Source organism: Marmota marmota, unplaced genomic scaffold, assembly GCF_001458135.2.
Source record: "Marmota marmota marmota unplaced genomic scaffold, marMar, whole genome shotgun sequence".
In the NCBI taxonomy this organism is placed as follows: Eukaryota; Metazoa; Chordata; class Mammalia; order Rodentia; family Sciuridae; genus Marmota; species Marmota marmota.
The window spans coordinates 44343399-44467631 of record NW_025999842.1 but is presented as its reverse complement, the minus strand read 5'-3'; the positions used below and the strand labels follow the sequence as shown (position 1 = coordinate 44467631).

At 35.5% G+C, this 124233-nt stretch overlaps 1 protein-coding gene across 1 annotated transcript; it reads right to left on the bottom strand.

Annotated features, from left to right (window-relative positions):
- Nucleotides 1-4897: 4897 nt before the first annotated feature.
- Nucleotides 4898-84328, bottom strand: Rspo3 (R-spondin 3). The gene is made up of 5 exons (XM_015500996.2): nt 83689-84328; nt 53822-54013; nt 51944-52090; nt 47172-47369; nt 4898-6129 (listed from the first exon to the last, which is right to left on the bottom strand). The coding sequence occupies exons 1-5, from the start codon at nt 83783-83785 to the stop codon at nt 5936-5938; spliced, it is 828 nt and encodes a 275-aa protein (XP_015356482.1). The 5' UTR covers nt 83786-84328; the 3' UTR covers nt 4898-5935.
- Nucleotides 84329-124233: the final 39905 nt, after the last annotated feature.

The window sequence follows — 124233 nt, the reverse complement described above, 5'->3', positions numbered from 1 at the left end:
CTCCTCCTCCTCCTCCTCCTCCTTCTTCTTCTTCTTCTTCTTTGGCATGGCATTCTCTAGGACAGACTGTACATGGCTGTTAAATAATGACCTTTAATAGTAAAAGGATAAAAGGAAGAATTTCATTTTGGGGGGAAACAGAATTTCTTTTTCTTTTTATAAACCTGAGATCATCATGGCCAGATGGTTGACTGAGCTGGTGCAGAATTTCGTACCTTTTGGGAAACTGGGACCAACCAGGAGTATGCATGGTTCAGGGGGAACAGGTATAGATGGTAGCGTTAACTGACACAAAGATATCTCCGTCCGGATTAGGACTCAAGATTTAGTAGTAGCTTATTTTATTATATTTGGGTATATTTACCAAGTAAATATACAAGATGAAATATGTAATATTTACAGGGTGAAATTTTTTCTCAGGGGCATCTTTGATGTAGCTCCAATGCCAGCAGCTACAGAAGAAATATATCAGAAGAAAGGTTGCATGCCCAAACATGTGGTTGCCACAGGTATTACTACTTCCATTGATTTCTTTTTGGGAAGGATTTGGATAATTTCCTCTAAGGCTAAAATCTCCAATAAAGTCAGAGTGTGAGGAATGGGAAAAGAAACACAATTTCTTATAGTGGATAGCAACTGGATAGTGAAAATAATAGCTTATGTATTTATTATACTCTGCAATTTCAAAGCATTTTTAATGCAGAGTTATTTTAGATTTTATTCTGAAGATAGATGTTTCTAAAATTCTTAAATAGTTGTTACATTGGTTTTAAAGTCTAACTGTTACTTGGAATCTATTTTTGACAGACATAAGGAGTTATTAGCTAAAATTTTAACTGATATTAATAAGCGCAAAAGCTAATGCCTCAGTTAAACCTCAATTGTCCAGAACATTTTGGTAATTAAAATTAGTATTCAGATATGTTTAAAAACTTTTCTAATATGTATTTTCCAATTCACTGTGTTTAAAACTTAATCTTTAGTAGATGATTCAGTCTTGGATTGTTTCAACATCGTTTTGAACAATTTTCATTCCACACAACTATAGATAATGGCAGTATAAGCATTTTGCAAACTGTTTATATGTTAGGTTACTTTATAGTCATATAATTTTGCCTCCTGAAATTTTCATTTGTTTATTTTGCAGTTAGTGGAATATTGCTACTCATGGAGTTTCTTCTACAATTGTATTTTCATGTAAAAGTAATTACTATTTTGGGGGGGGGGGTTTGTCCCTCCTGCTCCTTTCCTCTGTTTTCCTTCCTGTTTCCTCCATTTCTCCCTCCTCCCCCTTTCTTTCTCCCTCCCTCCCTTTCTCCTTCCCTCCCTTTTTTTCCACTTTCCTTTTTGTTAACTATTTATGTGATGTGTATGTTGGCCTCTGAGTTATTTGAGAGACACGATGGGTGAACAAAAATGTTAACAACTAAAGTCCTGATATTAAATGACTGAAAGTAGCTGTGAGAAAGTGAGGTATGGTATGAAGGAAGTAGCTTCAGTCAATTCCAAAAGTGAAGAGATGTGTTACTGCTTCTTTTCAGATCATTGTAATTCTGAATGGGACAGTGCTGGTGAACACCTTGTTTGCGTACTGGAAGAAAACTGAACTGAGGGTTTTTCCAAAATTGTAAAGGGCTACAGAAATCCAAGATTTTCCAAGGGTTTAGATTCTGTGGTGTGAACTTTGGTTTTTCTCTAATGGCACACAATTCTCATTTTTCTTATTTATTCTTCTTATCTACCAATGCATTTGTGTCCCTTCCAATCCTGGGCTCCAACTCATTCATAGGCTCCTGGAAGCTGTCACCCATACGCTTACACAGATCTATACCCAAATACATTAGTGGGCATGTTTCAGGTTCAGGTTCAGGGCTAAGTCTTATCCTGGTTTGAGGCCTCTGAGATTGTTTTCTCAGCCTGCTTCATGAGGTTATATTCCAGATCATGGGAAAGCACTTTAATATGTAATGGCATAGGTCATCTTTGAACTAACAATGCATATTTTAAGGGATATGATGACTGGAAAGAAACACAGGCTTGGGAATTGGCCGGCACTCAGTGGGACTTCCAGGCTCACTGGTTGGTAGTTGTGACTTTGGGTACTTCTCTGTGTCTCAGTTTCCTCATTTATAAAACAAGGATATCAGTAACCTCTTCAGATGGCTCTTGATGTAATTATGTAACAAAGCTTGGTAAAAGGGCGATTGGCTAGCATAAAAGGATATCTAGCCATTTGTTTTGCTTCTCTTTTTACTAAAATACCTAGGAATTAAATGTTTATGATCTACTAAGTTAGTGAGATAAAATACTCAAAACGGGAAAATTCTCAATTGATCTGACCATCAGGTTTATTTAATCTTCTTATTTTAGTGACTATCAGACTCCAGATAAAAACTCCCTTTGAATTACAAATTAGCCTTTGATAGAAGACTTTCCCTCTATTTTGAAGTAACAGTTACAGTTGTGTTGAGAAAGAATCTAGTCATTTCATTTGCTATTAAAATATATCCATGGGAAAGATGGAGCATCTATCTGTCCATTTATAAAAGTGCAGATTCTTAAGAATAAGTAATATTTTAATTTTAAGAAGATCCAAAACAAATTGTAAACTGGGATTTATCTGTGAGTTGCTATTACTCATTTCATTTCCATGATTCTTATCTATGTTCTTGGAAATGATCACATGTGTTCACTTATATGGATATAATCACATATCATTCAGGAAATAAAATTAATTTATATGTATGACTTGTGGAATTAGTCATTACATCTTTTTTATTTATTTGTCTGTGGAATAGTTGTTATTCTATTGAATGATGAAACTTTCAGTTTTCATTACAACCTTGTGAGAAGCATCACCACTTCCATTTTTCAGATGAAGAAGGAGACTCTGAGAGACACACAACTTGCCCAAGGTCACACATATTACAACCGGTTAGTAGCACTATTCTAGCATTCACATAGACTGTTTAACTTGAGTCTTCTCATTTTCTTTACCATCTTGATTTGTGGGGATCTGCCCCTATTCTTGGCATTAGCTGTATTTATGTGTACTGTTCCCTACCTATGTTTTTCTATTCCTATATTTTTATTACCATTAACATGAACCACTTATAACTCGATAACATCAGAGCAGCAGTGTTCAATCTTTATTCTCTGACAGTCTGTACCTTTCCACTTTGAGAAGTAGGGTTAGGAGAATTTCCAAAGGACACTGTTATTATTGAGGACTTATGAGGGGCATTAACCTGAAATATGACAAAGGTCAAATGTTCCCTTCCCTGGGACTACAATGATCATTTCCTGCCCCACTCTTTGATATTGCACATGAGAAATGCAGACCCAGAGAAGTTATGTGACTTACCAATGGTTACACACCTGGGACTTCAACATAAATCTTCTGGTGGTAGAACAGAGGCCACCCTCTGGTTACAAAGCAGAATTTGATAACCAGGTCAGGGGCCTGGATCAGACACTCATAAATTTATGTTGCTGATTTCTCTCATTTCTCATTGTATCAATAATTTACCCAATACGTGTTCTCATAAAAAATGTGATTTGTATGGGAACTTTATCGGAAAGCTGCTAATGAGTTTTTACTGTTTTGAGGGTTTCTAATTTGAATATCATATGATTCCATGTGCCTAAGGATCTATTAGGGTAGATTGAGAATTATAGCTAAAATTAACGTTGTCTTTGTCTTCACCCAGTGTATGTAGATCAATGTTAGTTTTCATTCCTTTTTCCTTGGTATTTTTACTTAAGTTTTGTATGAAGAATTTAGATCTCTCATGGTCTGGAGGACCATATGGGAAGTCATGTTAGTCCTTTGCCACCATTATTATATCCTGATCTGCCCCTTCCCCAGGATTGCATATGCAGATAAAGACCTTCCCAATAAGTGCATGTTGAAAGAATAAGGACAACGAGAAACACAGAAAGAGATGCAAAAGCAATCTGGCTGCTTATTCTCAAGCACAAAGATGGTGCTTGATACCATCCAAAAGTTTTAAAACATGGAGACAAAGCTTCAACCTAACATAATTCTGCAGGATAATGTTTGTTTCCCTTGGCGACCTAAACTTTAGTTGAAGATAATATTAGAATTACTTTTTACATTGGAAACAGTAGTTCAAAGTAGTTGAAATAATTATGTTGTGTGGACAAAGAAAGAAGGACCAGAGTAAGAAGCAGGAGTACATCATTTTCAAGTTTTATATCTTAGAATCAGAAAACCAATTAAGCCCAGCAGTCCACATGAGCAGTGCAGTTGATGGAGAACAGAGCCCAGAGTTAGAGAGACAGAAGCAGATTCACTGCAATTCTTCAGAAAGTAGACATCTTTGAGAGAGCTAGGAAGCATGGTGGACAGAGCAGCTGTATGTCCTTCCATTATAGCTGGAAGCCTAAGGGTCATGAGATTCTGCGGTGCATACCCTCAGAGGCCTCCTCCTGGACTGGCCTGGCTGGTCCTCTGTGAAACACTGGTGAAGCCTTCAGCTAGGGTGAAATCAAGTCCCAAAAGAGATCCACAGACTGAGAAAATATGGAGAAGAAAAGGTTAAACACTGAAGATGCAGGAGAGAAACAACATGTAGGAAAAGATGCTCATTTCTAGGCAAAGAAGAGGGAGCAGTGAGACCATTTTGGTAGGCTCATGTGGCCAAAACTAATTGTGTTGGTTTATTAAGAAAGAAAAATTGAATAAGTATCTCCTAATACTCTGTCAGTAAGTCTCCACTGGCTCAGATAAAGATGGATGCAAAGAGAAAACATTGAGAAACATTATATGTTATGGATTACGCAGGTCACAGTTTCTCTGATTTGGCAGAATTCTCAAGTCTCTACGAGTAACAACGACTCAATAAAACCAACGATAAAACAAAGTGAACTAAACTTTAAAAACTATGAACAAATATATTTATTGTGGTGGCTTTCTCCCCTACTAGATACACCTTGTTAGAAAGTAGTATCCCTTTTAGTTCCAGGTGGACCATTAAGCAGGTAATAAAATCATTTTTTCCCTCATTGAGAGAGAAAGAAAACACATGACTTTGCAAACGTGTCATATTCTCCTTGCTCTATTTTTTTTTTCTATGACATCAGAGTTTTCTTCTAATAAGTATGATTTTGTTTTTGGAAGAAAGTTACAGGCACATGTTTACAGACTTATATAATCCAAGGGGTAGCAGAGGCTAAACCACACAGTGCTGACACAGATTGGAGACCTGTTCCAGGAGATCACAACCCTTCACAGTTCGGGAGAGCAAAAAAGTAATCTCCAGTTCTATATTTCTTCCACATTTTGCCTTCCTCCAATCCCATACAGTATATTTATCTCTGGTATGCACTCTCATGTTTCTTGCAGAAGTACAGGATGCGGACAATAGAAGTAATCTTAAAACAGTTGTTTCTGTGATGATAGATCCTATGATTCCAAATGCCAGGCCCTAATACTGAGTGAGCATTCTCTAGATTTCCTGAACAAAAAACCCACATTGTCTTAGAACATTGTTTTTCTCCCCCTGATCTTTTCTTTGTTTTCAAGGGATATGGCATCTTTGAATTTTCAGAATTATCTTCTGCTTCTTAAAACAATAGTTCCAAAAATATTTTTATAGGGAAAAGAGGCTTCTTCTCCAGATATCATCATTACATTAATGATAACTTATTGATAATAATGGACAAAATTTTCTTGTTTTAAAAATGCTTAGAAACACGTAAGATAACCATTCATAAGTATCCCTTCTTTGAACTTTTGGCTCTTTGTTGTTAACTATGCTCATATGAAGAATATAGCAACTATTTTCAATGTTGTTTAGACAGAGCAATAACAGATATGTAGTCCATTGTTGTTCTAATGGCTAGAACACCTGTCCTGGGCATCTGGCTGAGATAGCAGCATCATGAGTCTACAATAATCTCATGGGACCATCTAGTGTACAGTGCTGACTGATACCGATTTCTGTGTCTTTTCTTGAACTTTTCGCTTCTTCTGCTGCGGTTTGTCTTTGTTTTCTCGTTGTTCTGGGGTTTCTCTACTGGATTCTAGACCTTTGTTGTCAGGGAGAGCTTCCTTACTTTCTTCTTTATTAAGTTTTTTCCTTTTCCTCTCTCTTCCTTTTTTCCCTGAAATGAAAGGACACTCCTTTAAAAATTATGTTCAATTATGTTCCACTAGGTTATTCTAAGTTTTAAAAAAAATGTCTCATGTTTCACTTGAGCGTGGCATATCATACCCATTGGTAGCAAATATCTATTCTTTACATCCTTCATTCAAATACTTTTTTAAGTCCTTGCAATATTCCCAACAATGTAAACATGAAATGCATATACAATATAATGACACAACTAGTTTGAACGCTACAGAATTCTATTCCTATAGTTTTAAGGTTTATTTAACAGATTACTAATGTATAGTTAATAGAAAATTTCAAATATATTTCTTACCATACTAAAATATTTACTAATATAAATATTTTATCTACCTCCTCTTTAAGGTATCATTTTGTATTCAGAATTTTTCAAGTAACATTTACATATTTGCAATCTGTCAAGCTATTTGCAAGCCCTCCAGGAAGAGAATTGATTATCATAACAAATATGGAAATAATTCGTGATGAGTACAGAATAAATTATACTTTTTATTAACACAAATATCTGTATTTTGAAATCAATTTATATTTCAATTTCTCTATGTGTTAGGGTGCTATAGATAACTTTTCAATAATCCTGTGGTATAGGCTAAAAGGGCAGGGATTTTTTATTTCTATTGACCAAATAAGTAGGTATTTATTGGATATATACTGGATTCCATGGAGACTCTGGACGTTGAACTGGATTTGAAGCATAGATTTATTTATTCAGATTCAGATTGTGAGGTATTTTTCACAAGAGGAACAAACAATCCTTTTTCATGTGGGAAGGCATATTGTAGCCAACGTGGCACCAGGGTGAAGAACTGAATTTTATTCCACTGACATTATAAAACCTCTGAGAATTTTACAGACAGCAATTTAATCAAATTATATAAGCCTGACACCAAATTAGATGAATTGTTTTCATTTCTTTCTAAAAAGTGAGTTAACTAAAGTTCTATTATGCAAACATTTTATATGTTTAATCAACAGTGGAATGGTTTTAGTAACATTCACTAACACATATATACCAAGGAGAAATTACTTATATTCAATTCAGTCTCATAGTAAATGAAAACTAGGAACCAAGTATCCCTCAATGTGCAACAAATTCTGAATGTGTAGCCTTGTACACTGGGACATGTAAAATTTAAAATCAGTCTGTCTACAATAAGTAACTCTGGACTAGTTATTTTGGAAAAAATATTTGCATGAGAGAACCAAAGAATTTTCATGTTCTGAAACAGACTGCAAATATTGAATTCAGTGGTTTGGCCCTTCTTTTTCTGAGCTCTGGTTACCAAGTCCTAGGGAGCAGTATTATTAATATTGCATACATATCCTAGGCCAATAGTCTCCTTGGATTAATGATTTTATGCCATAACTAGCTTTGTCAGGAGATTATATTTACAAAACCTTCCAATTACTTTTATGAAAACTTTTCTTGTTGGGCTCAACATAACACATCTCTACATTTTGAACTCCAGAATAGTTAATAAAAATGAGAATTCAGATAGAGGTAAAGCAAAAATAATATTATTCGAGGTATACAGAGATCAACAAAAATACTAGAGGCAATTATCACTTCTAAATGGAACAACTTATCCACAAATTTGCCATTTCTATTATTCTTTTCACTGTAAAGAATATTGCTATGTTGCTGAGATTTTTATCTATCAACAGAATCCAGAGCCTCTTTTTCATGCTAGATTTAATGACTACATATTTGACTTGAACATGGTCTTGAACTAAACAGAGAAAATTGGAGACTAAATTTAAAGTAAAATTACTTCCTGAATATGCAGCATAATTTAAACTTTATAAAGCTACACAAACTGAAAAAGAGAAATGCTAGTTTTCATAGGAGGTACTTGGTTTTCAGAAGGAGATGCGGCAAAGGTTGGATTACATAATATTTCCATTTTGAAGCATATTTTGGAGGTGTTCATGTTCAGCTCTGAAAAAACTGTGAATGAAAATCATTCCAAAGTTTCATAAAAATTACTGACCCTAAACAAAATGTTATTTTTATGGAAATTATCCAGAAGTTCAGTGTTTGACATTGTTCTCTTGATGATGATCCAACATCTTACAGCTGTGATCCCAACCATAGTGTTTTAGAAACTTAAGAAATATATTGTTTCTTTCTTGGTTTCAGATTGATTTATATGTTTTTTTAGCCACTCTTGACAATATGCTCAACTTGCAGAGCATTTCTGTTTATTAGCAAGCTGATATGATTATTTCTTAAGACAGGCAGAAACATTTTTGGAAGTATCTTGAAACTCACTATTATAGCTTTATTACCCAAGGAAAAATTATTTAGTCTGGGCAGTGAGTGAAAGGGGAGGATCTGGTGAAGTAACGGGAAACTAACACATTGTACACTTTTGCTGCCCAAGAGAGGGTGATTGTGCAATAGAAAAATGGGATTACTATTATTTTTTTTACAGACCATGTGTTAGTGGTTGGAAATGCTAACTACCCCTCTGCATAAATAATATATTTTCCTTCTATCCAAGAAATAAAATAGAAATGCAAAAGAGTGACTGTAGTCCATTAAAAATCATGTGCGATTTAGGGTGATTTTGTAAGGTTTTCATTAAAGGAGACTTCTTTTTCTATTTTTGTGACTTGATGACTTTTCATTGATGTGGTTAATAGTTATTCTATGACTTAAAAAAAACATTTCTGCAAATTAAGCCTTCCAGTAATAAAAAATCCACCATGTATGTGTTTTGAAACTATGTGTGTAGTGTGCACAGACACATGTGTGCCTGAACTGGATTGTGCAGTTATACAATGCATAACAGAATGTTCATCTCTCCTTGGTGTTCTAGTCATGAGGGTGACAAGGACTCTGTCCTCATGAATAGATTACTACTGTTATGGGACTGGGTTTTTTAGGAATGAGTTTCTGATAAATGAGTTTCACCAATTTCCTCTTACACATGCTCTTTTGTCTTTCCATCATGTTGTGATGTAGTTTCCTAGTTCCCAAAAGAAGATCTTCATCAGATGCTGGTGCCATACTCTTGGATTTCTCCACCTCCAGAACCATGAATCAAGTAATCTTCTATTCTTTATAACTTACCCAGTCTATGATATTTCTGTTATAGCATCAGCAAATGGACTAAGACAGTCCTTGTAGGGAAACACTATGATATAAGATTTAAGAACACTGTCTTTAGAGTCAGAAAAACACTGTGTTCAAATTCTAAGTCTGCCACCAATAGTTGGGTGACCTTTGGCAAGTTTCTGATATTTCTCAGGATGAACTGATATTTCAACTATGAATAATCATTATTACCTGCTAAACTTTGTAAGAATTAAATGAGGTGTTTGTAGAACGGTTGATTAATATGTGCCTGAACTACTAATCATCAGACAAATGAAAGCTGAAATTATTAACTCATTATATAAACATGAATTTAGCCCCTACTTCATGCCAAAAATATGCTAAAACCTGGAGATACAAATGAGATATGGAGATCAACACATTAGTCACACACCAATGCCAAAATAGAGACAGGCAAAATATCTATTTGGAACACAAGGTGGAGGGAGAGCATTAAACTCTTCCAACAGAGACTGAAAAGGGTGAGATGATATTCCAGTTGAGCTTTAAAAACATGTCATGAGTTTTCAGACTAATAAAGTAGAAGGGCAATCCAGGCAGTGAACAATATAACAGCATGAAGGCATGCAAGGACAGTGTATTCTGGAGCACTGGAAGTAGACTTCCTCCATTTGATCAGAGTCTATATATAGGATATTACTGAGAGGCCTGGAAAGATATACAGGGCTCAATTGCCAAGTTGGGAATTTTTCCTGAGAACCAATGGCACTGGAGAAGGGCAAATATCAGAATCTGGGAGCAGGACAGAATTTTGGTGGTTCTGTGACTGGTTTATAAAAGACCAATGGAATATGCTAATATGTGACTTTGTTTCCTTTACGGAAAACAGATCTAAGTTATATGAATCCATTGAGGGAACATTTTCAGGGGCTGATATTTATATTTGAGCTTTAACTTTTGAAAGAGCAGCTAAAATCTCTGTGCAGACAATGACGCCATTATTATTTATGTTGCACACTACCATTACATAAGTGAATGGATAATAGACATTTTTGAGCCTTTGAAATTATTCTATTTTTAAATTTTTTTTTTAGTTGTAGTTGAACCACAATACCTTTATTTTATTTGTTTATTTTATGTGGTGCTGAGGATTGAACCCAGAGCCTCGCATATGCTAGGCAACCACTCTACCACTGAGCCACAACCCCAGCCCCTGAAATTATTGTATTAATACAAGAATATACAAGCTTTTATGTAAGCACTTTCTAAGATTTTTACAGACCAGGCTCCAAACAGATATGACTTAAAAATACAGATTCCTTGGAGATTGTGATTTGTAAATTTCAGTTTGTTCTGATTGTATTCACATTAAGAACTATATTTGTAGAACAATACTAATACCAATTTTCCTTGAATAGATACAATTAAAGTTTATTTCAAATTACATGGTTACTCATTTGAATTACTTTTCCTAGTGGATATTTTCCTAATGGATAGTAAATTTGATTTACTATCCTCACTAATTTTTAGGGAAACTTTTCTAATTAGTTACATTTGAATAGGCACCCAGTTATGATATGAAAATCCTTGCAGAATTTTTCTTTACCAATTTTCTGTTAAAATGCAAATATAAGCAGAAAAGAATAAACATATAAAAATAACAAAGAGATAAGAAAATGATCCTGAATTATTTTTCCCAAGATATATTTAAATTCCAAGTGAAAATACAAACCTTAGAAAATTTTCAATATCCTTTTAAACATACCATGGTTACTAATAAAAGGGATGCCTTCCATAGAATGAGAAATCTAATTCATTTATCAAGAATTACTTAAATTATGAATGTGAATTAGTGATGTTTAGAAATGATCTGTCCAGTTTTTTAAAGGGCTTCTTTGTGAAGTTCCTACAAAGTGTCACTAAGGGGAGCCGTTGAGCTTTAAGCGGTTACACTTCCCAAGACAAACTAGGTTATGATTTTTTCCCCAAAGCTAAAAATGTATCCCACATTCTAGACTGAGACTGAATGATTCTATGACTCCAACCATTCAAATAAATATCCAATTTAAAAGAAAAATTTTCTTTCTGTCCTTTACTTGTAAAATGAAATTCAATTGGAAATCCATGGCTTTCAGCCTTCCAAAAAGCACAAATGGTGGGGAAAGGGGTTCATCTGATGACTTTTAAATATGGAGCTGGCCTTGGTTTTTATATAGACAGGATAAAAATTTGAACAGTCGTTCTTTTTAATTAATATATCATTGTAGAAAAGTTGCAAGAGAAGGGATTTACTACAGTATTATTTTTTAAAAAATAGCAATGATGATCTGTTATGTAGATACATATTTAAAGGTTTTTGAACTGTGGGCTATATAAACACAGGACAGCCTGACCCAGTGGTGAAAGACACAGCTGAAAGTCATCAAGGCCAAATGTCCTTCTCAGTTATATTATTACCAAGCATTTTGACTTGAGAAACATATCCAAACTTTTTGCTCTTTTTCTGTTTGCTTTTTTTTTTAATAATAGATACACCCTTTGCCATAATTCTAAGAAATGTAGTAAAAATATCAAAGATTAGATGTCTCCTTCTCCTCCTTTTTCTTTCTTTCTTTTCTTCTTTTTTTTTTTTTTAATAGGCAAACACTTCATTTCTCCCAATTGGAATTTATGGCTACCTGAATTATTTGTTCTCTTATTTTGTATGTGATTAAATTCTATTGTTTTCTATTTAACTTCTAAGATGTTTTTGATTAATTATTCGAAGAACAATAATTCTCTTGGTGTGGTAGTCCACACCTGTAATCCCAGCTACTTGGGAGGTTGAGGCATCAGGATTGCAAGTTCAAAGCCAATCTCAGCAATTTAGAGAGGCCCTGAGCAATTCAGCAAGAATCTGTCTTAAAAAAGTGTGTGTGTGTGTGTGTGTGTGGGGGGGGGGGTGCTGAGGAAGTGAATCAGTGGTTAAGTCCCCTGAGTGCAATCCTTGGTACCAGAAAAAAAACAAAGTAAATATTCAACTTATTATATACTCTCCTACAAGTTGTTAATTTAGGACATTATCTTGAACTTATTTTTTGCAAAGATAGATCTGATCATTAAAATGTTAAGATTGGAGTTGTATTTTGTCACCATTTGGGGAAAAAAGTCAATTTAAGAGATGCCATCTATTTATATCATGTTATTCTGGGAAATCAGAAATGAGAGGACACTTATTATAAGACACTGAATGTACATTTTAGAAGGAAGAGAGTTAAACCTAAGCTTCTTAGCATGGTTTTCATGATTCTTGTCCAGGGTAACCTGTCACCCACTTGCTTCCTCAACCACTCTGTTGCCATCACACTTCTCTTCCTAGGCTCCCTGCACTTCCTCTACCACAATATCAACTGATAATATCTATTTGCTACATTTAATTAGAATATAGTCTCTAGAATCCTTTGTCCTAACTCAGACTCAGTGTTTAATTCCCTGGCCACATCACCTCTTCAAGGAAGCCTTCCTTGGTCTAAGTCTTTCTAGGTTAGGTTATTACACTTCTCTTTTCTGAGCACTCAGCCCCCAATTAGGATACTGCTGCACTACTCAAGGTGAAGATGACGTTGGTAGTCTGTTTTTTAAAACAGTAAGAATAATAATCACTAAGTTTTGATGGAACACTTCTATATGCCAGACACATTTCTAAGTAAGAGTGCTATGTCTATAAGCTCTAATCTTACCCCCATTTTGCCAATGAGGAAATTGGGGCTTTTAACCATGATCCCCTTCTGCTTCTGTGGTATTTCTCAACAGAGCATATGATACTCATCCTTGTTTTATTTCACACTCAAGTTACACTGAGTAGAAAAAGTGAGGCAAGGCAATTGTCCAGATGTGGACTTTTTTTAATATTTATTTTTTAGTTGTAGATGGACACAATTTATTTATTTATTTATTTATTTATTTATTTATTTATTTATTTATTTAATGTAGTGCTGAGGATCGAACCCAGGGCCTCACATGTGCTAGGTGAGCACTCTACCACTGAGCCACAGTCCCAGCCCCAAGTGGACTAACTTTTAAACAGAGAGTTTTCTTAAATTCAGGGTTTGCAGCCAACTTATATAACCTCTTAAAATTTGAATTTCCTACGCAGCAAGTTGCTTATCAGAACCTGAGGGCATTTTGGAATAGATATTTTGTTACCTCATTTAGTTACCTCCCTCTCTTTCCTTTTATTTTTCAATGCTACAAATCTAATTATTTTTTAGTATTTTTGTTCTTCCTAATACATAGAGGTACGATATAAATTTAATTTTGAATTTATTAATACAGCAGTTTCTACTTGTCTGCAGGGAATGTGATTCGAGACTCCCAGGGGATGTCTGAAACCATGTACTGAACCCTATATAAAATCCTACAAATACCATGGTTTTCTTCTGTATACCTTACCAGGAGGAAGTTTAACTTGTAAATTAAGCACAGATTAACAATAATAGAAGAGTTATAACAATAACAAAGTTTCATGAATGTGGCCTCTGTCTCTTCTTCCAGTTGTTTCACTGTATTGTGCTAACCCTCCTTGTGATGTAAGATGATGTATCCAGAGATGGAGTGAGGTGAATGACAGTATCCTGATGCATTGTGAGACTGGTATGGGAACACAAACACTGCATACCAGGGTCCCTGAGAGGGTAGCTTAACAGACTGGCAGGCAGGTGTGGATAAAAGAAACTTAAAAAACATGAATATGTTGGGCAAAAGGATGATTCATGTCCTGAGTGTTTGGAGCAGGACACAGTGAGACTCCATCATGCTGCTTAGCATGGCCCAGAATTTGTTTACTTCTGGACTTTTTCATTTAATATATTTGGATTGTAATTGACTGTGGATAACACACCACAGGAAGTGAAACCTTGGATAAGAGGAGAGACTACTGTATAAAATATCATTTACATCTAATTTAGAAACATTATTTTATCATTAAGCTATCATTGCATTTTTTGAAACCCCAATGAAATTATCAAATGTTTTTATATTCTGTCATACTTAATACCAAAAATGAGGAAAGGAACTATGCAGATCTTTGCTTTAAAAATCTCTTTGAGTTTTGAATATAGTCCTATTATGAATCATTTCATCTTATAGCAAACATCATAAATGTTAATAAAATCACAATTTTTTAGAATCTATAGTTTTATTGTCTGCTTTAAGCAATAGTTTTGCTTCGTTTTTTTGGGGGGGGGATTTTTTTGCAGTTTTTACCCCCGTGCTCAGAAATTTTTAATTTTGGCTCTATGGACTGACAAGTTTCTATGACCCTTTCACCCAATAAACTCCCTCCCACCTCTTGACTTCCCCTGCTGTGAACCCAAGGCTGGATCATTGTTTGCATTAAAAAGGGACATTGGAGTCCAGAAGTAACTTTTAAAGATAATGAATACTGCATACTAGTATGTGTTCCTTCAGTAAGTAATCAATCTTAAAAACAATTAAAAATACATACTGGAGAAAGTTCCCAAAGATTTTTTAAAGCTATTTACAATATTTAAAATGTACTTAATTTTAAAAGTATAGGGTGTCTCGCACTTATTGTGTAACATTTTAAAAACACAACAATAGTATAGCAATTTATAAACATTTTAAATTTATCATTCTTTAATATGGGATTATTTCTCTTGAATAACTGCTTTACATTTAAAAGTTGATTAAAAATAAGCAATTTCAATGTTTTTTTTTTTTTTGGTGTAAAAGTTCTTAACTTTTAAATTCTATCCACCAAATTAGGTTAGATCAAACAACTTGGAAACAGAATCAGATTAATTTACATGTTGAAATCCCATTAATTTACATGTTGAAAATTTCTTGATCTAAGCACTTTTGCTTAACACATTTTGAACTAGATGTTGGATCTCAAACAATACTATCTATTGGATAAACATGTAAATTTATTCTGATTCTCACTTGATGTAAAAGAGTGTGTTACAATCCAATTTTTGTTCTTTTGCCATGAAATTCTGAATACCTTATAAAGTGAATATTATTATTCCCTAAAAAGTGACCCTGCAGAGAATATTTTGATTGTTTCACATACTATTTATAAACTTAAAATGTGGGGATTTTACTGCTTATCTTCAGAAACTTAGAGAATGCTATGGCTGAGTTCTAATATTTCAAAGGCCTTAAAAATGTATTTGGGAACACTGTCAAGTGTCCTACTCAAAATTTTCATTTGGAGCCCTCCTAGTGACTAGGGAGGCTGAAGCAGGAGGTTCACAAATTCAAGTCTAGCTTGGGCAGCTTAATATGACCCTGTCTCAAAATAAAAAATAAAAAGGGCTGGGATGTAGCTCAGTGGTAAAACACCTCTGGATTCAATCCCTCATACTGCAAAAAAAAAAAAAAAAATCAAAACCAAACAAAAACAAAAACTTCCCATTTGGACTGTATCTTCTCAAAGTATTAGTAACTGTCTCAAAAGTGAACAGATGTGCTCATCTTTCTTTGTAACACACGTATTCTACTCAGTCTCCTTCACACCACCCATTCTGGCTTTAGCTTACACTTAGTATCTCAACCTAGAGAATACCTGTGAATCTATGGAATGTTTATGACAAATACAAATGTCTCTCGGTATCCAGGGGGTGGGTTACAGGACCTCCATGAACACCAAAATCCCTGGAAGTTCCAGTGTCTCATATAAAATGGCATAGTATTTATACATAACCTATGCACATCCTGCCATATTCTTTACATCATCTCTAGATTACCTATAATACCTAATACAATGCAAATGCCATGTCAATAGTTTGCATGCTACATTATTTAAGGAATAATGGCAAGAAAACAAGTCTGTATAGTTCAGTAGAAATAAAATTTTTCCCCCAATATTTTCAGCCCAAATTTGGTTGAGCTCTTGAATGTGGAACTATGGATACAGAAACATGACGATTTTTTTTTTTTCATATTACACTTTAGAAAATTCTCTCGGTAGGTTAAACAACAAAAACCAGTGAAAGGACCTCTTTGAAAATTCCTATCATACACATTGCCAGACTGAAAGTACATAAATATTATCACCTATGAGTTTTCCTATAAACCAGAATACATAATAATCATACCAGTGATCCCTTTGAGAAATCTGGAAAATTTTTCTCTTTATTAATGGACTACAATTAATTACTTTAAAAAAACTTTTCACTTTCTTTATGATGAAGTAGTTTGCTTAATGTTGTTTTGATTTAAAATTTAAATGTAACCACTTTATTTAATATATCACTACACAACAACTAAGTTGAAAGTGCTGTTTACAGTATAGATTGCTTTGAAAATATAAATTTTCTAAAGAATTTGCTACTGTGAATTTTAATTTTCTTGCTCTAAATTTTTCTGAGTTGACTCTCATGCTCACATTCAATAACTGTACTCAAGTAACAATAAAAATCACATAAATTAACTGGGGTTCAGTGGTACACCACTGGAATTCCAGTTGTTCTGAGGCTGAGGCAAGAGGATGGCAAGTTCAAGGCCAACCTCAGCACTTTAGCAACACCCTTTCTCAAACGAAAAAAATAAAAGGAGCTGGGGAATATAGCTCAGTGGTAAAATTCCCCTAGGTTCGATCTCTAGTATTGCAAAAAGAAAACAAAAGTGCTTAAATTTGTTGACATTTCTAATGCACTTACCTCAGAAAATCAGAAAATGAAATTGTATCAATATTTGATTCTAAAGGTTAATGTGTTTTAAATTTTTTTTTCTTTTATCTGTACATGTTCCTCTCATGAAGAAGTACATTGAGTTTTCATGGAATGTTTAGAGTAAAAATGATATTTGAGTTTCCCTATTTTTCTTTGCTTGAAATGGATGTTCTGGAATATCCTCATGGTTAATGTCCACCAAAAGAAAAGCTCTTTCATTGTTTTTTTTTTTTTTTTTTTTTTTTAAGAGAATCACTAAGCCAAGAGCATTGTCTTCATCTTTGATGAAATATAGCTTTCCAATTAGCAGGAAAGGCCTTCATTTCAAAAGGCTGAACAGAATGCTACTTGAAAATTCATTCCAGCTGGGTAAATTGAAGAACTGAAACAATTCCAAAGAAAGAATATTCTCTGGGCATTTATCGTTTGATTTTCATTTGGATAAATTTCCATTTGCTCCAATAATTTGTTTCAGAATTTTGGTCTTCTGAGACAGAAAAGAAAGTGTTGATAGCCATGTTTGACTGTATTGTACTTCTTCCCTTACCCAAATTATCTGCTCAGTTGTATTGACAAGAGGGATTGGCCTCACACTTGCAATAACTGACCATACAAGAAACCTTGATGTTACTCTACTTTCATCATTTTATGCACTAGTTGATTCTGCTGTCAAATTCTCATTTGACCACAGCCCACTCTTTTCTTTGGGGCATTTTATTCTTCTATGGGGAAAAATAATGTAACTCTAATCACAAGGGGAGAAACAATTACTAAGTCAATTATCTAATTTAGTGTGCTGTTCTATGATATTTTAGCTAAAGATATCCACACTTTTGTAGCTGTTTTTAATGTTTCTAGCTATTTATTGACTACCTATGTGAAGCTAATTTATAAATGTACCTTCAATACAATTTAAAATGCTTTTTGCTTTGCATCAGTGTTTTTTTTTTCTTTTCCTTTACTGCATACCATTTCAAACCATTACTATAACTAGCTTGAAAAACATGAGTGGGGATGTACCTCAGTGATAGAAAACCTGTGTGGCATACACGAGGACCTGAGTTCAATCCCAAGCGTCACAGACAAACAAACCACCAAGAAAACTTTACTCAGTCTCTATTAAAGTTCTTAATACTTTAGTTTTATTCCTAATGTAAATAAAGTCATAAGGGGTATATTTCACCAATAACAGATAATGCAGATAGTTTCCCTATTGTTTCTTCCTTTCTATGGGATGAGACAAATCTATGCTCTAAATTATAAATACTTCCCATATTCATTTCCATATCAGCAAGAGGGCTCCTTGTATTTCTTCATCAATAGGGGTACACATACTTGAGTGCAACACAAGTGCCTCAATTTCTTTAAAATATTTTAGCAGTTGGATGTTCACTGATTTAGAAATATCCCCCATTTAGTTAAGGAAGATTAGTAAGATTTTACTATATCACATTTACAGGTTTTCACCATACTTTGTCTATCACTGTATTTATGAATGTTGGATTGAGGGAGAGTTGGAAGAATAGACACGTGTGCAACAAATGTGTGTGTGTGTGTGTGTGTGTATTTGCACATATTTATTTATAGGTCCTTTCTTACCACAGATGGAAAATTGTTCTTATTTTTGGTGTGGATTTTAAAATATGAATTCCAAGACAGACTATTTTCCAATTTAATTTTTAATAACCCTAAAAGGAAATGTGTCCTCTTTTAAAGAGTGCTTCAGAAATTTGAGGATTTGAATGATGAGATTTCTCTAGGTTATATGACTTTTATCTTTTTATCAGTCATTTTTTCCATAAACTAAATTAACATGTACCCTCTTTCTTTTCTTTTCTTTTCTTTTTTATTTTTTTTTTGCGGTGCTAGGGATTGAACCCCAGGGCCTTGTGCATGCAAGGCAAGCACTCTACCAAATGAACTATATCCCCAGCCCTCCTCTTTATTTTTCTCTACAAACCTTCAAAATATTTCAGGAAAATGAAATATTGTCCTCCAATAAGCATCTGATTGATTCAAAAGAAATAAAGGAATTACTTTCATTCTTTGTATACTCAACCTATATGAGGCCTTTCCCTCCCAACTTGATTGACATTATCCTTAGGAGTCCAATTTCCCTAGTACTTTCTTATGACTAACTAAGGTATTTCCCATTGTTTTGACAACCTCTGTGAATTGCAATATGTGTTTGCTAAATTAAAATCTATATTTTTTGTCATGTGTCAAGGTGATATTAAACTTACTTCCTGTATTTTCATATTATTATGAATTGCTGCATAATAAAATAACAGTTGTAAATACAATGGACTTACTCCTTATAGAAATTAAACGTTAATTACAAGTCATCTATTAAAATATTGAAAAAGGAAATACAAGTCACAGGACAGGTCATTTAGGGGTAGGATAGATGGACAGTAATTGCAGCTTCTGGCAGTGGGTTCCTGGCCTATTTGCATGATTTTATGCACAAGGGGATGCTTATAAAGCACATATGCTTGATTCCTTGGTACATACTACTACTGTGACTCAAAAATTTATGGTAGCTCCAATTTTCTATTTGGCAAAAACCTTCATAGAATAGCTACTCAATAAATATATGTTGACTACACTAAAGAAAAAGATAAATAATGTCCTCTTTCTTGATGTCATGGCTACTACTCAATTTGGGGGAGAGTTAAAAACAGGCATAGAAAGTTTTGGTCTTACTTTTTCCTATGCAAATATTCTTTGATTACCCAGTGTCCCAAACAACTTGTCTTAATAAGCCCCATTTATTATTATGAAGTCTTCAGCCAGTTAGCCAGTTATTTTCCAAGATTGACTTCAAGTGGCTACAGCCCAATCCAGAGATATAGTCGTAGGTAAATCATTCTGGCCTGTCATAATCTAGTATAGTATCTTGGGACCAAGTCAGTGATAGTGATGAGTAACTAGAGTACCCTAAAGTGCCCTAAGGCTGTGTCAAGAAGAGGCTTAGAGTCCAGGTTGCAACAGAAAGGTGATAGGGGATTCTACTCTCTTCTAGTCTGAGAAAGGGAAGACTCAGGAATTTGAAAGCTCTCAATGTTCCTGAGGTTGGGGGCATGGGCCAGAGTCCATCTCCTAGCCAAGATCTGGGAAACAGTGGCCTAAGAAAAAAGTGTCTGAGATGGTTTGGAAAAAAAAGAGTCAGAGCAATAGAAAGGGGAAAGGGAGGAGGAGAGGCAGGGAATTTGGGCGATTGTGAGAAGCTGAAAGATGCCAAAACAACTTTTTCTTTCTTGAATTATCTTCTATAGCAGCATAAATGATGCTTTATTTGGTGGAGTTGGGAATGTAGTCTTCTTTTAAAGTCCTGAAATATGATCCTGGCCCATCTTGCCCCAATCTTGGGGCTTTTGTATACTCCTTTGAAGTGGCACTACATACTCTCAGAAGCCTGACTTCCCCTTGAGTTTTGAATGACTGTGGCTTTTGCTGTAATCCATTGAATTTTGCTTTCAGTGGAATGCCCCCAAAACGAAGGACTATTGGATAGTATGATGAAACTTCCATGTAGAGGATGCAGCAAGGGCAGCAGATGGCATGTGTAATGCAGTCAATGGGGAGAGAGAAAGTCCTGGGAAAAACTGAAGCAAATAAGCTGACAACTAAAGAAAATGTGACAATATCTGAAGGAATAAACCCCATCTTATGCAATCTCCAGAAAAAATGGAGTATTTGTTCTTTAACTGAAGTATCTAAGAACCAAATAAAATGATCTTGGGAATAAGAGGGCTGAATAAAATAGACAAGTATAGTTTTAAAAGGATAATAGGTTTTGTTAAGCCATGTTTTTGTTTTTATTTTCTGAGCAAAGTGAACAGCTTCCATCTGTGCCTTAAGACCATGTTATTGTAGAAAAGAGGATCGTATGTAAGCCTATCCCTTATGGCAGAGAATTTTTGTGAGAAAAGGTACTAGTCAGGATATGATTTAAAAGAGTAGGGAATAAAATTATTGAAGGAGAGTGGAAGTAAGATTTGCAGACTTGTTCCTCTGCAATGCTGGGGTTTTGGGGGAAAGGAAAAATAATCCTTTCTTCTTCATTATACCTTGTCCAAACTTAACCAAACACATCTTTGGGCCCAACAAACTCTGTAGAATGTTTTAAGCTGCAGAAGACTTGAGGAATTAAGTACAAAATGTTTCCTGGGCAGACCTGCTGAGTAGGAATAGTTTGGGTGTGGGTGTGTGCGTCTGCCATAATAAACAGAACATAATACAGTGGCTTCTAAAATATTAGCAAATATTTCAGACATCACTGAATGACTTCTGATTTTTGCACCACTGCTTATAACAGCTGGAAAGAAGTTGTATCCTTTATCTATCTAGGCTAATGTATTTAACTTTATTTATACATGGGTTACAGGATTCATATATTTTACTATACTACTTTTAGCTATTGAAAATCGCCCCTTTAAGGTACATTTTGAAGGCTGCCTCTTTATCAGATCTTCCCTAATCATTCTCCAGCAGGTAAGGAGAGATAAAGTAAAATAGAGTTGTTATAACCCTGGACTGTAAATTTAGAAAGATCTGAATCTAATTTTCTGCCAAGCCATTTAGTTATCATCTATCCTTGGGGATATTACTTAAACCCTCAAGACTTCATCTTTTAAAATGTGTTCCTAAAAAAGCATGGCATTGGGGATGGGGTTGTGGCTCAGAGGTACAGCACTCGCCTACCATGCGTGAGTCTCTGGGTTTGATCCTCAGCACCACATAAAAATAAAATAAAGATATTGTGTTCACCTATAACTAAAAAATAAATATTTTTTAAAAAGCATGGAATTAAATTTAAAAAAATCTGAAAGAGGTATCAGGAACTGTGCATTTTAAACTAGTTATATATTTTTTTTTATCAGTAACTTGACCTTAAGTAAAGCACCCTTTGTGTTTCTGTTGCCTCATCTGTAAGATAGAATTGATAAATTCTTATTGTTCTCTTAATTTGGAGTAGGTGTTAGAAACCAGTGATATATAAGTAGTAGGAAATATAAAGAATTATTTAAATTATTATTTAATTTAATATTGGTCTCTATGAAACTACAAAACAGCTGAATGAATAAAGCAAGCCACCTTTGAAAAGACATCAGCCTTTATCTGCTTCCAGTAAAATCTCAGCAGGAGAATTTAATTCTCTTTAGACTTCTGGTAAAAGAGCCCACTCAAGTCTACCTGCCTTAGGAAATTATAAAACATTTTACCTCTTGCATCTCTTTTAAATGAGTCATTTCATCTGTCCTCATTTAGTTAAAGCATCTCTAATATCCAGACTGTATTTTTGCAAAAACTAGATCACTGGTTTTTTGTGTATATGTGTATGTGTGTGTGTGCCTGTGTGTGATTCCAAGTATTTTCTACCCTATTTTACAGAGCATTATCTCTTTTAGCAACTTATTTTTGCTTCAGCCACACTATATATCTCACTATTATTTAATTTCATCTTGCTCTTTCCTGCTTTTATGCCTTGGTGAATGATGATTCTCAATGGAAAGTTCCTCTCCCCTTCTTTAGCTGGAAAAATTCTACTTGGCCTTCAAGATCCAATAATAATTTACCTCCTCTGTCTCCTGAGGACACATTAATCTATTCTGCCTTTGTCTACACTCAACTTTCCCATGAAATTATGAACTTCCAAATGAGTCTTGCACATATTGGTACATCTTCCTTGTTTTCACTTCTAGTATCTAGTACAGTTCCTGGCATATAGTAGCTACTCTACATCTAGCATGGAGTGGTTTCCTATACATAAAAATCAAATAAAAGAATGGACAGACAATGTTCCACACCAGACTCATGCAAAGCAAGATGAGTGGTGTATCACAAGGCTTAAATAATAATACAATTAAATCATTCTATTCATTAAAAACAACTTTTCTAGTAGTACAAGTCATTTAATGGGCTTTACTTTCTCATTGATATAATTATATTTCTTTGTCTCTTGATGTCATTCGAGGTAAGGGAATATTTGCTTTCAGTTATGTTATGATACAGTAAATGAAATGATTTTATATGAGGTATGGTAACAATGCATCATTCCAGCTGGGAGCAGGAGGTTGGAAGGCTCACTCATGGTACCATCACATCTAGCTTCCAAAATTTCTAGGCTTCAGTTTGACTTCTGACTATTACGCACGGAACATTATGCATAAGTCAGCAATGTAAAATTTAGTCACATTTTTGTACACTATGTTACAAGAAAAATTAACTTTCCTTTTAAAGTCAGTGAAAAATACAGAATAAACAGAGTAATAAAAGAGCTGGGCAGATTCAGTTGACTCAATCAACAAGTCTCAAGAAGAAAATTACTATAAGCATCCACTTCAAAAATATGAGCAATGCCAGTTAATGTTTATCCTTGTCTTGGTAACCATTCTTACCCAGGGTCCATTAAGAATATTATGCAAATTGAGACCCCTTCAAATTTCTAAGAAACATGACCTTTTTTTCCTGAAACAGTCCTTTGTCCCTGTGGATTGTATGGGATTCCTGTTAAGTAAAACATTAACTGATTTTTTTTTTTTTTCAGGGATGATGTTCCAAAATATCCTATATGCATCCTTTGGAAATTTAAAGATCCTTTTAAATTTAAGTCTTCCAAAAGCATTTTGCCTTAGTTTTTAGAATTACTTTAGCCCTTTTAATTTTTTGATGTGGTTTTAAACCAATTTCCTTCTAGTTTAACGTTTTCTAAATTGGCTCTTGTCTGTAAATTTTAACACCTTCATCTGAGACTTCTAATATCTGCACCACTAGAAATTAAAGTTGATGGGCTTTTTGAAAAAATTACTAATAATCTCCTTGTTCTTCTATTTTATCCAATATTTGACTGTAAACTTGTCTCTTGTATCTTTTTGTATCTTGAATGTCTGTATCTAATAGTTGTCTTAGCTTTTTGTATTTTTTATCTGAAATACCTTTATGTGACCTTTTTAACCATTTTTTATCTTGTTTTTATCTTCTAGTTTTTTCTAAGGTTTGTACATTCACCCTTAGTTGCTTTTTTTCCTCCTAGTTTTTGTTTTTTTTTTTTTTTTTTTGCTTTCTATTTTGTGGGTTTAAAATTCTTGTCTTCCTACATCTTCTCTATCTTCCTACATCTTTTCTGTCTTTTTTTTACCTTCCTGTACTTCTGTCTTCAAAGTTTTTCACTTCAAATTTCTAATATTCTTTCTCCAAATTGCTTTTATCCTATTATCTTTCCATTTATAGAATTTCAAGATTTTCCCCAGTCTTAATTCTCCTAACAAACTCATATACTTTTCTCAATACACAATATTTTGTGATTTTTAGAAGTTCACAGAACCCCTGAAANTTTTTTTTAGTATACCCCTTTCACCACCTACAGCTTCACTCTTTTAAACGAGGCTTAGATTTTGTTTAAATCGCTTCAATGTTAGTTTACATGGCTGCCCTTCAACCAAAGGCTTTTCTTTTTCTTTTTTTTTTTTTACTCCATTAAGAAGCTTTGTCTCAATATGCCATGTACAAATACCTTTTTCTTCTTTCTTCCTTTCTCAAGCTTTTAAAGTAAGTCTAGTTTCCTCAAAAATCTTTTTAAATGGCGTTTTACAACTTTTTACTTTACCACAGAGATTATCTCATCTAGAAACATTTTTCTTTTTTTTAACCTTTATATTAAAATATATTTCCACATCTTGAATCTTTTTATATCTCTTTTCTAGTGGTTAACCCTTTTTAAAAATTTACATTGTGAAACAACCCTTGTAAAATTTCTGAATTTAGATAAATTACTCTAAATATTTTCATTTTTTTTATGGTACTATAATACTATAATTGAAACCCAACTGAAACTTCTTATACTCTTTGTATATAAATTACACCTGATACAATCTTAACTCTTAGTAACCTTGTTTCAGCAAAGACACAGACACAAAGCAATATTAAACTTTTTTCCATTCACCAATTTATGAAAACACACATAATGTTTAAATATATTACCTTATGGAACTTAATAAGTAAAGAACACTTGATTTTATATTTAGTGGTTGATATTTTAACACTTTAGCTTTGTAAATTAATCAGATGTCTGTAAAAACCAAGATCTTAGACAAGTGTAGTAAACAGAACTAGCCATCTCTTTCTTGTTGAAGAAAAATCCTTCTACAGGATACCATGATGGTCCCATTGATATACTTAATAACTCGTCTTTAAAAAGCCATGGGCTACATTTTTGTCTTTACTGGGGTGCCTCCTTCCTCTAACAATTTCTCTTCCTCGGAGGCGAACAACTTCAAACCTTGAGTCAACCATTTTCCCCAGTTTGCCTGAGAAAGTTCTAGGGACAGGCAACTTGAAATAAAAACAAAATAAATCAAAACAAGAACACATTGTTTTTTGAAATGGTCACCCATTCTCTCGCTCTCCTTCAGGGGTGAGCAATTTCACTTACCTCTAAGCTTGAAGCGTTTCCCGTACGGGCTGCCAAATGCCGCAGTCTTGGCTGGGCACAAAATAACAGAGCCACCACACCGCCTTGTAGATTCAAACAGCAACTCTTTATTCCCGACTCTCACCGGCACTCTACACGCACGTTCTGGGAAAATACACCTCCCTCCACCGGGCTCTGTGTACCAATTCTCTCAGAACTCCAAGAGAACTCAACGGGAACTCAAGGAGTGGGCGCCTGAGGCAGCAGGATACGCCCTATTCCCAGCAGAATCCACCCTAAACCTGGAGCCACCCTAATTCAGCAGGATCCACCCTAAACCTGGAGCCACCCTAATCCAGCAGGAGCCACCCTAAACCTGGAGCCACCCTAATCCCTGAGCAGGGTCACCTTTCAATTAAAAATGCCATGTCATTCCTACTTGGCTATGGCTCTCAGCATAAAATAATAACAACCCATGCTTTAGTCACAGGAGCTTGTGAATATGTTACAATACAGGACAAGAGGGAATTAAGAATGGAGAGTAGGCTGATCTTGCAATGGAGAGGTTATCTGAAATTATTCAGAAATGAATTATCTATTTATTTAGATAAGTTTTCAAAAGGAGAGGAGGCAGAAGGGAGGTTCAGAGAGGTACCATGTGAAAAGGAGTTAATCTACTATGTCTGGCTTTGAAGGTGGAAGAGGGGACCATGAGCCAAGAAATATGGGCAGACCTTTAAATCTGGAAAAAGCAAGTTTCTCACTAGAACCTGCAGAAACATAACCTGCTGCCATCTTGATTTTAGCCTGGTAAAATCTGGTTGGGACTCCTGGCCTACAGAACTGTTAGACAATAAATCTGTGATGTTTAAAATACTATGTTTTTGATCACTTATGACTACAGTAGAAAATGAACACAAGCCCGACTTTGTGGTGGGTTTCTCATATTTCAGTTCACATATGCCAAAGGTAGTTTTAGAGACAACTGTCCCATTACTCACATGCTCGAGGGCAAACTATATAAGATAATCTTGGTGACGAACACCACCTAACTTGTCTACACACACTATTAGAACAAAAGAGCCTTACTTTCCTTTTTGCAAACTTTGTTCCAGTAAATTTGGAGAAATGGAATTTATTGATGATCCAATGGAAAATCATAAATCAAAGGCAGCTAAACATTAGAAAAAAACAATATCCTGATTTTTATAATTACCAGTTCATACCTCTATGCTCAATCTAATTTTTAGGAGAAGCAAAATGATCTGATTGAGTATTAAATTGTGAACAAGGTAGTGTAGCACACTTGGGTACTCTCTGCCTTATTTTTCCATATATGGTGGATATCTTTTCATGTCAATTTGTGAACAAGAATTCCTATTAAGCAGAAATTCATCTGGACTATATCAACTGCAAGATTAGCTTTAAGACAAATGAAAGAATGTGAAAACAGGGAGATTCCTTAAGAATGAAATTATGCCTTCCCCCATCGCCCACACCAGTGTGGTTACAGAACTATGGGGAATTTATCCCAGAGTTTTCACTACTCTGTGTTCACTGCTTCAGTTCTTCCTATCAGAACCTCCTGAGATTAGAAAGTTGTGCCCTTTTCAGAGACTTTTTTCAGCTGATGAAGGCTTCTGAGTTAGCCAGGAATCAACATGGGATGCTGCACTATGTCAGAGCTGCATGTTTAGTCTGCCTTCCTAGAAATAATCAAGAAAAGTTATACGTGAAAAGACACAGATGCTCCTTTCTCAGCAATATTTTCATACTTTTGAAGTGTAATATAAAAAGCTAAGTACAGACCTAGAAGAATATATGTGTATTTTAAATATCCATATATTTTTTATTGATTTCATTTGTAAAAGTTCACTATAAGGCAGTAAATTTATATCATGGTTCTTAGCCTACCGTGTTTTTCTTTGAAAATTGATATTTATTCTACTATGTATCCTGACTTATTACCAAGCATATTTGTAGCACGAAGAAGATTTTTATTTGCCAGACTCCCAATTATTTTAGGAAAACCTTTGAAGAGGTACCTAAAACTATTTCATCCCAAATTCAGTCATTCAGTTGTCATTTATTTTCATGATTATGAAAAAATACAACTGGTGTTAAAGCTGCTGTAAAATGTATATCCTGTTTTAGTAATTAGGAAGCTTGTGTGTAGAGCTTAGAGAATCTGAGTTGTCTGTGATGTTACTGGTTGCTGTCTAGCCCAAAAAATGTAAGATGTTTTCCCCTGTCAACTACAATACATAACGTATTATTTAAAAATATACACAAGGAAATATAATTAGAACATTTCAATATTTTAACTTTTTATAATCAATCATCCTTTCAGTTGGATGCACAGCCACTGACATGCAGCCAAGGATACCTATTAGTACTTAATGAACATGAAGCTCATTTCCACACTCATTTCTAAAATAGAAATGAATCAAAGCAGGACTATATCCCACAGATTATAAAGCCAATACTAATGTGATAAAAGTTATTTTGCCATTCTCTTTTTGAAATCACAATAGAACTCCAAAAATAAAAAAAAGAGAAAAATTTGTAAGTCTACTATTTGGCTCTCTTTGACTCCCTTCTCTGGATAGCATTTACAATTGACTTTTGAGGAAAAACAAACACATGTGTAAAACAAAAGTTTGGCTTCTTGCTAGTCCTTTCCTACTTTGTCTTTCAACTCTTTTACTCATGCTATAAAAAGAGAGAAAGTAGACATAAATCTTTTCAATTGACATTTTTCAAAACTTCAATTCTTGTTTCACCATTTTAACTTTGTTTCTCTGTTCTTACTGTTGACCCCTATAGTACGTGACACACTGTGCTTATACCTTATTACAAATTCTGAACACAGAAAGAAGTTCTTGTGATCACCACTTCTTACTGCCCTGGAACATCTGGTGCCAACCTCAAATCTATTCCAGATTACACTTGAATCTATGTTTTTTCCGACCGGGGCACCACCCTCTGCTGTCTGAGGGTCAAATATGCAGCTCCTGCCTGTGTAGATGACCAGTTGGTTTCCAGGAGTCAGAACCTCACAGTTGATGGCAACCAGATAAATGTGCCTCTTCTGTACAGCTGAGATATGGAATTGCAACTGGCAAATGCTTGGTACACTCTGGTAACTTAAAAGACTAGGAATTCACATTTCTGACATTTAAGCAGATTTTAGTCTCATTGGCTTTTTGTCAAGAATTGGGTAACATGTTATAGTTTTTGATGATTTGTTGGTTGTTATTCTTTTAAATTCCCAAGGAATGAGCAAAATGCCCACTGGGAACTTTGAGGTGAGCTTTAGATTTAGCAGTCACTTTCAGGAGCCATCAGCCATGGCACATTACAATAAAAGTCCCAAAGGCAGGCCATTCTTGGGTCAGAATCTCTCAAGTTAGAGGAAGACGTAACACTAGGGAAGAAACAAGTTCAAAAGAACTCTTGGCTTAAAATGTAAGATTTGAGAATCTCAGTATAGTGGGGGAAAAACAGATAGTATTTATTGAAAATCAATTTTCTGCACACAGAATCATAAGGACTATCAAGAGTGTAATTTAATCTACAAGGAATGACAGGCAACCCTTTCTTCAGTAGTTTGGAGCAGGTACCACCTGAGTCAAATGAAGAGCACTCTGACTTTTATTTTGAAGTTAAGTAAATGCACAAACCCTAGAGTAGAATATTTCTTCTTTAAAGTTTATCTTGAGCTTTTTCATTGTGCAAACCCTGGATTATCCTAAATGGATCTTAAATTACTTTCTGATGACACCTGAGATAAAGTGCCTTTTTTTTTTTTTCTTTCTCCACATCAAAACCCATGGGGCTCTTTTAAAAGGTTACTCTCCATACCTGTTTATAAATGGGATTTTAGGATCCAAAGGAGCCAATAAGAAGAAGTGAGTATTTTAGGTCTATTCACAAAAAAGGAAATAGCAAGTTCCTTGATGTTGGAGCTCCCACCCCTTCTGCTACAGGCCAGTACTCTGACTTCCTTTTCTGCTTAGTCATTGCTGTAACTCCCACTCTGAGATTAATTGCGTGACCCTGGAGATGAATGATCTTCCACTTAATCTTAGCCAATGCAATCTGGACAACCTCAGGTTTGGTGAGGTTCCTCTTGGGTGGTTGTCATTTGTTTTAAGAACATTAAAAGTATCTCATAAATCTATATTTATTTTATTGGTGAGTAATCTACTGTAATTAAATATGAAATGCTAAAAACAATGTTAAGGTAAAATTGGGGTCACAAACCTCTTTTTATGGTTGTTTCATGGCTGCAAAAATACTCTGGAATTTGCTTTTGTCTTTATGTCTGGATCTGTTTAACATTACAGAGCATCCAACAGCATCTCATGTTCAGATGAGTACTTTGTGTTTTAAAATAATAAGAGATTATTTTTATGATGAATATTAAATGCTTATGAGTAAACAGCTTACCATGCTTCCACTTACAAAACTGGGAATTTGGTAAACCAGTATTATATCCAAGTTTGATCTATTCTTTCTTGCTTTCAGATTGAGACATGCAGAAATCAGGCTGGATAATAACAAAATTAGCTAAAGTTCATGAATTTGGAATTGATGATTTAGAAGGGACTCTGGCAATTGTGCTAAAATTGATGTTTGCAAGACTGTCAGGAAAAAAAAAGAATTTGTTACACAGACTATAGTTGAAACAAATAATTGTTTTAAGGGTACTTAAATGATTAAAAAACATGATTTTTTCAGTACTTATTGAAAAAAAAATCATATTATCCAGATAGTATTATTTGGTAACTGGAGCTGTCACCTACCCAACTTTCACCTGGCAGTGAAAGACTTGCCAAAGGCACTCCTAGAAAGTGGTACAAGTGTGTCTTTTTTTAAAAAAAAATATTTTATTAGTTGTTTATGGACCTTTATTTATTTATATGTGGTGCTGAGGATCAAACCCAGTGTCTCACACATGCTAGGCAAGTACTCTACCATTGAGCCACAACCCCAGTCCCACAAGTGTGTCTTCTAAACATTTTATGTAATTCAGCCTAAAAAAAATGGAATTACCCATTTTCTGTGTTTTGTAATAGTCAGGAAGATGCATACATACTCTTCTCAAAATAATAACTAAATAATGTGCGTTGGGACTCTGTCTTCAATAAAGGAAGTCTATGTTCTAAGTTAAACAAATGAACAAAGCAAAACAAGTGGGAAAACCAAAGATAAGGGAGATTAAAGGGAAGATACAGGAATATCTCCCACTCCCACCTGACAAATCAGTAACTTATTTTGGGGAAGTGCATATGTTGGAGGACAAATGAATTATTCAATGTGAAAGAATGAGGTGAGCATCAAGTGTTTTTGAGCATTGGTGACTATGTTTCCAGCTCTATGGCTCCCTGCATACTACTTCTACTGATTTTATTAAATATCTGTGCAGACTTATATACTTAAACTGAGGAAAATGGAGCAAGATTAGTTTTTTTCTAATGGCTCTAGAGAATATGGTGGAAGTGAGGTTAACCCCCAAAGGTATTATTTTGTTGCTATTAGACCATGGCAACAAAATAAAACCTAGCATAGAAGCAGTTTTTTTAAAAAAATGTATCTATTACCCTGATTTCTCACATTCCATTTTTTAATGATTTCTTCACACTTCTTGGTCTTCTGATGGAAACATAGCTACTGTTTTAAAACTATACTAAATGAAGTGTTTATGAAAAAATACATAGGCAATGTTGAAATAGCAACCACAACTTTGTTCTTATTTCTATTAGGCCAAGCTTGAATGTGCAAATCTATAATTGTATTTCAAGTGGTTTAGAAAGCTTAATAGACCACTAGTAGGTTTTTACCACATCTTAATTCTGAAAATCTGCATATAATTTAAAGGAAACATATCCATGTGTTTCTGACTAATTTGCTATTAAGCCTATTTTCTGAGCTCAATTTCATGTCTAAAAAGTATTTAAAAGGCTCTTTAAATTTGTAAGCCTTACCTAAAGCAAAATATCACAAATATATATGGCATTGGAAATGAACTGGTGTTTGACAACCTAAAGGCTATAAATATAAATAATACTACTAAAGGAAAATATATTTTTTGCAAATAAATAGCTTACTCTCTCAATGCCAGTTTCCCTTGTTTCCAACATTAAGCTATGATATTCTAGGAGAAATTTTGCATCACTTCCCAAGCCTCAATCTCTCGTGCCTTGAGCAGATGTCTACAGCAATTGAGAGCAGCATGTGATTTTTCCATACAGTGGTGTGTTCCCAGAGAACAACCCAAAAGTCATGCTGCATCTGCTCCATTTGCACATGCACATTGTGTTCTTTCTTGGAACTCTACCCACTCAGGGTTTACTTCATGCTGAGAAGCCTCCTGGGGTGAGAACTTTGCTCCATGTTTGGCGTGTCCACTGATTCACATAACATTTAGGAGTCCATATATGCTTCTAATTTGAGTAGAAAATTCCCACTTTTGAATACACATTTTAGTAAATTTTACTTCATTTCTTCAATGTTGCTTAATAGTAGCTGGATGCATTACTAACCTTCATAACCTTTTAAAACAGCAGATGCGGATTTTTATTAGGACTTATATTTAAGCAAAGCTCTGTGAAAACTGCACAAAATATTTACAGCCTGAAGGTCACTGACAGTGTCTTTGTTTAGACAACATGATATTGCCAATGCAACCTTTTACTGCATTTGACTATGATATTGGTAATTTATGAAAATTCTCTGGCTTTTGAACACTGGCATGATTCAAGGCAAAAGGTGAATTACTGGCTAATTTGTTTATTAAGTTCAAGTTTGTTTTTTTGAACAACAGATTGGTTGTAAAACAGAAAGACTAAGCAAATTTGTGGTAGAAATTTAATGTTTTCAATTTTATCAGCACTAATAACAATAAGAAATAAAGATTAATGTTCACTGGCATGTATGATAGGTATAGTTCAAAAAGAGCAGACAGACGCAAATAAATGGTAATCCTGAGCATGTGGGAAGAGATCCAGGTTCTAGTTATGTCTGCCTCGCCTAATTACGCACTGACATTCATAAGATATTATGTCTTCTTTTCAGCCACAGTTATTTGAAATCATACCGGACAGAGTCAGGTCTGGATTTTAGTCCAGTGTCTACCACTAACTTTGTGTTTTTAAGTCAACAACTCATACACAAAGCTTCGATTTCCTCATCTTTGAAAGGGGACTGATAATGGTCATGCATACATGTCTGGAATATTTAAAGGACTGAGATAACTACACAAATTGCCAAGACTTAAATAAGCAATTGGAAAGAATCTATGTTAATGAATATGATTATAGTTAAGGGATATGGTTGAACAATGATGACACCAGCAAATTATTTTCCCACCTTTTATTTTTCTGCATGATTTTGAATCCATGTGAATTTTCCCTGGGAAACCATTTTACATGCCCTGGAATAGCTATTTCATTTTTACTTTAAATGTCGTATCAGGTTCCCAGAATTATATAACCAGCTAACAGAACTACCGTGTACTGTTTAGTGTACAGAGGTGAATAAATGCCTATCAATGGTAACATTTAGGATTTAAAACTAATTTAGCAATTGCATATTATTTTTTAAAAGTTTCTATTGAAAAGTGTATGTTAAACAGTTTTGTTTCATATTTTGAGATTAATAGCTAAATGTGTACAAATATAGGCATTTTACACAGAACTCAGCAGCTGCAAATGTGTTTATATGTGTAAAACAGATACACAATACACACACATTTATAAAATGATTCATTAGCCTCTTCTCTAGAGAGATATAGACTTTAAAACAGGGATGTTAGTTTAAAGAAATAGAGTTTTATGGCAACCCACTATTGAATATGATAAAATAAAAATACTGCTATATTTCCTTTATAAATTTACGTGTTTGCAGTTAAAGGATTGTGTCTCACATGCTGGCAGCTTTATTCTTTTCAACATTGCAATACATATATTCACATCTTTGGTATTAAACTAACTTTAAAAAAATTTTAGTATCACACACATTTTTAGTTAAACAATAAACATCTGTCATCTGCCATTTATTAATATTAATTAAAAATGGTCAGTAGCTCATGGGATCCAACTCTAGCAACTGAGATTTTTCTAAATCTGACCTTCTTAGAATTTATGTAAAAAGTGTTCAGAGTAGTTCTCCTAAGGCCCTAAGCAATTTAAGGCCGGTTTGCAACCTAATGTTTTAGATTATGTATTTAGCAATCAAAATAGGAGGGACGGATGACAGAAATTCTGTAAAAACCATAATGCCAGCAGATTCCATGGAACAAATAATGAGATGCTCAAAATGATACAGAGCCAAACATTAAACATTACTATAAGATAAGTTCATGTGATTGATTGATATATGTGTTAGGACTGTTACAAAATTTCGTCTGTTTTCCATAGTTTTCATGCTTTAGATGACAAATGTGGAAGGGTCATTTCCTATAAGTTTGCATAAATGAATATAAACTTGAGGAGAAGACCCAAAACCAAATAAACACAAAGCCTAGAATATTAGCCTATCCTGAGAGAGCTACTTTTCACAGCTGCTCACGTCCTGCCACTGTACAACATACTACAGCTACAGCAGAATGGACTCTAAGACATCTGAAATAACCTCTGCTCAATGCCCTGGGAAGCACAGTGACATATTTTTCCCTTCCAAGATTTAAGCAATTTTCCTAAGAAAAAATATTTTGCTTTTCTGTAGCAATAGGTCCAGAGGAAAGTCAAATTCAGATTTTACTAGAAATATAATAAAACAAAAGAGATTTAGAAACCACACTGTTCATTGTTTTTCAATATATTATTTCAGCATAGAGCTATTGGTTGGTTGGTTAGAACTTACTTCTATATAAGCACTTGTTTTATCTTTTATTGCTTAATTGGAGTAATGCATATAACAGTCTTAGCCATATTTAAGTATACAGTTTAGTGGCATTAAGAACATACACATTAGCTGTGCATAGTGGCACACGCCTGTAATCCCAGCAACTCAGGAGGCTAAGGCAGGAGGATCAAGAGTTCAAAGCCAGCTTCAGCATAAGCAAGGTGGTGAGCAACTCAGTGAGACCCTATCTCTAAATAAAATACAAAATAGGGTTGGGATGTGGCTCAGTGGTCAAGTACCTATGTGTTTAATACCTAGTACAAAAAAAAAAAAAAAAAAAAAAAAAACCAAACATTCACACTGTCATGTCACCATCACCACCATCCATTTTCAGAACTCTTCATCTCGTAAAATTGAAACTATTAAACAAGAACTTTCGGTTCCCTTTCCCTAATCCCTGGTAGCCACCAATTTACATTCTGCTTCAATGAATTTGCTACTCTTGGTACCTCATGTAAGTGGAATCATACAATATTTGTCTTTTGAGGATTGGCTTATTATACTTAAAATAATGTCTAAGTTCTATTCATGTTTTCAGATGTGTCAGAATTTCCTTATTTTTAAGATAATGATGTTCAATATTTGTTTATCTACTCATCCATTAATGAACACTTGAGTTGATTCCAACTTTTGGCTATTGGGAATACTACTTCTATGAAGATGAGTATACAAATATCTTTCAATTCTTTCGAGTATATAGTCATAAAAGTTGGTTTAGTGATACGCTATTAAATATCTCTACCAATTAAATAGCTCTACAGATTCAATTAACAACATCAACATAATTCATACAAAAAAATTAAACAAGACTACATGAAATACTGTGTCTATATAGCAGCGTGTTATAGTGGAAACTATAATGTACTAGGATAATTTTTCTTCCTTCTTCTGTCGCTACCAGCCTTGTGATAAGGTCATTTGAGAAGTCACTTAAACTATCTCTTTTTTTAAATGGACCTCTGTATCTCTCTCTCTCTCTCTCTCTCTCTCTCTCTCTTAGTTGTAGATGGATATAATACCTTTATTTATTTTTATGTGGTGCTGGGGATCAAACCCAATACCTCACACATGCTAGGCAAGCACTCTACCACAGAGCCACAACCCTGGCCTATCACTTAAACTTTTCAGTGTCATTTAATATAAAAAAGAAATAAAAATTTAAAAGACCAATGAGTCTTAAAAGGTACCTTTTGAACTCTTGCTCTCATTTCTTGAATGTTGCTATTACTACAAGAAGCCAATATAGAATAAGATTAACTATATCATAAGACTTCTTAATTACAGCAACAGAGGCGGAAATGAATTTATGAGGGATATGGGGCAAGACATACATCCCTTATAAGTGTGTATGGATCATCATATATATAGACAAATCCATTTACACTAGTGTGCCTGGCACTATGTTTAACACACAGTTGCTGCTCAAGAAATGTTTGCTGATTGAACATGCACCCATACATAAAAGATTATAGTATTTAGTAAATTAAAAAATCAGCATTGCCTAGGAAATGCAATTACTTAAAATGTATATAAAACCCATTATAAATGTAGCTAAATAAAATAAGAAAAATGTTTGCTGTACACATGACCCAACATCAATGTTCTTACTATAACAAAGAGTTCCTACAACTGTTTGCTCATTACAAAAATTAGAACAAAGGGCAAAACAATGGGCACTGTTTATACATAGGCATCTATGGAAATCCAAATAGCCACCAGACACATAATTAACCTTATTAATAATCAAGCAAATGTCTATTAATAAAACAATAGAATGTAATTTGTTAATCTGATAGATTGGCAAGAATTTAAAGGATTGATAACATTCAGTGCTAGTAAGGATATAAGGAACCAGACGTTTCTGTTTTTGTCAGGTGTTAACTGTTAAACATTTTTGAAAAATAATCTGGCAGAATACATTAATATTTAAAATGTTGACATCTGGTCTAGGCATCTCTGGGTTCAATCCCCAGTATCAAAAATTAAAATAAAATACTGATATCTTTTGCTTTATTCATTCAAAGTTTGAGACCCATTTGAAGTTAGAATTTATAATTACTTCAAGTTCACTAGGCCTGACATTGAAAATATTAAACATAATTTTTTGAAGATTGTGGATGTGAGAAGAAATTATGATTCTATGAACACAGGTAATTCTTATTTAAAATTAAGGAAATATGCAAGGAGGGAGAAAGGATAACAGGGTGAGAGAAGAGGAACTTAGGGGTATATAACATGGTAGGAAGCCATAGGGCTGAGGGGCAAAATTAAATATAAAAACTCCCTTCTCTTACACATTTAAAAGAAACACTTAACACAAATGTCTATTACAGGCTTGCCCATGTAATACTTTTGTAAACTGTATCTTGGCTGTTGAAATGAATCAAATTTTAAATAAGACAAAATCTCTGTATAATTTTGGTGTGGGCTGGAGAACACATAGTCAGCAAATGTAAACATCTGAGGGATATTTCCCTATAATATATACATATTTCATAGAATAATTACTTAAAAAATTAAAATTCTACTAATTTCATTATGACAAACGAGCTTATTATTTGTTAAATAAGACAATACTTTTTGTTCACAGTTAAATTAATTTGACAATAACTTCTAATGCTAAGTAAGCACATTTTTTATATCTGCTTTAGTTTCAAAATAAGCAATTATTTGTATCTCCCAAGTATGAGTTTAGTATACTATTTTCTTATCTAAAATGCAATATTATTCAAAAAGTGAAGTGTCATTGTGTTTCCAGATGTAAGATTTCATGTAATACAAATGTAAAAGAAATATCTCATTTTAAAATGTGTGTGCTATCTTGACACATAAAATATAATTGGGCTTGGGTCACATGTCCACCCCTTGAACCAGTCACTAAATTTGACTCTTTGCAAAAATAGGAAAAATAGTCTCTTCTAGCAGAAAAAACAAATAAACAAAACAACTCTTTGTAAGACATATGTTTCAATGATGGCAGCCTGGGCTCACAGAGACCAGAGTTATGACCTGATGGTGCATGCATAATATAAACACAAGAGTTCAGTAATTGGGTTTGAGTTAATCTTAAAGTTCCAGTGGTCTAGTGCATAATCAAGTCAAAGGTCATTACCCACACTGGTGCATTTCACACAGAACTCAGCAGCTACAAATGGAAATGGTCATAACTTTACTTAAGCCTGCACAAATTAGTCCCAGAAGCCACAGGAGTAGTGAATTCTTTTTATTTTCAGTTAAAGCCAGTTTACTCCTACTCCTATAAGAAAGTTTCTAGAAAATTCAGAGATTAATTTATTAGTTAAATTAAAGTATTATTAACATTATGTTGGACATGTATGTTCTAGTCTAAATTAAATTGAAAAACATTTGGATATTCTTCCTTACTTACATTATTTTTAATAATTAATATGGGACAGGATTATCTTACAGAAAAGCATGTTTCTACACTGGGTAAATTTAGAGCTTCTTCTTTGACATCTACACCCTTATTTCTAAGTAGAACCACCAATCACAATTGCTCAAAGTTTCAATTGTAGGAATGTAATCTAGGCAGACTAACTGCAGTACTCTAATTCCCTACCAGCAACAGGTTCAAGGGGTGAACATGTGATACAAGACCAGTCAATTAGAATCTTCAAACAATTGAATGAATGGACACTGAAAGAGTGGGAGGACACTACCCTTTTAAGTTGAGATTAGTATAGTTATAGACTTGGAGTGCTCAGAGTCAGGTTTCCTCCTAATAGGAGAGAAGCCCTACATCAGGGAAGAACAGATACATAAACAAAGAGAAAAGGAGGCAGGCTGTGTTGAAATGGTGAGAAAGAAAGGAGAAGATGGATCCAATTCTTTGTGCACTTAAAGCAATCTGAGCTTGATGAAAAGAACTATCAATGGGGTATAAACACTGACAATATTATTTTTCTATTATGGTAATTATTTCAGATATCATGTAATTTTTTAAGAGAAACTAAGAATCACAAAGAAAAATATAGAGAAAAGTATTTCCCATGTAGAACCTTGAGAAATGCGTGTTTTGAATAAAAGGTAAAAGGGACTAATAGGGAGTGAGATAGAGAAGTATTTGTGGAAGAGAATGCGAACATAGAGGAGTAAAAATTCCCCTTCTATATACATTTTGTTACATTAAAAATAGCTAGAAACTACAATTGAATCTGTCCACCAGTAAAACACATACTTGGACTATTTGGAGTTTAGTTTGATACCAATGTAAAATAATTAAACTATTTGAAGGCTACATTCTCATTTGCAATGTCCAAAAAGATAACAATTGATTTTTACATAACCAAGTATGAGGAGAATGATTCTTTCAATGATGTCACAGAACTTCATTATAACCTTCATTTTTGCTTGGTCACACCTCCTGGGAAGCCCAAGAACTAGGTATCCAATCTTTTCTTTCAGACAGTAACATCTACAAAGTTAGCCTATAAAGGCTTCCACGAAGCTGCTGGAGTAGAAGAAAAGAGAACAAGATAATGATCTACGGGAAGAATGATTCTTTTGTGTTGTCAAATGTGGGGTGGCTCCTCTGCCAAAGAGGTTTCAGCAACACCAGCAGTTTCAAGGAGTGACTGTCTTAGGGATGTGGGAAGGAGGATAGGAGCATGAAAGAAGGAAGTGTCTTTTTGCTGAGAAATGTTTACTTTGTAATTAGCAAAGTACAAGAAGGCCCTTTTGGAAACCATATTTGGGGGTCCAGAATTTAAATTTATGCTGAAGCTCTCTGGAGTCTCTCTCTAGGGAACACTCCTAATTGGCAGGGATCACTGTTGGCTAGAACAGGCTGCAAATGAAGCCAAGGTCTTGGGGTCATTTCTCCAAAGGTCCAGTTAACTCAGCTCTATTCCAGAGCCACAGGCTGTACCTTTAACCCCACATAGGCCTCTTACAAACCCATTGTAGCACATCAACATGGTGGTTACAGGAAAAAATGCATATATTTTCCTTGAGACCAAAACAAAACATAGGCAAAAATATTTTACTTTTGCCAGCATAAAAAAATGTCTTTGTAAATGTGTCAGCAAACTCTAATGAAGGCGACAGCTACTTCCGCCTTGAATCATGAAGATGAAATCTGTCAATATAGGTAGTTGCTGCAAGCAAGCTGATCATCAGTGGTTATTAATTTGTGGAATAACATAAACCATGGTACTTACATCTAGAATATAAGACCCATAGTGAAGGAGAGCTTTGTCTTTCTTGTTCTCTGTTACTTCTTCAGCACCTAAAATGGCTATCCCACAACTAGTGCTTTAATAAATATTTGTTGAGTGGATGAATGTCTCTTGGTCTCTTATTTTTATTTTTCTTCTTATTCTGCCCTTTACAAATTGGAAAATACAATAGAAATGGTATTCTATACATCTTCTGTATCAATCACTGACTGTGTGTTTACAAAGGAAGAAACATTTAACTCCAAAAGTAAGAGATAGTGGAAAGATTGAGCAATCATATTAATCAAACTGCAAACAAGAGAAAGACCTTTATGGTAGATTGCAAAAAGGATGCAATTCTCATCTGTTTCCCGAGCATGCCTAGCACCTTGGAAAATACTGTCCCTGCTTCTCCTGCCAACAGGTGCAACCTATTTCTTCACCTCCTGAATCAGGACTGGCTTTGCCACTGGCATAAGCTAACAGAAGGCTGTGAAGTAAAAGCATGCCAGTTCTAAGTTTAGCCTCAAGAAAAAACACGTCTGCTCTCCCACTTAGAACCCTGAAGACCCTCTCAGCATCTTGATAGAAACATGGTCCAGCTTCCTCAGTCCTCAGTCATCCAACCACACGAGGGAGCAGAGATCAGAATTGCTCTGTGGATCTCAGCCTACCTTGCTTGCCTAGTCACAGATTGTTAAGTCCTTATTTTTTAAATGTTTTTATTCTTTTAGTTGTTGATAGATCTTTATTTTATTTATTTGTATGTGATGCTGAGAATTGAACCCAGTGCCTCACACATGCCAGGCAAGTGTACTACGGCTGAGACCCAGCCCCAGTCCAGTTTCTGTGTTTTGAGTTTAATTGTTATACAGCAAAAGGCAATGGAAACAACCTTCCCACACAAGATCTAAACAACGGCAAGATTATTGTTGTTTGGGGGCCAACGAATGCTTCATATAGTATAGCTAGTCCTCTATTCAATAACCTGACCACTGTGTGTTATGTTAAACACTGGTTAAAACATATGGACTATAAATATCCAAAAATAAATCTCAGAGAATATAGGTATTTGCAAATATCATTTCTGATTATAAGGATTAATTCAGAACAGGGATGCTGAGGTACATACCATTATAGTAGGGAAGTCTACAAATAATTTTTCTACCACCATAGGAAGGAAGGGATTATATGAGTAACAATAACACTCATGAATTTCCCACCACTAATAACAGACACCATGAATTCTGATCATCATTAGTCATATCCCCCAAATCTTAGGGAGCCTATAAAATGGGATGATACAAACATGGTCTTACTTATAAACAAGCAATAATTGCTGGTTGAGATATAAAAATTGATAGTCATACACAGGATTACAAAGAGTGAAATAAAAAGCTTCTTATTTTCTGCAGAGATTTTTTTCTATAACACTGAGAAGTTTAATAATATACAATGGGGTTATAAAATATGTTAGAGGCAGGAAACCTAGTTACTGTCATTTCACTTTTTTTTTTTATTATCCATCCAGGGATGACTGACTGCAGTCCTTCTGCTTCATTATGACAAATATACATCTAAAGGATTTTGATTTGGTCTTCACCAACCAAACCCACACAACCGGACACCAGAGAATCCTTACATAGATCCTGCCTTAGAAATGCTAATATCAAAGGAAGCAATGAGAGGCTGGGGCCTATTGCTAAAACTGTAGATGCTTTTATCTACATGTATATTAAATTCTGATACATATCCAGGAAGTTTTTAAGCTGATTTAATGTTTCAGTGATTAAATTGGAGTTGTTAGGAAAGAAAAAGGAATAAGAGTTGTGTAATATGGGTAAGGAGAAAAACTCAAGTAAGACAAAGAATGAGCCAGATGTGAATATATCTGAAAAGGATCGAGGATAAATTGATTTTTTATGGGACTCTTTACAGATCAGTAATACCTACATTCTTTCAAAGACAATAGGACACTTGTGTTATTATTAAAAATCTAATATTTAAAATAGGTTTTAGCACATATAAACTGTAATCTTTCAATCTGTAACAATCTAAGATGGGAATAAAACTATCTCATATTTTTTACCAAAAAGGTAGATCCTAACTGCATACTCTAGGTCTAGTTCTCATATTTGAAAAATTTAGAGATAAAATTTTAAAGTATTATGTTGAATTATATAAAACTGCTAATATTTAGACCATTTAAGACCTACCCAAAAAGTCAGTTGCATACAAAGTCAATCTTATAGAACAATCGAATAGAACAGTGGTAACTAGTGACTGGGAAAGGTAGTGGGGAGGAGGGAAGAAGGAAGTTAAATGAGAGGCAACAAAACACAGAGCAGAGGAATTAGTTTTACTTTCTATAGCACAGTAGGATTAGTATTGGTTAAAACAATTTATGATAGATATGCTAAAATGATCAGAAGAGTATGAAATTCCCAAGAAGTAAAAATGATTCATGTTTAAAGAGATGGACATGCTTATTACCTGATTCAATCTTTATACCATGTACACATGTATCAAATTATAATGAACCCCATGAAGATGTACAAATACTATGTCTCAGTAAAAGAGGAAGCTGCATATGGTTGTACTCAATAAGAGAGAATTATGAAACAAGAGATGGCTATAGTTATATAATGAATTTCGGTGAAGAGAAAGCTACTAGGGATGAAACAACTAGGAGTCCTCTCCACTGAGGACATTAAATGAAAAATTGGGCTTGGTTTTTAAGAAGTAACACATATATTTGCATTAAGGAATGGTTCTCTAAGAATGAAGGTTGTTATTTACTAGAATGTAGTGCCTTTTATGAGGGTTTTAAGCATAGCTGTATATTTTTATGTAATACAGGAATATTTTAAATTAAAATATTATTAAGCTTTGGTAAAATTGATTATTATATTCATATTGTGGAGCAAAACTTCTGCCTCTGTCCCACCATTTTGTCCTAGTTAACATCTCTTCCTATGAAGTGCAGGTTTTTATTGGTGGCAAGTGGTCTTCTCCAGAATCCACACAACCCAAGGAATATAGAAAAGAAATTGTTGAGTTTGCACTACAGTTTCTTATTCTTGGTACTCTTAGCAGTTAATGATTTTTCCTGAGAGCAAAGTCATCCCTGGTTGAGAACCATAGTCTCTAGTGCCATTTTATCTGAGCTCTATATTTTATTGACATTTGTTTTCCCTGTGTCAAGGCTTCAGTCTAATATCAGGTGTAAGGAAAGAGCAGAAAGTTTCATCCTTCAGTGCTTAAACAGAATTGAGTGTCTTTAGTCCAGTTGGCCTTCCATGAGCATGAGAACTGGTAAAGGGCAAAATCTAAATTCTTCAAACCAGTTGGCATCCTACAGTTTTCAATGAATAAAACCATCTATTTGGCTTTTGATGAGTTGTTCTGGAAATCTTGGCCATGTACCTTGTTTTGAATTGAATTACTAGTTAATCTAATTCCTTCCTGTAGTAAATTCAACTATAAGTCATTGGAGTAGTTATAAAAATTTAGGAAGCAAACTAAATGACAAAGAAGCAAACCTAGAAACAAAATAGATTCACTGTTGTTTTTTGTTAGATTTTTAAAAACTTATATTGTTGTAATTTTAAATATACCATCATAATAATGCATATTTATAATACTGATATTATAAGTTAGCATGTAAGACCTTTCTTTCATGTAATACCCAGTAGAATTATTATACTTAATTTGGGGGAGGTACACAAAGCAACCTATAGTATATTAAATTTATACAATAATTTCTGTACTTATTTCCTTGGACATTTTATTTACTTCTATTTTAATGTACTCCTTTTCTAACTAAGATGGGAATAAAACTACCTCATATTTTTTACCAAAAAGGTAGATTCCAACTGCATTTTTCCCATGACTCTTCTTTCTTCTTTCAATTTCAAGATCACCCACTACCTGTAATTAATGAGGATCTTCTTCATGAGTTAGTCATGAATGGAATTTCTTTCATTTCTGGTGAATTTCCCTAAAAATCATCTGTAGGAAATTCTCTTCAGTAAATTAGAGTAATGGGAAAATAAGCTAAAAAATACTAACTCTCCTTCCATCTCCATCACACACACAAACACACTTTTGCATCAAATGCAGGCACACACGCACCTCCTGGTTTCACTTCTATCTGTGATGGTTATATCCCATATGTTGAAAGAGTCAATAATTATAAATTGACAACCATTGAAAGTATACTTTCTCCTTCTTTTCTTCCATTTCAATATATTATTTTAATGTCTATATAGTATTTGTCTGCATGTTGGTTTATGTAGTCTCTTCAAATACATCTCACATATTTTTGGTATTTCAAACATAATTCAGTTGAGGTAAGTTTAACTTTTTACTTGGGCTAGTAATTGATGAATAAGCTAAGCCTGATAAAGATATCATGTTAGGTAAAGGGGAAATATATCTAAATATGTTAAAAATAGTACACTTATTTACTTATTTTATTTATTTTATTTTTATTAAAATTTTGAGTTGGAACTATGAAAATTACATTTATCTCCTTGCATTCACTTACTACATCTATCCTCAACAAAAGAGAGATAGGAAAGAAAACTACGTACAAGATTTTGCAACTTATCTTTTCAACAACACATATTAATTGAAAAACATCTCACGATTAGGATAAGCCATTCTGTTACTAGAAACTATTTTCTTCTACTCAACTTCTTTGTGCACATTTTGGAAAGTCATTTCTGGTTCTTATCACTCTTCCCTAGGGACTCTGCCTTTGGCAATTACAACACAGCAGAAAAAATTCTGAACACATGCTCCATACCTAGTCCAAATGAGTTATCTACCTCTGTCTATTGTTAACTTCTTGGGCAGGGATCATAGAGGTAAGTTTAAAATTTTAGGCTAAATTTTATAATAAAAACCTTACCTTTTAGTTTACTCACTAAAAGAATGTTCCTGTTTTATGACTCTTATTGGTATTTAGGAGAATTCAAATAATAAGATATTTTAGTGGTAGGAGAGATCATGTCTTTATTATTTTGTTATGTTTATCTTTTAAATTACCTAAAGGTTTCTAATGCTTACTCTAATTAAAATAAGAAACATCAGATGGTATAAAAATTAAAAAGAAATTAAAGTCTTCTACTTTATTTGGTCTGATAATATTCTTCCTTCTATGCATATTTGTGGTTCTTACCACTAAGATGATAAATTCAAGACAATAACTAAGTGTTTTATTATATTGTATATGTAACATAAATTTATATCAAACCCTAAATGAGGACTTGCATGATTGTTTTTGTTTTTGTCTTGATGGTATGCTTTATATAGTTAAAATTGTGGGATGTCCAGAGGTCATAATTACTTATCTATCTGGTTTCTCTGTGTTCATATAGGATATTTGATAAGTAAACCTCATGGAAAGAAAGGTATAAGGTTAGGGAAGTAGTGAATGAAGGGAGAAACAGATTTGTTCCTGAACTACTTGAAATAGTTCTAAAGAAAACATTGAAAGATGAATGAAGAGTAAGTAAAAGTGAAGCTAGATCTAGAGTTTAATTATAAGTGATCCACATTTTCTACTGAATAGTCTATGCATTATTAAATTTGAAAAGGAATAAAATGATTGAATTTTTTCTAATTGTATAAATTCTCTTGTCAATATAAAATGTCACTGTATCCTTAGAGGCAATCAGAGAGAAATTTTAAGCCAAGTCTTATGTCACAGGTTACTATTTCAAATGCCTTGTGGCATTATTTATCTTATCAGTTACTCATCTTAAGAACTGACATTTTCAATGTTAATGTTTAGATCAAGTGCCAGCAAAATATATTAGAAGACCACATTCTTAAATAAAGGAAATAAAATGTTCCTAGTGTCTTACTTTAATTTTTTTCAATTGGATAAACTTTCCTTAAATTTTAAAAGTAAAGTATACTAATACTGATTAGTACTGTAGAGTCTTTGTGGAAAGAATGATATGAGCAAAGACCACCTGTAAGTCATTAAATTTCAAGAAAATTTAGTAAACATAAGTAAACATAGGGCTATGGGAGCATACGCATAGTAGAGTGATGAAATATTTGATTTCCAAATCCAACTTTTAAAATCTAAGATGTTTTAGATTAATTGGTAACAAATGCCAGAAAGACCCAGTGCCTCACACATGCTAGGCAAGTGTTCTGCCACTGAGCCACAATCCCAGCAGCTCACTAGCCAATTTCTATTCCCAAATCTAAATTTTAATCAAAACTTCTTACAAATTTACAAAAGTTTGAAGTTCTTTTTAGAATAACCCTTGTGTTCAAGAATTTTGTCACATTAACTACTTGATGTAATGGTAACAATAGATTATACATTCTGATGATGGCCATTTTGTGTTGGTATAATGAAAGGTGCTTTGAAATGCACAGGTGACTCCAAATCTTTTTTTATACGAACAATGCTCATGTGTACACAGAGTCCTCCACTGTGCTCCATTAAACTTAGTTCACATACATATAAATTCCTGTAGTACATGGTTTTGTGATCACCTGTTCAAATATCTCAACCCTTCACACGACTTTGAGTATACTCTCAGAGACAGAATGCTTTGACAGTATTCTATTTAGATAGGAATCCCTACAGCTAGTACTATGTATGGCCATGAAGTGAGAATTTAATAAAATATGCTGAAAGAATGCACGAAAAAAACTTAGGAAGTTCAATCAGAGGCAGACTACTCCTTACAAGAAGCAATTACTTGAGAGGCTCATTCACAGGGTCACCAGATAACTACCAATAGTTACTCAAAGCTACATAACATATTTGCAGGAAGTGGTGCTATGTGCATGAGTGAGAAAGTCAGGAAAATGATATTTTAAAGGTCAACAATTGTGGTTCTTCTAAATGGAAGTTTATTCACTCTCAAGCATCATAATATATAGTATATTTTTCCTTGGAACTCATAAGATTTCAGAACAAGTCCTTGCATTGTTAATAAATATTTAATAGATTTTATAATCTAGTATTTAGAGTTAGTATAACATGGAAAAATCAAACAGACAACCAACTGCCCCTCCCAAGGAATAGAGCATCATTAATGGTTGTGCTAAACTCATAAAATACAGCCTTGGTCAAGAGGTAATTGTATGTGTGTGTGTGTGTGTGTGTGTGTGTATATATATATATATATATATATATATATATATATATATGATATTTATATACACATTTAGGGCTGGGGTTGCAGCTCAGTGGTAGAGAGCTTGCCTAGCATGTGTGAGGCACTGTGTTCGAGTCTCAGCACCACATATAAATAAATAAAATAAAGGTCTATCCACAACTAAATATATATTTGTTTAGTCACAAAAATTTGCTACCTAATTACACAACTTTGATTTGTATGCAAGGAGGAAAGGACTAAGTTGGTGTTGTCTCTTTGCCATAGTATTACACAAAATGGAATCAGAGCTTGTGTTATGAGACTTTTCAAAAGTCTTCTAGGCACTAAGAAGGTGGATCATAGAAAAAATAATCGCCTAGATGCTTATAATATAAACTCATGCATCACAATTCAGTTAGCACACTTTTATAGTAGCATAATGTTCTGAGATTAGGCTCCAGTTTTTAAAATTATCACACCTATATTCTATAATGTGGGGTAAACATATTATTTGCTTGTACACACTGTAGGATTTTAGACATGAGTAACGTGGCCAAATATTTCCTAAGAAATACTTAATGCATAAAGCAAGATATGCATCAAATTATGAGAATTCAAACAAGCACATTTTGTATGACTGTACCTCGTTCTCCCTTCTGACACTTCTTTCTTTGCACTGTACACTTTCTTGTCTCACTCGTAGGTGGACACAGGTTACCCTTGGCTGAAGGATGCTGTATTATTTCTCGGACCCGTGTTTCAGTCCCTCTTTTGAAGCCACATGTTTTTCCTTTCTTCATGCATGGACTCCAAGGGCTCCATTCACTGGCCTCGCAGTGCACTGAAATAGAACAGCAAAAACAGTCTCAGTTGGCTTACAACACTGTCATGATCGTTAAATAAGAAAGATTTGCTTCCCTCAATACTTGCCCAAATTTTGAGGATAAAACCTGCAGATCAAAGTTGGGTAAGATGACTTAAGTATAAATCAGAGAATGGAAGAAGCAGAAATAGAATGCTTTCAGGTTTTTTCATAATCATTAGGTAAATTCATTTTTACATTGGATTTACATTTTGCTCTAGATTTGATTAACTCAGCCAGTAATACAGTTCATCACAACTGAGCAATGCTTTATAATTTCCAGAGAATCCCTACTATTATCTATTGATTCTGACCAGAACTTGAGAGAAGATGTCATTATTTGCTAGAGAATTGATTTTCAAACTTCAGTATGCATCAGAATTATCTGAGGGTCTGCTAAAACACAGAATGCTGGACCCCACAGCTTGAGTTTCTGATTCAGCTGTCCGGCATGGGGCTGTGAATTTGCTTTCCTAACAATACAAGTGATGCTGATTTGTAGATACTAGGAATAGCCTTTGAAAACTTCTGTACAGTAGAATGATTGAACAGCAAATGAATCCAGGTCTTTGGCCTACATTCACAGCCTTTCTTACTTCTGTGCAGAAGAGCCCTTAAATATTGCCATTTATTACTGGGTATGGTTCAGCATAGCAGCATCTATTATAAGGGAATTCTGGGATTATTTCAATTGATAACCTGCTTCTAGAATGAACTTGACTGAATGATCCCTAAGAGAAATTGAGTTACCTTTCCTTAAGGTTTTAGATTTGTTTCCTTTTTCTGTATTTAGTATTCATGTCTTTTCAATAATGACTTTCCCAAGTTTTAGAACAGATATTTGTACTTCCAACAAAAAGAAATATTTGAAAACTTCTCTTCTTATATTTATAACCACTGAACTTCCTAACTTAATAACAAGTGACACAGCTTCCAACAGCAACACTTTCCCATGATACAACCCATGCCAAGTTTCCTAGAAAATTCTTCTGCCTTAACGAATCCTTATTTTAGAGCAGAATGCCCTTTGATAACAACCTCAAGACACATAACCTTGTTGGGCATGGTGACACTACTTTGAAAGCTGAGGCAAGAGGGTTGCAGGTTCAAAGCCAGTCTGGGCAAATTAACAAGACCCTGTCTCAAAATAAAATTTAAAACAGGTCTGGGGTATAGTTCAGCAGTAGAATGCCCCAGCATTGCACACACGCATGGGTGCACACACACAGACACACACATACAAAAAGAAACATAACCTAAGTATATTATAAATTTAAATCCATTCATCATACATTTCTCTCAGGCTTTTTCAGTCCCTTTCAATACCTGAATGTAACACAGAGTTAAATAAAAGTGATTACACACTAGATACTTGAATTTAAGTTTCTGTGACCTTGAGCTTTAGTGAACCACTTTCAAAATAGTCTTCATGCTCAATTAACCACCATAATTATGGTTAAAGAATAGAACAACCATTAACAACATCATAATCATTTTCCAGTTATGAACATTATCTTCCAGTATCCCATCTCAAACTTAACCATTGAAAAAGTAGCAGATCTTTAATACATAAAATAAAAATATGTCCAAAATGAAAGTAAAAATAATTGAAAAGATTGTGAGCTCTAATTTTGTCTAGTATTCATTTAATGCCATAATTAAGAGGACTATATTAGGAAACATTGTCTAATGCAGAAATGACCAGACCTGGGTGTTCTTTCATAGTAGAAAAATGGTAAAGAAAAATGTGTATTTAGCCTTCAGAAAACCAGATTTAAAAAATTACAACATGGGTAAGTATTGGTCTATAGTCAGAAAGTGAATGGTGCTGAAAGTGAAATTGTAATGACACCCTTTGACAATTACATTGGAAGAAGAAGTACATTCAAACTAATGGGGTTAGGTATTAAAAAGCTCTAATAAGACAAGAGAGTTAAAATGCCAGGAGAGGAGAATCACTTTTTTTTTCCTATAGAAATAGTAGAATAAACTATATTAGCATCCAGAAAAAATGGAAATTTTGGAGGAAATGCTAAAGATAACAAAAAGGTTACAGTCAGGTTACTAAATGAACAATGGAGAACTGGAGCAATACTTGGTTAAGAGATAGTTTTTTTTAAAAAAAAAAAGCAGAATTACTCAGTTTCTGTGTTTCTTCTATCTTCTGTAATAAGAACAACCTCAACATTGGAAATCTCTAGCTATTCACTAATGAAGCAAGTGTCTCAAAAACAATAATGAGTTGCCTTCCCCTGGTACTAGTTATGTTGAAATTGACCATTAGTCTTGGGTAACAGTGAAGGGGAGGAAAATTAAGAGGAAAATTTAACTGGATGTCCTGCCATTATTGGTCTTGCAATACCATTTTGATTTTGCTCAGTTCTTGCTGATCAACTACATGGTTCCACAGAAAATCTAACAAGGACATCTTCTTCCATCTGTGACTACTAGAGCAAGACCACTTCTCCAATGAGGATGACAGAATGACAGTAAAGAAAGAAAGCTAATAACTGAGCACCAACTGGAAAGAATATGTCCTCTTATAAAATTGGGTTCAGTGGATGTTTATGCTTATTTTGACCTGAAACCACGGGGAATACGTATGTGATGGCAAAAGACTCCAGTTCCACATCAGGGCAGTGTTTTCTTTGATTTTGACCTTTCCACTCAATTTGAAATCTAGGTAGGAAGCCAGAGATACAGTTTTTATATTTTTAGCAAAGGGAAAGACATATTTTGTTGGGTAGCCAGTGGGGAGCTAAGGTTAACGTACTAAGTATAGCCCTGACAACATGCAATATGGCCTGGGGGTTAAGATTTCAGCTCTCTGGGTCCGATTTTTCATGGTTGTTAGGGGAATAGGCTTTCATATTCTTCTGCATGGTGAAGTAGGTCATCTTCTTTCCTGAAATTCTGGGGCAAGGTGATATGTGTGGCGCCGGTAGGCCAGATGGCACCTGATGGGAGACAGCCCTTATGGACAAACAAGAGTCAACCCTGAAATAAAGTCTCTGATTTGCACTACTATTGTGTCCTAGGTCCTTTGTACCTAGTAAATGAGCTAAATGAAGTTAAGTGGCCTTTAGATTGCTAGTACCTATTTTAAAATATAAACCTCCTAAATTTGTGTTAAAAAATAATCTAGTTTTACTGGTAGCATAAAACTAGGAAACATTAAAGGCTAACCCAACAGTACCAAATGTTAAATGCTCTTTCGGGTAAGAAAGCCTTTAATATAAATAACATCTGAACACAGAGTGCTACACCTTCAATCACTAAGAAAATTTCAATGTGGGTCCTTTTTTCTGGGTAAATAAATCCCACAAACTCAGTAATTCATCGTGAATTTCTATCCTTGAATATTCCACAAGCGTGTTCCCATTTTTTTTTTTATTCCAAGTTTGGAACTGATTACCTCTAATCGTCAGCCCTCAGGACCTGTAAAGAGATCAACTTGAAGTGCTTTCTCATGTACCTTTTACCCTTTCCTAAGCTGTTTTTCTGAGTTTTTATTGAGAAGAAAAAAACTTAATCATAAAGAGTCATGAACTGGTTCAGGACTGTTATTTTCCAGATGCTTCTGAGGTTACCTTTAAAATATCATCTATTTGTTTCATTCTACCCAAACTATTGTTCAGAAATAAAAATTCTATGGAGGACCTGAAATGGTTAAATCACCACCTTATATTTACTGCTCCAACACTTGAATTCTGAAGGGTCTGTGCTGTGGCCCCAGGGCTGTCCTGGAGACTATCTTGTACTGAATCAGGAGGGCTGTTGTGTGCACATGCCAACCTCAGTGCAGCATCAAAGGTTCCTGCAGTTCTTGCCCAGGGGATTTTGAGCTTTCCTATGCTGTTTTCTCATTTGGTTTAGCATCTGCTCCCCAAGTGTTCATCAAACTCATAGCTCAAGTAGCTGCACAACATTGAAAAGAGGGAAAATATAGCCTGACAGTGATCTGTTATTTAGACAAACAACTTGTCTCAGGGACCTCCCCTCTAGAAAACTCAGCCTGCAGTTAATCAGATCCCGGGACTCTCTCCTTTTGTCAGTTTGAGTAAGTCCAAAATATTTCTTTTTTTTCCTTTCTGAATACCTGTGCAAGTAGAACATTGAAGCATTAATGGACTTATCAAGAGAAAATATTCCCTCCTTGGAAAATAACTTTGGTTATTGGTTGAGATTAGACCTAGGTGTTTTGTGAAATCATTGTTTTAATTACTTCAAGATACAGAGACTAATTCTAAGTAAAACTTCATTAGGTAATGATGCAAAATAAATCTACAGTGTTCAGAATAGTTGAAACATACAAACAGTCCTTAAGAAATAATGGAGCACTCATTGGATGAAAAATGTTACTGTGATACAGGCTAGATAATGCTATGAGAGCATCTTTAGAATAGGATCTTTGTAAAGAAGGATGGAGAGAGCCTCTTAAGAGACAATTGTTGAGGCTCTTGTGAGACTGGACTTTGAGAAGCACCTTCATGGAGAATGACTATCATGTGAGGTGTTTCTCATCCATTCTAAATTTCAGAAGTCCTCCTCACCAATACTGACGCACTCCATGGTATGGTTGTTGGCTTCCAACCCTTCTGGGCAATTGTCAAGGCACTTTCCAAGGTGTAAGTAAAATCCACTTTTACACTTTGTGCAGAAATTTTTGTTGAAACACGTATCACAATCAGCCTTGCACTCTGAAAAAGAAAAAAAAGAGAAATATGCTTTCATGATCTTTTCATAACTATTGTTGGACCATTTTTCCATACACAGGCAATTTTGTATCAAACACACACTTGGGGTTCAAATTTATTTTGCTAAAATGAGTTAAAGATTCCTCTATAGTCATTTAGTTGATGTATATCAGTTGTTGATTTAATATCATGTACTAATTACCTAATGAAATGTTTTGATTATATAGGATGAGTATTCCCTTTCCTAATGTCTAAAACCCCAAATGCTCTGAAATAGGACACTTTTTTTTTTTTAGCACCACACCAATGTGACACTCAAAATGTTTCTGATTTCAAATGTCTGAATTTGGGATGCTCAACCAGTAAAAACTACATAAATATTCTAAAATGTAAAAAACTTCAAATTCTGAAACACTTCTAGTTCCAGGCAACTCAGATAAGGGATACTCAACTTGTACATATATATTGCCAAAATTGGTTACAGGACAAGTATCTATTTGTATTAAATCATAGTGAAGATGTCTCATTAGAACTTTCATAAACTATACTGGGATACTCTCTTGTACTGTTCTTATTCACTCAACAAATATTTGATTTGCAGTATATGCCAGGGATTATTCTAGATATTGGTTGATAGCAATTCACATGAGAAAAAAGATTCAGACTGCACAAAGCTTGCATTCTAGGAGGAAATATAATACAAACAACAAATTGACCCTTCTTGTAGTAATCCTATAAGCCAGGATTATTACAAGAATTTTATAATATTAAGTTAGTTAAACTTTAAAACAACCCAACAAGGAAGTCCCTATGATGATTCCCATTTTACACATAAGGTGCTTGAAGCTCAAAAGATTATGTAATTAGCTAAGAACCAGAGAGGTGAATTGGTTTTCTAAACCAGGCAGTTTGATTTCACTTTTCAGTGAAAAGCACTCTGAAAAAAACAACAAAACAACCACAAAAGAAAAGGGAAGAAAAAGAACTGGGAAATAACTGACAAAGGGAAAGGCTGATTATTTTGAATAAGATGGTCATGGAATACCTCTCTGGGAAGATGGTCATGGAACACTGCTCTGACATGTGAGAAGAATCCCAGATGAAATGGGAGAGCTAGCCATGCAAAGGCAGGCAAAGATCTTTCCAAATTTCCAGAAGAGCCAGCATACAACAGTAATTACAAAGGCTGGAGGTGGGAAGGCCTTGTTAGGAGACCAGTTGAGGCTGGTGCAACATGGTAGAGAGGGAGTCCTAGGAGATGATCGTGGAGGGACAGATAGAGAGCTATATGGTATTTCCTAATTTACAGTTTTGAAAGTTCACTTGGGTTCAGTGTGGAGTGCAGACTCCCTGGGTCCAGAAGAGAATATATCCAATGGATGAAATAAATGTTTGAGTTGCTACACTCAAATCCTTTGGTAGCCTAAAAAGCTACAATGATTCAAATAATTAAATACTTGGAGTTTTTGATGGTCATGGGAACTAAGATGATATTGATGCTTACAGTACTTTTCCATAGGTTCAATAAGTAATAAACATGTTCTCAGTCTTAGCTTTTCAATTAAAAGAAAACCACATGATTTTTGCTTTATCTTGCTAAATTTAAGTATGGTTTAGCCTAATCATCAGGTAAACACTATTTACTTAACACTATCACAGATATATTAGAAGCGATTTCAATCTGAAAAAGTCCCCAAGGATGAGATAAAAATATAATGTTGTGTAGGCACTTACTTGTACACTTATTTATATCTGGATATCGAGTTCCATAATATCCACTTGGACATGAAGAGAGACACACTCCTATCTGCTTCATGCCAATTCTTTCCAGAACAAAAAATAGTCTGGGCTTACATGACAAACATCCATTGTAATCTGAACATGTTGCACAGCCTCCTTGGCAGCCTTGACTGACATTAGGATGCACTGGGGAGACAAATGAAGAAAGACAAAAACAAAGGTTAACTTATAAACATAGAAGTTGCATGACATTTTCTGGTAGTGTTTACATTTCTTTCACTAGCTTTCAATTTGGTGGTAATGGTTGAATGAGGCAGAATTTTTTTCCGACCTTTTTTTTTTCGATGTGATATGATATTTCCTTTTAACACATATGTTGCCTTTAATTTCAAAGTTCATAAAATTTGTGCATTTGAAAAATAGCAATGCATTTGGCTTGAACAATCTGTAGAATACATATGCAAAATACCCTTACTAATTAGTTCCTTGGGAAATTAGGGACTGTATGTAAAATATCCTTACTGAATTAGCTTCTCTGGAAATTAGGGACTGGCAATTTTATGCTCACATGTGAATTGAAATTAATACACATGGCTTTAGTTTTTCATTTATGTGGTAGGTGATAAGCACATATCTTTAATTTCTTCAGTAATATAATTACACACACTAGGGTTTGAGAAAGGATACTAAGTTCTAAGATATTTATTCCAACTATGGTATATTAGAGAACACAATTTTACTCTTTGATTCAGTGCAAATTGATTCTGAAACTATGTTAGCTACTCACCACCCTCCAACGCTTTCTTGAAATATTTCTTCTCAAGTGGGTTTAATAATTGCCAACACAAATTGATACAATGCTGTAAATTTAATATTACTAGTATTTCCATGAGGGCCATATGCAAGTGCTTATGGTAATTTATTCTCAGTATTGTATATTTGGGACAGTCTTACAATTTCTGTGCCCTCATTTTTTGTTTACTGAAGTAAAAATCTTATATGCTGAGGATAGACGAGTCTGTCCTAAGGATATGGCTACACGTATTCCCAGGTTTCAAAGAATCACTCATGTAAGAGTGTCAATTATCAATTTAGAGAAAATATGAATACACATCTGGGGAGATTGATGTTTACTTCAGGTCATCCCCCACTTTAACCTTCTTATGACTATTAACTGTGTGTGATGTGGTAGAAACTGCTGCCTAAGGGGTGTCTTCCTTGTGACCAGGGTTTGGGATGATTTCCCCTGCTAAAATATTCTCTATTCAAATATAAGATGAATAGCATTTTTTTTCATTTCAGAATGCTAGAAGGGAAAAAAAAATGTTCCTTTGAGAAACAAAGGTTGATGAACAGGAATTGAAGGTATCTCCACATATTTCTGACTTCCTTTGTTGGAAAAGGAAGGTATAGCTCTGATAGGCCATGCTGTTGTTAGACTGTATTCAGTGATATTTGGTTATTATTTGGTTACTAAGTTCTTTCTTACCTTCAGAGTTACCTAGTAGGGGTACCCATAAGATCAAAGAGCCTTACATAGGGGTGCATGGGTGAGCTACACAGAGATCATTTGGTTGACCAGCATCCTCTGTCTGTAAGAAGCCATCCTGGAATCAGCCACATGAACCACAAACAGCTCATTCTTATTCCAAGACGTTTTGTAAATAAACTGAGGAAATGTGTGGGGGGAAGGGAAGTCTGCTTTTCCTGTCTATGCTCTTCTGCAGGGTGGGGCAATCATATAAAGTGGCACAGGAGGTTTAGACATTATAGGGCCCCGGGGACCTGTAAGTGAAAACTGTTTTCCAAGTAACAGGGTCATTTTTCATGCCAGTAACTCAGCGTTGGAGACTTACAGAAAATGTGTACATATTTTAAGCAGGGAAACACCCTAAGAAAGGAAAGGGTCAAGAGAGCTCTATGTTCAGAATATATCAGAATTCATTTCAAGAAATGAGAGGTGTCAGTAAAAACCTGCAACCCTTCTTCGAAAAGAATTGCTTATGGAAAAGTGGACTTCACTTGAAATAGAATTGCCTCAAGTTCCCAGGCCACTAAGTGGCTCTGGGTTCAGGGGAAGATGGATCAGGTTGGTCCATGCCAGCATGTCCTTATTTCTGAAATGCAGCTGCTTAAAAGAAAACACATTTGCAAATCTATATATCTTGAAATGTTTGTCAATTATAGTATAAATTTAAATAGATCAGTTGTCAGTATCAGCATGGTTTACATATCAAAACCTCAAATACTGGGATTCCTTAAAATAAATTTCAGTTTAAAAAAATAATTGGGTTTGGGGTGTTTGGAAAGTTCTTAGGAGGAGCTCTGTAGGGGTCTCATGATTGAAACCAGTATCCATTGAAATTATGAGGTATGTTGAAAATACTTCACTCAATTCTCTTTTTTTACTGAGCCTTTTACTGATGAAATGTACCACAGTTGACACTGTGCTACAATAAATCTTTTCACCTGTCTTTTTAATATTTTGCATATGAAGACAAAGGTTTTTGAAACAATACTTTTGAAAAATCAAGGAAGACCCAGTTGTCCCAACTTGCCAGGAAATTTTGTTTATTTCTTGTCAGTGAACTTTCAATGGAGGCAGTGAACTTTGAATATGAAATGAAGGCAAACTTTATTTCTTCAAAAAAGCTTCAATGCTGGCTGTGGACATAAGAGAAATTGAGATTATGAAGTCCAGATTCTATGATCCTATTTTTTTATGGTTGAATTCTGTAGTGACTGCTTTCTTGAATGCTGTATAAGGATCACTCAAATTATACAGTCTGTATTACACAACTAGATACAAATTTCCCAAACTTCATCTTAAGTCAAGAGCTTTTACTTTTTATATGGAAACCACAGAAAACTTTGGTCTGGATTGACTGTAACAGCTTTTTCAGCCATAAAATCTTGTGATCCTAAAATGGAAAATAGAATTTTACTTTGTTGTGCCTCTTCATAATTCCTATTCTAATAATAACTTCATTTTTATTTGTAAATTTCTTTTCCCAAGCAATATTTTTCTACTGTATTTTATATAAGCAATGTAGATCTTGGTAGTGGAAAGCAAGGGGAGATTTCATGGAATATCTAATGCTTGAACTCAATTTTAGAAAGTGAGTTGGAGTTTACCAGTACATAAATGGTCCTGTGGGGCCAGGGGAGGAAACACCACAATCACCCAAACCGAGGAGACTGGCATGAGTTCAATCCAAGTGGTGCATAAGTAGTGGGTTATGGAAAAATGAGGACTATCAGAAAGATTGGTAGAGAGTAGATCTAAATTATGGAATGCTTTGTTGGCTGTGCCAAAGAAATTATCCTGTAGACATAGGGGTTTCAATCCAATGGGTGATACATCAGTTTTCTGTTCAAAAGGAATTCTCCTAGTAGCATGGGAGTCCTGGAAACTGGGATATGAATAATGTAGTGTTCAGGGTAAAAGACAGACAGTAGCTTATATGGCTGAAACAGTATAATATGGTGAGAAAGGGATGCATGTTCTAAGGATATTTAGGAGATAGAATCATTCAAATATGGCAACCAAATAAATGTGGCCTGAACAAGAAAGGGGATTTGGGAAGCTTCTAGTTCTCACCAGTGAATAGAGAGGGGAGGAACTACCAGGTGAATAAAGCCTGCATGGGGAGGATTAGGACACAGTGTGTAGAATAAAGAGGTCAGAAAATATAAATATCATTTAAAGTCACTAAGTTTTCAGGAATGGAGCTTACTTTGGGGTGGTTACTGGAGACATACATGGGAGTGTCTGGTGTTGGCTATTTAATTAAAGATGTTCTGAAAGTGGAGAACATTGATAAATGGTAGGGAAAAAAAGACAATTCCAAATAAACAGCATTTGGTAAGAGAAAAGACGTATTATAAACAGATTTTAATAATACTTTACATTTCTATACCAATTTCAAAAAAAGCATCTCATTAAAAAACTAAGTTAACTGTGGCAACTGTCCTATGATGTATATAAGTAAGTTGGAGCTATCATAATTACTTATTTTTCAACCCTAAAATAGGACTCAAAGAAATACTACAAATCCAGGGCTGGGGATGTGGCTCAAGTGGTAGCGCGCTCGCCTGGCATGCGTCTGGCCCGGGTTCGGTCCTCAGCACCGCATACAAACAAAGATGTTGTGTCCGCCGAAAACTAAAAAATAAATATTAAAAGTTCTCTCTCTCTTTCTCTCTCTCTCTCTCTCTTAAAAGTAAAAAAGAAATACTACAAATCACTGAATTAATATTGAGTTTAGATCAAGGGCTAAAACACATATCTTTGATATCTGGTACTTATTTCTCTAAATACAAATAAACTTCAGATGTGCAACAGGGATAGATATGAGTGGGAAATGGACAAATTCACAGGAAATTTAAATTGGGATCTTAAGATTTTTACATAGTAAAATTAGTATGCCTTTCTTAAAATTAAGAAAGAGGTAAATATCTTTTCTCAGCCTATTTATGAGGGTTAAGTGTATGAAAAGGGTATATATTAATGCATAATTTAAAAACTATTTGCAGTGTCTGAATTGTCAACACTCCTGAGTTAAATGACTTCAGTTTCTCTAGCTTTTAAACAAGCCTTCCTACTATCTCCTTGATAACCTTCAACTTGTGATAAATAACTGATGAAACAGTTCCTAAGGAACTTACTATTGGCATGAGAGTTAATTCAACTGTGATATTCAGAGCATCAAGTGTTTTCAGTTTTGTTGTTTGATGCTGAGAATTGAACCTAGAGCCTCATGCATGTTAGGCAAGCATTCCACCATTGAGCTACACCCCCAGCCCCAGAACATAGAATTTTAGAGGGTACCAGGGCATTTGGTAAATATACCATGTTACTAATTTTCAGTGTTTATGATATATCAAACCAATTACAATATTGAAAACTAAGTTCTCCTTCTTTAATAATTTAAGTGCAAGCTCCTAAGATTTGCCTTACTCTAATGCCCTTCTAAAGCTCAACTGAAAATGAAAATCTATTGTATATTTCTATGTGGAATAATCCATTATTTTATGCTGCCAGTTACCTCTGATGGTATTTTATTTGTGGCTAAAGAATTTAAAAAATACCAAATTTGATAAAATTTAGGCTTATAAGACAGGTCTGATTGAATTCAAAGGAAGTTCTAAATAAAGAAGTGGTTTATTGATTTCATAATTTATATAATTAAAAATTAATAATAACAAATGTGATAAAAGTTATTTTAAACCAAAAACAGCATAAAACTTATACAAAGTCTTCTGAAAGAATTCTTGTTTTCACATTTACTAATTTCTTTCCTGTGTGCAGGAGCCTTATGAGTCAGGGTAGGGAAAAGATAGCAATGGAATTCCACAGTTATATTTTACATTTGTCCTTTTCTCCAGGTCTTCTCCTTTTACAAGGATCTTCACATTGAACATAAGTTTCTTGAGGGCAGGAATATGATTGCTTTGATAATTTCCTGTTAAGTTTCCTGATGATTCCCAGTTTCTACACAGAGTGGCTATTTATTGAATAGGTCCTTGATAAATAATAATAATAATAATAATAATAATTATTATTATTATTATTATTATTATTATTATTTTACTGGATATTGAAACCAGAGACACGCTATCTTTAATGAATGAAGGCAATAAATAGAAAAAAATAGGGCTGAGGTGGTAAGTCGGTGATAGAGTGCTTGCCTCTCAAGTGTGAGACACTGGGTTTGAATAAAATAAAGGTATCGTGTCCATCTACAACAACAACAACAACAAATTTAAAAATTAGAAAAAAATAAGCTACTGTATTTCACCAGAGTTGTTATATCAGTCCAAAAATTGGTCTTTAACTTTGCATCACGGTATTGTCCCATGGCACATTTCTGTTCAACACATGGCTTAAAAGGCAAAGATAGCAGCAATGAATTCACCAGTGGCCTATGGAAGTGCTTTGTCTTCTTGAAAGCTTAAGCCTAGAGCTCTCAGCACTCATGCATTGTCAGTATATTTCTGAAAGCTGACACAGCTAGTTTGTCAGATAAGGAAACCAATAATAGCAATAGCGGTATAGAATCTTCTAATACAAAAGGTTAAATTTTCTAAGTCCATACTTTGCAGCACAGAAATGAATTTTCTTAAGTGTACTATTTTGATTATAATGCACAAATCAATGACTACTAACGTATTAGCTTTTTTTCCCCCCCAGAGCAGAAAAATGTTCAGTAAACTGTCATGAAGAAATGATTTGGACTATTTGGTTTTAATATATAGTCACAAGTATTCTGTGCACCTTAATCTGTACCAAGGAGAGTTTAGTAATAAATGATTTTAGCAATACTAGCAAAATTTTAAAAGTTTACTATAATGGTTGCACTCCACTTTTTTGCAAAAATATTTGGTATAAAATCTGTGATGATTACATGGTAAAATATGGTATCTGTGCTTTTTAAAAATAATAAAGATGCTAAGTCAATAAATACTCAAGAGAAAGTATCTATAATAATTTATTTTATGTGGGCTGTGCCTATAGACTTCTGGTAAAAGAATCAAGTTCCAAGTCACATACAATTTGAAGATGTTTAATTATGAAATAAATCATTCAAAATGAAATTATGAAAATTTTCTAAAGGTCATTTAGTTGAATAATCCATTGACCTAGAGAAAATGTGGGAATTATTTTCTTGCCCAAGTTAGAACAACACATTTCTACCATATCTGAGAACTTGATTGTTACTGAACCATATTTAAGTTTAGTGTAATGCTACAGTCGAGATGTTTCATGGTCCTTATGGAATGCTTGGCAACATCCACTTTTAGAAAAATCTTATGTTAAAAATTTGAATTACTTGGCAGTCCCCTTTAGATTCTGTTGTGTCAAATAAGAAAATATTGAAAATCAATTTTTAAAAAGTTATTTATAAGTTCAAAAGCTTTCAAAGTAGAACTGACAATGGACAGGTCTCCAGAGCCATTTAAACAATTAGGAGAAGTTAAGTATAGAAAGAAAGATATGTACAAGAGTCTTCTGAATAAATATAATTACTTTTTGGGATTCAACCCTCTTTTGGCATTCCCAAGCTATGAAACTGCATGAATCGAGGTTTAGTCAGTCCTCCATAGTTATTATCTATTAATAATTTTTGAAAGAGATATATGTTTATACATTTAAACGTATATACATCTTGCTATTTTTGAAATACTGTTTATTGCTTGATGGTTTAATGGTTTAATAAACCAATATCTTAATCTTTAAATGAATTAAAATTCACCTATTATTTACATAACATATATATGCATATGTGTTTGTATATATGTGATATGGAAGCATATACATAACAGACATGCTCATGCACACTCATGCACACATACACCTATGCATATTATTTGCCTTTTATCAAAGTCAATAGTATAGACTTTAATTGAACTATAACAGGATAATAGTTTGTGCTGTATGTTTTAGTCCCACTGAATCAATCTCTAATCTGAAATTTTGTTCTTACACCAGTGAAACTTACAATTCCTAAGTCTTAGAGAGGAACATACTCAACAGCTGCTGAATACAGTCCAGTTGGTGCTCCACCATTATTATGTGGGGAAACACATTGTTTATAATGGAAGTGATTTCTTTGAGAACTTGGTAAACCTTTCCTTTTCACTTACTAAATAATAATTTCCTAAAGGAGTCTAATATTTGTATTCTATAAATACTTTAAGATAAAACCACAGCAATAAGACAAACCTAACATTAAATAGCAATTATCTTTTCTTTTTACTTGAATCAAGTCAGCTCAAAATATTGTAAAAATGCCTAGTAAATGATGTTAGCTGTAGAATTCCTGAAATCTAAGATATGATGAATATTTGGTAGCTAGATGTGAATGTGGTGGGCAAGGGCTTTGTTTTGCCTAATCACATGCTGTAGGATCAGGACTAGAAACAAAAGATGAAGATGGATGCAGAACCAACAAGTGCAATGGTTTTTAAGACTGTGGAAAAGAACCAGGCCTGAGGATCACCACTATCATGAGGAAATCATGAGGCTGTAGAGATGTGAGTGATATGACATAAAGTTACAGAAGGGCAGAGCCTGATCCTAAAGGCCCTTCCAGAGGGAAGTGAATAGTCTCAGTCTATTTACACTCTGCAATTCTAAGTAAATCTCAGAAGGAAGGAAAAGAACCCATGTGGCCTGATACAGTTATTCACTTTAATTTTTGTTAATTTCATGAGTCTTAGAACAGAACCAGCATGTTGTATTCCATGAAAATATGTTCTATTATTAATTTTTATATTAGAGGAGAATGTTCTAATTAGTAACAAACATGAGAATTTACATTCAGATCCCAACCTTTGAAGAGATTGTGCATCCATCTACATGCTCTTTGCTCTTGGGAATAGTTCATTTCTCCTTTGTCCCTCCCCATCTCCCACCAGCAGTAATTTTAGTCTGCTCTGGGTTTTAAATTTTCACTGCTCTTTTATTGGAGGGTATGTAGGGGTGGGATAGAGGAAGAGAAATGGTAAAGTTATGAAATATGTAAGCAGTCATAAGAACAAAGAAAGGATAAAAAGTTTAAAAATTACAATCTTGCACATCATCTTTTCTTGCATTTTTCTAAACTCTTGCCATTAGCAATGCATATGAAATATCAGTAATAGAGCAATAATGTTATAGCTTTCACTTTTAATATAATCTTTAAAAAAACAATTTCAACATTATGTTCTTTTATTCATTAAATGAATTAATAATCCACAGACTAATTTCAAAATGGGCCCTTGAGAAGTAGTGAAAACCCATATTAGTTTTCCTGTAACCAACCAGGCAGCTATAGTTGATACTGCTATAAAGACTGAACAAAACTTTTGCAGGATCAAAAATAAAGTACCCCCCCAAACCACAAATAGAAACTCTATCATAAAGTTAATGCACTCTGCTACGTGTTAAAATGTAAGGTACTGAATCAGCATCTCTAGCTGTTGCTAAGGCAGGGAAAGCTTCTCCTTCTCCAAGTGGCCATGTTCCCAAGTGGAGGTGAATAGAGGACAAGAGGGGGTGGAGAGGGGTAATGGAGACCCAGTTCTGTAGAGAGCCAGGACCTGTTGATGAGTTAGTGGGTGGTAATAACAGCGTTTTTCATGAGACAGATCCAACAGTGTTCATCCAACAGTGGGAATCATTATGTGCTCTGGTCTGGCTAAAAGAGCCATTCCTTTTTTTTTTTTTTTTTTTTTTTTTAAGGGGAGAAATAATTAGAAATCAACACAAACAGAAAATGTGATAGTTTAATGGTAATGAATCTGCGTGGGTGAGTCCATAACTACTAACTTCACATTCTTAAGTGAAACAAACTTCAGTTTGTGCTAAAAAACAAACTCTGCTTTGTTTTATTGTGAATAAACTTGGATCTTCCTGCCACATAGCATGTTAAAGTAGCATATCTGATGGCTGAGCCTTAGCATAAGCAAACAGCAGGAGAAGCCTTGCGGTATTTTAACAGGCACAAGAAGATGTACAAATAGTTGGTATACCGTTTTAAAAAATCCAGCTTTATGTGCTGCATCTAAAGTCCTGAGCAGAGAAAATAGTGATTTTTTCTCATAAAATTACTAACAGAAGAGAAATACACATGTACCTTTGTGGGTCTGATGAATTTTTATGATATGTGCACAGCTTGCTGCACTGCCACCTCGTTCAGAAATGAGCCCTGCACACTTCTCAAAGGAGCACAGGGACAGGGTGGTGAGGCACTGGCTCTGGACTCTTGCACAGTCTGTTTTGAATCCCAGTTTTGAGACTTATCTAGTTAAATTGCCAGCGTTTATCTCTTCTTCCAGCTACTAGTTTAAAAAAAATTAAATTGTTCAACATCCAGACACCATCAGCTAGTAAACATACAAAGATGAACACCTCTAATGATTTGTTTCAAGGTGTTCACAGTCTGCTTATTTATTTAGACAAAAGTTGCTTAGCCTCTTTGAAGCAAGCCTTTCCCATTTCGAACATGGGAGCATCTAGGTAATATAGAGGATTAATAAGTGGATCCAGGAAGACTCTGTAAAGCACCAGCATCTTTACAGATATGCATTCAAAATCAATAGGTATAGGAAATTTCGTTTTACTCAAGAGGCATTAACTACATCTTGTGTTACCTCCATCCATATTCAAGGTAGCTGGCAGATTTACCAATAATAAGTCTGAGAAACCACTCAGTAAGAAAACTGGAAAGAGGGCAAGTGCTGATGCTTCTTTGTACAATAGGAGATTTGATAACTTGGAGAGCCAGAAACTCACAGTCTGAGAAAGAAGCTACTTTCCAAGGACCACAGATATAAACTGTAATGGGAATCCCTGGTGACCTCACACAACATTCTGGGTAAGAAGTCTTAGGAACTCTGGCAACTTACTGAAAACAAACATGTACTTAAACAGACTGAAAGACGTGACATAGAAATGCTACTAGTACAGTGCAGAGGACCGAAGGTCTGTGCTTGTGGCTACAGAACTTCACTGCAAGGAAGAAGGACCTGTAGTACTTATTCAAAATGCACACACATAGGTTCCACTCCCAAGAATGTTGATTTGGGAATGGAGATGGCAGACTTAGCTATACTTATAAGGAGCACTCCACTTGAATTTGATGCATGTGACATAAATACCACATGTTCAGCATCATATCATCACCATCTTCATAAAAAAGTGATTGCTGGAGGCAATCTTCTAGGGACTGATTATACTGAGAAACAAAACACTGTTTCTGACTCAAGAAGCCTACAATGGAGTTAGTAAAATAATCTTTTGAAATTCCAAAGACCATAAATATATAGACAAGAAATTTAATAAAACAGATTTTTGTTTGTTTGTTTTTTTAAGTAGGAGCAATTACCAATGGTTATGTGAAAACTATAGAGAGCAGTTAGGAATAGTTTATGGGACTTTAAGGGAAAAGAGGAACTTATATAAAGGAAAAGGGGAAAAGAGGTGACGTGTTATGAATAAAATTCTTTAGATAGGAATACATAAATAATATTTGGGAGGATGGGGAATATAATCATGGAACTTGCTCTTTCTTAACCCTATCAGCTTTCAGATTTGAACCCGAAGTTAATTAGTGCTCAGATGGTAAAATTATAAAGCTTTGGAGGGATCTACTTCAGACTGATTCCCCAGAATCATCTACTTGATTGTGTCTATAATAACAAATATCCTGATATTTGGGAGACATCCATATAATTTATTTTAAAAAATTCCCCTTATATAGACACTCAACCTCTTAGGAAGTTCTAGTTCCACAGGGAACACTTCTTCCTTAGAACAGCTGGTCCGACAGTGCTGGGTGCTCTTGCCTCCTCACTTCCTCCCCATGATGAGCTCCAGGGGAACTGAAATGGGACAGGTCCTTAAGAATTTGCCAACTCAGCTGTCAGCCAGTAAGACTCTCATCCACAACAAAGATTTCCCTAACCTTCAAGCCTTCACAGTCAAATCCAAAGAAATTCTACTAACAATAGACACTTCAGTGGAAATACATGTGGATTGTGGCAGTGCAGGAAAGACCACGGACTTTATAGAAAAACAAAACAAATATCATCCTACCAGGACTTGTAGGGGGGTATTCTGCCACCCACTAGTCTTTGATGCTACACAAATGACATAATATCGTAGAGCTTTAACTATAAAATGATGACAGTAAAAGTTACTCTATTCATTTCAAAGAGGTGTTGAAAAAATTAAATAAGAGAACAATGAGAATGTCTCTCTATACTGCACAAAACTATATTGATATAAACTGTATTGATTATTGTTAATAATGGACATAATGATACTTTATGTAACTACTTGGAGCCAGATCTGAAGCTCCCTTTTTCCTAAGAATAGTAAGAAGAGAAAACTAATAATGGTATTTGATGAGAGCAACACAATTGGCTTGTTTTTTAAAATGGTGCCCTTTCATGAGTCATCTGAGGTTATTAGGACAACAGGTTACTGGAACTTTTTAAGGCTTGACAACTCTTGCAGTAAGGAAATAAAGAGATTGTGAAATAAATCCTTAGCCAATGAACAGATAATTTTTTTTTGAAAAACTCATTAATTAAACAAACATAGAATCAGATTGCCAAAAAACCCACAGAACACTTCTCAGGAATGTCTGTTTTGGGAACCATTTGCTGTGTGGCCTTACGTGAGACACAATGGCCACAGACTCTTTTCTACTCTTGGCTCTGATGCAATGTGACATCAACCAAGTTACTTACCTCTTTGGCCTCTCTTGTTTGGCTTTAATAATCCAAGGGGCTTAGGCTGCAGACATCATTTCCAAAACTCTTCCTAGCTATTAAAACATATTGTATATCTTAAATAAGTGCTGCTATTTATAGTGTATTCCATAATATTTTGTTTCAGAAAAATGGCACCATCCAGTTGATTAAGCCAAAAATCTAGAATCCCTCTTCAGCCCCATCTGCCATCAACCTTTCCCATGGATTTTATCTCCTTTTTGAATAGAGTTCATATCTATCTACTTATACTACTACTAGTACTTTAACATTTAGCAACCAGATGAACCTTTTAGGAACAAATGATGATCGTATTGAGCTTCTGCTTTAAAAACAGTTTAAAAGCTCATTGCTCTTCCCAAATAACTACTCTGTCAATTAGCACAGTTTGTTTACTCCTTCTCTCAACCTCACTTTTTGTCCAATGAGGTAATAGTTCCATCTCTACTGCAGAGAGAGAAATCTCCTTCATGTAAACACCCTGTAGGCGTTTTCTTTCACAGACTGAGTGAAAAGTAGTGTCACAGAAAGGGCTCTGTGTTCGGTCAGAAGATCTGGGTGTAGGTTTTAGGTCTACCATTCTATCAATGTCATATCATTTTGATGTGTTCCTTAACTCTTTTCAGCCATTTTCTTCAAGTATAAAATAAAGGGCTAACAATATATCACGGTAATTGTTGTGAGGGTTACTCGAAATAACACTTGTAAAAACTGCTAATGGTTGCCTCTCTTTACTAAAAATCCCTTCACAAGTTAGTGATGACATACCAAAAAAAAAAAAAAAAATGAATCAACTTATTTTCAAGACACTGGATTTTGGGCCACTGACATCTTCTAAGTTCTCAACTAATGTTAGAAAAGATCCTCAACGGACTAACAAAAGAAATCCAAATAACTTGTTGACATATGTTTGCCAAACTGATTCTTTAAGTGGATTGGACTGTAGTGGTCAAGGGTTACCATAAAAGGTTTGAGAAATGCGGCAGAGAGATGAACAAAAATGCACTGTTTTTAAACATACAATATTTTAGTGTTTGTTTGGTAAAACTAATTCCAGTTAATGAACTAGTGTGAAAGTTCAGCTATAGAAATTAATCAATGTGCCAAAAATGGAAATTCACTCAGCCAAACTATGCCACTCCATTACAAGCTTTACCTAACAATGCCAACTACGTTTACAGTACGCATAGCATACTTCCTATGATTGTCACAAACGTCATGCTAAGTGATGACTCCTGTTCATTAGTCATAAATCTTTTGACAAGAAAATACTGGGAGGCCTAATAAATTTCAGTGTTTTCTGTTGATCTTCCGTTCACTTTCCAGCTTCCTGCCCACAATGGTCTCTAGTATCCTTGTTTTCCAGAGGGGAAAAAAATGTGAGTATGAATTAGATTCATAGTAAATTATTTAATGAATATCTAATTCTATTTGAACAAATCTAACAGGGAAGTATTGATAGCTTAGAAAACGTATGTAAGTGTTCTAATTTATCTTTAGCCAAATATTGCTTTTTAATTATGGCTTCATCTTTTCTATTTTAACTACTGTGCAATGTCACATGGGCAGATTCCAGGTTTTTTTTTTTCTCACTTTTATAATCCCATAACATAAAAATAGCTGTTCAATGAATTAACAAATTTATGGTGTTTTAGTCAGGCCTAAGTTCAATTGCCATTTCTTTTCCCAAATTCTTCCCCCAACAAGATTTCTTTTTCACTTGTTAGCTTCTTAAATATGGTCTAAATATTCTGAGAAACTACCAAAGGAAACTTACATGTTTGATCTCAAGCTCTAACTCCACATTCTTGAAGTTTTGACAGACAACTTAAGGTAGAGCATGTTCGAAGAAGGAAAAGAGAAAGTCTGTTGATCTTACTGGTGGAGGGACCTCAAGGTCACTTTCCTGCCTTCAGATAAATTAAAGAGTGGGCCTGCCACTTGATAGTGGATGCAACAGAATCACAGACTAAATGGTTTGCCGCAAGTGCACAGCAGGGTATAAACTAGAAATCAATCTCCCTGGCTTCTAACGTGTGATTTCTCTCACAATAGTCTAAACTCAAGAAGGTAGTTCAAAATATGTGAGTCTCCTGCAATGAAGTTTATGAAATTTCCATTCTATCCCAAAGGTCACTCTTTAGTGTTTTCTTTGTTGAATCATGATATATACAGGATGTGAGTGGGAATCAATTGGAAACTCAGTAGTGAATTATATTGGGTATGTCTGAGGTAAAACAAGGAGTAAAATCCCACTGAGGTGTTTCATAGCAGCTTTATTTTTTTTTTTCTAAAATGCTTTCTTAAAGGAAAAAAAAAAAAAACCTAAATCTTAATGCAAAGTTTAAAAAAGAAAACTTACTTCATAAAGAAGAAAACACCATAGATACCAATGAGGGATCTTAGATTTTGATCTGTCAACAAGTAAGTCGAATTAAAATTCATAGCTTTTGCCTGGTGCTATGACAAATGCCTACAATCCCAGTGACTCGGGAGGCTAAAGCAAGAGTATCACAAATTTGAGGCCAGCCTCAGCAACTTAGATAGATTCCCCTGCCTCCGCCCCTGAAAAAGGACTGGGACTTAGCTTAGTGGTAAAGCACCCCTGAGTTCAATCCCAACTACTAATAAATAAATAAATAAATTTATAACTGTTAATACTTTTGTGTAGCCTTAGATCATCAAGGGAAGGAGAAAATAACTTGTGTAAAGGATATATACCTTTTCCAGTCAGGTATCCCAGGAATCGTTAATATTGTAGAATTAATATAAAATGCAGTTAGTGAAGTTTCTGCCACTTTAAATTGCTTTGCTGTTTTCCCCTAGTATATATAGTTGGCTCTTTATATCCATGGGTTCTACATCCATGCCTTCAACAAGTTTAGTACAAACACAAATTTAAAAACATACATTTTTTTTAAAAACATATACGTTTTAAAATTTGTGGTTGTACTAAACTTGTTTTTCCCCTAAAACCATAGCATAACTATTTACATGACATTTACATAGTATTAGGTATAAGTAACCTACAGATTATTTAAGTATACAGTTGGCTGTGAGTAGGTTAAATGGAAATGTGATGCCATACTACATAAGGGATCTGAGCATTTGAGGATTGTGTCATCTGAGATGGGACCTGGAACCAATCCCCTGTGGATACGAAGGGATGACTCTATATAATAAACACTTGAAAATGCTGTGCAAATGGGAAACATAGAAAGGGAACATTGGTAAGCTTTTACTTCCCAAGGCCTAGGACGCCACATTGTTTTAACAAGTGATACAGAGCTAATTGTGTCTTTTAATAGTTCTTAAATAATACACAAACCAGGACTTAGATCAGATCTCAGATATGTGATTGATTTTACTTTGGTGATCATATGGAAAAATAGATAAGGACTGCATTTGAACTTGCAGAGTGATAAGAATATTTGTAATTGACCCCACCCTCTTTTAAACACAAGTAATTACTGTTTTCCTATTTTAAATATAAATGAATTCATTTTCTCTACATTCTGTACACTTTACCATTCAAATTATATAAGTCCATTCTAATTTCTGTCTTAATTATTTTGCCTTTAATCTTTTCTCCAGTGTACAGTATCAAAGTCTATGCCTCAGATAGCATAAGGTCTGCTGTTGCAAACATTAATAAGATCTATCATTTAGAAACAGTTACTTACACTTTGTTTAATCTCTAATGGAAAGGGTTTCTCTAAATATTTACACCAGAACAGTTGTCAGAATGAATCCTGCAAATTTGCTGGCCTACTCCCAGAAGTAGAGGGCTGGTGTATGTGGGAGGGGCGGTGGGGGGCGGGGGTTCTGGTCATATAGTTTTAAGCAGCCCTAGAATTTCAGGGAGCTGCCTGTTAGAATATGAAAGGTTTGTATTAACAAAAAAGGTACTTCAGTGTGCAGTGCAATTCAAGTAAAGTATTTGAACAGCCACTTTAGTTTATTGCTCTTGTAAAAATGACTCTCTTTGCTTCAGGTTTAAAGAAAGGGTATTATGCAAGTTTCAGAGACTCGGTGAATAAATTATCAATAAAAAAAGAAACTTGTACCAAAAGTGTGAAGAAACATCAAACTTATTCTGTGCGATGGCTCTCAAAGTGTTTAATACATAGAAATGACTTGTTCCTTCTTTGAGTGCTAAGTGCAGTCAGCATACAAGAGTTGTACACTGGGGAGAGAACTGAAATCTGCCAAGATAAATGCTAAGATAAATGCAGCAGTGTTTTATAAATTAACTCAGCTGTCTGTGTGTTTATTTTTTCTTTGGATTCTAAAATTAAAACTGTTCAATTCATCTTAGCAGTAGTTGAGAATTTAGGGAGTGGATGAGGAAGTAAGTTTGGGCTAGAAAGGATGAAGAAAATATCCTGCACTGGAAAATCTTGGCAATTTTCATTTGAAACATGCTCTTATCTCATGAATATAGTGCCTCTGCCCAACAGTCTATGAATTAAGTAGCTTGGCTAAAAATTTTTACATGAAGGTTTCTGGGATTGCAAACATCCATTTATAGCATGAGTAATATATTAAATTCAGACATAGACAGTTTTAAATGAATTCCTGGACTGCCCATTGGGTGTCCACATGGATGTTTGAAGATGGTAGTGGTGGCCTGAAATGGTTTGGAGCTCCTCTTACTGGAATTCTCTCTTTCTTTTTTATAAATTAGACTGACATATGGGCACATGATGCCCACAGATCTGAAAATACATGTGAATCAGGGGCTGGGTCCTTGAGGCTTGATAATGGGTATAATGACAAATGCTAGCAATTGTTCTAGGGGTAAGTGTGCACCTACATGATCCTGTAAACCTAAATGGTCTCCGAGAAAATCCTACTGATCTCTTATAAAACTCGGATCTCCATCAAGCTCTGGATACAATTGAGACATTTTTTTCCTATGTGAAAAAGCTCTTTTAAGTTGTATTCAGGCTTTGTATTAATAAGAATTATCAATTTAAGGATGGCATGAAATTGTGAATTCAGGTCAAAGGGCCTAAGGATACAATATTGGGTCTCATTTCTTCTTAACAAATAAGTAATGAGAGTCCTTTTAGGTTCTGGATCAAAAACATTATCTTAAATTGAGAAATAAAGCTATATTCTGTAAGAAATATTCAGCTGCCTAATATGTGCTCAACTACTTTGTAGCCAAGCAACTTTTGTCTGTATCTTTTGTTTAATGGCAGAAACTATATAGCACCAAAAGATAAGAGTGCAAGTAAACAAGTCAAAATGTTACAGCCAAATTAAAAAAAAAATGATTCTTCCATTTCATGATAATGATGATGATGATGATGATGATTTGTAGTAGGGATTGAAACCAGGAGTCCTTTACCACTGAGTTACATTCCCAGTACCTTTTTTTTTTTTTCTTTTTGCTCAGAGATTTACTGAGGGGGTTGCTTAACTACTGAGCCATATCCCCAGCCCTTTCACTTTTGAATTAGAGACAGGTTTCTACGTTGCTTAAGCCTCACTAAATTGCTGAGGCTGGCTTTGAACTTGCAATCCTCCTGCCTCAGCTTCTCAAGCCACGGGGATTACAGGTTTGCACCACAATGCACAGCTAGCCCCAGTCCTTATTATTTTGTCTTTTCAGACAGCGTGTCACTAAGTTGCTGAGGGTAGCCCCATACTTGCAATTCTCCTGCCCCAGCCTCCTGAGTTGCTGGGATTACTGGCATGTGCCACTGCTTTATTTTTATATTATTTTGAACTCAAAACTAAAGAAATCAAATGTGTTATTTTTCTGTACTCTCCATCATAATAAGAAGCAAATCGCTATAACTATTAGGTTTGTGCACAATGCATGAGGTCAGGGTTTATTTACCACATGATAATGGATATGGCTAGTTGCCAGGAAAAGCTGGCCAGGAAAGGATTTTGACTTCCTCTCTGTTTTAGTCAGCTTTTTCATCACTGTGACCAAAAGACCTGATGTGAATAATGTAAAGGAGGAAAAGCTCATTTGGGGTTTCAGAGGTCTTAGTCCAGAGATGACCAATCCACTGCTCTGGGCCCAGGGTGAAGCAAAACATCATGGTGGAAGGGCATAGTGAAGAAAATTATTAGCTCAGGACATGGAAAACAGGAAGCAGAGAGAGCTCAGCTCACCAGGGACAAAAATATAGACCCCAAAGGCATGTCCCCAGTGACTTATCTCCTCCAGTCACACCCTACCTGCCTACTGTTACTGCCCAGGTAATCCTTATCTGTGGATTAATGGACTAATTGGGTTAAGGCTCTCATAACCCAATCATTTCACCTCTAAACTTTCTCACATTGTCTTGCACATGAAATTTTGGGGGACACCTCATAGCTAAACCATAACACTCTGTATATTAAATTAAGCAACATGACTCATCCATGTCTATAAATAGAACTAGTAGTCTAAGCTTGAGTAATATGACAATATATGGAAGTCATTCTGAATAATAAAGGAATTTGAAATTTTAAGGATATTGACAAGCAGGAACTTTGTGTCTTTGCTAATTGAAGATCTATCAAATGAGGTTATTACACAACAGACACATGTGCTTTTTGAATATGTTCCTATGAAAAGAGTAAACTGTTTTCCAATTTTGTCACATAATGAAAGTTTAAAATGGTAACTCCACTTATTTTTTGATAATTTCTACTTAGCCTCTTCCAGTACCATGCTTCTAAAAGGTATTTTTGAAGTGAAAGTGAGTTTAGAATTTTTTTTTTAAATTTTTAAGAATGTTTTATTGTGAGTTCACTCTTGGCCTTCATTCTGGGGACTTTAGAGCTCTTGCCTTGGTATAATGCACTGCCATCTTCTTATTGCCAAGTTCCTTCCATAATTATATCTAAATTGACCTGAGAATGTTTATAAGGATCTGTTCCCTTCCCTTTTTCTCCTTGTCAGTTAATGCTTTGGGGGAAGACTTTGACTACATTCCTGGGGTTCTTTCTATCTGCTCATGAAGGCAGGAGGATGTGTGAGGGTGACACAAGTTCTCAGTGTGGGGTTTGCACTACTGCAGGCAGACAGGTGGTTTAGAAGAGGATGGTGACATGAACTATGCATGTACTAATGGCAGGTTTTCATCATTTGCAAGCTTGGGATGAATGACATATTGAGAAAAAAAAACTAGGTGAAAAAAACATTGTTTTCTTGTGGATTTCCTGCTCTCTGTAACTCATGATTTCTCCCAATCATTAGGGACTAGTAAGGAGTTCTAACCATGGAGCAATGGCTCAAGCATGCTATGATGACCCTCCTCCCAAGAAGCCTGGCTTTGCTCATTCTAATTACTTTTGGCAATTGTGGTTATTGGGATTTGGCCTAGTGACTCACTGGAACCCTGATTTTCCCAAAGAGCCCCTTTAGCAAGCAGAATTAAATCTGACAGGAAGCTCAGACTTCCACCTCAGTTTTTCATGGAGCTTTCCCCGATTTATGGCAAGGTTTGAAAATTTTTCATGGACGAGAAAAGAATAAACAACAAGATTTAACGAAGATAAATACTCAAAGAAGAGCACATTAGGAGTGAAGTAAAAAACAGTAGTTTTTTTTTTTTTTTTTACTACCACAAAGCTTTATCCATTAAGTTAGAGTTTAAAACTATGCTATTTATAGTAGTTTTACTGATCACCAGTAGTCAATCTAAAGTTAGTCAGGAATTGTAGAAACCATAAAAAAGAAAAGGATGTTTATTTCTTGGTAGGCAGTCATCTAACCATTAGGATTTTCCTAATAACAAGGAGGATACTAGGGCCCATGACCAATCAAGTGGTTAGACATAAAACAAACATACAAACAAACAAAAAACAGCTGTTTATTGTGTAGTTTCGAAAAAAAGGTTGAGTATGGCTGTAAGGCTGATACCCATCTTGTACAGTAGCCTTCTTTGTTCCCTCCCCTACCATAGCAGAGCCCAGCAGCAAGCACTCACCCATGAGCCAGTGCTGGTATTCCAGGAAGCCAATACCTATGAAATGCACTATCATGTCACTGCCCACACTTTACTCAGACTCTTTGAGATAAGTCTCTATCAGGTAGTTCTATCTGCACAAGTCAGTGCCTCAAGTTTATCAATACTCTTGATTAAAAATAGAGTATTATCAGATTGCTTTATATTTCCAACTAGCATTTGCTCAAATGATACATAGCTCATTTCTTATCACACACTCCGCACAAGTTTATTTTGTCCGTCAAGCCCTCATAAAACTGGCATTGTTTTCAACAGTTGCTCAACTGCAGTAGTTATTCTTGAATTAAGGGTCTGGTGATACTTCCCAGTCTCAGCTCTGCATTAGTATCACCAGAACTACTTTTAAAAATAAGGATATCTAAGTCCCATTCCCAGGGATTGATTTATTTCATCAATGGTGGAGTCTGGGTATTGGTTTGTTTTTAAAAAGATTTCTAGGTGATTCTAATGTGAACTCAACATTGAGAATTTACTGGACCAAGACCCATAAAGAAAAAAATTAAAGAGTGGAGGTTACTATTAATGCTGCTTGTGGTAAAAGGAATAATAACAACACATTTTATAAAACATCATAAATATAACTTTTCTGGATAACAAAATGTAGGCAGTGAAATATCTATTGTGGTTGTAAAGATTTTGATATTTAACTGCAAAATTATAGACTTTGCCCACATCCTCATGCCTAGGGTAATCTTCTGTTGGACATGTACATCATACTTGGGAAGAATAATTTCAGAATATTTCAAATAAACCGTGCAATCCTATTGCTTCTTATGAAAAAGACCAGCAACTTTTTAATTCTTAAAAACATTACAGGGCAAGCTTAAGGAAAGGAGGATAAAGGGTAGAGAAAATAAAGAGATGTACTGGAATACCAGAAGCCACCCACACAATTAGTGTTTAAAAAAGATTTGTGGTTTGTCTTGTGTGAAATAAGAGACAATGACCAAAGAAAAGTGAGTAAAAGAAAGGAAAAATAACGTCAGGTTTGAGAAAAGGCCCTATGGTTGCCCCAAAAGTTGAGTTGGCAATTCAGATGTGGGCTTTGGAGCCAGACTAGACTAGAATCCAGATTCTCACATCTTTATTGCACAGTGGACTAAGGTGAGACCATTCAAAAACATTCCTCCAGGGTGTGTATGATTCAAAAACATTCCTCCAGGGTGTGTATGAAGACTAAATAAGATCGTTTTTTCAAAAACATCACCTAAATGGTTAACACCTCTTAGGTGATTAAAACATGGAAGCTCTTTAAATAAAAATTGTTATCAGAATACTTTAAAAAAGTATACATGTATATTAAGATAAAACATACAGGAATATAACATTGATTCTGGGAGCTATGAAGCAATAGTTTACCATGAGGCACTTAACATGTTTTGACATATTAGTTTGTCGCTTATTGGTCAAATATGACTTACACTCTGTCTGATTATAGGCCAGCTTTGACAAGATGACAGTGTTTGTACCTTAAGGTTGCTTTGTATGATAAAGAACAGAATTAGTCAGAAACTAATGATTTTTCTTAGTGACTTATTGAGCATATGTTAAGAAAACAGTGTTCTAAAATAAGCAGTTCACAAATTGTTATTTTACATTGTGTGGTAGTGGTTTGTGTTATGTGGTTATAAAATGGGGGTTGTTTTACCACTTACTTTCAGGAATGTGCTTTGTATTGGGGTATAATTATAAATATGCTTACCAGCTAGTTTTCTGGGGACAATTTTTGGTAGTGAATACAGTATATTTCATTATTATGTATAGATTTTAGAAAGCTGTTGGAAAGTAAGTAAGCCTAGTCCATGACATGCTAGGTACTTGGAAGACTAGGGGAACAGACTTCTTCCTATACAGAAGCCTGGAAATGAAATGAAGGAAAAAGGAAGCCCAGGCCTGGTTATTACTGAGGCTGGACGATTCCTCAGTGGGGGATGTTGCACTGTGTAGAGGGACTAGATTCCTGCAAGTTTTATCCCATCCTGAGATTCTCTGTTTTTAAAACAGCACACTTCATAGAGAAATCTGCTTGAAAGTAGAATGCTACTGTTATAAATAGATTCTAAGTCCAAATGGAATGGTTCTAAAATCATTTTTACATCCTACAGAAACTTATCTTTTATTACCATAAAGTTTTCCAAGTCTCCTGATGCTCTGTGGCAAAGTAATATAATCCCTCAGGTAATGGCGCTTCCAAGTATAATCTTCAAGTTCAAGATCTGGCCACTGACAACTGCAGCTCATGATGCCAGTGACCATTATCTTATATAATATAGACAGTACTATGAAAATGAGGAATTGCAGTTGAGAATGTATTAAACCATTTAAATTGTACAGTGTCCTTTAATGTAATCAATTTACACAACCACGAACAGTAAGTCTCAATATCAGCAATGCAAACATTCTGATAACAATAAAGAAGGCATCATGATATCTTATCTAACATGTCCAACTATCCCCTTTATGTGAATGACTCTGAAGCTCTTGACTTCAGCCCTTGATGCTCTCTGAGACTGGTTTAGACTCCCTAAATGTCTTATAGGTTCCTTAAAGTGAAGATAGTTCAAAAGAAAAATAAGTTTTCTGTCAAATCTGCTTCCCCTACTTGCCTGTATTTGTGTTTGTCTATCATTTTTCCATTAACCAACACCTGTGTCTTTATATTCCAAGGTATGTGGAGAGCCAAATATGACTTTCCATCTCTTTCCCCATCACATCCAATTAATTGCCCAGAACTATTGATTTGATCAAAATAAATTATCTACTATATATACTCTCACCTTCAGTTACTCGCTCAGCATAGAACTTTTTGCCTTAAACCTGGACTGTCAGAATTAGCTCTCCCTTGTCAACATAGGTTACCTTTGAAAGCCTGCCATGGTACAGGAGCTCTGAAGCATTATTCTAGTTGGTATTTAAAATCAGCTCCCTATGATCCTAAGTCTATGAACCTGCCATAGACTACTGACTGATGCGTCAGCTATGGTTTTCAGACAGTATAAACTGATGGATGAGGCATATCATAATTAATGCATTCTTCAGTTCAAAAAGTTGCCCATTAGTTAATATTTACATGATAAACCTTATGGGATAAATTTACTAATAGTAAATTATAGCTTATATTTACAGTTTTATTAGCTTAATTTAGTTGAATAGAACAAGTAAGCTTAGAAAGATTATTTAGCTTACTAGTCATGACTTATGTTCTCATACCAAAAGATTCAAAGTTGAGAATACTAGTGGATGCTGTAGATCTAAATTTTTTACCAACTTCCTCATTTTTCCATAGAAGAAATGTATCTGGGGTAGTAACGGGACTTGCCTGTGTTATCTAATATTGGTAACAGAGCTGGGTCTAGAACCCAGGCTTCAGTTTTTCAGTTTCTGCTTCCGCACTTAAACTGGAGATTCTCCTTCTCAGGTCTCAGTCTTTATCATGAACATAGGATACTTGCCATTCATGAAATTATTGATTCAGATTGAACACTAATAAGGCAATGCTTGGAGAGTAGATGAACTTTTGCATGAAATATAAAGACAGTTATAAACTATTAAATCTACTTAATTGAGCAATCATATTCTTTAGTACCTTTGAATTTTCCTTTAAAAAATTCCAAAAGAATTTTAGTACCAACAGATGGTAACTAGCTCCCTTGCCAAGATTACAAAGGCAGAAATGCTCTTATCAGATAAGAGACACCTGCAACTATATTTTTAAAAATGAAATTTTAAACTAATCAAACTGTACTTATGTGAAAATACTACAGGTATTTTGTTTAAAGTTACACATTGTTGAAACTTTGGGAGCAGAGAATGGGATTTCTTAGCATTCAATGACACCTATGCATTTAGCATTTTCAGTAACCCCACAATCCCTGACAATGGAACATTCCATTATTTTTAGTATTGCTTGAGTGACAACTTTCATTAGAATGTTAGTAATATTCCTGAATGGAAAGATCTAAAGGGATAAATTAAATAAATAGAAAAATATAGGCAGCACTTTTCACAAATGTATATTTTATAGTTCATGTATTATATATACTTATTTGGTGGAACTGGGGATTGAACCCAGAGTTTTGTGCATACCAGGTAAGTGATCTGAGCTACATACCCAGCCCTTTATTAAAAAATAATAGCAAAACATTTCAAATTTACCAGGTTCCCCAACAGATGGTAAATTTTAAGACAACCCAATCATGTTAATCCTTGAGAAAAATTCACAACAAAGAAAAAAATCTGTATTTTCCTCTCAAAATCTAAAGCAATACCCCCAAATATATAATTTATGACATAACATTTTTTCAAATTATCATTTTTGAAAGAACACCAGTGTACAATGTACTAGTAGGAGAATAAATAGTCACAACCAAGTCAAAAGTACAATTTCAACACTGTCTTGCCTGATCCTTACCATGCTCTCAAAACTGAATGATGTTTTCCTAATGGTAACCAAAGTTGATTCTTACATTTCATGAAATACAATATTCACTGTCCTGGCATTTCAAGAATTCACTACTTGGAAAAGGATATTTTTGGAGGTAGGGATGTGATGTGTGATTAAATCATGAGGAACTGAGAAGAGAAGGGCCATGACAAAGTCTAAAATGAAACTTCTGGATAGAGATGAAAGGGAAAAGATTATTTAATAAATCATCATATCTATAGTAGTTTTATTTTTTTGTAGTTCATTATGATAATTGCAAAGGAATCTTTCCATCTCAACTCAACATATTAAAAACTCTACATTATCTAGGATTCGAAAGAACCACTGCATCTAAAAAAGATCTGGCATTTAACTAGAAAATATTTTAGATATTTAGTAGCAATCTGGAGAACTCTGTCCAGATTCAAATAATCTAAAATGACTAATAAACTCATTTTGTAGTAGCATAGCAAGAGTTTTCTTATAATAACTTGAAAATCAAATTTTACTACAGGTTGTAATTTCTATTCATTGCTTTCTGGGGATCTAATTTGTAGAACATTAAATACCAGGGAAATCTTTAAAGGAGAAAGGATTTAGCAAAGCTTATCTACTTATAAGCTGAAATACTGTTCATATTTCTTGATTAAAGGAATATTGAAATAATCACAGTTAATCATTTTTACACCCATTCCTATATTCTTAATTATTTCAACAACTTGGGGCTAAAATGACAGCATTTCAAAATTACTGTTTCTAATGTACTTAATAAAAATCTTACTGAAGTAATAAACAATGAATTAAAATAATATAACAACAGGATATTTTAGGAAACAAGCTGGAAAATGTAACGATGATCAAATTAGTTTCACAAAGATAAATGTTTTTTGCTTGTATTTAGATGTTGCCACTACTGTTTGCAAATTTGAATTTGTCTTTGATTTAAATGGATACCACATGATATGTTACAGAATACACTCTCTCCAGAAAATTTTGTTCATGTCTCTATCTGTAAATCCTTTTCTCAAAAACAGGTTAGACTGGTGAAAATTGTTGATAGGTAGAAAAAGAACTTTCATAGTCAATATTCAAACCAAACTTTCATTTAATATTAATATTATAAAATATATAGTAGAGTGAAAGATTTTTTTTGTTTTATCAGATAACTTGTTATTTTCCAAGATTAGCAATATGATTACTAAGCACATATCAGAATCTCAAAGAATGAATTCGCATCTGAAAAAGTGTCATTAGCAATGACTGGTATATTCCAGTAAGTCCATTTTTAAATTTTATAACTATTAATATTATTTTCTTGTTTCTTTTTTTCCAGTCTTCTTTATGAAAAACATTAAAAGTTTCATAGATTCTGCAATAGGGTGTATTGTATTATGTACACAATGGTTTTTCAAAAATTACATTTATCTGGACTCTGAACAATTAAAACCCAATGAATAAATGGTAATAAATAAAATGGATATTAAATGGTATCTGATGCTTCTAACAACAGCCTTCTGGCCCAGCAATATCCCACAATGTCTTCTGGATAAGTAAATTGTATTATATTATATTTAGCAAATTTCACTATCACTTTAGATAGTTAATTCTTTGACAATGGTCATCTTGTATAATACACATTAATATCAATTCAAAAATTTCCAATCAAGCTGAACAGCTTATTTCTCAAACATATTGGGAAAGTGATAATCTGGAGAGAATCAAATATCTTACTTATTCCTGATATCTTCTCCATGACATGGATCAGCATATAGTATAAATGTATGAATAACTGAGGCCCATGACCGAAAGCAGTTCTACTTACTGACTTTGTGGAGGTTGCTTAGCTCCTGTTTCTCAGGAGCTTTCTCTGTAAAATAGGAAGATCAAAACCTGCTTCTATACTTCAAGTGACTATTCTGAAACCCAAGCATATCATACAAATGAAAATGTGGTGTAACAGTAAGGGATTACAATTATTATTATTATGGAAAAGATATTTTTTATTTTTATTTTTCTTAGCACACAACCTGGAATTCCAAAGTTGGCACTACCAAGCTGCAAAGGCTAAATTTGAAATGAGTCAAAAGCTGAATTCAGGGTTCTTGATTGAGCATCCTGTACTTAAAGCTAATGCTTATCTCTAAAAACATTGCTATAAGGGGATTTTTGAATAGGAATTGCATTTAATTTTTATCTTGAATAAATTCAGTTAGGAACTATATATCAATCAAAATAGATAAAATGTTATTGCTCATTTATTAACCATAGTTACATAAATATTTTCAAGATACAAGACTCCTGTTTTAAAACCTGTTTATTTTATAAGAGGAAAAACTATTTGAAACAACTAGGATCACTAGTCTGTAACAAAGTATAGATAACTGAGTAAGGGTTGTTTAAGTGAAACAGGAGAATGCTGACATGGCTCTGTCTGCTATTTCTGAGATAACCCATGGTTCTTTAGATCCTGCAGCATTTAACACTGCAAGGGAATGTCTTTACTTACAAGAACTCGGCTAACCCAACAATGAAGAAACCATTAAGAAAAAAAAACTTTGGAAAACAATTATTACACCTTTATTTTCTATCTCTATTTTTAGTAATGGTTTTAAGCCATTAGTAGGAAGTTTAGGAAACTGAAACTATTCATCTACAAGCCAAAAAAAGGATACTTTAAATATCCACTTTAGTATTTTAGTCCTGTTGAAGAAAAATAGAAAATAGATTTGATACCAACTTGTTTTTAATTTTATACACCTCTTCCTAGTTCTTATTAAATTTTTTATCCCCCCCCCCACAAGAGAGATTTCCAAAGAATTGATCCACATGAGTTTGTGAATGTGCAATTTGACTTTGAGTTTCTGGGCATTCAACAAGGATCTTTCTATTCTCTACTCCTTCCCCATTCTCTGAGTTTTGCTGCACCTGCCAAAAGTCTCGTCCGTCTTCTCAGAGGACGCAAGGGGTCGCTCCTCTCCCAGCATTGCACTAGCAAACCAAGCCGCAAACGCAGACTCAAGTGCGAAAGCGCAAGGAGCGTCGCCTGCAGAGCTCTCTCCCAGACCCACTCCCACAAATCACTGAGATTTCAATCCAGACCCACCCATTCCCTCTTTCATTCCACAACACAACCAGAGGGAGTTTTGACTCGGCCTTGAGAAGATTAAGGCGGGTCGAAAATCAATTTGCCTTTGACTCCTCAATCTTCACCTAGTCCAAGCCTAAAGGTGCACTGTCTCACCCCGCCTCATATTCCTACCCTGTGGTGGTACTCATTAGGGAAGATGGGGACTAATGGACAACAAGCTTTCAGAAACTCGGGCTCCAAACCCGCAAACGAAGACGCCAGTGACACTGACAGGACCTTGCCCTACCCCAGCAAGTGTGTAGTTCCCGATTTGGGGGGAGGGCGTCCCCCGTGGGGTGAAGGAGGGAACAGGCTGTGAGTACCCAATAGGCACCTATTGTAAGAAAGGATGGAAAGCGAAAGGCTGAGCTTCAGTCCATTCTCAGTTTCCCCACTAAATGTACAACTCAATTCCCTGAGAGGACACTGTGGGGAGACCGTTCAAGGACCAAAAGGGGTCCACTGAGTCCCGGGGCGGCTCCTTCCGCGAGGCTGATGCACAGCCTGAGCAAAAAGAGTGGATGGGAGAGTTGCGAAGAACACAAACCATTAAGAGGCCAAGAATAATAAATTGGATGCCCTGACTTGCTTAGTGTAGAACCTCCTGCACCCTGCTTCGCGATCCTAGAGGCGATGAAGCCAGGCCGGAGCCCCGGGCGCTAGGGCCCAGCCACGTTTTTTAAAGGCAATTTTCAGGTGAATCAAACCTTGTCTGGCCCAGGCTAGTGGTACAAAGGGAGCTTTCAGGGGACCCTCATGCCCATGGGCAGGGCAGAGACAAACAGCGGCCGAGAAGCGATTACTAAATTTCCATCTCACACAAGCGGGTGTTGTGTCCAACGCGCTGCCCCTAAGTCTGCCCCAAGGAGCTTCACCAGCTGGACGCTGGGGAGGGATCCGCCCCGGGGAACCAGGCACCGAACGGATCTTAGGCTGCGCAGCAGCGGAGGTCCGAGCTGCCAAGGCAATAGCATCGCTCTCTGAGCCACGAGAACCCCCTGACAAATTTCTTTCCTCCCTTTTCCCACCAGCGCCCCCAATGATGGAGCCAAAGTTGCCCTTGCCTCTACGGATCTGCCAAGGCACTCCCCACGCGGGCACAGACAGCAGAACAGCGCGCACGCGGGGCGACCCCAGGAGTAAGATGCAAAGCTCATCCTCACATCTGTCCATACCTCTGGAAGACGCCACCTTTCAGAAGGATCAACCTTGGTTGAAACTGCCCTAGGGGGATACCCTTTTATTCCCACCTAGGGCACTGTTTTATGAAACCGTCACAGACCAGTTCCTAAATAACTGAAGAAGGGGCAGCGAGAAGGCGAGCTCGAGTCTATAGGGGGAACCCCATTCCTCAACATGTTTCTGTCTCTGGGGACCCACATGAAAGAGTCTGAGATGGCTAAAGCCCTCACATGTGACAAGAGAGTAAATGGAAACCCGCATCTCTGGGGTTGCCCTGTGTTCAGACCCCCAGGCGTGGGACGTCGGGCATTTCTGCAAACAAACACGCGAACTCCCTACGCCTGCTCCACTAGAGCGGCAACTCAGCCGCTCTCTAGCTAGTTCCTGGCCTTCCTGGGGGGCGCTTCACTACCCGAGCGCAGCCTGAGGGCCCAGCCAAGGTCTTCCCGCTCCAGGCGACCATGCAAGGTGAGCCGGTGCCGCGGCCGCGCCTTTCCGTGCCTTTCCTGGCGTTTGTTCAGCTGCCAAGAGTATTCTGCAGGCCAGGCTCCCAAAGGCTTGGGGCTCGAAGCCTCCATGGGAGCCTCATAAGACAAGACACAAATCCTTTGAGCCAGTCTAAAGAAGGATGAAACGTTCCCAGAATCTTAAGTTGTTAGTGGGCGGGAGCCACACTAGCGCTTGGTCTGCCCGACTCCAGCATCTTCCAGGATGCTAAGAAAGGAGCTTCCTCAATGTCCCCAGAGCCCAAACTATCGTCTCCTTTGGGAGGCGTGGGGTGTATGGTGGGAGAATTGTTAACTCTGGGAGCAGAACTCAGGACAGGCAAAGCGACCCGACAGGTGAACGCGGCAGAAGGGAGCAAATGCGTAAAAACCCCTGCACTTACTTCTTCGCTGGCGCCTTCCCCGGGAGGCGTTTTGGCTGCCGATGTATTCCATAAAGTTCAAAATGATAAAAAACCAAGAAATCAGTCGCAAGTGCATAGTAACCCAGTAATGTTTCCCTTCTTTTTCCTTTTTCTTTTGATTGTTAATTATATTTAATGTTTTAAAAGTACATGTAGGTGTTAGGCGTATCTATATGGAGAGCGAGCGAGCGAGAACCCAAGCAGCGGGACTTCTCCACTCAGTTCCAAAAGGCGTGCTGTGATGGCAAGCGAAGCGGGGCGGGTGGACGGGGAAACCAACTATTGTACTTTCAAATTGTCCGAACACCGAACACTGACGGCTCTGCTGGGGTGGCTGTCATCGCCGCAAGCGAAGGTTCCAGGAGCCGCCCGGGCGGCCGCAGGTAGCATGGTGCGCGGCGGCTGCGGCCGCGGGCGGGATCCGGGCGAGCAGCGGCGGCGGAGGCGGCCCCTAGGGCTCAGAGGCTGCGGCGGCTGCGGCAGCGGCTGGGGCCCCGGGAACGCAGGGGAGCGGACGCCGTCGGCACCGCGGCCATGGCCAAGGGGCGGCGGAGAGACCCCGAGCTGCTTCTGGCGTTCGCGAGCAGGAGCCGCTCCAGTGTTGGGCTGGGCTCCGGGGAGCACCCCATAGGGGAGGAGGGGAAGGGAGGGGGGAGAGGGGGAGGGAGGGGGCAGCAGGGGAAGGAGGGGGTTAGGAGGGGAGACTGGGGGGGATGGCTGCGGGGGCGGGGGGAGCTCGGGGGCGGGGAAGGAAACTGCTGGAGCAACAACCCTGAGCGACCTCAATAACTTTCAATTTCAAGAGGGAAAGAGGGAGCTGGAAAAGTACAGGCGTTGCGATTTGGCAGAGGGAAGGGAAGAGGCGCCTAAGGGGTCCTGGGTCTGCGGAGGAGCATCTCTGGACACTGCAAAGACGGCTGGAGAACCCGGGCTGGATGGGATAGGGGAGGGACTTGGGGGAGGCCCTGCTTGCGGACAAGAGCCCTTCAGAAAGGCAGCTCCAGCAGGGAGAGGTGGGCGCCCTGGCACTGGGGGTATTGATGCCGAGGGTCCAGCGGGCGGGAGTCCCCCACCCCCCACCTCCTCAGTCCAGCAGGTCTCGGGGCCTCAGGCTGGGCTAACCCTGCTCTCGGTGGCCATTCTCCCCTGCGCCACTGAACCCCCACCTCACCCTCGACTGCTTCCTGGCGGCCCGCCCCTCGCCCCTTTGGTAGATAGCTGGAGGGTTTCTGGCTGCGGACTCCTTCCCAGTTCTCCTTAGCCTCTCCTCCTCAGTTGCTTTCCTTCCTTCCTTTCTTTCAATAAAAGTAGCTGCGGTTGGACGTCTGTCGAGTGACCGGAGGGAACTCAAAGGGCTCTGCGGGTCTGCTTGGCTGTGGTTTACCTGCTCGGAAGGGGGAGAACCCAGAGGTGTACGCGCTCAGGACCGTCCGTTTGGAAATGCTATTGTGCTGCGGCTTTCTTCCAAACCGACCCTTTACTGTGGCTCTGGAAGATTCCTCCTCCCCTCAGGCAATTCCCTCAGTAGTCAGCTCGCCCTCTTTAGACTCTGGCGCGCGCTGGGTCTCGCTCCCTCTCTCTCCCTCCCTCCCTTCCTCTGTCTCCCAAGGTTCTTGTGAGATCTGTTGGCATTTCGGTTTCTCAACTGGGTTACCGGGAATAATATACGGAAAGATTTCCCCTGTCTTAGGGGAGAAGGAGAAGTTCCATGACTTTCTATTCGAGCGCAAGTGGGGGCTCCTGGCAGGAAAGAACGAGGTTGCCTGGCCCCCAGAAAGGTGGGAGAACCAAGGGCTGGCGCTTCTAGGCGGTGTGAACCCTAGCTGTTAGTCAACGTTGAGCTTCCCATCTCTTTTCTCCAGTAGCATAAGCCCAGGAGCTCTCGGTAGTTACTGAAGAAGTATTTAGTTGAAGATCGCAACCCCCAAAGCGTTTTTTTAATATAAAACTGATCTATGTATATGTAATAGAATACCTGAAGGACTGCAGTCTTTAGCGCTGCAGCTTTAGACGGGACCAAACTTCTGGGAGGCCACTCTGGAAAAAAAAAAAAAAATCCGCCCGATTCATAGATACCTTACAGATTCTTATGCTCGAATAATTTAGGTTTTGAAAATCGCCCAAATCTTCCTGGAAAACAAACAAGACTTGCAAGATTGCTTTCAATTTGCAGAGGAGAAACAAAAGTTATTAGCCATATCTGTCCCATTTTGCAAACTTGCAATGCTCCCGGGTTTTTCTATGCCTCTGGAATGCTTTAATAGTTATTTGTTAAATACCCCAAAAGGAGGACTGAAGAGGGGTAATGGCCTGGATGCAAATGGAAGGGAACTGGAAATAATTCATTCTTTTTAAGGTTATGAAAATTAGAAGCTTAGACTGGCCTTTTGATGCGAATTCCTTACTTGAATGTCATTTATTATTTTGCAGACTTGTATTGGAATTCTAAAAGTAGGTATAATTTTCTTTAGGGTTGGTATTATGAGGGCAGTAACCCTATTGGTATGATTTTTGCCTTATTTTGAAAAACTTCCATTACAACATTCCTCTTTCTGTGGTGGAACTGTCTTCTGGACAGCCTGTGAATGCACAGTGAGCATGAACACATGCACATAGCTACCCCCATCTGTTGCATAATGTCTAGTCGTAAATGACTGAGTTTATCACTTTGAACCAGAAAAGTTACAGATAACCAGACAATCCCAATAATGATTATCTAGAAAAGAAGCCACTCTATTTTTCCTGTGCCTGTCCCCATCAGCTTTGCTTTCCTTCTTGCTTAATACCTCAGATCTTGAATATCTACACCATAAAATGTGGGGGATTTAAAGGCTATGGGAGGCTCCCTTTGAAAAAGACTCCAGAGATGGTCTTTCTAATCCTGGATACTTGAGCCGGAAGGGATGAGATTGCAAAAGGGATGTAAAAATGCAATTTAGTGAAAAACTTCAGGGAAAAAACCATGAAGCCACTTCTCACTGTGTGTTGTGCAGACATATGTTAGTTTGGATGAGAACAGGAATGGCAGTGCAAATAAATAAACAAACCCAGAGAGAAGCTCCAGTTCTTGAGCCATCCCAGAAAAGAAGTGCTAGATGCAATGGGCAGGAATAACTTGTCAAAGAGTAAGCACTCTTCAGAGGAAACATAAGGAAAACATTAAATAAATGTTTCAGTATTCTTTCTTTCTTGATGCTTTGCCTTAGAATAACTTTTTGCCTGATCTATGTTACCTTACTATTAAAAGTGTGTTTACTCGTCTGGCTGTCTTGCATTCCCTTAACTGCTCTGAGATCTTACATAAGGCATACCATGGTTTATTTTGTCCAACATAGTACCTATTTTTTTTTCTTCAATAAACAACACTCAGGAAAGCCTGTGGCTGGTAGTGGATTTCAGAGTTCAAACCTAAAGCAAATTAAAAGCGATAGGCTAAGCATGGAGGTAGACAATTGCTTCTTAGTTTTCTCTAAAAAAATAAGTCCCAGAAATTTTTGATGCCCAAGAATCTAAGAGACTCGGGCCAGGAGAATCATACAGTTTTGGACAAAAATAGAGGGTTAAACATATGCAAACTAATTAATACAATTTCTCATATCTCTTCTACCTCCTCCCCCCAACAGGCAGTGACAACAGTAACAAGTTATTTTTATCCATTGCAGCAGTGGCACTTTAAGGAAAGAAAAATGATTCTCATATTGTTGAATCCATACAGCAAATATGTAGAAGAGGTTGAGCTCCAGAAACAGAGAGCAAGCCCAATAGTTTGGAATGGGATATAACTAATAGTGATGAGAGATGTTTGGCAAAGTTGGGTCTGACATCAGTCATTATACCACAGAGCTAATATGCACATTCTGAAAATGCTCAACTCTCCAGTTGCTCAGATCTGGAGTCATTTGAGTGTGTAAGTCAAATAGGGTGCTGGCTGGCTCTGTTACTTTTGTAGTTAGAAGTCATCTCTGAAACCCAGAGCAGACAGCAGTATTTCAAAGCTATTGAAATTAGTAGACAAAGGACAACTAATATTTTTAGAGAAGAAAGGTGTTACAATGATTATAGCCATTTAAAAGTGATTCAATATCTACATAGCATTAAGAAAACAAGAAGATCAAGACCCAAGGTAGATTACTTTCTCTCAAACAAGAAAAATGTTCTTCCTCCCATTTATAAAGTTATGGGGCATTTACAGAATTGCATGTCTGTTTTAAAATTTCTTTCTTTCACAAATCAGTTAATTGCTGGGATCATTTAAAAAGTGAATATTCAATAGTACTCACTATAAAAAAATCTAAACTCAGAAAGTTTTGCATTATTAAAGAGCTTTAGTGTTTAGAGGATATGTGTTGCAGTAAGAGGGCACTGGATTAAGAATCTGGGGATCATGATGAGTCCTCATTCTATATTATTATTGTGTACCAGGTTTCTCCATCTGAAAAATGAGCAAATTCAACTAAGTGATTTTCCAAGCCCCTGTTAGCTCTGAAAGTAATGGCAATATCTGCAAAAAAGAAAGAGAGACTTGTAATTGTAAATGTCAAAGCTATTTCTAGTTGTGTGACATCACAGCTTTCACTTACAGAGTTGTGTTTAATTGAATAGGTCCAGATTTAGAAATTTCCTTTTAAATGCGTTGATTTTCTGGAAATGCCTAACCCATTACAAGAATCCTAGATGACTCTAGCCCAGTAAAGATAAATCCAGGACTAGTTTAATCCATCTAGATGTCTGTAGACTTTGGGATAACAAGGAAGAACAAATGTTAATCCTTGGATTCTGGGCAGACTCCTAGAGAAAGTAGGGTAAAGGACTTCTATGTCTTATGGAAATACCACTCATTTCAGTTTGTTTTCAGAAATCATAGGTGAGGTAGGAACATGAACTTTATTGAGTAAGGGCCTTTATTTTCATTTCATGGTATTCCTTACTTTTTCAGAATAAAAGTTCAGAAATAAAAGTACTTTTTGTTTTTCTTATTCATATCATATTTATAAGGATTTATATCCAGTCTCTTTTGTCCCAGGATACCCTTCGAAGGTCAGCAATAAAGCTGGAATGACTGTGGTCACATCTTCAGATTGAGGAATGACTATCAAAGGAATGAAGTATTTTATGATGTAGAATGTTCAACTGAGAGAATACTAATGAACCATTTTGGCATTTTCATTTGCATGTGTTACCTCAAAATAGCTTCAAAACACATCGTGTCTTCAATAGGATAGCTGAAGCCAGAAAGGTAAAGTCACTTGCTTAAGCTTATGTAGTAAGTATTGTGAATAGTTTATATTCCCCAAGATGTATTTTCTCTGCCTTCCTTGTCCTTTAGGATGTTGATTGCAATGGACTAAGTCACCGGAGCTCCCTTCCTCTGGTTTCCTGTTAAGTTCAGCCAGAGGGGGTATATGCAGAAAATCAGAGCGTGGGAGAAAAGAATGATGCTGCTCCCTTCCTGCTTTGGCATCATTCTGGAAGTGTCAGTATCCCTGGGATACTATGGCTGTGTGAAGCAATGCCCTTTCCATAGCTCTAGTTCTCAAATAGATTTCAATACCATCATTTATCTTCCCCGAATCTTTGGGCCTAGCAATAAAAATAGTTTCATACTATAACTAGTCCAGAGAAGCCTCAATGCCTCCTATTGATTTTTTTACCCTATCTACACCATTAAAAATAGTCATTTTATAGAAGTATCTTCCAAAAATATTTGCTGCTTCTCTAAGTACACAGAAGCATCAGTTGCAACTTGAAATGAGGTGGTCTGATTTAAAGCTAGTGCTTTTACTACCATGTCATCCTTCCTTTTCAGCAGAATGCATGCTTATTAAAAGTGAGTTGGCTGATTAAAAGTGAGTTGGGGGTCAGGTTGGGCAGGCGAGAAGGCTTATAAAATAAGGAAGCAGACACACAACAGACATCAGAGCCAGGTCATTGGTTAAACCAGAGTGAAGAACTAGAATGAGAATGACAAGAAATGAAGCAAAGTTCAAAGTTACATCCAGGCAATCAGAAACAAGGAGACAAACAGGAAAAGAAAGAGCAAGGTAGTCAGGAAACAGCAGTAGCAAAAGTGAAGGCGGACGTTGATTTTAAGGCATGTTTTGACTAGGTCACTATTTTTTTCCAGCTATGTCTAAAATGATTCTTGCATAATCCGCAAGCTAGTAAGGGTACCTCATTGGAAAGGGAACAAAGTGGTATCTGAGGTCAATCAGCCATCCATTTATCCCCATGAATATTTGTTGACAGTGTCTTCTATGGGTGACTCCAGTACAGACACAAAGGCAGTGTTTTATGTAAAGCTTATAAGGCAAGAATATTGAGGGGATGACTTTATGGATTGAATTGGTGCTTGGATTAAAAGCCATGCCTTTGCCAGGCATGGTAGTGCACACCTATAATCCCAGTGGCTCAGGAGGCTGAGGTGGGAGGATCATGAGTTCAAAACCAGCCTCATCAATTTAACAAGGTCCTAAGCAATTCAGTGAGACTCTGTCTCTAAATGAAATATTAAAAAGGGGCTAGGATATTGCTTTTTTTGGTATCAGGGTTGTTCAATTCCTGGTACCAAAAACAAACAAACAAACAAAGAAAACTTTGCTTATGATGGAAATAAAATAACATATAAAAGCACATAAGGACATGCTCAACAACAGGTTTTAAGAACTCTCTCTCCAAGAGTCACATTTAAAACCAAGACAACAAAACTTCTCTCCACATAAACCATTAAAACTTCCATGTGATAAGGGATATGCTGATGATAAAGGAAGAGGAAAGAGGGACAATATGGGAGGGGTGGTGAGGAAAGGGGAACTTTTGTCTAACATGTGCAGTGTTTGAGGTACTAATGGTGAGTACTCATGTGGATAAGGAAGGGTTCAGATTCCTTCCTGTGCTAGAGGCGGCCCTGGTTCAGAGGTGGAGGGAAACTCCTCTTTTGTGGTGTTTGGTGGAGGTGGCTGGTTGCAGCTGGCTGCCTGCTTGCTAGGAAGCAGCCCTACCCCAGAAGTATTATCAGCCTCCTTGTCCTCCCAACAGTTCATTGTGGCTGTGTTGACCATGTGGGAGTGTTGTTAATGGCTGACACCCATGTGGAGGTCTGTGTAGGTTAATGATTGGACCACTTTACTGTAGCTACTCTGTGGGTAGATTCCTCTCATATGAGAAAAAAATGCTATTTTGTTTCTCCTATTTCTTGAAAGTGTTTGAAGAGATTTGGAGTAACTAACAAAGAAATGAGGACTGGCCTTCCCAGGGGTCTGGCTATTCCCACTCACCTGCTAAAGCTCTCTCCATACTTTCTTGTGTTCCTTGGGGACATGTTCTCCCCAGAGGGGTTTTGTGCATCCAAGCTTATCAGAAGTCCCCTGCTGAGTCTCATCCATTTGGCACACTGGCCCTCCCCACCTAAAAGTTCCCTACTCTGAAACTTAACCCTTGTTCACATATTAGTGATAAAGGGCTGGTTCAAATTCCTTTCCTTCTCTTCCACAATAGGGTCTGTTCTTTCTAAAAACCCATTTTGATTTCATATTGTACTGTAGGTTATGTCTCACATGTGGGGAACTTCAAGTCATCACGAGGAAGAGTAAAAGCTCTGATTGGCTGGTGGTCCTGATATTTTGGCTCAATGTTCTTTATTTATAGGCAGGATTGCTTCAGTGAGAAGTATTTGGGAAGTCCTCCAGTGTCACTTATACTGCATTTTGTAGGTCAAAGCAAGTGATGGGGCTGGTCCAGATTCCATGGTTTACCCAATAAACCTCATCTTTTGATAGGAAGGGCTGCAAAGAATTGTTGGCTACTTTTAATCTACCACAGAACTAATGAGTAGATTACTGATTTCTGTATGAAGTCAAGATTTTGAATTGCCCTTCAACCAGTTGTAAATTGACACTGAATTAAAACAAGAAAGCAAAACTGAGGTATTATATACCCTATTGGATCTCCTATAGAGTGTTTGGTTCTAGATTAGTTAGTTCTTCCTCTGAACTGGGTTTCAATACTAGACTGAAAACCTCAGAATATCAAAGTATAATGCTCCAGGCCACTTCTGGGACACAATTTGGCTTTAGGTTCATAAGTAAAAACAATTTTGATTTGGAACTTATAGAAAAAGATCTTTGTGTCATTTTCATCTTGAGGAAAGCACAAGGGTTTCCCTCATAGAAAGGTAACTTTAACTTGTTATTTCCTTTCATTCTCTTATGGTAAGAACTCAGGCAGCATTCCTCAAGGTTTGTAGCTACAATTAAGAATTCTTCTTATTGAAAGGAACTGTGTGTAAATACCTCTTTGCCAGGAATTCTTCTTTTTGTCTGTTAAGATTGATATGATGCAGTATAGAGCCATCGGCAGAAGCCTGAAAGATGTCAAGGCCATGCTCTTATAACTCTAGGACAATAAGTCATAATAAATCTCTCTTCTTTATAAGTTATCTAGTCTTGGACATTTTGTGGAGTAAGACACACAATGCTATGGATTGAACATGTCCCCACCAAATTCTTGTATTGAAACTGAACCCCCAATGTGATAGTACTAAGAAGTGGGGCTTTTGGAAGGTGATTAAGTCATAAGGATATGGCCTTCACAAATTTGATTAGTTCCTTTATGAAAGAGGCTTTAAGAAATTCCCATGCCCCTCTACTATGGGAGAGTATAGCAAGATGGTGTCAACTTTGAAGCAAAGAGCAAATCCTCACCAGATACTGACTCAGTTGGTGTTTTCATCTTGGACTTCTCATCCTCCAGAACTATATGTAATAACGTTCTGTTGTTTCAAAGTTACCCAGTCTAAAGTAGCTTGTTATAGCAGCAGGAATAGACTGAGACATAGTGTAATATTGAGAAATTGAGGTTCAATCTAGATTCCAATAAGTAATATCTTGAAGATTTCTCTATCAAATAATTATACTAATATGCAGCTTGGTTTTCTTTTCTGTCTCTGTGAGTGCATGTGTATTGGCATCTTTCTCCTATTTGTTCTAGTTACTGAATGTTTTCATATCAGTATGTATACCACTCAAAACCCTCAAAACCCTCAAAGTTTATTTTAAAACAAATAGGACTAAGAAACTTAAGAGCTAGTGAATTATTTTAATAGATTGTTTTCTTCTTTATTTCTGACATTTGGCAAGGGAAGAAGGCATGATCTGTGCAGGGTATCCTGAATGTGAATGTGTGGAATAGCTGTGTCTAATAAGGATGCCGAGTAAGTATGGGAGATGCAAAGATGAGGGCAGAAACAGAAGCTACCAGAAAAAGCAGAAACACAAGAGAAGGTGTGACTGTTTCAAGGATGAAACACGTGTTTTAAAGATGGCCTTAGGAAGCATTAACAAAAAAGTTTAATTTAACACCTTTTTACAATCTCTTAAACATAGATGGAAATTGTATACAATATTACACAATGAATTATTCTAAAAATAATTTAAAAATCTCTGAGAGATTCACCTGAGCTTTGACATACCCGACAAGATAGAAATGAAGAAAAATTATCCAGAGTATTCAGTGATGATTGAAAATAAGTACACTTGAACACAAGGAGGTGAGGAAAAACACAGAATATCATTTTTGCTCTTCATCCATTTTCTGCTTTAAAGTAATTATTATCAAAATTGATGCTGTTATAGGTAGTTAGTAGTAATGATTATATGAAAGGATTTTCTCTGCCATGATCAGCTTCCTTGGGGGATTCTCAATGGCAATAGAGAAATATATGATTAGATGCTAGTATGTATGTTACATTCTAATTTAAGGACTGCCCCAACTAGTGAAAAATATATTAACTTATACCCCAAAGTTTAATATTCCACATTGCTTAATTTGAAGATAGTAGTTTTTAAAATGTTAAGCAGATGCGTTTTTCATTCCCAGAAAAAAAAAAGATTGTGTATAATTACCCATTGAACTAAGGCCATTAATTTTTGGAGGAAAGGGTATCTTAGACTGCAATTTCATTGTGTTGCTTTGAAGTCTCAAAGCTGTCTTCCTTCAATCCCTAGTAATAGTATTGTTGCAATGGATCTGTTGAGAAAAGTAAGATATTTTTAATGTCAAATTTTCTTTTTATATACTAGCAAAGTTATGACTCCAAATATACAGTTTCACTGAAAACCAGTTATCTAGGAATCAAAATTTAAAAGAGATCCTTGCCTAGGGAAGAAGTGGAAAACCCTTCTGGAGGGAGAAGAGTGAGAATATAGGACAAAGAAAGCAGAATCTCTTCTTCTCTTCTCTTCTCTCTCTCTCTCTCTCTCTTATTTATTTATTTATTTATTTATTTATTTATTTTTTAGTACCAGGGATTGAACTCAGGGGCACTCGACCATGGAGTCACATCTCCAGACCTATTTTGTATTCTATAAGAGACAAGGTCTCCCTGAGTTGCTTAGCACCTTGCCATTACTGAGGCTCGATTTGAACACGTGATTCTCCTGTCTTAGCCTCCTGAGCCACTGGGATTAGAGGCATGTGCCACCCTGCTGGCTTCTAATTTCTTGATGGCTGAACATTCATATGGGATTACACAAGAGATGGGATTTACACGTTTAGGGCATTGTGTAAAATGTGTATAAAGAACCAAAGGTCAGAGGATGAGATAAATTCATCCCTTTGTTGGTGGGAATAAATATAATTTTTTCAAGAGTAAATTTTCTTGGAGACCAGAGACATTTTGTTTAGCACTTAAGTATGAATGAAAAGTAACCAAAGGAGTTTCCCTGTAATGCTGGCCCTGGCATGACATTGTGTGGCAGCCCAGAGCTGTTTAGCACATAGTTCTGTCTCTCTTCATGCTGCTTTCTGGACACGTGTAGATATTGCATCTCCTGTGCCTTCTCACCCCCTTTAAAGTTAGGCCTGGTATATATAAATGGAGAGAAATGAGAGCAGAAATGGTACTAGTCATTTCCAGATAAAAGTTTGAAGAATCAGATTTGAATTCACCACATTCTCTTTCTAGTGCCTTTGTGACCAATGAAGTACAAGACAGAATGAAACCTCCTTTACCTGAGGTCCCTGAGTAACCACAGTGCACAGATTTCTCATTCCCACTCCCCTCCTGATCTTTACTGGGTCACAGTGTGAATGAGAAACACATCTTTGTAGTTATTGAGCAACTGAGATCTCCCTTAAGTCAGATTCTGAGTCCTTCAGTCAGAGTAGTTTCTAGCATGTATAAATCAAGACATTTGTTCAGAAAGGGAATAAACAAGACATTAAAAATAAGATAATTTCTATCAAAGTATCAAAGAGACAAGTAATGGATAATTTACAGAATAAATTCAAAAGGACCTCATTGAGAATGGGCAAAAATGACTGAATGATGGAGCAGCTGAGTCCACTGAAACATGATATATTTGCTGTTGCTGAATTAATAGGCATTTAAAAGTTAAATGGATTCTTTCATTTTATGTTCTTTGTTCAAGATTGATTTTTCTATGTTAGTCCATTTTTCATTACTATAATGAAATAAATACCTTAGGTAATCACCTTTATAAAAACAAAAGAGTTTTTTTTTTTTTTTTTTTTTTTTTTAATCTCAGCTCTGGTGAGGACCTCATGGTACATGGTAGTAATGAACAAGAGGGAAAGATCACATTTCCAGAGTGATTGATGAACCAGGCTTGCTTTTTAAAATAATTCACTGTCACTGTACAGGGAGCTCAGGGCGCAGACAAAATGTACCTTAATCTCTTCTGAGGTCAGTTTTCTCAGTGACCTAAGGATCTCCCACCAGGCCCCACCTCTTAAAGGCTCTATGCCATCTAATCCTGCCATACTAGGGACCAAGCTTCTAACACACAAGTCTTCTGGCACAGAGCACATCCAAATCTCAGAAGTTATCTTTAAAACCAGGTTGAGATACATATATTTCAAAGAACTTGAAGAGTCCTTGTTGGATCTTTTAATTAAAATTTTCACACTTGGCCAATATTTGAGTGTGGTGCTGTATTCCCTTCTTCTGTAGTGCACATTATTGATGCAGTCTTGGTACTCTGCATCAGCAGATCCTAGGAGGCTTTCAAATCATTCCTACAAGTGTTTCATGCAGTCCCCGCCAGTGGATGGAAACTGGAACACAATAGGGAAACCTATTTTCCACCTGACCTTGAGGTAAGAAAACATTTAAGCATCCTTGAGAGACAGAAGTGTATGCTGTTCTTAAAGACTTTGCAGAGAAGGAATTACAAATCTTTTTCATAAGCTTTTAAAAATAGAAAGCAAATTTCATTGTCCTCGAATGGCAAGTCAGGACAGCATAAGGTTTCTGCACTGAACTAAAATTTCACAAGCAAGCTGGAATATCTGCCTAGAAACTGGTAAAACATTCAAGTTTAAGGGAGGCTCTAGTTTGGTTGGATTTGCAGAAGTCAAGAATTCTGGAACTGGAAGTACTAGCAGAGCTCATCCAGTGTAGATTATTTTATTTTGAATATGGAAAACTGAGAAGTGAAAGAATAAGTGGCCAAGGCTGTCCTGGCAAGGTTGAGGCTAAAACTTTTTCCTTGGTACAGCTGGGACACTGTTAAACACACCAGAATTCTGAATACTCTGCATTAAGCATTCAAAGTTTTATCCCTCAATCCTTTTAGAAATCCTTTTCATCAGTCCATATCCCTGAATGAAAACAGTTATTTTATTAATCAGTCCATTCATTGATTCACATTTATTTAACATTCCTTTAGTGTGTACCTTTGTTTGGCCTTGTCATTCACCTTCATCATTATTTCAAACTAAGAAATCTTCAAAAAGTTTTAAACAACTATAAATGTAGCCATTTTCTTTTGGTTAAACATTTTAATTCTTGTTCTTTTAATAATTTCTCACTGACTTAGCTACACTTTTTATTTTCAAAGTCTATGGTCAGGTGAGTTTTGAATATACTAAAAAGAAGACCTAACATTTCTGCATTTACTTTGTAACTGAAACCCATATTTGTTTTTATAACTAAAGAATTCCATATGAATTTTCTCTACAAACTGATCCCAATTTTATTTTTCAGTCATACTTAAGGAAAACATAAACCCCTCAAATAAGGCCATGTGTTTATGTTATTATTCTATTTTTATTCTGCTGAAATCCATTCATTTATTTTCAAATTGCTGTAATGTATAAAAGTCGCTTTAATTCTACTTCCTCGCTGCCAATCAGTGAGCATGCTGAGTGCCAACTTTGTGGACAATAAGCACGATGTATTAAATGTAGTGAGAATAACTTTTCTTATTACTGGAAAAAAAAATTCACTCTCTTAGACTATAGATAACTAAGAACAAGGCCAGTTTCAATAAGATACTGGTTTTTGAAGACTTGAGTGTTAAGCCAGCTTTTGAAGCAAATGAAGTCTAAATCTCATGATGTTATAGGAATTGGGCAGTGCAAGTGTTGAAGATATTCCTGTTCAAGGGAAAACTTATGTAGGAATTCATATTCCCTCCTCTAAGGCCAGTCGAATGGCCAGTGTCAGCTGTCCCTTCAGAATGTTCAGCCTCATGTTCTGCAGCAATTCCTGAGAGCTCAGACACTAAGGCATGTCCTGGCATCCATATATCTAATTGTTCTTCCCTCTGAGTAGGTTGGAAGTTATTCTTAATCTTCTCTTCCATGTTGTGCATCTTACTCATCACTGGAATCTAAAACACATAAATGGTGTGTGTGTGTGTGTGTGTGTGTGTGTGTATGTGTGTTGAGCAGGGTGGGTGAATGGATACCAGCTGTAGCTCTGGTTTCATTCCCAAATATATTCAGCTCAATAGGCCTGGTGCTTAGGGTATCCTCAGAGCGACAGCACCAACATCACCTAGGAACTTGTTAGAAATGCAGACTTTCATGCCTCATCCCAGAACTTCTAAATCACAATCTACCCCACCATTTTAACATTTTTCCAAGTGATTTGTATGCACATTAAGGTTGGAAAAATTGCTTCCTGATACAATCATCTGAGAGAGACTTTAAAGATACCAATGAATAGATTGAATTTCAACACATTTAAATCAAAAGCTGGTATTAAGGTATCATCATGATTTAAACACTGCCCAGGAGATTCTAGGGTGCCCTTGGGTTGAGACTAGCTGCTCTATTCCAAATGGGCCTAAAGATAAGAATCACCTAAAGCCCTTTTTTTTTTTAATATTCCATAGTTTAGGTATAGGGTCTACTGAATCAGAAATCAGAATTTTCAAAGGAGAGAGTTGTCCTTCTGTATATTTAACAGACGGTTCAGATTCCATTCCTTTCATCTGGTGACCTTGGGGGAACTAATTTTTGTCTGTATCCTTACAACCTTCATCAGGTGATAAGAGAAAGTAGATTCACAAAGCAGGGAGACAAACATGGAAAAGAGAGAATGTGGGATGAGATATAGGTCCCAAAACATCCAATAGAATGGGGCAGAGGTGGAGGTGGGTCTCCAATCAGCTGACACCACTTTATCATTATCAAGAACTGTTGCCCTACCTAGATCAGTGAATGATTCTCAACAACTCTAAATCTCTGTTTGGGAAAGGTTTGGTGCTGAAAGGGTACATTTCAGAGAAGATAACCAGAGTTTGTGGGGAAGAGGGAAAAGTCATCAGAATAGTTAATGTCTTATGATTAATAGTTAATAGTCTTATGATTCAGTGCGAAGGGAATAAGAACATGTTCTTCAGACTGGTGCAAAGCTATGTTTTGGATTCCTAACATTTTTATGTGATCCTCAGATTGAGGAATACTTATTTCAAAAATGTGTATTTTTTATTGGTATATATGACACAAAGGCCAATAATACATTTCTAAGACTTACAAGGATTATATTTATTACATCTTTATAAAGGCCATCTCAACATAGAATACCAGGTTGGTTTGACAGAGTGATTCTTCAAATGATTATGTTAGATTTTGTTTAAAAATGTCTTCTTTTCAAAATTGTACTTTGCTGTATAGAATTATTTGTATATATATTTTTTGTATTTATAGTAGGATAAATACCCTGTATCTTAAGTATTTACATATCAGAAGTATGTGGAACATTCTGTTAGGGGCTACAAAGAGAAGATATTAGAGGATACAGTGCCTGTTTCTAAAGGGTTTAAAAATTTAGGGAGTGGTTGATTGGAGGTCAGGACTTGTATGCACAAAAAAGAACAATAATGGAGCAAAGCATGGATTGAGAACCAAATAAGGGATTCAGATAGGACATACTGAAGAAGTTGAGAGTGCTGTGCTGCCTATGGATGCTATGTTACATGGAAAGTGCCATGTAACAGGGGGCTACTTTCTGTTTCATCACAAATTTGTGCTATAGGACTTTAACGATTATTTACTTTCTCTCAATATTAGTTAGTTGAAGGAAAATACAATAGGAAAAAGAAAGAAAGAAAAAAAGAAAGAAAGAAAGAAAGAGAAAATTCTTCCTGAATTTCCCTTGCTGAACTTAAGAGAACTTCAGGAACACAATGAGTTATCTTATCTTGTGTGAATATCTAGAGGAATTATAAGACCCTAAGATAATGAGCACCTTTGTAATGAACACCCAAACTGGATATTTGGCTGATAACATTGGTCTGCCTTCTCCTTCTAGCAAAGGGTCTTGATTTCCCAACAAAGGGAGGGGAGTTGCAAAACAGCAGGACTTTGCTACAGTCAGTAATTAATGAAGTGCTAAAAGTGTCAGAGCAGAGGCTCCCAGACTAGTGTGTGACTCAAAGGGATAAGAAGCACCAAGCATTTTAAACAAGTGTCACTTAAATAAACAGTAAGTCAAGTGAGTCCAGTCTGTGGAATGGGAAACTGTCTATTGATATCAGGAGTCATTGCATGACTGTGTAATACAATATTATGAGGATTAGTCATTCTATTTTGCAACTTGTGAAAAACTGGAGATTTTCCCTCATTTCTACAGAAGGTGAGCAATTATCTGCTTCTAAGTATTCAAGGAAGTCAAAATGAACTCCTCACACACAATGGTGTTCAAATAAATAACCAAACCGTTAACAGTTTCCCACAGCATGACTTTTCTTTACTCCTTTAATGAATATGAATCAATCAAGTTAATTATTAATATTTGTAGACAAGTAAAATTATTTTGCTAATCAACTAATAGCTGGGGGACTCAAGACCTAACAAGAATTTTCTTTACTGGGAGGAACATTACTGAGAAAAAAATGACGTAAGTGGTCATTTTGCCAAAAATGAAATGTGGTTTTCTACATAGTAGAAGAATTCCTGACTAAATTCGGATACATGTTAAGATATTGTTCACATTAAAATTTGATGGTTTCTTATATTATCTCCAAGTTTCTTTATGTAAGTATTTAAAGTTGGGGGTTGTCAGTACTAAAATAACAGGATATTTGAATTTATCAACATATGATGGCAATTCCCATCAAACAGAACTCACTAAAATATCTATATCCATAAGTACATACATAAAATATTGTTATTCATAAAAATATGTCCATTAAAAATAATGAGTTATTTTGACTTTCTTTTCTACCTATAGTTTTCCTACTAGAATAGGAAGTTAAAAATGATCTGATGAAACTTGACTACCCCAGAGTAAGTGTTATTTCAATGAAGGATTTCATACTACTTCTGTATAATTGGTACAAATTGAGGAAATGTTTATATTGAATAAGTCTACCTGAGATTAAAAATGCAAAACAAATTAAATAACTCTTAAATATGTTCAAATGTTAAAATTTTAGAAGTGAATAAAACCCTAATATTCTTCTTTTTTCTTTCTTTTTGTTTTTTGCAATATGGAACATATATATATTTATCTTGCCCTAAAGGAACATTAAACATTTGCAAATGAATATCTATTCATTATAAGTATGAAAGACTGAATCTCATTGAATTGGTTTAGTGAACATTAAATTATAGAAATTTAGGCTTAGTGTTTGGTTGATTTGATTTGATAGCATTTATTAAATGTAAGCTCATTAAAAGAAACTATCTGCCTTGTACTAAAGTGATTACTGTGAATTTGGAATTTTAACACTTTAAATCATAGAGGCAGTATTTAATGACTTGACCTTAGAGGTCTTTGGTTCTGGCACCAGTAACTGAATAAGTTAGAGACATAAATCAGTAGTCTATGAAACAGAAGCATTTGAGATCTATCCATGGAAATATTCTGAGTTGTTTTGACTTTTTTTCTCTTATAGTTATTTCTTGGGGGGCAGGTTGCTTTGAAGATTGAACTTTCCATGTTTTAAAATGTGTATTGAAAAAGAATTTATTGGATCAAGTCTTTTCCTTCAACATACTCTAGAGGGAGTCAAATCTAAGAAAGTTATGTTTGATGCATTTCAAGTACTGTTGGTTCTTTTTATGAGTTCTTTTTCTTGGTAGCAATCTGTTTTGACCCTCTTAGTTAATAAACCCCCAGTCCTTGGTTAGAACCTGAAGCTAATGAGACCAAGGAAGACACTGAGCTCCTGGGTGAATATCTTACAGAGAAAATCTCTCTTCTCTGGTCACAGCCCACTAGGGTCAGCACATGTACCAGTGCACAATTTGGCATGAATGAGGAGAGAGGGAAAGGTTGCACACTCAGGGCCAGGAAAATTCCTTCCTCCCCAACAGGAATAACAAACTCCAATTATAGAATTGTCAATTAGGGGTGTCAATAAGTAGCTGTTTGAACTTAGACAAACCACTTAACCCCTTGGAAATTCAGTTTTTCAATTCTGCTTAAATGAAAAGTTGAGTTAGACGGTCACAGGTCTAAATTTTATATTATTTTTACATAAAATATAATATATGTATAAAAACATGTCTTGAAAATCTGGGTATGAACCAGAATCTCTTAGAAAAAGTTTGGTTGTCTGTCATTTCATTCTTAATATCTTTGTGCCAACACTACACATGCAAAACCGGACTGCATGTATTCTCCCCAAATACCTCCTGTGCATTTCCAATATTTATTTCTTTTATTGCATTACTTCTTTCACTTGAAATTCCTTCAACTTCTATTGACACTTGTAGAAATCCTACGTGCTCCTCAACTGAGGTGTATGTGCTCTGTGGAAAAAAAAAAAATCATTGTTCCTTCTCAACATGATGGGCATGATTTCTGCTTCTTCTAAATTTCACTTCAATTTGTATTTTTTCCCTTTTGTCTTTCTCTTTTTAATACTCAGGAATGGACCCAAAGTCTCAAGCAAAATTTTTCTCCTTTTGACACTATCAAATCCTGCCTTGTGTTACAGGGTTTTTTTTGTGGTTTTTTTTTTTTTTTTTTTGACATGTCTTAATCTTTTAACAAATGTTCAAGTTCCTTAAATCCAGGGATTAAGTGATCTAATCTTTATATTCTCATTTTAAGTAATGTGATGTGCTCAAGAATATGTGCCATAAAAGCTGACAAAATGAATGAAAGGATACTTTTTTTTTTTTTTAAAAAAAAGAAACATAACTTTTGAAAAATTGTTAAAGTAGGCATAGAGTTCATTTTAGTTAGATCACTAATTTCAACTCTTCAGGCTCCATAGTGCCTAAGTTTCTGAGGAGTTGGTTTTAGGAAATTTTCTCCATAGGAATTGAAGGAGGAAAAAATACTTGGTATATGTTTTTTTTTAAATTGTAGTTTACATGCTTATTTCTAAGAACTCATATAGCTTCACTGTTCTTTGGTGACTGGAAGTTGATATGTATCAGAAGCAGATTTTGAGAGCATACTTTAAAAAAAAAGATTTGCATAAAATGTTCACACAGTTAATCTTCTGTAACCCTTGGAGGTGAGGAGTTGTCAGCATTTTTTTCCCATAAACTACTAATTTATTTTTGTATCATAAAAAGAATGAAATCTCCAAATAAAGATGCATGTGGAATCAGACATGCCCTCATTGGTATAAGATGTGTATTAGGATTTTGTTCAACAGTTTCCTAGTTATTGTTGTATATTTTGTTATTTTTCCTTCTTTCTGTCTTCCTTACTTTCATTTATGCTTTTTGTTCCTTCCTCACAACCCATAGTTACCCAGATTTATATAGTAGGTTCACAATACATATTTTATTTGATTTTTTTCTTACTATTCTTTTTCCCTTAACCAACATATAAAATTTTACCTAGGGAAAAAAGTGACATGTGTGGACATATGTGGAGTTCATTGTTGTTTTTAAACTTCCAGTTACATATTCTCTCAGAGGCCTCTTCCATCCTGAACTCTTCATCCTTTATTTTCGCTCTTCTGCATTTTTTTTTTCCAGTTGGCTGCCATTTCTCTTCTCTAAGGTATCCCACACTCTGGGAACCACTTCTGCCCCTCTTCTGTCAATCTTTTCTTTTTAATGCCTGGAAAGTATGGAAAAAACTGACCAGTTAATGTGTGTGTTTGTGATGATCTCTAATCCTTCTTGGAGCTCCTAATATCAAAACCGATAATGCTAATGCTTGAATATCTTCAAAGAGAGGTGGTTATGTCACAAAATTATTTTTAGAATCTAGAACTGAACATACCATGGCTACTCTATGTTTTTACAAACACACATAAGTGTAGCACTAATATCATTTCTGCAGGAAAAATTAGTGCCATAAAATTAGTCTTCATAGCAAACTGTTGGCTACTTACAGCCTCAAACATGTTTCCAATAGTATTTTCTATCTTTATGGCAAGAGTATGGTTTGTGTTCCTCAAATTGTGTATGATTCTTACTAAGAATATAAGTAGAAAAACCCAAAAATTAAATATCTCTTATTTTAACTGAAAAATTTTTTAAGGTTAAATGGTATGGATGTGGAGAGCAGATGTATTGCAATAATTATCTCAAACATTTAAATATTAATTTTGGAAAACTCATCCTAGTTCCTTGACCTAGAGAGGAAAACCTCATTTCATTTATAGTAATGTCAAAATAGAGGGGAAAAATTTGGAGAAAAAGAAAAAACTACTACATCGGCGATTGAGGCATAGAAAATAAGGAACTTGGATTTATCATAGTAAATGCTCTTAAGTTTTACTTGTATGATTATTGGTAGTTTTCTTTTGTTGCCTTTATATTTATTTGTGTTCAGTCCTGTGCCAAGATATGTAAAACAGAATAAAACAAAACAAAAAAACAAAATAAACAACAAACAAGCAAAAACACAAAGAGTTGAAGTTTCAGAAGGATCTTTTTCACAAAAATAAGGGTCTGCATTCTTTCTCTACTTTTCCTCTCTCTACCGCACCAAAAAATATGTGCTCTCTGTGATTTTTTATTTCTTTATGCTGGATATCAAAGTAATAGATAAATCATTCTATCACTGTGGATAACTTGGGTGGCCATTACAAATTATTTCATGAGGCCTTGAATTCAGGCTTCCGAATTGCTCAACTCTTGTCATCAGATTTTATACATAGACTCTAAGAATATTCATTCATATTCACCTTTGCATTTGGGGGTTCTCTATTCAAGGCTAGAGATACCTTGCCTTAGATGAAGGGTAACATCTTTGTGCACTGAGATGAGTAAGAATTGATGAGGACTGCTTATTTGGGTCTTATCTTGTTTTAATACTATCTATGTCTTCTTATCTCCTCGTGGGATGTTAACCACTGGACATATTGGAAATGTGTGATCTTTCTTTCTGGTTCTTTGTTTCATACTTAATTTTTATGTTTGTTTTTCATCTCTTTATTTCTGTTAGGAAATTTTAGCTTAAACTTGTCTAGGAATATGATAATAAAGTATCTCTTTTGAATTCTACTAGTGATAAAAAAATGATTTAGTGGCTGGGGATATAGCTCAGTTGGTAGAGTGCCTGACTTTCATGCACAAGGCCCTGGGTTCAATCTCCAGCACCACACACTCACAAACACACACACACACAAATGATTTAATGCTGGGCCTGGCCTGTAATCCCAGGGTCTTGAGAGGCTGAGGTAGGAAGATCAAGAGTTCAAAGCCTGCCTCAGCAAAAGCAAGGCACTAAGCAACTCAGTGAGACCCTGTTTATAAATAAAATACAAAATTGGGCTGGGGATGTGGCTCAGTGGTCAAGTGCCCCTGTCAACCCCTCCTCTCAAAATAGATTTAGTTTCTTTTTTCCCTTATTATTGAACAGAGAATATAAATTAGTAACTTTTGCTCATTTGGTTTTTCATTTTTAATTCTACAATTACTACATTTACATAATTTAATAAACACATTATAGAATTAAACATTCATATATTTTCCTCAATTCATTTGGCCCCACTTGCTTTCTCGGGTTTTGGCCATTTGCTCAGTGGAGATCTTTGCCTGTATTACTGTGCAGTTATCCCAAATATTACTTTCTGTCTCAGGCTGCCTGGCAAGGAGGTGGGCTGGTGAAGAGAGATTTGTGGCATAATCTAAATTGGGCTCTACTTATCTGAAAATCTGAAAATTCTCTTTCCACTCGTTGTACATTCAGATGAGCACTGAACGTCAGGCATGAGACATGCCTTTCCCAAATACTATTCAGAGGGGATGATTAACACAACCCAGAAATTCAAGGGAGTTAACTTGTGAGAAATAAATTGACCAATGAGGAATCTGAGATGAGAGAGAGCTGATTCTCTAGCCGGCTCTCCATCTAAACCTGACCAACTGTTCCAAATTGCAGATGTTCCTTCTGACCTGCTATGGTATGTCCCTCACTGTGTTTCCACCTACAGCTTTGCCAGTTCTATACCACTCCATGTTGTTTTTGTTCTCCTTGGCTTTCGTTTGTTATTTTACTTACTGCACTAGTACTGCACATCCTCTTTCCAACCTGCCACCACCCTGTATAAAGGATGAAGATACAAGCTTTACCTTAGTTTCTGCCTTCTAGGAAAGTTAAAATTTGACAAATATCGATTTATCTTTAAATGAATCCCATTTAGAATTATAAAGAATGTAGGAATTAAAAAAAATAGCTCTCCTTTTGTCTTTTCTCCATTCACTTACTCAAGATGTTTAATATATGTTCTCATATATTTAGAAGAGATAATAATACATATCATTTTGCTTTGAGGAGTTTTTCTATAAATGGAATAACCATGTACGTCTTTTCCTGTAATTTGATTTCTTCAGGAAGCTATGGATTTTGGAGACTGCCCTATAACAACAGAGTGCTCTCCTGCTTCTAAACACAGCATTCCACACTACGGATTACCAAGATGGTACCATGAGGGTGTACCAGACTGATTTAATCCATTTCCTTTAAAATATGTGTTTTCAGTATTTTGCAATACAAATAAGGCTGCAATAAATATTTTTGTAAATGTTTCATGTACCTATGTTTTAAATATTTCCTGGGACAGAAATACTATGAATAACATTGCTGAGAATAATGTTAACATTTGTTTTACTGGAAACTCCCAAGATCCGTATCTTATAAATCCACATTTTTTTTCTGTGATCAATTTCAGCTACACTTCTAGGAGCACTGAATATTATAAATCTTTACATAATTCTCAGTTCATCTGTGAAAATGACATTTCATTTATTGTTTTAATTTGTATTTCCTTAACTGAGAAGGACAAACAGCATTCTAAGTTTACTGAGTACTAAGACATCTAAAAGTACCCATTTTTATTCTTTCCTTATAGTACCTTTGGGCTCACATGAATGAATGATAAAATGCATGAGAATATTTTACTCTCTTTAGCCTTTTGTACTATTTGATGTACTGATTTTTGGAAATTTATTGTTATATGAGGTCATTTGTAGCACATAATAACCATAATTTTTATTTTTTTAATTTTTTTCACTCAGTTTTATTATCAAATGAGTATTTCAATTTGGTTCTATGCTTAGTAGAGTTCAACCTTTATCATAATTTTTGTTTCTTACTTTGACTAATTCTTAGTTCCTAGAAAAACATAAGAACAAAAGAAGCCAAATTAGAAAAGCAAAAACAGAAATTTTCATACTTAATGATGTTTTGGCATGTAGCTTTATAGATATTTTCTCTGCATATTTTTATAGTATACAAATGTACTTTTAAAATATCTTACTACCTGTTGTTTTATTTTTTAAGTTCTTAAGAGACAAATGATAATTGTACATATTCATGGGGTAAAATGTAATATTTTAATACTTATTAATTTACAACCTACTTTCCCACTTAACTGTATAATTCAAACATTTTTGAGTATATTTCTTTTTTCATAAATGTTTCAGTGTGGTATATTTCTGAGCCCTTGACTATTTAAGAATGTTTTTCAGTTGTCTTCATGGATGAATAATAACTTGGCTGAATATTAAATTATTGGGTCAAAAAGTTTCTCTCAATTGCTTTTGCCAATTGTTACTGCAGAAAGAAAGCTTATGTAAGCTATTCTTTATTTTCATCATGTAAAAATTTTTATCTATTTTTTTGTTTATTTTTATGGATTTATTCTGGTATTTGATTTGATTTTACTTTTCAAATCGTTTCAGTTAAATCCTCTCTCTCTCTCTCCCTCCTTTTTTCCTTTTTTCCTTTTTTTCCCCTAGAAGTTCTTTGTGAGGGACATTACAGCATAGTGGTGAAGCAGACTGTGAAGTTCACTGACCTAGTTTGCAATCTTCTCTTTCTCTACCAGCTTTGTGACCTTGGGTTTACTACTCATTGTACCTTTTTCTACTCAGCTGCCATATCTGTAAATAAAAGCATGCATTATCTAGGAAGTCAAACATGCAAATGTTTGTAATGTTCTTTGAAAGATGTCTCTGTCAACTATCATTGCTTATTAGATCTTCATTACCACTCCTACATATCTAGCATTTACTTCTTTTCTTTTCCACAGTATTTTGTGAGAATATTTCAAGCCATGTCCACTGCATCATTAGTTTGAATTCCTCCAGGGTTACGGATGTCATTTATGCTCTCTGATGTGTATTTTAAGTCTTTTAAAGCAGTTTAACTTAAGAAAGAAATCCTCCGTGATTTCGTCTGTATCTCCTTTTTGGTGATTCTGCTGGATTTTCGTCTCATTTTATGGCTTTCTCTTCTGTTTCATAAATGTTGTAACTTCTTGTGTCCTAATTAAGATACCAAATATTTACATTTGAAACATTTTTTTTTCAAAGTTCTATCTCTTTCATTGGACATTTAATTCCATGTAACATTCCTCACATTGACATTACTTATTTTTTCAGAGCTCAAGATTTTTTTTCTTTTTCTTTTTATCTACTTTTGATGTTTGGCAATGCACTGTCTGTATGTGTTTCCTTTTGCCTTCAGAATTTATTTCATTTAGTGATGATTAATTCCAATTCCCAGACTCATAACTATAATCATTGGTTGGTGCAGAGTTGTCCCCAATATTTACTGTCTGCAGCTGTTTAGTGTCACTATTTAAGATGTAATCTACTCTTACATGACATTGCCTGCTGTAAGTAATTTTGAGCACATGAGTACATTAAATACTACAATCTTCAATATTCCCTTCTTCCACAAACCTTGTATCTACCTATAACTCTAATGACTCACTTGAAAGAAGCATAGCTTTTAGAAATAAATGTGACCTCATCATTCATACTCTATTTCTACCTTGCTTGCAACAGTTTGCAGACTTAGACAAGAAATGGACAGGAATGTCCTAACGGTGGGGTTGAGAAGTGAATGTGAGAGAAAGCTTCAGTCTGATCACAAAACCAGCACCCGACACCAGGGATATAGTGTATTACCCTCTTAATCATTCATTTTTGATCCAATAATTTGATCCTCTTAATCATTCATTTTTGATCCAATAATGATGAATTCATTTTCTACCTAATATGTGCATTCCTTGACATGTGTTAAGTACTCAACAAATGCATATCCTGGCCTTTTCTTTCTGGTGGGCAGGATTTTTTGGACTCTGGTAGTACCGTTGAGTGCATTATTGAGAATTATTTCTAAATGTATTCTAAATTGTGGTGTTAGTTTCCTGCCAGTCTTAATTACCAGTCCCATTTTTTCAGTTTTAAATTGACGAAGATCAGCAAGAAGATTTATCAGAGACTTCCAGCCTTTTTTTTTTTTTTAACTGAGTCATGTATATATGTTTCAGAAGTATTGCTCTGGTGTTGCCAGAAAAGATACACCAATAGGCACTGAGCTTGAGAAAGTAATAATGTGTAGTAGGTTTTATTAACAATCTTAACCCAAAGTGATGAAGATTTGGACATTGGAAAGAGGAGATTTTGGAGGAGAATAAGATATTCAATAGATATTTGCGAAATAAAATAGGAGTGCTTAGTAATTATGCGTGATGTCTAGGAGAGATTGATGAATAAGAGGAAAAAGCCTACAATGACTAACAGATTCCAATTTGCACTATTGATTCAATAACATAGTGCAGTGGTGGAGTAGGTTATAGTGCAGGAAATTAAAAATTTCAGATTTTGATATATTGGACATGTGGAGTCTGCAGCACGTCCATTTGGAGATATTCAGGAGATAACTACAATGAAGGACCTGTAATTTAGAAGATCAGTCAGGGTAAGAGATATGGATTTGGGAGTTACCAGCAATAATGAATGGATATGTTGCATATGAAGGGACAGATGCCAGGAAAAAGCAAGAATATAGGTAGGTGGATCAGTAGAAAATTATAATAATCCAGAAGAAATGATCACTGACCACTCCAGAGCAGTAGTAACAAACCAATTGGAGGGAAGATTCACATTTCAGAAAGCTTGCTATGTATGCACAGACAAAAATAAGGTAGGGAGGTAGTTAGGAAGAATCATCTGCTGGAAAGTGACAGGTGGGACTGAACACATAGCTCAAGGCAAGTTGCAAAGATTTGGAATGGCTAACATGAGCAAAGGATGGTGATGGTGGGGGACAAGAACCAGGCACAGTTGAGACAAGAAACCAGAATTCATAAACAACTTTCAAAATATAAATAGCAGATGATTGAGTCTCTCTCTCTCTCTCTCTAAACAAGATGGGAGGTTTTCTAAATAGATACTGCAAAAAGACCAGGTACTTGGAATTGTCAAAAACAACAAAAGTTTTGGACTACAGAGGTGTAGGCTATGCAGAGCAGCAACTGAAACAATGCATGTGGGGTGGGGTCGTTAACATTCAAGGAAAGAAAAGATGGGTAAAGGGATCAGTGATCTTAAAAAGGGATCAGTGACCTTAATTTGACTGAAGACTGGGTGTCTTAGCTTTTGTCAAATAAGTTTGGAAATCATAAAATTTGCAATATTTATGAAAATTTGTTGCTTGTATTTAGATTTCACTTATTGCTTTCCCATCTCAGACTGCTCTCAATATTAAGTACAGATCATATATGAATGAACATAAAGTGGCTTTACCGTCTGAAAAAAAGTCTACTGCCTTCTAGATAGGATCTTTCCACTTGTTTCATGTTGCTAAGACTACCTATATAGCTCTGATGTATATTTCTTAGTCATAGTTTGTCTATGGCCTGATATCTCAATATAATAACCATCTAGTGAGCAACAGAGATGGCTATCTTAAGGATACACCCCAACAATAAATAAATCACATGACTGTCAGATGTTTTGTGGTGACTGCAAGGACAGGTCTTCAACATCTATTATTATCCTTTTACACTGGCCATACTGTTGAAATTTTACTTGGATAGACTTTTTTAAAAAATGCTGATCTCACAATGACAATGGATTCACAATGAGATTGACTTAGCAGCTTCTTTGCATAGGGGAAGTGAGTGACCAAGTAGATGCATGACTGGGGAAGAGGATTATAGTAGTTATAGAAAAACCACAAGTTATTATTACTATTAATTTTTAATCCAGTCTAGTTCTTATATGTCTGTAAGTTTACAATTTAATAACAGTGAATGACAGGAATGAATTTAGCCACTTGTAATTTTGCTTTACTTTCAACCTTGTAAAAGAATAGTAGTAATTATATACTTACTATACATGTAGCAATTGTATACTTATCATACATGTACATACATATTTATAAAATGTCGTTTATGCTGATAGGTTGGTCAAATCACTTAATAAATATGGCAAACTAAACCAACTAACAGCCTAAATATTTTTTTTGGAGTGGTAATATCTATTTGCTTCTGTGATGGTCTGTTTCCAAAGATAACTGCCCACTCTGAGCTCCTTTAGGGCAGAAATTTTATGTTACTCATTCTCTTTGTATGCCGTGCAGAGAACACTGATTTAAATATAGAAGATGATCAATGACTTTCCTAGCATAAACAATACAGAAGGAAATACTATAAACTAAAAAGAAAATTACAATTTAAAATATCATAAATTCTAGGAAAAAAATTCTATTGATAGTAATAATCATACTATTTTGAAGCCCGGAATAATACCATGACCACGAATTCTAGTATGTAGTTGTTGAAATAAACAATTTCCTTTTTTCTGTAACACTGAGTCAAGTGAGTATATAAATCTGGTCTTGGCTAATTTGGTGTGGCCGGGAGGATGGTTTGATGCATTACATAGATTGGTTTGGATGAGTGTGCCATTTCCCTTTGTCTCTGAAGTGTCTCAGTTCTTTTTGTCCCTGCTTAAGCAGCCTCTTCCCAATAATGCTTTTGCTTTTGAGTGGGAGGACTTGTTAGACCACAGACTTCCAGGCTCAAGTTTTGTATATCCTGATGAAAACTCTCAAGTTTCCCTACTGAATGTAAACATCTCCGTGATGTGTTTAAGCTGAAGCTTGCTGAGTATTGGCGGAGATTTGCTGAAGCGAATAGAGTGGTGCATTTGTACTGATCAGGTTGATTGAACACGAAAGTGATAAAACATAATACTTTAAATTTGGTGAATATTAGGGTTCTTGTCTCAGTCCACCACATGCACTGTTCCTCTTTGCCTCTCAGTCTCCTCTCTTACAGACTCTGGAATTTATTGGCTTCCTTTCCTCTTTGCCTGATATTTAACTAGAGTCCCTACATTTAGTTTATTTTCTAATATTTTTGTGTTAGGATACTTCATCATCTCTCCCTGCATCTTTCTTCATCTATATTCTGGCATGGCAGCCCCAAGCTAATTTTAATGCTGATAACCTTTTAAAAAGGGATTTGAAAATATTTCAAAGAACCCCTTTGAGGAATGCCATATAAACATGGTTCATGGTCTCTACATTTATTTTATTTTATTATTTTAGTTTTTAAAAAAATATTTATTTTTTAGTTGTAATTGAACACAATATCTCTATTATTTATTTATTTATGTGGTGCTGAGGATCGAACCCAGGGCCTCTCACGTGTGAGGCAAGTGCTCTACTGCTGAGCCAGAACCTTAGCCCCTCTACATTTATTTTAAAAGGCTTACAGTACTAACCAGGATAAATGAATTGAGTATTGCTGATGTGATAAGTGAAAAGCAACATGTCCATACAACCCGATTTACACCATTACCTTTTGAGATTTGCAACTCTGCTGAACATTCGAAGGACATTAATAAAAGCCAAGTGCAAATTGGAATAGAGATCCAGTATAACTGATGTGAAACTGAGTCAAAGGGGACAAAGCATAGGAATTCTAAACCCAAGTTCTATCAACTAGGGAAATCTGGTTTAGGATAGAGTTAATGTATTCAATGTATCTTTAGGTATGACTGAGTTTATTTTTAGTAGATATGCAGAAGTTTTTGAAAGTAGTCATAGAAGGCCAATGTTTTGGTATCTAAAATATAATAGAAAAACATTACCTGTAGCACTTGTATAGATTAGTTTGCCCTTTTAAGTTCTCTCACATCTATTGTAAGTCTAAGTATCACTTAGCTCCTGAAGGTACTTGGAAGAACAGAGGTGAGTCTGTTATGATAGTTTTTATAAGCAATCTATTTTTGATTATTTTTAAAATCCTTGTGGAGATTTTTGCCCTACTTGGAAGCTAACAAGTTAATTTGCCAGTTTCATGGATGTAGGCAGAAGACGTAGGATTCCTGTTTCAGAGACAAAGGACTGGATTATTAGCAAAAGCAATAGACAGATTATCAACATTTATTTTTTCATGCTGGTTTCCCATGCCCCAATCCTGAGAAGACAGTGCAAATAGGAGTTAGGTAATACCTGTACATACAGTGACACATTTAAAGGTAAGGGTCCTGAGATTAGGGAACCTGAATCTTTTATCATATGCAGTAATTATTCCCCTGTACTACAATGGCTGCTGTGAAGGTAGCCATACAGGACAATAACCAAACTTGCCCTCTCCTTTGGTCAGAAGGAAACATTGTTTGTCTATACCAATGCTCCCTGTTTTACAAATATCTTTTAAATCATAGTCTGTAAAAATTACTCTGCTCACAGATGTGAAAAAATGGAAGAAACTCAGTTGTGAATTATCTTCCAATAATATAAACACTGTTTTTGACACCAGTTTGGCTTCTGTTTAATTTTCCCATGAGTAGGCGACTTGAATGGCCCCTCTGATCAATCTGATCAACAGAAGCTGAGACAAATCTGTTCAATTTGTCTCATAAGGAATTAAATTAAGTGTACTATCAGTAGGACTCCAGGCGGCAGAATGATGCCAACCTGGAAGACTGAGTGTGGTTGAGTTTGCCATCTCCACTCAGCTAGGAAGGTTACTACCATCCATCTGTTTTGTATTTTTGGAAGTTTTTTGAGATCTTCCTTATGGCTTTAATTATTCCCTTTCTTTTGTCCTTTTTATTCCTTTACTGTGGTGTGTGTGTGTGTGTGTGTGTGTGCATGATTTTATACAGGAGAAAAGATAAATACATATTTTCTATCCATCATACATAACTGGAAGTTACATGGTTTTCTTTACTTTTAGACTGTTATTTATGGGTTAAAGAGCATAAAAAATTATTTAACTCTTCATTAGTGAGTGATGTGCTGACAGAAGTTTAAAACTGTTTCTCTAAAAAGTAAAACATAAAAAAACCCTGATTTTAAAAATGAGAAGCCCTGATTTTTGGCATTTGCCAGCTTTTGTAATTGTGTAAATCCCTTGTCTAACATAGTCAATATCCAACTACCAATGTGATGTCATTAGACACAAAGTTGGGAAGGGATGTACATCATGGATTATTACAAGTCAGTGTGAACTTTCTCCAGCATGCCTCAGAGTACTTGAATATAATATAAGAAATAAAAATTAAAACAATACTCACTAAAGAAAAGCCTCTCCTCTAGATATCCTACACTTAAAAATGCCTCTCCTCTAGATATCCTACACTTAGGTCATCGAGTGGTCTGAGAAGCTTATTACATAGTCTGACAGAACAGCAGTGCTATGGTGGCCTCCTAAGGCCCTAGGGTTTGATATTTCTCTTGGTAAGTGGTTCTACCTGTCCCTGTTGAATACCTGTGGTAGTAATATCCAGCCTAATATTCTTCTAACATGACCAATCTACCTACCATTCAAAAACCCCCAAATGGTTCTAGCAGCCTTGCTTCATCCATTCACAGACAATATAGCACTATCATAAACATTTCATGGCACACTACTCGTTATTCTGGTTTCTGACCTCTTCGTGATCTCTTCAGCTTCTGACCTTTTGTATCGTTTCCTGTCTATGTCTTCACTTTTGTTTCTTGCATCTTCTGCCCAATAATATTCCTCAGATAGTGACTGATAATCCCAGGATTATATGTGTTTTTGCTGCTTGGCTTATATCTGTTGTTCGGTGCTCTGCAAAACAAATCTGAACGAGCCAGGCTCCTGGATTCTATCTCAGGCCTGAAAACTGCTCCACAGGGTTGAAGTTCACACTGTTTTCACTAGCTTTTATGAAAAGAAGTAAAACTTTTCCCAAAGCATGAATATCCTCTATAAAGATTCCCAACAAATGGCCACTGAGCTTTTACTTGATTTGTATCTTCTGGTTTGACAGTATAGTGACAAATATTGAATTGTAATATACACTTGGGAAGTGTATTTTTGAAAACGATTTTGACCAAGACCCAGGCCATAGATTTGAAACTTTTCTAATGGATGAGATGCATTAAAAGGTATGAAACATTTATTATTTTCATAAGACATGCAAATTGCCCAACCCTAAGTGCTTCAACTATTATTTGGGTTCTTAGAAATAGGAAGGTTTTTGAAAACCTTTTCTTGAGTTAGATAGATATTTGATAATAAAAGACCACCAATATTTGAAAATATATGACATTGAAAACCATAAAAATAACAACAACAACAACAACAAAACCCATAAAAATGCCTCCATATAACAATTTGTGATATTTAAGCCTGGGGAAAGCAAAGTCTGAGGACTGACATGATGTCAAATGTGAGTGATTGCATAAGAATTTTCAATCTATACATGTCTTTGTTCTATTTCCCTGTATAGTCTTAATATTCTATTTTATTAATAATTTTCTTATTTTGATTTTTTGATATTTCAATTTTACTATGTGATTTTGTTTATTCTTATAAGTTGTGAATTAAAGCAAGTTTGGTACAAAAACATAAAATATTCACTGATTTTCTCTTTATTCAATTCACCAGAGATGAAACACTTTGGAAGAGAATATAGCCTTAACTATATTTCTCAGAGAGTCTGGATTCTTTCACTCTTTTATCAGAATGCAAAGAGCTGTCTCTTAGAAATAGTACCTCAGAGTTTGACACTAGGAGAAATCCTGTGGATTGTTTGGCAGTCATAAATTTGTAGAATCTCAAAATGTATTAAAGACTTAGAAATTAAACATTTTTGAACAAAGAAAAAAAACTGAGCACCAGGGAGATGAAAATAACATGATCAATGCCATACAATTGGTTAATGACAAAACCAGGACCTCAACTTACCTCCCACTATATCAAATTCAACATTTTTTATACTATAACCTGCTGTTATTATTTTGGCTTGTTTGAAAATGAGTTAATTTTGCAGAACTCAGGAATTAAAACCAATGATACTTAGGAAAAGACAAGATAATGTTCTCAGGGAATATGGAGCTAATTCATGCTGAATTGCTTGAGGAAATTGAACTCATAACCAGTATGTAGAGACAGGTCACCAGGTTAAAAAGTGAGTCACAGATCTTAAAAATTCAGGGTGTTTTGTGACCAATAGCATTTGAAGTTATACAAATCAGATAAAGATAATCAAATCTCATACCACAGCACATAAATTGATTGCCCCAGGGATCCAGAGCTTCCTTCTCTTCCTCCCTCTCCCGTATGAAGTAATTTCTTGGCCCTTAGAACTGTTTTCACGATTTATTCAAAGTGTTGCTGCCAGAGTCCCATCCCATTTGGCACAAAGAAGGGAACAAAGCCCCCAACAACTCCACTGCTTTCTACAAGGGATTTGACTCCCACTGTCTCTTCCTTTTTTGGCTTTGGGTAATGACAGATTGCAGAATCAGATGTTGCACAGAAGTCTTGATAACAAGTTAAAAAGATGATCACTGCTTGCTTGCTCTGTCAGGTTTCTTTTTTACTAGAAAGTTTACTATCTATACTGCCAGGACTTGAGGAAAGAGTCCTAGCTCTATCTTCCCAGGTGTTTAGTTCTGTCTGGCAGGAGTGCAACTAAATGACCTCCGGAAGACCAGACTGATTATCTCTGTATGTCTATTAACTTATTTCACAGGATGCTAACATGTGTCAGTCACTCTAAGACTTCACTTAGCAAATCTTTCACACTTGGACCCGATCTGAAAATAAAAATCATTTTGACTATTTCATAATGGATTGTCTATGTATGTACGAAATCAAGCTCAGGGGAGCTTTCTATAGTAGGAAGAGCACATATGTACTTAGAACCAGAATTTTGTAATCAGAATTTGGAGTCTGAATATAGATTCAGCTGCTCTAAGACACTTCTTGGGTTCAATATCCCCCACTTGAGTAAGTACAATAATACTCTGCCTGCTGAATAGTAATCTGCGAGAATCAAATGGAAAAATGTACATGAAGATTTTTCTGTAAACCATATAGTGCTATAGAAATGGAGGCTTTCATTATTACCATCTGAAGAATGTGGGAGAATTGAAAAAGAGTTGGTGCCACAGCAATTGGACTGATTAAAAAATATCAATTTCAATTTGCTTCCAAGAGATTGTGTATCTGACTATCTCAACACTGTGACACTGCTATCTGTAGTGCGGTGTAATGACTGCTTCTCTTTCAGAGCATTCATCCTAATACTGTCCTAAGGGCTGTGTAAGTACATATATGATGGTACATATATGTCAGTACATATATGATGTGTAAGTACATATATGATGGTTTTTACTGAAGAGAATTTCCGATGTTGAGGGACATCCCCAAGAAATGAGAGAATATTTTTTGAGTTGCACTCTGGTTCACTGACATTAACTTGAAGTTCTGTGGAGTGCCTGATATGAAAGTGAAAGAATATTGAATTGGGACTCATGAGTCCCAGGTTCCAGTGTTCCTGCAGACTAACCCTGAATAACAAGAAGGACAATAATGATGGTGTGGAAAATACTGACAACGGTGAAGATAACAGCAGTAGCAACAAGATCTTATTGAGTAATTACTCTGGGCCAGACAGTATGGTAAGTGCTTTATATGCATTAAATTATTAAGTCCTTTCAATAACTGTGTTATAATTATCCCCATTTTACAGATGAGAAGACTCAGAATAAGACCTGAAATTATTGATATTAAGAGCCAAGGTTTTGTCCTGATAGCCTCATTTCCAAACTCATGCATTTACTCAATCCTCTGACTAATGTTCCTCTACCTTGGCTATTTCAGTCCAAGGGTTGGTGAGTATTCTCAAAAAGGGCTTTTCAACAATCAAAAAATCTTAACATAAAACAAACAAACAAAAACAATCCAAATAACCCAATCAATAAATGGGCCAAGGAACTGAACAGATACTTCTGAGAAGAGGATATAAAAATGTTCAACATCTCTAGAAATCAGAGAAATGTAAATCAAAATTACTCTAAGATTTCATCTCACTTTAGTCAGAATGACAGCTATTTATTAAGAATACAAACAACAATAAGTGTTGGCAAGGATGTGGGGAGAAAGACACACTCATACATTTTTGGTGGGACTGCAAATTGGTGCAATCAATCTGGAAAGCACTATAGAGATTCCTTGGAAAACTTGGAATGAAACCACCATTTGACCCAGCTATCCCTCTCTCGGTTTATACCCAAAGGACTTAAAAACAGCATACTACAGGGACACAGCCACATCAGTGTTTATAGCAGAACAATTCACAATAGCTAAATTGTAAAACCAACTCAGATGCCCTTCTATAGATGAATGATTAGGGAAACTGGTATATTTACACAATGGAATATTACTCAGCATTAAAAGAGAATAAAACCATGGCATTTGCAGGCAAATGGATGTAGATGGAGAATATTATGCTAAATGAAGTTAGCCAATCCCAAAAAACCAAAGGCCAAATATTTTCTTTGATATGCGGATGCTGATGCATAATGGGAATGAGGGGAACATGGGAGGAATGGAGGAATTTTAGATAGGGCAAAGGGGAGGGAGGCAAAAGGAGAGGGCATGGAGGCAGGAAAGATAGTGGAATAAGATGGACATTGTTATCCTAAGTACATGTATGAAGACACAAATGGTGTGACTCTACTTTGTGTACAACCAGAGACTTGAAAAATTGTGCTCTATATGTGTATTGAATTGTATATGTATTGAATTGCATGCTGCTGTCATATATAACAAATTAGAATAAATAAATAATATTTTAAAAAGGGCTTTTGAAACCCTATCATTTTGTAGTTTGATTCTCTCTCTCTCTCTCTCTCTCTCTCTCTCTCTCTCTTTCTTTCTCTCTTTCTTTCTTTTTTAAATTTTTGTATAATATAGAACTCATGAAGCTGCAGTTTGGGTGTTCTTTACCTCTGTAGTGGAATCATATTGCCTGAATTTTCCAATGCATATTTATTGTTTTCTGGATCATTACTTATTGAAGGCCTAAATTCTGCTACTACTGTTCAGAGAAAGAGTAAATATTCAGACAAGGAAGATGTTTTTTTCCAAAATGAAATATGACAAATATATGAAATTAAGAATACTCCTTTACAGTAATTCGAGGATAGGGTATTTGGGAGTTTAGAAAGCAGCGGAACTTGGAGAAGAGCAGGTATTGCTAGTACTGGTCTAAAGGCTCATTTAAAAACCCTGCTTTACCAGCAATGAAAGAGTAAGTTAGTTCACCAATACAGTACTCACTCAATGAAGAATGTTACAGTTAGAAGAAAATTTAGAGAACATCTATTCCCATAGCTCTATTTTAGAGAAAAGGATTTTTTAAAATGTAATAGGAAAGATCATAGGCTTTGGAGTTTCTCATATCCAAATATAAATACCTACATTGCTACATTAGCATTTTCTTTCAGAAAATTATTTGTTTGGGACTCTTTAAAAAAGTGAGAGTTGTATAAGTTGAATATTTCTTATCTGAAATGCTTGGGACCAGAACTGTTTCAGATTTCAGAATTTTTAGATTTTAGAATATTTACATATACATAATGAGATATCTTGGGAGATGGGATATAGTCTAAAGAAAAGATTCACTTATTCCTTATACACATAGCCTTAACGAAATTCTAATAAAAATAATTTTAATATTTTTGTGCATTTTGATTGTGATCCAGCACATGAGGTCAGGTGTGGAATTTTCCACTGGTAGCATCATGTAGACCCTGAAAAGATTTTATATTTTGAAACATTTTTGGATTCGCTTTTTACACTATATATCTCAGTAAGATAGACATAAAGTAACTAGAGGGAGTCTAATGAGCATTTAATAAATATTAATTTTCCTCCCACTTACATATCTGATCCTTCCCGAAAGTGTCCAATTCCATCTCACCAAGTTCCCTAAGGTCTTCTGATATCCACAGTAAGCAATGGTGCCTGTGCCTGTTGGAGGTTTGGTCTATTCTCTAAGAAGAATTGCAATTCCTGTATTTATTTACTTATTTATTCATTTGTGCTCAAGTACCTCCTTGAGCCTCAATGTGCCACATTGAAAAACAGAAAAAGTGCATCATGTAGTACAAAAGAGAGAGAGAGGAAGTTTTATATCCTAAAAATTACGAAAAAAAATATTGATCTCATTCCTTCTATCAGTCCCTCTTTCTTTAAAGAATTCTTCCTTGATTCCTTTTCTTTTGCTTCCCATTTCACTGGACATTGGTACTCTCATTTGTTATCTGAATACTTTTGAAGATTCATTCAAAAGTTTCCTTATATTAATCATTGCTATTTCAATAGTCTTATTATTTTAAGTTTAAAATTACTAAAATAACTGAAAGAGGAGAAGCAGTAGCTTTGCTTACTGTCCCTTTTCTCATTCTTCACTTATTTCTTATTGTTATTCTGAATAACTCTCTAACATGTAGGAATAACCTTTCCCTCTGTTTCTCACACAAATAATTCACAGTGTCTTAACATTTCCATTATAATGCTATGTTCATTCCTTCAATATTCTTATTTTACTCAAACTTTATCTTCATTTTTCCAAGCATATCAATGCGATGAAACAAATTTTGTCATTTTGAGACCTCTTCTCATTTTCTATCTCCTTAGGCTTTCTACTCTTAATGTCCTTTGGATGTATTTTTTCCCTTGAGGACTCAGGTGTTGGAAACTTTGTCCTTAGTTCAGAAATGCAAGGAAGTGGTGAAACCTTAAAGAAGTGAGACCAAGTGGAAGGCAGGCTATTATGTCACTGGGGAGGCTGCCCTAGGAAAGAATGGAGGCTGGTCTTGAGGAGTGAGTTAGTTCCTGTGAAAGTGTGCTGTCAGAAAAAGAACAAACCTGCCCCTTCTGGTCTCTGAGGGCTTTCTGCTTCAGCATGGGGTTGCTCCCTTTTGCAGGTACCCTTGCCAGGATGCCATCTGCCATGTTATGATGGGGCAAGTAGGCCCCTCACCAGAGGACAAATCAATGGGGTTGCCTGCCACAGGCCGGCTGCAGCAAAATAACCGGGGGGGTGACGAGCAACTTGTGTACATTGATACAGCAGGAGTGGAAGCCGTTTATTGTAGGACAACAGAGGTATTTATACATTTTGCACAGCTTATCTTAATTAGCATAAACTAGATACATCAGTCAACCAATAAGGAATCTCCACACTTAATGGCTCGCTGGCATTACTTAATAAACCACTCCCTCTGGCATTTTGCCAGGCGCCATCCAGACTTGTTTACAGACTCTAACATTTCTCTGGCAAAATGCCAGGCGCCATCCTGACTTGTTTACAGACTCTAACAGTTGCCTAATTTTGGACTCTTTTAAATACTAAAACACCCAGTTTCAGGTATTTCATTATAGCAGTGGAAAATGTACTAATAAAACTCCCTTAAAAGTTTCAAGTAATTTTTTTGTTCTCGAGTGCATAAAAACAGTATGATGTTTTGGATATCCTCTTGGAATATATGACCTTATTAGTGCAGCTATTCAGCCAAGTTAATCTTGTTATCACAAACCTCTCAAATTTACTTCCTTTCCATTACTATAGACTGTATTTCAGCACAGATCTTTAGCAAATCATTTTTGAAATCTTACAGTATTTACTATTCAATCTCTTCTTGCCTTCATTAAGCTGCATATTTTTTAGCAGAAAAACATTGTTCTTTGACTTGTCTCTTTTTTCTCAACAGCAACTGCTTAGCATACTTTTATATTACTTATTAAAATAACTCCAACTGTTTTTCCAAGATGGAAAACAAAATCATTTGACTCCAGTTAGATCTATCTAACTTGATTTCACGTTACTCTAATAACAATTAAATTCAAGTTTTTACTGTCAGTACTACCCCTTCCTTACACTGGGCTCATGGGTGCCTCTGGACCTTAACTTACATCATTTTTCCACACTAAAAGTGCCTGGAGAATATTCATGGTTCTTTGCAGTTTCCAGAGTACTTCTGTAGGCATTACTTTTTATTATTTTATATGATCATATCTATAACTATAACAGATAGATAAGATCATACTTTCCCCATTTCTCAGAAAGCTTGAGGTAAACATATATTAAAAATTGCATGGATCACATGACATGCAATGATATGAAATCTTGTGGTTGAGATTAAAAAAAACAAACTATCTTGTTCACTTCAGAACACTTCTAAGAATGATTCTTGTGCTTCATTATTTTTCTATTTATTGTTCAAGCCCAGCTAGATTCTATCTCTTCTTTAAAGTTTCTTATAGTTACAAAAAAAAAAAAAAAAACAGAGAAATCTCCAAAAGAGTTTTTGGAGATTTACTCAAAATATGTTTAATAAATATATTCACTTTGTTTCTGAATGTTCATACCTTCTCTATTAGACCATAAATCCAATGGACTAGAGTGACATAATTTTTTTGGTGTGGGGGGTTAGGTAGTAGTTTTGAATACCTATTACAGTGTTTTGATATTAAAATTATTTTTGCTGAATGAGTGAATTATTTTTGTCTTTATAGGCCAGAGTTCTTATGTATAACACATTCAAAGCAAGGATTCACTCATCTTTAATTATTATTATTAATTATTATTTGGCTGGACAATTCTGTCAAAATTCAGAACAGGCTTATTTACAAAGACAGTTTTTATTTTCCCTATTGCAATTTAGTGGTAAAATTAATACAAGAATTTAAATAAGTTGATTCAGCAGTGCTCAGTATTTTTGCCTCTTGTCCAGTGCTTTTCATTTTAATATGAAAAATATTACTTGACATTTCAATCTCTTTTCAGTTCTTGGTTATTAAATCTTTTCTGAGACAAAGGTGTGGTTTCTTAGTTTTCTCTGAAAATGGAAGAGACATGGATTAGCTAAGTAAAACTAGTGCTATTCCACTGTGATTAACACCAAGATTGACAAAAAAAATTCATTTTGAACATCTTTTGTGACCTTAAATAATCTTTCTAGAGCTGTAATATTACTTTTACATTGTTAAGTTATCTTTATTTGGCTGGCACTTACTCATATGACACAATATACGTGATGGGCCAAGAACTAACAATATCAAATACATACTAATATTTCCTGGTCTTTTTTTATTCAGCAATCTTAGGAAAAATACTAGATTGGAATTTTTTTTTTTCATATATCCAAATCACATTAAATATATGACATAAACCAATTTTAAATAAAGTAGATCCATATTAAATTATATTCTTTTAAAACATTTTACTAAACATTTTTTCTGTAATTATCACTGATCTGCAGGCTTTTCCAATTCTACTTCTTGAATTATATTTCCTAAATATTAATTCAAGGAGAAGATTACAAATATTATCTACATATATCTCTCTATGGATGGAGTATAAAAATTGTGTCTACTGGTAAGAAGTAGAGAGAATTCTCAGCCACATCTCCTACAAGAACGGTTTTCAAAATTGTCTTCCAGAAATTCTAAGTAGTGTTTCTTGAGTGGGGCATAGGTATGTCTCTCTGTCGAGTGTGTGCGTGTGTATGCATGTATGTGTGTATAAATACATTTATTTCAAAATTGAAAGATTTTTGTATGTTGTTTGTCTCTTGCTTAGGCATGTCTTGCTTTGAATGTGTTAGATATAGAAAACTCTGACTTACAAAAACAGAATTCATTTATTCAACAAAAGTTATAAATACTAAGAAGTTACAATTCTTCAATTCAACAAGAATTATTGAGCACCTACTTAAGGGAAAAAAAAACTATTTTAGATTCATCAAGTCACGTCACCATGAGTAAGAAGCAACCTTGCCATTTAAGAACTTAGTATAATCATAATGATAACAACAGCTGTGAGGAGGTGAGGTTATCACATAGCAGAGTCTGTTTGCATGTACTTAAAAGTAACTATGTGATATAGATGCGAAGGATGAATTTAGAAGAGGCAATAAAGGGCAGAGAGAATATCTACCTCCTCTCTGTTAGTGGAAGAAAAGGCCATCAACTAAAGGGTATACAAAATATGCTGGATTTGATGGTGAAGGAACCAGTAGAAAAGAGGTGGTGAATATTGGATTTATTGAGATAATAAGTTGTGAGTTCCAGATAGTGTAGTGTAAAAGTTGAGAGTGTTGACAAAGTATGGAGGCTTGAGTTAGATCGGGAGAGGTACAGATCCAAATTGGGGTACAAATCCAACTGATGCATAGTCAGTAACCAGGCAGTAACTGGGTAGGTCAGAGAGGGATCATTAGGCCATTGTATGGATTTAAGATATTACTTCAGTTGAGATGGTACTATTGGAAAGTGGTAGACAAAAAATATTTCTCTGCCTGGACAAGGAAATATAAGGATGACAAAGTGGAAATGAGAACATTTAGGAAGATTTTGCAATAATTATAGAGTGAGACAATATTGATAGATCAAGGGATGGTGGTGAGAATGGTTATTTTTTTTAAAGAGAGAGAGAGAGAGAGAGAGAGAGAGAGAATTTTAATATTTACTTTTTTTCAGTTTTCGGAGGACACAACATCTTTGTATGCGGTGCTGAGGCTCGAACCAGGGCCGCAGGCATGCCAGGCGAGCACACTACCGCTTGAGCCACATCCCCAGCCCGAGAATGGTTATAATTGGTCAGATTCTGGAAATATTTTCCACAGGATTAGATGTAGGATATAAGGAAAAGAGAAAAGTTAAGTGTGACTCCAATGTGTTTTAATTTTTTTCAGGAGCAAAAAGTTATATTTAAAGGGAGAGAGAGAGAGAGAGAGAGAGAGAGAGAGAGAGAGAAGGAGAGGGGTCG

Coding starts and splice junctions, on each gene's coding strand:
- Rspo3 (XM_015500996.2), bottom strand. CDS start 83,785: ATGCACTTGCGACTGATTTCTTGGTTTTTTATCATTTTGAACTTTATG. Junction 54,014..83,688: donor GGGAAGGCGCCAGCGAAGAA/GTAAGTGCAGGG, acceptor TTGTCTCCCCAG/TGCATCCTAATGTCAGTCAA. Junction 47,370..51,943: donor CATGGAGTGCGTCAGTATTG/GTGAGGAGGACT, acceptor GTTCTATTTCAG/TGCACTGCGAGGCCAGTGAA.